Here is a 143072-nt window from a genome sequence, read left to right as displayed (position 1 = left end):
GTCAGCGGGCGCCGCGGCCGTTGGGGACTCCAGTTCCCAGCAGGCACCGCTCCTGCGGCCGACGCGCGGGGCGGTGCTGCCCGCTGGGATTCGTAGTACGGTCCGGGTAGGAGACGGGGAAAGCCAGCCTTGGCTCTTTTCACGCACGTTTCGGATACTGGGCCTGGATGGGATCACGCCAGCCCACTCAGGCCCGGCGTTCCTCAGGGGCGGGGGCGAGCGAAGTCGGGCTGGCTGCGGCGGGAGGAGACCCGGGCTACCGTGCACGTGTAGGGTGGTTAGTGCCGAGGAACCCGGAAGCCCTGCGCACCGCCCACCGCGGTGTTGACGGGTTAACGCTTCTCCCGGGTGGATGTCGGGGCGGGGTGTCTGAAGGGCGGGGCCGTCCCACCCGACTACTCTGAGAGCCGCTGGCGAGTAGATTCTCCCCTCCCCCACGAGCACCCACGCAGCGCGGGCCCCGCCCCCGGCCGCGACGCGTGCGCAGAATCCCTATCCCTCCGGTTCAACCCCACCCCCTACCCGCAGCAGCAGCCGCTGTCGCGGTCGCCACCTCTCCCTTCCTCTCCACTCGTTTTTCCTCCCGTTTTCTTTTCCCTCCTCCCTCTCACCCTCTTTTCTCCTCCTCCGGCGCTGACGCTTACGTAGGGTCCTAACGTCAGACGCGCTGGGGCGGGGCGAGTGCCGCGTGGGATATAAATAGAGGGTGCAGGAGGCGGTGCTTCCCCTTCTCCCCGGCGGTTAGTGCTGAGAGTGCGGAGTGTGTGCTCCGGGCTCGGAACACACATTTATTATTAAAAAAACCCAAAAAAAATCTAAAAAAATCTTTTAAAAAAACCAAAAAAAAATTTACAAAAAATCCGCGTCTCCCCCGCCGGAGACTTTTATTTTTTTCTTCCTTTTTATAAAATAACCCGGTGAAGCAGCCGAGACCGACCCGCCCGCGGCCCCGCAGCAGCTCCAAGGAGGAACCAAGAGACCGAGGCCTTCTCGCTGCCCGGACCGACACCGCCACCCTCGCTCCCCAGCCGCAGCCGGCAGCCAGTGGCCAGCGGCAGCGGATCGACCTCGTTCTGCGGCTGTTGAGTAGTTTTCGATTCCGGTTGATTTTTGTCCCTCTGCGCTTGCCCCCGCTCCCCTCCCCCCGGCTCCGGCCCCCGGCCCCAGCACTAGCTCTCATACGGAAAGGTCGCGGCCTGTGGCCAGCCGTGCCGAGATGAACCCCAGCGCCCCCAGCTACCCTATGGCCTCTCTCTACGTGGGGGACCTACACCCCGACGTGACCGAGGCGATGCTTTACGAGAAGTTCAGCCCGGCCGGGCCCATCCTCTCCATCCGGGTCTGCAGGGACATGATCACCCGCCGCTCCTTGGGCTACGCGTATGTGAACTTCCAGCAGCCGGCGGACGGTGAGAGTCGGGCCCGGCGGGCGGGCGGGTGGCCATGAGGCTCAGGCGGCGGCAGGCTGGCGGGCTAGGCCGACGGGCCCGGGCGGGGCGGGGGGGGGCGGCGGGAGGGCATGTCACACTTACCCCGCTCCCGAGGGCCGGCGGGGAGAGGCTCGGGCGCCCGGACCCCATTCCCCATAACCCGCGGGAACACGCGCAGCAGGCACCCGCACGCCACTTCCACGCCTGGCCACTTCCTTCTTTGCAACCATTTTCTCGGCCTCAGCGGCTTTCAAACTTTAGGGTGATGACGCGCTGGAAGGGTTGGTGAGGTTAGGTTCTTCCACGGCGCTTCCGCTAGTAGCCGCGGGATTCTGGGGTCGAGCGCCGAACCCCCTTTTACGGTAATAGGTAGAGGCGCTCCTACCACCTGGCTCTCTTGCCTGCCCCCCCGGCACCGGGAGGAAGTGCTGTCGGTCGGTGCTCGAAAAATACCACGTGTTGAACCCTGTAACCTCACAGGCCCGAGGCCTGTTTGTGCTCCTGGCCCAGTCTCCTGGGAAAGCCACAGGGCTTTAGAATAAAGTTAACATGGTGACGTAGTGGAGGTCGTAAGTTTTCTGATTCCATTCATAATAACTTGTCAGGGATTGATGGCTTTCTAAAAATGCAAATTACCAATGAGCAGTGCTTTTGGGGTTTTCCCCCAGTTCGAGCAAGGTTGGAGGAGGGCGTGCGGAGGGTGACCCCTTGAAGGCCATAATTTTCTCAGGCAATTTGGATCGTTTTAATTATTTTCTTAATCAGTGTAGTTTCATACTACTGGTAATTTGTTCAGTATTTATTTTTCCTTTTCCTAAATAGTTCCTATGACTTTGAGGCGTTTTACTTAAAAACATGGATGTAGAATGTTACCGTGAGCGCAGTGTGGACTGGATCATTATTATGTGGCATTGGAGTAGTTCAGGTTTCTTGATTTCTTTTTAAAAGTGGTCCAGAATATCCATAAAACGTGAGGAGTGATAGAGTAATTGAGTACTGAATAACAGATTTCGAATTAGGTACAGTCTTGTGGGGAAATATATTGCTAACCTTGTATTTTTAATTTTGAAGTTAAACTTTTCACAAAAACAAAATTTGGTAGATAAGATATGTGACTTGATGCTTGTTGCCAGGGTTTTTTCTTTATGTCTGGATCAATTGAATTGCAAGTTAGCTTCACTTGATTTTATAGCCCAGTTTTGCATTTCCTCCCAGGCTACTTAAATACACATCAAGTGTTATAAAATATATAAAGGATTTGTTTTTGTAGAAAAGGCTTTAAGGGTGGAATTAAAACCTTTATTTTATTAAATTCATTTAGTAGAACTTAGGTTACTTTAAAGATGAGCTTTTCACTGGGTAAAGTGAATATTCAGATTTTGGGTATGCAGGCTGTTGAGTGACAGCCAGATGTTGTAAAACTGCACTGCAGGTTTCGTGCCCTTTTTGCTCTGTAAGCAGTAGCTCCAAATGTCCCTCCATAGCAGTTTTTCCCAACTTTGGGCAAGATTGATCACTGAACAGGAGATGAAATCATTGTAGGAAACATAACTTTGGATCCGGTAATCACAATCTAAAGAGTTGATAGAAAAACCTTAACAAATCCTATAGACCAATCGGAAAATGGTAACTTTTGAAAAGTAGGTTTTATTTTTTTCTAAGCTTAACCATTTTAAATCCAAACAAACAACTTTTTAGATTCCTTGGGATTTGAAAGGTCGAATTTTGGCTTGCCATGGTTATAGTAGTCTGTACCAGTGGAGTAGTGCTATGACGGCTCAAAAGCAGACAGCATTTTTCCTTTTCCATCTATTTGGTTTCTATAGGTACAAATTACTGTCCTTCCAAATAGTTTTTTCAGTGGTTTTCTTTTTCTTTCTTACTGCTGCATGGATGGACCTGTAGAATAGCTTCTGAAAGTGACTAGTTTTCAATTTAACAGGAAGAGGTGACTCATTCAAAAGAGGCTCAAGCAAAGTCAGCTAAAAAACTCCAGAGCTGAATAGGTGTGGTCAATTGATAATGAGCTGACAGCAGATTGGCATTACCTTCTAGAAAATGAGGCTCTCATTTATAAAAAGAAGTGGCTAGAAAATTTGTCCTCCTAATAACTTTACAGTTAGTTACATTGGCATGAAATTTGTGAAACTTGGTGTAGATACTGTAGAACTTAAAATGAACTGTGTTTTTCTCTTCTTAAGGGACTGGTCTTTAATTAAGGATTTTTTTTTAATTTAGAGTCAACTTCTTTAATAAATGTTTCTTTAATGGTATAAGTGCACAAAATTCTTCATAGATCTTGAAATCACTGGGTCGATTTTGAAATTTTCTAGCAATATCCAGAAATAATTGGCTAATTTAATAGTTAAGTACAAAAGTGATCTAAGATAAAATTGCTTTATAGGTCAAGAAAGCATTAATAGTGAATTATGAATATCATAGACCTGGTAGTTCAGAAATTGTGGGTTAACAGGGCTAAGTATGCCCAACTTCATGTTAGTTTTTGAAGGCCTGATTCAAATCTGGATCTCAATAGATACAAACCTTTCCTGTTTTTGATTATATGGCAATAGGAAGTTGTGCCCATGAATCACTGAAATCCCCCCAAATAATTATTTTTTAAGAAAATTGACTAATTTTTGTGTAATACTGGCAGTGATAAACTGCCAGTGAAAAGGCCAGTTTTGGCAAGTAATAAGGAAGAAGTTAACATGCTTATAAATTCATAGACTACTCGTATTCTGTGGATACACCTCAATTGCCTAATGTCTTTTATATTGCTCATTAAGCAGATTTTATGTGAAGGGAATCATGCTTGACATCGACTAGGAACAAAAGGGTGCTTTTATAAACATAATGGAAATTAAATGAAGAAATTGTTTTAGAAATATATTATTAGTGATGTCATCCTTTCACCACTGGGAAATCTGAGCTTTTTGCTCTTCTCTTTATGTGTCACACCATTTAAATCTCAACTAGTGCGAGGTAAGGTCCGACTATCTTGAAATTAGAAGAAATAGACCGTGGGCTCAACCACTCCTCCCACACACAATAGTTTATAAAATTTGAAGTGGCCCATAAAAGTTTTGAAGTAATAAGTCACTATGAAAATTGTTCTTCCTGCAGCGGAGCGTGCTTTGGACACCATGAATTTTGATGTTATAAAGGGCAAGCCAGTTCGCATCATGTGGTCTCAGCGTGATCCATCACTTCGCAAAAGTGGAGTGGGCAACATATTCATTAAAAATTTGGACAAATCTATTGATAATAAAGCACTGTATGATACATTTTCTGCTTTTGGTAACATCCTTTCATGTAAGGTAAGCAAAAATGTGACAGGGAAACATTCACAGTGTTTTAGCAAACACTTGTAGGTTTATTCCTTAAAATGGCAACCATACTGTCTATTAATGAGTATCTTTTTATTTCCCAAATACCCAGGTGACTGACTAGTTACAGTTGACCCTTAACACGCATTTGAACTCTGTGGGTTAACTTAATGCAGATTTTTTTTCTGTGGTTGAGAAACTGGGTGCGGAAGGCTGACTATGCATTGTTCTATACCATTTTATATAGGGGACTTGAACACAGATTTTGGTATTCATGGGGGTCCTGGAACCAACCCCAACCCCCCCCCCCAAGGATACTGAGGGACAGCTTAAGTATTTGGGGAGTCAAAAGTTACACGTAAATTTTGAAATATGAATATGTGCTGGTATGTCAGCTCCCCTAAGCCACCCCTTGTCTTAATGAGCATTGGTTAGCAATTAATAGTAAGTAATGAAAAATTGGTACACATTTTTCCCTAGGTGGTTTGTGATGAAAATGGTTCCAAGGGTTATGGATTTGTACATTTTGAAACACAGGAAGCAGCTGAAAGAGCTATTGAAAAAATGAATGGGATGCTTCTAAATGATCGCAAAGTGTAAGTATAAATATTTAATCACACTTCAGATCTCTTTTTAATAGTTTATATCAACAAATTAATTTTATAAGTTAATGTGTTTGTGCTGTGCTCCTAAAGAGATAGTTAGGCCCTGGCTACCTGGGGTTGGGTCTAACTCCTTATGCCAAAAGGTTATGGATTCGGTTTCTGGTCAGGGTACGCACCAGAAGCAACAGATAGAGGTCATCCTTCCTCAGCGATGTTTCTCTTCCTATCTCTCACTCTTCCTCTTGCTCTAAATAAAGTCAATTAAGAAAGAAGAAAGGGAATATCCTCAGGCAAGGATTAAAAATAAAAATAAGAGATACAGTTAGAATGAAAATTAATAAACCACATCTTGGGGAGAGATTTTATAATTATCTTTTCTCTACATTCAATATAACGTACAAATAAAGTGAATTGATGAAATAATCAACATTCAGAGCAAAAACAAAAAAGAGGAAATGGGTGTACTGGGATATAAAGTTAGTTCAAAATAAGTGCATAGTTGAATGGGAATTCAGTCATAAACTTAATCATAGTTCCATAAGTAGCAATTAACTCATTTTATATTTGAGGAAACTGAGGCTAAACTAACTTGCCTATAATTAAAAGCTGGCATGATACAAACCCAGTTGGGCTAGGAAGCAAACCCAGGGGTTTAAGTTCTGAGCCCAGGGTGGCTCTTGACTTGGTTATACTGCTTCAATTATTGGTGGACTTTAAAGTTGTTTTTTTTCCCCCCCAACCTTTTGAAACTCCTTCATCCCCTTAAATAAAAGGCTGAATTAAACCAGAAGTCTTCATGATTAAACTTTTTGAAATAAACTTGTTCTTGAAAGTTGCAAACTTAAAATAATGACATTGATAAAACGTGTGTGAGACTATTTCTGTTACAGGTTGTAACAATACAGATTTTATGAGCCCAAACAAATGACGAATCAAATGTTTCACCCTCAGTGCCAGTGAGTCTGGCCAGTTTCAGCTGTGAGGTCATACTAAAATGATCTGAGTTCATGTTGCTGTATAATGGTGGTATACAAATTGGATTTGGTTGTAAGTCAACTGCGTCACTCTAAAGGCGTGGTTCTCTTAAACCAGTGCATCAAAGTGGCGTTGTCAGTCTGCATGGAGGAGTCATGCTGCACATGTTGGCTGTTTGCATTCCGTGTCAATTACACGTTGAAGGGAAGACTTCATAATGTATGAAGTGCCCAAGTCTAAGAAAATCAGCAACTCCTTAATATGGACGTTTACAAAGGCTCAGAGTACATCTTTTTTTTTTTCTTTTCTTTTTTTCTTTTCTTTTTTTAATTTTCTTTAGAGAGAGGGGAAGAGAGGGAGAGAAGCATCGATGTGCTAGAGATGCATCAGTCAGTTGCCTCTCTCTCTCATGGCCCCAACTGGGGACCTGACCCACAACACAGGTAGGTGCTGTGACTGGGAATCTAACCTGTGACCTTTCGGTTCACAGGCTGGCACTCAGTCCACTGAGCCACATCAGCCAGGGCTTAGAGTACATCTTTAAATGAAAAATCTTCACCACCATTAGCACAGGCAGATGAAAACATAGTTTGCTTGTGCGTTGGTCTAGATTAAATAGACTTATTGCTGAATATAAAATGATACTATTATTTTGGAAAACAGTTTGACTATAAATTTAAGATCATTTATACATTATTTGAACCACTGATTTCTGCAACTCTGTCTTAAGAACAAACAATTGTCTCATAGTTCTGGCATTACGAAGGTAGAAAGGTTAGTAAATAATGATGGCCACAATAGAATAATAGTATGCTCCCATTGAGAACATTTATAACATGGAGAAGAAGCACCACCATATGGGTAGGTAGAGGGTGATACAAGGAGATAAAACATAGGCATTTTCTTTAATGTTTTTAAACACAGGAAACAAAGACATTACATTAAAAACGAATCGTGATTTGAATGGGAATATAGTTTTTATACTTTTATGTATAAATATTCTTCAGTGACACGTGTACTAACTTTTATATTGGCACTTGGTAATTTTGCAAAGAAAATTATGCCAGGCTGTGTGTTAAGACTACAGAATTAAGTTAGATTTTTAAGTTAGGAGATTGCAAACAAAGTGCAAGAGCCACTTTGAAATAGCAGAGTGAAAGCTTTTATGTCTTTTCATTGGTGTCCCACTCATCTGTAGTAATAGGTGTGATCTCTTTAATGCTGGCTTAGCTGGACAGAAGAGAGAGAAGTGTGTATTAAGAAAAATGTTTCTTGTCCTGATTATGTTGTTCAGTGGTTATAGTGTTGTCTCCAAATGCCAAGGTTATGGGTTCAATTCCCAGTCAGGGCACACGAAAGAATCAACCAATGAATAATACATAAGTAAGTGGAACAACAAATCACTGTTTCTTTTTCTCTCCCTCAAAAATCAAATAAAGAAAAATATTCTTTTGTGATTGTAGTTATGAAGTTTTTTATATTTTATGTTTTCATTTCTTCACTTGAGGCAATACTTCCATTTTATAGTGTGCTCTTTATTACAGATTCTGAATTATCTGTGACATTTACAAATTCATCAGGCTTAACTAATCTGAACTTCATAAAATAGAACCTAATTTTATAGTCCTTACATATTTTATTAGATTTGTTGGACGATTTAAGTCTCGTAAAGAACGAGAAGCAGAACTTGGAGCTAGGGCAAAAGAGTTCACCAACGTTTACATCAAGAATTTTGGAGAGGACATGGATGATGAGCGCCTTAAGGATCTCTTTGGCAAGTTTGGTAATGTGTCTGAATTAAATTTTTACACTCAAAGTTCTGAGTAATTGCTCGGTATTAGTTTTGGATACTTATACTAAAACTAAATGAAATGAGACTTACGTGGTACTTAAAATATTTGCAGTTATGTGGAATAAACTACTGATAGTCTATTATAGTACAGAGTGATATATAACTAGAAATCTATGCCATTTAAAGATTAATAGCATTATATTAGCACAGTAAGGTGTGACTATAATTGGACCAGATTTAAAAGGCTTTGCTATCTTAAATTGTGGTGGACTTACTCACACACAAATCCCATCTCATCAGGGGTGTGCATGTGACACAGCCAGCTTAGGTTGGAGTGCAGTCTTTAATTATAGGACAGGAAAGCTAGTGGGCTTCAGGCTCCGGTCCATCTCATCAGTAGCATCATGTCTGAGCAATGTAAACTGACTTAAAGACAAGGCCCAGATTTTCCGAGGATATCTCCGTGGGGTGGTCTTCTGAATCCATGATATCTTAACGACTGTTCCCTTGTATTTCAAAATAACTTCATTAAACTTCAAATCAATGAAGTGTAACCCGCCTTCCAGGGGTGTCCAGCCTGCGGGCTTCATGTGGCCCAGGATGGCTATGAAAGCAGCACAACACAAAATCATTAATTTACTTAAAACTTTTTTTTTTGTTTGGTTTTGTTAATGTTTGTATATTTAGTGTGTGGCCTAAGACACATTAAACATTCCAGTGTAGCCCAGAGACACCAAAAGGTTGGATACCCCTGGAACTTACAGTGTACCAAATGATTTGCTTGCCCCATACCCTTTTTTTCCTTGTGTTAAACCTTGATGGCTTTTTAAAAAGCAGTTCAAATAATAAAGAATTAGGAGATCTAATTTATTGCCACGTTAACATGCCACATTGAACCACTCTATTCCTTTAAGCAGAAAAGTTACTTTGCACAAAGATGAATTGTGGAAAATGTGACATTATGTCTTGCATCTTATTCAGATTTTCTCTAGTGATTGGTTTTTGTATATTTCATCTGTCTTTTTAATTAGAAGCTATTCCAGGGTTGGGTTGGGTATTGTTAACTACTTATTATCCCAGATGAATAATGCTGTCAGTGGACCACCAATATGTAAGTTTATCAGTTATATTCTCTGTGGTTTTGCATAGCAGAGATAGGAATTACAGACTTAGGACTGAGGCACATCAAAAGTTACAACCTACCTGTGCCAGTATATCTTGTAAATTCTTTTATCATCAAATGTGATTTTGTTTTTTGTTTTGCCTTTTTGCCCCACCCACCTCAGTTAAGTCTCTTTTCACTTGAGGGGTGGCGAAGGCCTGTGAGTTCAGAAACATGCCACCTCCTCCAGGTGACTCTCTGTCTTCCCAAATGGCAGACCCTGCATTCCCTTTACCACCTGTTGAAATTGAGTACGCCAGGGCATGAGGAATTCTTACTTGTTAATTCTGACATCAAAAAAAACACACAAATTGTTGGGTAAAAAACACATCTGTTTTCTACTAATACTAAGAATAAAACTTCATTTTTTTACAGTTGTCAAAAACATACCTCCATAAATGGAAGTAGGAGTGTTTCAGGGAATGGAGTCTTTACTTAGTTTCTTAGTAGAAATAAAGGGTCTTTGAAGAGAGTATTTAGTGCCCTGGCAGGGCTTTGTTTTTGAGTGCTGAAATTGGAAATGTATAAACTAAATGTTGTGTGGCATATCTTTTAGTCATTAAAAAAACTTTTTTAGGGCCTGCCTTGAGTGTGAAAGTAATGACCGATGAAAATGGAAAATCCAAAGGTTTTGGATTTGTAAGCTTCGAAAGGCATGAAGATGCACAGAAAGTAAGACTTTAATATACTAATTAAAGGCACTGTGGGTTTTCTGTATTTTCTAGCAGAGGGGGAGTATCACACTTGTTTGTTCTTATGTTGAAGTTTGCATGCATACCAATGGCTATTTTACATGTTTATCTTCACATATATTGTGCATTTTGTATATTTTGAGGGTATAAATTAGGAACCTTTATATTTCCAAAATGTCAAGGTTTAGTCTTTGTGATGGTTCTTACCTTTAGCTTTCATAACCTGATATATTTTTTCATTGTTAAAGAAACGAACTTCCATATTTCAAGTTAGTAATTAAAATTTTTGTGGTTTCTGTAAGGCTGTGGATGAGATGAATGGAAAGGAGCTTAATGGAAAACAAATTTACGTTGGCCGAGCTCAGAAAAAAGTGGAACGGCAGACGGAACTTAAGCGCAAATTTGAACAGATGAAGCAAGATAGGATCACCAGATACCAGGTTCATTTTTAATTGAACAAGCAAAATAAGACAGGGATGAGGAAACCTATTTTATGTTCATTTCATTTACTGCCAGGTAACTGGGGGGTTGTAGGGGGAACGGAGAAGAACATGGGATACAACACTAGGAAGTGTGCTGAAGTACCTCCACGTTTTCCCATTTCGTACAGTGTTTTGTTGTGTTTTTAGGGTGTTAACCTTTATGTGAAAAATCTTGATGATGGCATTGATGACGAACGTCTCCGGAAAGAGTTTTCTCCATTTGGTACAATCACTAGTGCAAAGGTAAGCATGTGATGGCTTGTTTGTTTTAAGGCTCTGGAAAAGTCCATGGATATAGATACTTAAATTTCACATTAATGATAGTTTTTTCTTTGTAAACAAGTAGTCATATAGGGTTCCCCCCCCCCAAAAAAAACTTTTATTTTCTGGATATCAAATTTTTGCTTCATCACTTCAAAAACATTGAAATTCGGAGCGGGTATGTAGCCCCATGGTTTATTTTTGCAGATGGAGAATTCTGAGTTCTTGCCTGAGGAAGGCTGTTGTAGATGACTGTGACTAATTGATCCTTAGTGATAGGCACCGTTGTATACTCGTTTAAACCTGTATTTTTACTGTTTTATTTATTATAAACTGGCAGGCAGTTTATTAGTGAACTGTACTTGTTAATTCCTGGGTAATCTATATTCACTTACTCATTCTGGGGGGTCAAACTTCAAGCCCTGTAGCAGTAAAGAGGGGTCATTTTTCTTTTTACTTGAAATCAGAGTGAGAAATACAGCAGTAGGATTCTATTCTGATTTCTGGGATTTTGGTTGAAGAACCTTTTCCTTGGTGGTTTTTATGGTGTTCAAGGTCCAAGAATCCCTCTGTATGTAGTTTTGTGCGTGTGTATTTGGGTGAGGGGGAGGGGTGAAGGGGGTGGGAGAAGTGTCTGAAACTTTGGTTGTATTCTCTGAAGAGTTGTAGGAAAAATTAAAACTCAGTGCTCTGGAATGACCCGTGGCTCATCTTTCTCCTCAACTTCTCCTGGCAACCCCTTTGACCGAGGCAGCAAGTAATGTGTTTGCCTTGCATTTCAGCCTGTGCTTTTTTGTAAGGGCACCTGGAGAATAGAATTTATTCTTGAGTGTCTTTATCCTCATTATTGTTCCCTAAGAGTTGTTTAAACTGAATATTGTGCATCAGTTTATTTTGAATGTATGATGATGCATACATGTTTCACAAAGGAGAATCTTTATCAAACCCTTTTTTAAAAGTTCTTTGTGGATTATAATATAAAGGAGGTGAAAAATTTGGCAGGAATTTATTTTAGAGGAGGAGGTCATTATGTTGATGATTTAATAATGCTTGCTAAGAAAACACATTCATCAAGGCAGAAGGGAAAAGGGGGAAAGGGTGACCCCTGTGTTCCTCATTTTTGGTCTCCGAGAGGGAGTTCAGGTGGCATTAATTTTTCATGCTTGTCCAAACAGTTCATATGTGCTTTAGAAAACGGGACCGTGCCGTACGTATTCTGCAGTGATCTCGGCACACATGCCCATATTTCTCAAGTTCTAGGGTTGAAACTGCTGGTTCGTGTATAAACAGATTTCTACTAGTCTTAAGAAGTTTAGTAGAAAATGGTGGCCTGTTTCTTGTGTGTTCACTATTTTTGCCTTTCTTTGTACATTGTTATATTGCATTGGTCATCTTTTATTAAGTTAGGGACAGTTTTATGTTGGCCCTTTGTTTAGTGTTGCAAATATTTTCTTCCAGTCTTGGACTTAGGATCTTGTGTCACCTCAGAGTTTTCCTATATTTTTGCATTTTATGTTCAGATTGAGAATCTGTCTGGCGATTTCATTTTGTAATGTGATATGAATAAGAGATCTAACTTAATTCTTTCCAGTTATCCCAGTGTACCATGTACTAAATAGTTCAAAGTCCATCTTTTCCCCATTATTTTTAAAATGTTTACTTTAACTTTCTAAATTCCCATAGTTGCATGGGTATATTTCTGGACTCTTTAAAATTTAGATATAATTGAGCCCTGGCTGGTGTGGCTCAGTGGATTGAGTATCAGCCTGTGAACCAAGAGGTTAATGGTTTGATTCCCAGTCAGGGCACATGACTGGGTTGTGGGCCAGGTCCTCAGCTGGGGGTGTATGAGAGGCAACTGATCTGTGTATCTTTTGCACATAGACATTTCTCTCCCTCTCTTTCTCCCCCCCTTCCCTTTTCTCTAAAATAAATAAATAAAATCTTTTGTAAAAATTTAGGTGTAATTGACTTATAAATGTTAGTTTCGGGTTTACAACACAGCTGCTCAGTATTTGTGTATGTTGTGATGAAAAGACTTTTAAGATCTAGCAACCTTCAAATATACATTATTATTAACTATAGTTCCTGTGTTGTGTCTTTCCATGGTTCATTTTGTAGCTAGGAATTTGTACCTTTAATCCCCTTAACCAATTTTCCCACCCCACTGGCACCCACAATGTTTTCTGTATCCATGAACTTGGGATTGGGGGGGGGGTGTTTTTTTTCTTTTGTCTTTTTTCCCCCTCTCATGTAAGTGAGATTATTGGAGTCTGTTTTATTGCTGTATGAGTTTTATAAGATTCAGTTGCTTTCCCTCCCCTCACCCCCTCCTCTCTAAAGAGTAGTGAAGCATTTGTTAGCTTGAATTGCTAGAAGAGTCAGATTTTAATTGTGGATATTTCCAGTGGTGCTAAAGTTTAGTAGGCCTTGAAGGTATTAGATATTTAGACCTTATTGAAAATCTTAACTGAATATCTTAAGAAGTTGCTATATTGTGCCTCTATCCCTTTACTTCCTCCTTTGGCTAGGATGATGGGTGTGTGTGGCTTGCCATTAATGTAAGGAAAAATTGTGGGAAAATGGTAAAAGTATTAATAGGGTTAGTTATTTGAGTCAGTTGTTTGGTTATAATTGTAATACTCTCCATTTGTGCCTCTTTCTACTATTGCTTTAATCTTGTTTAATATTTTTTTCTTTTCAACAGGTTATGATGGAGGGTGGTCGCAGCAAAGGGTTTGGTTTTGTATGTTTCTCCTCCCCCGAAGAAGCCACTAAAGCAGTCACAGAAATGAATGGTAGAATCGTGGCTACCAAGCCATTGTATGTAGCTTTAGCTCAGCGCAAAGAAGAACGCCAGGCTCACCTCACTAACCAGTATATGCAGAGAATGGCGAGTGTGAGAGCTGTGCCGAACCCCGTGATCAACCCCTACCAGCCAGCACCTCCTTCAGGTTACTTCATGGCAGCTATCCCACAGGTAGAGTTTTGCATTTGCTCATGTTTTTTGCTTGTGCCAAAAATGATAATATATGTGAGTGATTGAAATTTCTAAAATTCTTAGAGAGTGAGAACCTGCCAAATGTTTTGAAAGCATATAGCTATTTGCATTATTTGCTTTTCTCGTTCACTGATGCAGTTTCTTGCTTCCTGCAGACTCAGAACCGTGCTGCATACTACCCTCCTAGCCAAATTGCTCAACTAAGACCAAGTCCTCGCTGGACTGCTCAGGGTGCCAGACCTCATCGTAAGCCTTTCATTTTTCTCTTAAGGGGATGGACTATTTAGAATAAAAATATACATGAGACCAATTAGCTGTTAACGTTCAATGGTATATTAACTTGTTTTTCTTAATTTATGGTTAGTATATATTTTGGGAATCTTAGCCTTAAAAAAAGATTTGAAAAACATTTCATCATTCCTGTTTTTATTGAGACAGTGATTTCTATGCTGGTCTGATTATTCTTCGTAAGTTTGAGAATGGATCTGACCTTTTTTAATTCTTTTTACATTATTTGTTTCTTGAGGGGGTTTTTTTGTGGGGAGTGGGGTTTTGTCTCATTTTTCCTTTTTGTTTTATTTTTGTTCAGATCCAGTTATTATTTCATGCTTGGTTAGGCAGTAGTTTTAAAAGATACTGTCCCACGTATGAGGATCAGGGTCCTGGCAGTTCCGGCCCGGCCTGCGTGGAACAGTGCTGTGTCGCAGGGGCACTTGGGATGAGGTTCATGTGTCGTGTTCAGTTGTTAATAAGTACTTGTGTGAATGAGTGTTTGTTTACTGCTGCTCTGATCTGGTAGTCTGGAGAAAGTGCAGGTGTGAGTGAGACTTAAGCTTTTTAAAATCATGTTTCTATTTAGTCACTTTTAGCCTTTTGTTCAAGCCTCAGCTCTAAAATAGTATGAACATTTCACTGAGTTTTGCCAAGTTAATGTGTGTCTGTATTTTTAAATGCAGCATTCCAAAATATGCCCGGTGCTATCCGCCCAGCCGCTCCTAGACCACCATTTAGTACTATGAGACCAACTTCTTCGCAGGTTCCACGAGTCATGTCCACGCAGCGTGTTGGTGAGTCTGAACCCTGCCTGTAAAAATGGATCTCCATTTTGAAGTTGCAGAGTACATGTACAAAAATATGTGGGTGTTTGTTTCTCTTTTGGTTTTCTAGCTAACACATCAACACAGACAATGGGTCCACGTCCTGCAGCCGCTGCTGCTGCAGCTACTCCTGCTGTCCGCACTGTTCCACAGTATAAATATGCTGCAGGAGTTCGCAATCCTCAACAACATCTTAATGCACAGCCACAAGTTACCATGCAGCAGGTATAGACTGACTGATTTCTTCTTAAACACGACAGAACCTTGGTTGCAATCAAAGGAATTGACATCCATAAGATAGAGGAGAGTTTAAGCTATCTAGAACATCTTATTAATTGTCCCATTAATTGATAGCATGTAAAAATGTGATAGCAGGTAACAACATCTCATCTGCCTTACACCATAGGAATTAAGCGAGCATTCAGCATTTCCTGTTCTGAATTTGCTTGTGTGGTTTGAGAGCTTTGCTTGGCACAGCTCTAGGGAAGAAAGAATAAAATCAAGTTTGTGAAATGTGGCTTACCCTTTTTTTGACCCCCTGGGACCAAAACTGTCATTGATCATAACAGAAAACTGGTTCCAAAGAGTACTCCAGGTGGTTTGTTTGTTTTTAAAGGGAATTTTCCTGTGTGGTTATTGAGTAAATAAGTATTAATAGCTTTCTTAGGCCGTATTTCTGATTCATTGAGCTTCTCTTTGTTTCGATTGTAGTCTTTATCACTTCACTGATTTTTCAGTGATGACTGTCATTTGTACTTGCCATTACTTCTTTCTCTACTGTAAACTTAAAAATTTTCCTATTTTATATCTAGCCTGCTGTTCATGTACAAGGTCAGGAGCCTTTGACTGCTTCCATGTTGGCATCTGCCCCTCCTCAAGAGCAAAAGCAAATGTTGGGTAGGTACCTTTGTCTCACTTTGTCAGTTTGAGACTAGAAAATAAAAAGATAGAAAGACCTCCTTTGCACCTAATAATGATGCTAGGGTGGCGAGATTGCTCTCTGGGTTGGCATGCGTGATGACGACGGCACAGGTTGTCTGCCTGACTAAAGCCCAGACAGCATTCGGACGTTATGTTGTTGACGGATAGGGTAATAGGGTATTGCACCCTACTTGCTATGCACTCCCACCCCATATTTGGAAGGAGTTTGAATAATTTAATATAAACTGATATTGCCAAGAATTAATTGTCTTGAGGTGGATCTTAGTCTGTTTTATTAACCGCTTTTCCATAAAAAATACATTGATATAATCGTTCATGGGTTAGCATATATTTGCTATATACAAAAGGTTCTTAAATCCCAGTTTTAACATGGTAGATGCCCTTCAGTTTTGTTTTTTTATTGATTGAAGTTTTTTAATGTTTTTGTCCTTAGGTGAACGGCTGTTTCCTCTCATTCAAGCCATGCACCCTAATCTTGCTGGTAAAATCACTGGCATGTTATTGGAGATTGATAATTCAGAACTGCTTCATATGCTCGAGTCCCCGGAGTCTCTCCGTTCTAAAGTAATATAAAGTTATCATTTATCTAATAGTTTCTTAACTCTGTATTTCAGGGCTTTTGAAGTGTTGTACACAGGGTGGGGCAAAAGTAGGTTTACAGTTGCGAGTACACGAAACAGTTTGTTCTTGTAGTATTATTTATTAATGTAGTATTTTTCAAATGAGCAGCTGTAAACCTACTTTTGCCCCACTCTATACAAGCCATGCACTGTTCTGAGAGTTTTAGAAGTATTAACTGGAATCTCTAACAATAACCGATTATTCCTGCTTTGTAAGTGGGGAAACAAGCATGGAGACGTTGAATCATTAGCCCAAGCTCACAAAGCTAGGAAGTGGCAGGACTTGGTTTCACATCCAGTTTAATTCTAGTATCCAGGCTCTCTTAACTGCTGCTGCTTTACTGGGAAAGAAGACAGTGGTATTTGCTAATATTTTTCGAAGTAGTATAAGAAGGTTCATAATTCTTAGAACGGTGGTGGAATGGAACCCAACAGATAGGGACACATACAGTTAGAATGGTTTTTGGGTTAAGAATTCTTTCCACTTTCACCTTTGATGGACAGTTGTGTGTAGTCAAGCTGAGATTCTTCTAGTTACTCCTTTTCAGAGCCACTTTTTTTTTTTTTTTAAGGTTGATGAAGCTGTAGCTGTACTACAAGCCCACCAAGCTAAGGAGGCTGCCCAGAAAGCAGTGAACAGTGCCACCGGTGTTCCAACTGTTTAAAGTGAGCTTGCCCTTGTGGTCATTGTTTTAAGTTTGTTTCCTTAATCTTTTTATAACAGTTTGCACATACTTTGAAACATAGCAAAAAATTATTTTACTATTCAAGTGTGTTGCTAATTTTTCAAGGAGAAGTAGAAATAGAAAATAATTAAATTTTACCTGTTACCCTGGTATTGACTTGAACTTTTAAAATTAAAGCATGACTAAACATTTTGTATAGGAAGTTTCACTAAATGGCCTCTAACAGGAGTTGGCCCTTTGTGTAGTTATTTATTCTCTGGGGGCTCTCCTAGCTTATACCTATTCTTGGGTGGCAGCAATGACAGTTGTTCTTGAACCTCTACTATTAGTGTCCTTCATGACTCCTAAAGAAACTGGGTAATGTAGCTGTATAACCAGGACCAGAGATTGGGAAAGCATTTCTGTCAAGAACCAGATAGGAAGTATTTTGAGCTCTGTATGCCTTGTTTTTGTTGGCAGAAACTCTCACTGTTACAGGGTGAAAACTGCCACAGGGAGTGTGTAAACAAGTGAGTGTAGTTCAGGTCTAGTAAAACGTCACAGAAATAGGCTGCAGGCTGAATTTGGTCCACTGCTTTAATTTGCTGCTTGACAAGTAGTATTGGTCGTCTTGTCTTATCTAACTTATTTTGTTGGCTTTGCTTTTATTGACATATATTTGACATATAACAAGCAGATTTAAGGTGTACCATGTTAATTTTGATACATTTCTATACTGTGATATGATTGCCGTGGTAGGTATTCTTAGCACCTCTATCACTTAGGTAATAGTTCTCTTTTTAGTGATTAGAATAATTAAGGTGGGTCTCATTGCAAGCTTGATGATTGTAATCTTTTTTCCCCCACATTTACAGATCGATCAGGGACCATGAAACTTGCGCTTCACCGAAGAAAAATATCTAAACATCGAAAAACTTAAATATTATGGAAAAAAACATTGCAAAATAGAAAATAAATAAAAAAAAAGGAAAGGAAACTTTGGACCTTATATACCGAGCAAATGCCAGGTCTAGCAAACATGCTAGTCCTAGATTACTGACTGATTTAAAAACAACAAAAAAAAACAAAAAAAAAATAGTAAAATATAAAAACAAATTAATGTTTTATAGAGCCTGGGAAAAGAATTTTCAACAAAGTACAAAAATTTAAAACATTCCTTTCTTTAATTTTGTAATTCTTTGTGGAATAGCTCGGAATGTCAATTCTGTTTTAAATAACAGAATTGATAACTGAGCAAGGAATCGTAATTTGGATTATAAAATTCTTGCTTTAATAAAAACTCCTTAAACAGTGCACAGTGATGTTATGCTATTTTATTTCTCTGGGCTTGTGTAAATAGTTGATAAGATGGGATTAGCATAAGAACCTCTTTTATGACAAAGGTATCAAGAGTGTCTTGGTTTTATGGAAAAGATGAGGCATTAGACAGTTCCTTTAAAGTGTTTTATGTATTTAGAGTTCCTTGTGATCCTAAAGAAGGTGTATCTATTTGTTAAATGATCTTAACATTTTTTTTGAGATGATGCCAGTTTATGACTATGTTACTGAAGTTTTAATAGGTTGGGAGATTGTTAATTTCAGCCCTTGTTTATATGGTAGAAGACAGCAACAGCAGTTACTCTGTACAGAAGAGGATGTCTTTGGTGTGATTTTTTTATATTGATTAAATGTCAAAAAGTTAGGATTCATATTAAGGGTTTTTTTTTTTATTACTCTCACCTGAGGACATTTTGTTGTCTCTTTTAGAGAGAGGAAGGGAGAAAAACATTGATTGGTTGCCTCTCATACACACCCTGCCCAACCGGCAATCACCCCTTCAACCTTTGGGTGCACTGGAGGGTGCTCCAGCCAGGCGAGCCACACCAGCCACAGAGATTTTAAGTCTTTTTTTTGAAAGGTCTTAAGACAGTTGATTCTTACAACTTCATCTCAGTATACCTTATCCAAGGTATTATACTTGTGAAAAATTTATTGAACGTGGGAAACAATCTGGGTTGCCTCTCATTTGCGCCCCAACTGGGGAACCAAACCTTCAACATAGGCATGTGCCCTGGCTGGGGATTGAACCTCTGACCTTTAGTTTACTGGATGACGCTCCAACCAAGTGAGCCACACCAGCCAGGGCTATCCCTAGTAATTTAAATGCACTTTTGAGAATGGTCTGAACACCACCAGCTCTGTTGCCTTTGGGAGCAAGTAAATCCAAATAAAAATTCCTGCCCTGGCTGGTGTGTGTCAATGGATTGAGCGCCGCCGGCTTGTGAACCAAAGGGTTGCTGGTTCCACTCCCAGTCAGGGCACATGCCTGGGTTGGGGGCTGGGTCCACGGTGGGGTGCGCATGCGAGGCAACCACACATTGATGTTTCCCCTCTGAAAATAAAATCCTTTGAAACAAAAAAACCATTCCTGTGACATTGTCAGACTGCATGATTAAGTCTTATAAGTTGTACCTGGAATGCTTTTCACTTTTGGCTTCCTGTTTTGGCACTCACCCCCACCCCCCATGGTTTAAACCCAAGAATCCGAGTGCCCCATAGGCATTCGAATGACTGTCTTATATTTCATCTAGTCATAGGCTTACCTTCTAAGCAGCTTGACAGTTCATTAAGATGAAAATAATTTCTGTCACCAGGAAAGTTTTTCCTCAATGCTTTAGGAAGGTAGAGAAGTATATGTCCTATTTTTCAAAATTTGAGTATAAAATGGTTCAAGCTTTGAGGTTTTAAGGGAGTAAACTTTAGTTTGAGCTACCTTAGAGGTGGTATCTATAAACATCCCACAGTTTAAAACTTTTAAGTCTAGAGTTGCAGGTGAGAGTATGTAGATAGCAGTTTTCTTTATATGATTGTGACAGGGAGAAAAATTGTCTCCATCTGTTCTACAGATACCTTTATTTTTTTAGATGAAGCAGACTTCTGACTATTGCAAGGAGCCAACAAAACCAAAGTTTGTGATCTGCTGACAGGTTTCACATTAGGAAAAAACACACTCCATCCTTGTTTGCTTCTGTATTTGTAAGCTCATCACAAACTTAAGGCTGCTTTTATTGGAAGTTTTGATGGGTGACGTTCTTCTGTTGGCACTAGATGTGTATCAGCTGACTGAAACTGCTTTTTTGGCCTAGAACTTTTTTCCTCCATTTCAACATTTATACTGAGATTTGCATGGTTAGTATCAGCTAAAGGAATGTATCTTATTCATGTATGCTATCTTTGATTACGTCAGTTATGCACTGCTTAACCACAGGGCTGCGTTCTGAGAGATACGTTGTCAGGCAGTTCCTTGTCTGAACATCATAGAGCACACCTAGGCAAACCTAATGGTACTCTTACAGGATTGGCAGCGTGGGGGTGGGGGGGCGTTGTTCACACCAGCCTCACAGATACTCGAGGAATGCCTTGTGCTATGCCAGGATGGCTGTTACGTCACTAGGCAGTAGGACATTCTCAGCTCCGTCATCTTACGGCACCACCATCATATAAGCAGTCTGTTATTGACTAAAATGTCATGCAGTACATGACTTTTCCCTGCCATCAATTCCAGTCCTGTGCACAGCTTAACAGTGGGGATATGTGATGGGGACACGCACTGAGAAATGCATCATTGAGCAGTTTGTCTGTGGGGACATCGTGTGCACTCACACAGACCTGGATGGGACGACCCTGTGCACGTGGGCTGGGCAGTGTGTCCCGTTGCGCCAGTGCCACAGCCTGCGCAGGATGTTTTGTACTGAATACTGTGTAGGCTGTTGTAATACAGTACTTGTGTATCTAAACGTGGGAAAAGTACAGTGAAAACCTGCGTGCCATCAGTGGAGTGGAACTTGCAGGACAAAGTCACTCCCACTGAGTCAGCGAGTCTCGGTGAGGGTTAGGATATTTACACCTAGGACGTTACTCGAGACTCAAACTGAACACTTCCTTAGGCTCCGCTAAATTTATGAAGTATATGTTCCTTCAGTAATGAATTTATTTTAGCTTACTGCAACCGTTTAACTTTGTCTTAATTTTTTTCACTTTTTGAATCTTGCAGTAACACTAAGCTTAAAACTAACATTTTATAGCTGTACAAAAATTTTATTTATATCCTTAATCTGTTTTTTCCCTATTTAATTAAAAAAAATTTTAACTTTGTCTAAAATTAGTCTAAGACACAAGCATACCATTAGTGCAGGCCTGTAAAGGATCATCAGTATCACTGCCTTCAACCTCCACACCCTGTCCCCCTGGGAGGTCTTCAGGGGCAATAACACAAACTGGAGGTGTCATCTATGATTATTGCCTTCTGGAAGACCTGAAGGACCTGCCTTAAGGTTATTCCTGAGGCTGTTACTCTTAAGAAATTGGCTTGTGTTTTGCTTGGTTTGTTTCTTTCTCTATTTTAAGTGTTCTTGTGAGCAGGTAATGCATCACAAACATTCCTCTCTATTAATGAAAACCTTTTAAGTGTTGGGATCCATGTTTTCAAGGGTTTTTTTTTTAAGGACCTTGTTGAGATCTGCAAAAGCTGCTAAGCTAACTCTTCACTCTGCATTTTCTTGGGGGCATTCTTGTTCTGCAGTTTCATTTCTCTTCAGCTATTTCTCTTCAGCTATGCGTTCCTGTTCCAGCCCCAACCACACATTAGTCTAGTACTCAGGAACCCCCTGAAGGAGCTCCTCAATGTCATCTTCATCCACACCCAGTTAAAGTGGTTGGCCATCTCAGCCACAGGCTTGATTTTTTGCAACCTCATCTTTGGCAAATCCTTTGAAGTCATAGACCAACTGTTTAGGTGTCCTCACTCCTTGGTGACATCACCCCAAGCCCAAACAAACTTCAGTGTGCCGTCAAAGATGTAATTTTCTCAGGACTGCATTCCATCAGTGTCTTCAGTTGCAGCAATAGTCTTGGCAAAGCTCATATAACACCTGATCCATTTTTTGGATCAAAGAGGTAGTGTTTGCAGAGAGAAATACCACATTGACAATGTGATGGCAATCACCAACAAAAGAAGGTCCAGGAACAAAATCTTGAAAGGTATGCTATTCTCCAAACAGCACTTTGTTTCACTGGCATAGCAATTCAGGAGGGCATCTTGGAAGAGGAGCTGGGTCATCCGTGACTTCTTACTGCTCCTGGAGGACACTGGCAGTGTGTGTTTATTGACACGTCTGAGGGCCTTGGGGTTCTCACTGTGCCTGATCACAAAGGGTTTCCATTGGTACCCTGCAACACTGTCCCAAGCAAGACTTCTGTCCTTAACAGCCTTGAAACAAAATGAAGAGTGACTAGGAAGGTGGAAAACCAGTGATGGTTATTACTGTCCTTGTGGATGAAAGTCCTTCCCAGCCGTCCATGTCCAGAATATGGAGTTTTCATTGATACTGAGTATTTCCTCAGACAAGTAATTTTCCTCTGAAGCTTATCTAGAGTTTCCAAAATTTTCCCTGCTGCCTTCATATCAGCACTGGCAGATTCACCACTCATTTTTACATTAATGAATAAGTTCTCAAATCGTTTAAATTACCTGGAGCTAGCAGTAAATTCAACATCATTGTTAGGTCTTGCTTCTTGCAACATTGCTAAAAGAAATTGGGGGGGAGGTCATGGTCATCATAATGCTGAGGGGGATCTTTTTCTGTGCCTCGTCTTCAGTCAGGTCACTAGAAGTTTCTCCATGTCTCAGATAGGTCCTTTACGAATTTTTTTAGTTTCACTGCCTTCAATGAAGCAAATCCTTGAAGTTTCCGTCACTTTGTTCTTGTTCTTGAAGATCAGACTTACGGGGGAACGGGACGTGCCTGACAGGTGATCAGTGACCGTCACTGATTTTCCACCTGCCTACTTCGTTATCACTGTGAATGTTGTTCCCAGGTCGTTTCACCGGACGTGGCCTCTTTCTGACAACACTAATAGTGAGTTTTGTACACTTCGGGGCCGTGATGAACAAACATGAGACTGAGTCATCCTGTGCATGAGTGAATCAAGAGACACAGTGAACAAGACGTATGAGGCTGCTGCTGACATAACAGCCTGCTGTTTTACAGGAAATTTTCCAAATAGACTATAGTGATACAGTATAGTGCGTACAGAAACCAGTGACAGTCACTGATTATCATGATCAAGTATTACGTACTGTGTAAATTGTACGTGCTGCACTTTCTGTGACTGGCAGCACAGGTTGGTTTCATCAGCACACCACAGACACAGGAGTGTATTCGGCTGTGATGTTACAATGTCTACGACATTACCAGGAATTTTTCTGCTTCATTATAATAATCTCATGGGACCACTGTTGTAGATGAAGTCTGTCATTGACCAAAGCGTGGCTATGCAGCACATGACAGTAGGGACTACAGGTGACATTTTATAGAGTGCTTTGAAAGACTTGTGTTTTAACATAAAAGCATGGTCTGAGATTATGCAGTTGCAGCGAGTAAATGACTCTGAAGAGGACCTGCAGACTCGTGTGTGAAGAGTGCATTGTCCCCATACATGAGTCCCCTCTTACCCACACGGGGCATATCATAATACCCCCAAGAGATTCCTGCAGCCATGGATAGCACAGAATTTTTGTATTTTCACTTTAAAAAAGCACTTTACAGTTTTCCTTCGGCATACCCAAATTGCAGCATCGCTACCCATGTGCTCGGGGCTGTTACTCAGTAAAATGAGGGTTCCTGAACACAAGCACTGCAACACGTGACGGTCAACCCGGCGACAGGAATGGCTGTGAATGGCGAGCGAGAAGGTGTAGAGCGTGAAGACGCTGGACAGAGGGATGAGTCATGTCCCGGGCAGCATGGCATGAGATCCATCGCACTCCTCAGAAGAGCGCATAATTTTAAAGTTACAAATGGATGCCCTGACCAGGTGGCTAAGTCGGTTGGAGCATTGTCCTGTATGCCAATAGGGTGCAGGTTTGTTTCCTGCTCAGCGCACATACCTGAGTTGCCGGATCAACCCCCGGTCCGATTGCATACGGGAAGCAACGAATCAATGTTTTCCACATGGGTGTTTGTCTTTCTCTCTCCTTTTCTCTCTAAAATCAGTAAACATACTCTCAGGTAAGGACTTAAAAAATAGTAAAAGTTATGAATTGTTTCTCTGGAATTTTCTATTTAAGCTGTATTTTCAGACTGGTTGACTGCAGGTAACTGAAACCATGGAAAGCAAAACTGCAGAGATAAGAGGGGACTACTAGAAGCCAGTTCTCGTGGACACAGTAAAATCAGAAGTGGGGGTCAAGCTGGAAGCAAAATGGGTGGAATCAGCCGATGCACTAGGGGATACTCACCGCTCCGCTAGGAACCCAGACCACCGTGCAGACATGCTGCAGTCTCCGGCAGGAACAGGTACGTCTTGGGGCAAGGCCAAAACTGCATTAGTGAATCTCTGTCTCCCCTAATCTAGACTTCATTCATATTCACTTTCTTCTGCAAACAAAGTTTGACAATTTAATTGGTTACATTTAAGGGTTCTTAGTTACCATTTTGATGCATCTCAAATCTTCTCAATCACCTAGTTTCAAATGCTACATGTATATACACATGGTAGAAGTAAAGGGTAACTGAATTTTGAATTTTAAGTATTGTCTTATTCAGCTTTTTACCTGTCCATCATAATCATGGCAATTTTTGAGGAGGCAGGGGGAGGGAGGAAAGATTGTCTTATCTACAAAGACAGAAAAATATGTAATTTACTGACTTTGTTACTAATAATATTCCCAGAAATTTTGAAGCATGGGATATTCATTAGCCTAACATTTTTTTTTCTGAAAAGACTTCACATTGAAGTAAAAAATATTTGCATTTTTAGAAAGATCCCATAAAATATATAACCTTTGATAAGGTGTGTATGATCAGGTGGATTTACGGTTGGTGGTGGGGTTTTATTTTTATTTATCAATACCCACCCCCAGACCTCCTAAAGTACTTCATCAGTCCCCAGATGTGTTTTTCCTTTTGATTGGGGTGACTACGGTTGACAAAATTATACGGGTTTCAGGTGCACAATTCCACAAACATCATCTGTACACTGTATTGTGTGTTAGTGAAGTCTCCTTCTGTTACCAGTGATCTGTCCTCCACCTTCCCCCATCTTCTCTCCTCCCGGCTCAGTTCCCAGGTGTTTAATATTTCCTAAACTGTTGAAATCAATCTAAGACATTTTGACCCTTTTCTAAAGTAACAACATAGAAAGTTACAATGTAAAATCAGTCAGATGCTAAACTGTATGCTAAACCTATCTTTTCTACTTTTAAACTTCATTGTGGAGTAGATCTAATTTTTAAATAGTCCCAGACGTCGGCAACTGTTATTTCCAAAGCCAGTTGTGATGCACAGGTAACTTGGTGGCATCTTAATTCTGGTCAACAATGACACTGCGAAACAAGCATGAGAGGAACGCAGACGGTGGTCACTGAAAGGGGACAGCAGCTGCGGGCACCTGCATACAGCTGCAGTTCTTAAGGCGAGGGCATGTGCTGTTTGAAAAATCATAGAATCTTTTTTAGCAATGAAGGAAATGCCTGCTTTTGAATCAATCATTGTAAATGCTAAAGGGGACCGCGTACTACATGTTTCCTCATCACTGAACTCTTTCTGTGCCTGATTGTGTTTGATTCTGATAACCGCCCTATGAGATTGGGTTAGTAATATTCCCCTTTTACAAGTAAGCAAACTGAAGCTTCGACAAGTGCAGTGACTTGCCCACAGTCACATAGTAAGTGGTGGTGAAGCTGGGATTTGAAGCCAGACTACAAGCTCTACAATGTACACTCCTAAGCTCTATTTAATAAACTCTGCCTATAGACTACACACACACACACACACACACACACACACACGTGAAGTTCCATAAAATCTCAGGTACATGGGCCACCTTCAACCTGGGGGGTGGGAGGCGGAACGACACAGGTGTATCGAAGTGCACAAATGTAAGCCAAAACATCAAAATGCCTTTCTGTTGCAACATTTTACGGCAGTCAAAAAACTAAGAGAAAGTCACTCTTTAGAAGAAAAAGGAGGTCTTTAACCAGTCTGAGCTTAAAATTCTAAATCAGAATATTTTCCTTCCTTCTAAGCATCCTGGACTGCCTGGGAATATCAAACATTTCCTTTAGCAATCCTGTGATCGTTTTTCTGAACTTTTTCACATTGCCATTCTAAGTTCTCCTGGGATTGTAAATGGACTTAACCAAAACCTTCTAGTTATCAAAGAGTTTTTAATAAAACCTATGGAATTAACCTGCTGACTTTGTGTTGCGCTTGTGTCAGTTAGAAAGGTGTCAGCATTTTCTCAGCAGTTACTAACCAACATGTCGGATAAGATGCCAATTGCTGTGGCTAGAAAAACACATGTCCAACAAAGGGGGTGTGTTTTATTAAATAACACTGCACGTAAGTGGCAAACCCAATCTAAAATTCCAGTCTGTCGGACTCCGTGTGCCATTAACTTTTACTTTGCTTCAGCTTAGCTTTTATTGCTCTCACTGATCCTTCATACTGAAAAAATTCAACAGATAGTAATTCTTCGTATTTTCTTTACCAATTTTATTGCCGATAATAACTTGTAAAAGGCAGCTTTTTATTTTTCATTTAAACTTAGTTTTCATCTGGTCTCGTTTAGAGCTGACCACACAGACGCCCAATGGATGGCAGCCCTAAGGCGTTCCTCTTCTCTCCCCCCTCATACCCTCTAACTAGACATCCATAGCCAAACAAATGCACCTCGGCACCTGACGCCAGGGAGCACGCCAGTCCACCGGTGCACCCGAAAATAAGCAAACAGGTCCTCAGTAAGGAGGGTGGATCCCCAAAACTTGCTGAACCTGTCCCACACTCACTGAGCTGGGGGAACGAGGAGCCTGGCCAGATACACACCTGGGCAGGTACTCACGAGCCAGAGAAGATTTATGGAAGTGTGGCTTGCCTGAGGAATGATCTCAGCAAGCCATCAGGGTGGGGCAGAAACAAGTGAGGAGGCAGAGGAAAACAAAAGAACTCCCCAGGGTGCCCCCTCTCCCCAGGGTGACACTGCATGGGGCTGGGCTTATGGCCCTGGCAGTGGTGACCTCCAGGGCAGAGGAGGTGGGAAGCAGTGACCTCTCCTACGAAGGAAGTGAGAAGCCAAAGGGCTAAGTGAATGCCTGGCTACCGCCATCGCGTGGATTTCACGACAAACTGTCTTTCTAGCAGCACCCAAATTTCCCAGGAGGCACCTCTGTTCCTGGGAGGAGGAAGGAGAAACACAAGGAAGCAGGAAAGAACATCGAAGGGCATTCACTGAATGCATTTACCTGTGTCTGCTTAGGACCTCAGCAATTCTACTGCTGGGCGTATACCCGAAGGAAATGAAAACAGGGTATCGAAACGATGTATGTACTCCGTGCTAATAGCCAGGAAACAGAGAAAACCTAAGTGCCCACCAACAGATGAATGAATAAAGAAAATATGGTTATGTACCACAGTGGAATATTACTTAGCCATGAGAAAGAAGGACATCCTGCCTTTTGAGGCAACGTGGATGGACCTTGAGGATGTGGTGCTAAGTGACGTGAGTCAGAGACAAACACTGTGTGACATCACTGTGTGTGTAAACTACAAAAGCCACACTTGTGGGGTTCTGGCTTAAGATGATAAATAGGAAGATCCTGAATCAACTCTTCCCATGGACACAGCTAGTTTACATATAGAAAAATTGCCCCTGCAGGGAAAAACCACCCAAAACTAGCTGAGCAACTCCTACATGTTGAGCAAATGGTGTGTATGTGTGTGTTGGGGAGGAACCACATCAAAGCAAGTAGAAGAGGAACTCCCCATCCCTGGTGCAGAGACCCCGAATCTGGAGGAAACTCAGCATTCAGAGCTCTCCCTAAAGGGTAAAATGTTTAAACGTCACCTTGGGCATCTTAACTCTCAAAACCTGACAGATGAGCCCCCAAACATCTCGCTTTGAAAGCCAGTGTGGCCTGCACCCATGATAACCATGAGGACATAGGGAACTGGGAAGTGACTCATACAGGAGTCGTGTGCTTGGACTCACACAATGCAGGGACTAGCAAAGAGGCAGGTGATTGAAGGCCACCCAGACTTCCAGTGAAAAAGGCTTATTTGCTTATCTTAAGGCATTAGCCCATGGGGCAGGCATCTGATTAATGGACCTTCAAGGGGCCTGCTAGGGTACTTCCCAGGGATGGAGGCTGGTGGCCGCCACCCTGGCACTATCCCTCTGCCTCAGTCCAGCTTGCCAGTATCTCTGAAAAAGGAGCTTGTACCCCCCTCTAATACTTTAATTTTTGTGGCTGACACCAGAGGATATCTCTGGATTGCTTCACTTTGGTGGCAAGTGAGGCTTCTGCTCACAGCTCCCACAGGACTTAACCAGTGGAGAAAGTGTTCTTAACTGGCTGCCATCCCCAGGGCACAGCAAGAGGCAAGACTGAGGCATCCAGCCTAGCCCTGAAAGAGGCCTATTAGCTTATCTTCACAGCTGCAGCCCGAGGGGCAGGCTCCTAATTAAACAGGTGTAAGCGTCCACTGTAATCCTTTCCCAAGACCCCAAAGGAAGGCGCTCTCTCTGCACTCTCCCCCTGGCTGTGTTCTAGAGTACCAGTATCTCCCAGATACTGCATCTGTGCCTGGTGCCCTGGTTTTTATGGCTGCCACCCAGGGAACATGACTTGATCACCTAGCTCTGGTGGCCAGTGAGGCTTGTGTTCCTGGTCCTGTGGGACTGGAACAAATAGACAGTTCTTACCCGCTACCACCCTCAGGGCACTGTGCAAACAGCAGAATGAAACACACCACACACTTTCTGTGAAAAAGGTCTATTTGCTTATTCTGGAGCTGTGCCCTGTGGGGCCGGCTTCTGGCTTGGCCCACGGCTAGGAGCCTACGAGGTGCTCTGCAGGGATAGCAGCCAGTGATGCTGATCTTTCCACTTTCCCTCTGCCTTGCTCCGAGTTGCCGGTATCTCCCAGAGAGGAGCTTGTACACTGGTCTGACATCTCTGTTTTTGTGACTCGTGGCCAGGGAACACCTTTAGATCACCTGACTCTGGTGGCCAGTGGGACGTATACTTGCAGTCCCACAGAAATGTATATATTTGCACACTTTAAAACCTGTCTGAGAGTCTGGCTTCCAATCAGCCTGCATCCAGCTGTGGGCAGGGATCCTCCCCTTCGGACCACTAGCAGGTCTTGGCACACCTTCAGCTATAGGGAGCCACTAAAAGTAAATAGGCTGCTCGGACAATCACGGAGATTGAATGGACAATCAAGAGCTACAGCAGGGTTGAGCAATAAGCTTCATCTACACAAAGCCACTCTTTCACGACAGGAAGAGGTAGCTTTTTATCTAATACATAGACAAACACAGAGATCAAAGAAAATGAAGAAACAAAAAATATGTTCCAAAAGAAAGAACAAGATAAAACCTGAGAAAAAGTCCTTAATGAAATGAGAGTGATTTACTTAATAAAGAGTTCAAAATAATGGTCACAAAGATGCTCACTGAATTCAGAAGAAGAATGCATAAACACACTGAGAATATCAACAGAGAGATATAAAATATTTAAAAAGTGCCAGATAGAAGCCACAGGGCTGAAGAACGTAGTAACGAAACTGGAAAACACACGAGGGGTTCAAGAAGAGACTGGACGAGCCCTGGCTGGTGTAGCTTAGTGGATTGGGCTCGGGCTGCGAACCAAAGTGTCGCAGGTTCGATTCCCAGTCAGGGTACATACCTGGGTTGCAGGCCATGACCCCCAGCAACCACACATTGATGTTTCTCTCTCTCTCTATTTCCCTCCCTTCCCTCTCTAAAAATAAATAAGTAAAAAAACAAAAAACAAAAAACCCCAGCCCTGGCTGGCGTAGCTCAGTGGATTGAGCATGGGCTGCGAACCAAAGCATCACAGGTTCAATTCCCAGCCAGGGTACATGCCTGGGTTGCAGGCCCTGGCCCTCAGCAACCGCACATTGATATTTCTCTCTCTCTCTCTCTTTCTCCCTCCCTTCCCTCTCTAAAAATAAATAAATAAATCTTTAAAAAAACCAACAATGACACTTATTTAAAAAAAAAAAAAGAAGAGACTGGACGAAGCAGAAAGAAGGATCAGTGAACTCAAAGACAAGGCAGTGGAACTTCCACCATCAAAGATGGGGAAAAAAGAATTCAGAAAGTTACGATAGCTTAAGGGACTTAGGGGATTGTTATCCCCTAATAAACATTCAAATAAACATTCACACTGTAGGGGTATCAGAAGAAGAAAAAGAGAAAGGGGCAGAAAACTTATTCAGAGAAATAAAGGCTGAAAACTTCCCATGGCCAGGGAAGGAAACAGACGACTATATCCAGCAAGCCTACAGAGTTACAAAAGGTTGAACACCAAAGCACATTATAATTAAAGTGTCAAAATTAAAGACAAGGAGAGAATCTTAAAATCAGCAGGAGAAAAAACAACTGCTTACATACACGAGATCAGCAGATTTTTCGGCAGGAAGAATGGCATAATACGTACATTCAAGTGCTGGAAACAGAAACCCTGCCAACTGAGGACACTCTGCCTGGCAAAGCTGTTACTCAGAACTGAAGGAAAGCGTTCTCCAGAAAAGCGAAAACGAAAGGAGTCCTTCCTTGCCAGACAAGCCTTATAAGAAATATTAGAGGAACTTCTTTAAGATAAAATGAAAGGGCACCAATTAGTACAGGAAAGTATACAAAAGTATAAATCTCACCAGTGGTGGTATATATGTAGTAAAATTCAGAATAACCTAATGTCAAGGTGGGAGTTTCATCACTTACGAAGCTGCCTCGAAGGTTGAGAGCTCTCCTTTCACTGGAAGGATCTCTGTATGTTCCCGGTGTTACACTATTTTGACAGGATCTTTCTTAGATATGATTTGATTATGCCTAAGAATTAAAATTTTAAGAAAATTCTTTATTTTAGTGAGAAAGGAAGGGTTGGAGTGACGGAGGCCAACATTGACATGAGAGAGAAACACTGAGAGGCCTCGTGCGCACCCCGGCCGGGGACTGAACCCACAGCCCAGGCGTGTGCCCTGACCAGGAGTAGAACTGGCGACCTTTCACTTTGTGGGACAATGCCCAACCAACTGAGCCACACTGGTCAGGGCTATCTGTGGTTCTTAATATCCTTTATAACTGAGGTTTTCAAGTAGATGCATTTGGGCACATTGTCTTTTTCATCAAATTTCTTGAACATGATCCAAGGTGAAGGGGGCAACAATAGGGAAGGGCCCAAAATAGGGGGGGGGGATTGAATTAGCAAGGGTCCAGCAGGCCCACTTACAGAAGGAAGGCCAGCACGGCAGTCAGAGCCGCTGTCGTTCTTCTCAAATAGCTTTTAGAAGCCTAGATTTGGGTGTCGGTGTCCTCCTATTCATGAAGAGGGTTACTGCACCTAAGCTCTCTCAGTGAAAAATGTTAGGGGATATACCCAGGAACTACTGAGTCAGAGCTTGCATTTTTGACAAAATCCCCAGGTGATTCATATGTACATTGAAGCTTGAGACGCATTCCCACCTCAAGTAAATGGCTTTAGTGTCTAAGCCAGCTGCCGGAGCGCCAGCCATTACAGCTGCATCTCAGGCATTAGGAAGGAGGAAGGAGACCACGGGACTCGCCTCCCTGTTGAGTCAGCTTCCTCTAATCCCAGAAGACTCTAGTGACAATTCTGCAAAATCTCATTGCTTAGAACTTAGTCACCTGCCTGAATACAAGGGAGGCAGGGAAACCTAGTCTTTCGGTTGGGCCCATTCGCAGCTGGAATAAAATTTGCATTCTATTTCTAAGAACAAAAGGGTATGGTGGATGTTGGGTAGCTCACACGAGACTCTGCTCCTCTGGGTTTACTTGGTAATCCCCGTGTCCTCTCCACATGCTGGAAAGTTGCTGGCAACGGCTGCCCATCACCCACATGCGGACAGCAGGGAGGTCACCAGGGTCAACCCAGAATTGAAGCACAAAGGTCAAATCTGCCTTTTCTGCAGATTCTGTTACCATCATGCCCAGCCACCCTGCCTCCTGCCTGGCCCCAGACTGGAGCTAGGGCCGGAATTCAAGGAGCGACAAGGTTGAATAAAAGCATGGAAGGCGCAGTTCAGAACAATAGCTCAGCTGGCAGACTCCAGACGCAGACTTCCCAGGTTTCCAGCCCAGCACCATCACTTACTGGCTTTGGACTTTCAGTTACTTGGGGCCACTTTAACTAACTTGCAGTTACGTTAGCCCACTGATGAAAGGCCTCACGAGGCCTCCAGGTCTTCATGTTAGAGTGGAGATGAGTACAGGGCCACCTCACAGGTTGTTGTGAAGATGGCGTGGAAATAACACCCGAAAAGCTCATCCAGAGAGGGTAAACATGTGTGCTTTGTACTGAGCAGGAGTACCACAAGCAAAGACACGACCGACCTCCCCGGAGGTGGCTGTCAACCTGGACCGTGGACTTGGGCCCAGAGACCTGTTTCACAAGAAGGACGGAAACTACCAACTGCGACGCATCATTGAGGGACTCCATACTTTCAGCCCGGTATTCCCGCCAGTTTGGGGGAGACGGCTGCGAGCTCTGCTTACTGCTGAACAAACACCCGCTTGACCAGTACCCGGGATTTGTCTGTTTGTTGTTTTGTGGCGCGGTATCTTTTCTTTCCTCCAGTTTGGTTTTCCTGCTTGACTACTTGAACTACTTCCAATAAATTTTTAAAAACAATACTTAAGAAAAGAAAAACAAGCCAGGAAAACCCACGTGCCAGACCCCGAGTTTGGCTCCGCACATGTCCCTCACCCCGACAAGGTCCGCGGCCACCGCTGTCCCTTCACAGGGACTTCGCAAACCCTGGCAAGTCCACTGTCACTGGATACACAAAAAGCCACACTATCATTTTCTTAGACAAACATCCTGGGCAATCTGGCTTCTTTTACTGTGTCATTAATACAACCAGTTTTGCTGAGTACCTTAGGGGACCTTGAAAGACCAGTTCTTGTTGTTTTAACCTCCTCACTGGCCTATCATTTGCTTTATAATTCCAACATATTTGCTAATGGCTTCCAGGTATCACTGAAAGAAACAACTAAGATATAGAAAGGGCTTTTTTTTTTTTTTCCTTAGGATCCATGTCTCCCGGACAGGATGGGAAAGATGTAAAGAACGCCCAGGAGCATGTGAGCCAGTGCGTCCTTGCGCATGTTTATGCGAAGCTAGGACTAAATGTTCCCGTGCGGTCACACTCCTTTAGCTTCTTCTGCCACTTCCCAGTTTGGCTGAAACTGTTGGAACTAATCCTTCTGCCCTTTAAACTTCTGATTTAAGCTAAAGTGACACCCTGGTTGGCTATTTCAGGGACCAGGGAAGTGAGTGAGAAGAGTAACGGCGCCCCCTACAGGTCTGTGCCTATACAGTGACCTTGACAATCTGCGGGGCCTCCCGAGCAGCAGGACCGTGTCCTCTGGTATCTGGCCTCGTGGGATCTGCAAAGTAGTGATTAATGACCAATGGTTTCCAGTATATTCACGAAACTGTGCAATCATCTCGCAATCAATTCAGCACGTTTCCCATCAGCCCCAAAAGAAAGCCCGTGCCCATTAGTGCCTGTCTCTAATCCCTTCCTCACCCCAGCCTTAGGCAACCACTAACCTACTTTCTGTCTCTATGGATTTACCTATTCTGGACATTTTATATAAACGGAATCATATAGTCTGTGGTCTTCTGGGATTGAATTATTTTACGTAGTATGGTGTTTTCAGAGTTCGTCTAAATTGTATGTATCAATCTTCTATTCCTTTTCTAGCCAAATAATACTCCATTGTATGGATAACACCACATTTCAGTTATCGATTCATCACCCGATGGCTGTTTGGGTTGTTTTCGGGGTTAGGCGATTATGAATCTGCTGCTATGAACATTCCTGTGCAAATGTTTGTGTGGACAAGACCTGTATGTAAAGCATTCCCTTAGGTCGGAGGTTCTCAAACAGGGATAATTTTGTCCCCTAGGGGAAATTTGGCAACGTAGGAAAACAATGTTGCTTGTCACACCTGCAAAAACCGTGCTGCTAGAATCGAGTAAACAGAGGCCAAGATGCTGCTAAACACCCTGAGATGCACAGGGCAGCCCACAACAGAAAAAATACCCCTGCAGAAACATCAGCAGTGCCCGGGGTTCAAACCCCCCACCCCCGAGGCGACTCAGGTACCCAGTGGGGAGGTTTGGGAAGCTCCAAGGATCCTCATTCTCCCTTCTTGCAAGTGAACCTCAGCTGGACAATTTCCAACTTGTAAAACCAAGACTTTTTTCCACAAACCCCACAAAGAAAGAGGACCCACATTCCTTCAGAAAGGTCTGAGATTTATTATTTACTCCAGGGGTTCTTCACTTGGGATCCGGGTCTCCGGGGAATTTCAGAGCTGCCTGAAACTCCCTCTAAAAGTGCACGTGCAGGCTGTATTTTCGAGGGAGAGGATCTCGGTTCTAAGGGGGCCCATGAGCCAGAGCCTTCATGTCCCCTTAGCTAATTTTTTCCCATTCACTTCTCTGTGGCACTCTTCCTAGGCAGCAAACTCTGTTGTCTAATGTCAGCTAATTAAGAATTAGAGACAAAGGGAGCCCCTTGCAGGCAGAGTGGAAGCAGAGTCGCTTGTCCAGGGTCACTGTGTCAGCAGGTGGCAGAGGCACACCCAGGCCTCCCCTCCGCACCTCGCGGGGAAGGAGGCCTTGAGGACACATTCCAGCCAAGCGGTCACGAGCTCGGGCCTGGGAACTGGGCTGGGAACCAGGTGGCCTGGCCTGGAAGTCCTGCTCTGCCAACTTCTGGTTGTAGAATCTCAGGGAAGACACTCAACCTTTTTGTGCTTTAACTTCCTGCCCTGAAAAATGGGGGCAGCAGCAGCAACCAACTCACACAGTGCAAACCGAGTGGGTAGGAAGCTTAGAATGACGCATAGCGAGTGGTAGGCACTTCGTGTTTGTCATTTACATAGTACGGCTCTCTGTATTTTTTATCAGAGGAATAATCAATGTTAAAAATGTAAGATAATCGGCACCGAAACCATTAAAAATGTAATATAATCTCCCTTTGACATGTCCATGTGAGTTTTGCTGCTGCTTGTGAAGACACTTTTTGTGCCTAGAATTTTTTTTAAAACTCAGTGTAATATTTGGTATATAACCTGTCGGATGGTGGTCAGTGCCAGGGAAAAACGCAGCAGCTCGAAGGGTGGGAGGAGGGCACTGAGGGTTTGCATAGAATGGCCCAGGAAGACACGTCTGAGAGGCTGACATTCTAGCAGGAGAAAGCAAGGGGTGGGCCCTGTGACCATCCGGAAAAAGGGCACTTCCGGCAGGAGGAACAGCAAGTACTGAGGCCTGGGAAGGGGGAGGTACGTGGCTCAGCCACAAATCCAGACTGAGCAAGGGGAGGAGCAGTAAGGTAGGAGTCAGAATAGGAGGGGCAGTGGGTGGGCTCAGGACCTGAGCCAGAAAGAAGCTGCCAGAAGGTTGGAACAGAAGTGATAGGGCCTGGCTCATAGGAGAGGGTGGGGTAGAAGCAAGGGGACCGGTTTGGAGGCTATTTTTTAAATCCAGGGAGGAGATAATGGTGGTTAAACCAGACTGGAGGTAGGAGAAGGCAGGAGGGGATAGGAATCTGTGTGTATCTTAAAGGGAGAGCCATCAGCTTTGCCCGTGAGGAGAAACAGGATGTGAAAGAGATGAAGCAAAGCCATCTCTAAAGTAAACGCCAGCCCCTTCTCCAGCCTAGTTCAAGTCCCATAAATGTCTTCAGCTGTGTTTGCACATTTTATGTATTTAATTTCAAGCATCTCAAATGCTAGACTAATAAGCATAACCTTCCCGAATACTTAGGCAACTATAGAAAATCTAATAAATTAAATGAGTAATGACAGTGATTTGCCAGTTATCTTCAACATTATAGTATTGTTAATAAATTGAGATAAAGTCTATCATAGTTTTCAATGTAAAGATCTAGAGTCCACCATTGATTGCTCAACTACACATTTTACATTGGAATCGCGGGCTCACGAGTCGGAAAGTTGGATGCCTTACATGCCAGGCCCTCTGACACATAACAACCATTGCAGGTACCAACGGGTAAGTATGACGCAGGTCATTTCTAAATCTAACAGAAAAATATTCATACAATGCATTTAACCGTATCACCTATACAGTTAAGTCTAAGACTGTCCAGAGGTACTGTCACACACCAGTAAGGAGAAAGGGGGCACTGCAGGTGAACTGAGGCCACATTCTCACTAATGGGGCTGGGACTGCTGATCAATCAGGTGGAGTTGTCCAGGACCCCAGTTCTGAAGATGCAGAGATCCAGGGAGAGGTTTGTGTGTGTTTCCCTTTTTAAATGATAAGCAGGAGCAAGCTGAGCCCCCGAGGAAGGAAGGCTGAGGTGGGGTGGAGTCTAATAAACCACATCCCCTCGAGTCAGATTACTCATTGCCTAATTTTCTGAAATTCCCTTCTACTTTATCCCCAGGTTTGAGGAGACAATATTTTATAGCCTCCACACTGCTTGCTTCCTGCTTGGTCAGGTTGGACTGTGGGTGTGGTTCTCGAACTTGGCTGCACAGTGGAATCCACTGTGGAGCTTCACCAGGACCAAGGCTGGCAGCAGCCCGATTGTATTGGTCTGGGTGAGGCCCCGGGCTGTTACTGTAGCTGCAGTGGTCAGGTCATCCAAGGAGGTGACATTTATGCAGAGACCCCAAGGTACAGAGAGATGGATCTATCAAATATCTGGGGGAGGAGAGATCAGCAAAAAACAAGGTTCTGAAGCAGAGGGCTGCTTGGCCCAGGAAAAAAAGGGCTGGACAGCACAAAGTGGAGGGGCGGGGTGGCGGGGGGGCAGCAGCCCATCGTGCTGCCCAGCACGTCTGTGTGCGGCCCGTGATCTCCCACCAGACTATGAGGCTCCAGTCTTTGTATTAGTAGGTACATTCCATATACCTAGTCATTCCATGTCAGCTCACGGAATATGCTCAGAAGTATTTATTAAATGAAGGAAAAGCCAACTATGTATAGCTCCTCCATCAGCAAATTAGAATATCAGTATGCTAGGCTTAATTTTCCACTCTCTAGGTCCCTATAAAACCCAGCGGGGAGCTGTGACATTTATGGAGCTCCCCAAAGACTTTGTTTTATAAACACGTAGTCTGCAGCCCATGAGAAGGGAGGGCCACCAATTGATAAGAACAGTGCAAGTCTTTTTCTCGGTTCTTACCGGTGAGTGGATACAATTCCCTAGAGTGCCATTACTATGTACAACTGCTTACACACAGTCAAGGGTTACCAAAATTGGTGCTTTGCGAGAGTTTCCTGGGGACTGATTTAACATTCCGCACAGGAGCCAGGCCTGCAGGCCCAGCGGAGAGTGCCGCTGTCTCCCGCCGTGCGCACGCACAGCAGAGTCGGAATTCCTGCCAATTTTAGGTGGAAGCTTTGCTATTATTGCGCCATTGCTGTCGTGTAGAGTGACTCGTGGCTTTCCTCTGCAGTTTGTCCTGCACTTTAATGATAGCTTTCTGGTTCTTTTTCATCCGCAACAGTCTGGTTTGTCGTGGGTTTGTTCTGTACGCTCTGCAGGCTGCGTGAGGGAATGCTTCACAAATCTTTTTTCCATTGCTTAGGTTTGCAGTTGGTGTGTGTTGGTTTTTGTGGGTAACGGTCACATTAGCCTGCTAAGCTTCTCTTCTGTAGTTAGAGCACCCCACGTTTACTTTGGGACCCCCGCCCCATCTCCACGGGCCCTAGTGGAGCTGTGTAACTTGGAGTCTTGCCTCCCCTGCCTCCCTCCTTTATTTCCCTTGATGAGCCCTTCTCTCCCCTGCCATGGTGAGCCCTGGGTTCAGGGACTGGTCCGCACCCCTTCTCCACCCCCAGGGCCCTCACTGTGAGTTGGCAAATCAATGCTCTTTAAGAGGGAGCAGACTGCTCTCTTCCTCGATGACAGTGGTCCTGAAAACTAACGCTTCCATTTATAAACCATTATTTTGCCATTATCCCTTTAATACACCAGAAGGGAATTCAGAGATAATGCATATGTCATGAAGAAATAGGCTCTCTGAACTCTAACACAGCATAGCTTATAAAAATAACAAAAATATGTTTATAACAAATTAACAATGCGTCGGTAGGTGAGTGCCCAGGTACGCCTACACGTGAAGACGTGGGGAGATGATGGGAAGCTGGCTCCAGACGTGAAGAATCGCTGTGAGCATGCCCGTGATGGGCGGAGCTGTGCGCAGGTGAGCCGCAAGGAGTCTCCAACACCGTTAGTGACATCACCATTGGTGATGTGGCATCTGAAACAGTGGCATGGTGAACCGCCCTTGCTGAAGTCCGAAGCAAAGGAAAGAATGATTTTCCCTTACTTTGCACATGATCGTATCCGTGAACAACTCAGCGTGTAGTAAAACTGAGCAGCGAATCTAGGGGCCTAGCGAGGTGCCCTCTGGGGACAAAGGCAGTGGATGACACCTTTGCACTCTCCCCCTGCCTTCTCTGGGTTTCCAGTACTCCCAGAAGGGAGCTTGTACACTTGCCTGGCCTCCCATTTTTGTGTCTGCTGCCCAGAGGACACCTCTAGTTGAGCTACTCCAGCAGCCAGTGGGGCTAATGCCGGTGTGTCCCACAGGCCTGGAGCAGACAGAGAAAGAGCTCTTCACCAGCGACCAGCCCGGCCAGAGCAGCAGCGAGGCAATGCACCGAGGAGCCCAGCTGCTCTGTGGAAGAGGCCTGTTAACTTGTCTTCATGGCTGCAAGCCCATGGGAAGGCTAAGGAAACACACATCTGAGACCATCTGTGATCTTCTCCAGAGACCTCAGATAGTGGGCGCAGTCTTTGTGTTTTCCCTCTGCCGTGCTCTCTGGTGTCGTGTCAGAGGCTCTGCTGTCCCCACGGTTCTCACCGGCAGAGGCTGGGGCCAGGCATTCCAGCCACAAGCCAAGGCTGTCCCTGTGTATCTCAAGTTCTTCAGGAACCCGCGTCTTTAAGTTTTGCCTTTTGTTTATACCTCCCGTGGGTTTCTCCACTTGTCTCTAAAGAATTCTAAGCTGACACCTAATTCCTACAAGTAGTCTATGTTCTCTCCTCACATCAGATCGGGTCACCAGGAAGCCACACAGCACTGCGAGGGTGAGGGGTGGGTCAGCCCCTGCAGAGCCACCTGCAGGGGCTGTGGGTGGGGGTGGGGAGGTAATGTGTGTTGCACTTGGTTTAATCAGAGGCCACACGAGAGAGGAGATGAAGACACCAATGTATTCAGCACAGCATCTGGACCTACATCTGGGCTCAGTAAATGTTTCCCTTCCCTCTTTGCCACTTTGCTCTCATGGAGCTCTTCACCACTTCTCCCACACAACAGGCAGCACGTCCTGGCCCTAGGATTTTAATCAGAAACGCTGGCAAAGTGTCAGCTGATAGAGGAGGATCTTAGAGGTTATCTAGCACATCCATCCAGCCTCCTCTTGAATTTTATCTTTAATTTGTAAATATTAATATTTTATCAAGGTTTTAGTGGCATATAATTAGTTAAAGAGTCAACTAATTAACTCTACAAGGATCATGAAGACAAAGGACTGCCTCCCAAGAGGCGGTGAGAGGTGGTCTGGCTGGCCACCTCCACCCCACCACATCCTTGCCTGTGAGGCCACCCTTTACTCTTTTGGGATCAGGCACTCTCTCCTGGCCTCTCACTGTGGAAAAGGAGGATGTGCCCCTTGATTTTGCAGGCTGGGAAGCTAACGTGGGTCAAACTCAGTGACTTTTCCAAGGCCCCACTGAGGCCAAAACATCTGAAGATGAAGCCAGAGACCTTGCAATTTCTAAAACACCTTAGCATTTTTTTTCACACTAAACACACGTTTGGGAGTCAGTGCTCAGGCAGCGGGACAGCTTTGGAGGCAAAAGCTCAGCATTTAAATCCTGGCTGTGATTTTTTGGCTCTGTCACCTTGAGCACATCTTTTTTTGTGTGCCCGTTTCTTCACCTCTGAAATGGGCACACTGATTCCTGTAAGGTGGGATGACATGGTCAAGGGCTGTACAAAGATGACAGTGATTGCGAGTCCCAGCCGTAAAAGCCTGGGCGCAGTGGCTGACCTCTCAGGGCCTCATTTTCCTCATTAGCGCAACGGGTCTCCCTGCCCCTGCCTTGCCTCCTACTCTCTGCTCCAGTTCAATGGCCTTATTTCTGTTTTCCAAGAGAACTTGAGGCTTTCTCGTAGTTGCCGTCTACCTGCCTTAAATACTCCTCTCTCTAACCCTCAACACAGGCCCTGGGTCTGGCTAAGCCCTACTCACCCCTCAGGTCTCAGTTAAATGTCCCTGGTCCAGATATGCCTTCCCTGTGCCCCCAACTCAGGGCAGCTCCCCTGACCTGCACCCCAAACCCGGCACATGCTCTGTGCTCTGTGCCCTATGCTTTTCCTCCACAGAACGGTTCACACTTGGAGTCTATTCCAGTTGCGTTCTTTCCTCCTGAAAGTCTGCCTTCCCCATGAGACCGCACGAGCACAGGAACACCTGGCACGTCCACCGCAGTCCCCACAGCCCAGGCACAGGGCTGGAAACGTGGGGGATATCCCCTAACCACTCTCTCGCCTCTTGGCTGGATACCAGTCCACCTTGCTTGGCAAGCTCACTGCTGGACCCAGCAGCTCACCTGTGTTCTTACAACTCCCTGACTAGAGATGCAGAAAAGCTGGTTGTCCTCAAGTTCATGTTGACTTACTAACATCAAGGTCTGATAGCTGAATGGTAAGACAGGCTCAGCAGGTGGGACGAACCCAGGCATGTTATTATTTACAGTGCGTGCTGGCATGGCTAGTAATGCCCCTTGGCCCCTGCCGCGGACCTGCGGCTCTCGTTTCTGTTAAGGAAACAAAGTTTTTATACGAATCCTTCTACACCAGGATTTCAAGTGGCAGGGAGAGCCCTGCTCTGCCGCAGAGCTGTGGGGCATGGCTGTCATTCACACAGTATCCTCATAACTGAGAAAGAAGAAGAGGAGTCAAAAAGAATCAAAATCGAACAAAATAACTTTTCTGAAAAGGCATTCCTCAAAAGCCCTCCTCACTCAGAAAAGGAGCGGTTGAGTCATGTCCAGTTGTGTAGTTGAGAAAAGATCTATTTTCTCTTTTAAAACTCTCAAATACAAAGATACTACTCAGTGACAATCGTATGTCCCTGATTTACATGAATTTAGTTTCAATTGTTGAAGCAGAAATTTCTGATGTTGAACAAATGCATACCTAGAAATGTTCTCTATTCTGTGAATAGCTGAAGTGGATGTTATAAGGGGACTTAACATGTCCCCTTGGGGTAGGACATGGGGTAGGATAGTTTAGATGACAAACGGTGGCAGTTGGTAAGAGCCTGGACACTGCAGACCCATGGCACAACTGCCACATGCCCAGGCTCTCCCACGACAGGCATCGCTAAGGGACCACAGCAGTTTAGCAGGACAGTGGAGAATGTCGGCTCTAAAACCATACGGTCCGGGTTTGAGTCCCGGCTCTGCCACTTAGCAGCTTCATGGCCCTGGGCAGTTTACTGAACCACACGTGCTGCAGTTAGCTCATCGATGACGGGGCAGAGGAGCACCTACCTCATGCCATAACATTGCGAGCGACTAAGATTTTGTATATAAAAAGCACTTGGAAGTGTGTTTGGCCTAAGTAAGGACTTAAGAAATAATAAGCTCTTGCCCTGGCTGATGTGGCTCAGTGGATTCGGCACCAGCCTGCAAACCAGTGGGTCGCTGGTTCAATTCCCAGTCAGGGCACATGCCTGGGTAGTGGGCCAGGTTCCTGGTTGGGGGCATGTGAGAGGCAATCAGTCGACATATCTCTCACACATCAAAGTTTCTCTCCCTCTCTTTCTCCCTCCCTTCCCATCTCTCTGGAAATGAATGAATAACATCTTAAAAAAAAAAAGAAATAATAAGCTCTCAAGCCAAAAACTAGACACCACCCACGTGCCCATCAATAAGAGGATTGGTAAATTGTGATATATACATACAATGGATACTACTCAGTAATGAAAAGGAAAAAGACTATTAACATACCCAACAACCTGGATGAATCTCAAAATAAAGTTGCTGAGTGAACAAACGCTGGACCAAAAAAGTATATTTAGTGCATGATTCCATTAACATGGAAGTCTTGAAAGTGCAACCTGGTCCATAGTGACAGAAGGCACGTCGGTAGCTGCCTGTGAGGGGGAGGCAGGGAGAGACAGGAGGGGAGGGGCCACCCAGGGGTGTGAGGACACCTTTGCAGGCTTTGGGTATGCTCACTATCCCGACTGTGCTGATGGTTTCACGAGGATGCATGTATGTCAAACTTTATGCACACTTTAAACATGGGTGAACGTTGTATGTATGTCAATGACATCTCAATTAAACTGCCTAAGAGAAAAAGACATATCAACCATTACTATGACCCCATTCTTGTTAGCACTACTGAATTAGAGTCAACACTCAGTTCCAGTTGTATGTGGTTTTTCCCTGGTTAGGATGAATCTTCTGATTCTCTCCCACTTACGAGAACTTAAGGTTCTATAACTGACTAGTCCTCTGACCTTGGACAAGTCTCTGAAACTCTCTGAGCCTCCATGTTTTTCATCAGTAATAGGGACATTGTAATAGCTACCTGCCTTTCTGACTGTTGTGAAGACTGAAGGTGAGAGTGTTCACCCGAGTGCTTCACACACTGAGGGTATGGGGCGAGCGTAAGGGGGTGGCACGCGGTGTATGAGTCCAAACACTCAATGTGTTTTCCAGCAGAACTTGCTGCTAAGTGCCTCTTAAGGCAGCCCCTCTACAAAATTATTCAGATTCATGATTTGTGGGGGGAAATACCCTTGTTAGCCCATTTTTCTGGTTAACCATCCAGGTCTGTGGAAAGAAGGGATTGAGGGACTCAGGCCAGGCCACTTGGAGAGGCCAGGCCCCTTGGAGAGGCCAGCCAGGGCTAGCTCGGGGCGCTTGTATATGGGAACTTTCCAGGCAGCAAGTCCGCTACCTACGGAACCTTCTTCCTTCCGCCCAGAGACCCCTGCCCTTCAGAGAGTCAAAGCCTAATGCTGTGTGGCTAGCTAGGTCCAGCTTGGGTAAAAATGATTTTGGGTAAAAATGATTCAGTATCATTCTTGAGAGCCTGCAAGGGTGGTTGCAGGAAGACAACATAAAAGACCTCCTTTGGCGGAGGTTGGAGGGAGTTTGTAAACACAGAGTGAAAAGGACTAGAAAGATACAAACGATAATTGTACCAAATGTGAGCCAGGAGGTACAAACCAAATCACTATCCACCCTTGTTTTTAGACCTGGAGTTGGGGGAGCTTTTCACTTTCTTCCCTTGGCTTATCTGTATTCTCTAAACTTTCTACAATGAGTGGCTATTATTTTTGCAATAAGAAAACAAAAACAATACAACAATGAAAAATCAAAACCGAAGTATTTCTGGTTTGGAATTGCTACCATTGTTCAAAAAAGCAGGAAACATTCTCATTACCTCTGACCAATAAAGATAATCATCAGCTGCAAACAAAGAGAAAAATAAAATGCCTCCAGCCTATGTACGATCTCCCAGCCCAGATGTCTGTCTCTGAGAGCTGTGTCACTGGGTGGCCTCAGGAAGGTCCTGCTGTGCCCCATGACACACGGGGGAAAGGAAAGTGATGCCCCCCAAGCCTCTTTATGTCCTTTATCACTAGACCTTGCTCTGTAATCCATGCATGAATATAAACTGTTAAATTGGCATGGTTTCTGCCTGCCCCGCTCAGCTTGAAACCAATTGTGCTGTACCCTGACACCCCCTACCTGTCAGCCAATGGGTCCAGAGCAGCTGCACCAGGAGTGACTAAACAGCTGTCACTGGTTCATGGCTCTCTCTGCTCCACTGACAGACCTGGATCCACTGCAAAGGACCTCTTAGAAGTGTGTGACCCCCAGAAGCTTCTCCTGTGGGTGGGCTCACACAGAGTCCGCTCTGGCCGTGCCCCACTGTGCGGTCTCGTGCCTTCTGTAGTGTCCACAGCAGAACCCAAACGGTCAAATTTCATATCCTGGCAGTGAAATTCACTGCCTGTGTAACCTTGGGTGAGATGCTGAACTTCTCCGTATCTCAGTTTCCTTATTGGTAAAATGGGCAGAGTGCTATCTGTTTCATAGGGTTGTTGGGAGGACTGAGTGAATTAATATCGCACATGCTCTGAACGGTGCCCGGCACAGAGTCAGCACTCCCTGCCTGTTATCTGTTGTTTTTATTACTGGCCAATGCCTCCGCTCCACTTTTGAGCAGCCACTTGTTGTCTGCCCATAGGTTCCTAGCAGCACGTGAGAGAAATCTTCATTCTAAATATGGATGAAAAAGACTGAATAAAATCCCGGGCGATGTTTCACAGACTTTAGTTTATCCCAGAAAGCTGCTTGGGTGAAGTTCTTAATGTCCAAGACTAGACCTCATCTCTCAGAGAGCCGGCTGGAGTCGGATCGCAGCCCTCAGGCTCTCAGGAGCTGTGAGTGGCTCTCACCCCCCAGTAGCTTTCAAACCGGGGAGTTTTAAAGCAAGATGCCCAGGCTATCCCCCAAACCAATTAGATCAGGATCCCTCAGGTGGGACCCAGGCATGTGTTCCTTTTGAAGCTCCCAGGTGAGTCCAGGGTGCAGCCCAGGCTGAGAAGCACTGCTTGCACCTAAACCAAATGTCACAACTGTAACAGATCACAGGGGGCAGCCAATATGTGGTCCTGTGTAAGGACGAAAGCAAATGTTAATAAGCTGGTAACATTGGGGACAAACACGACTCAGGAAGGGGGGCCTTAAGATGTCAAAGCTCCATGGTAACCTTTCATTTTTCGGAAAGACGCTTGGTTTGGGGGATCCCCGCATAGTACTGCTTGTGTTTTTGTAATTTCCAGTTCCTTCCTGCTTGAAAAAATCCTGTCCCACCCTCAATGAGAACTCCACGGGGACTCCAATACAGAGACGGACAAAGGCCTGTCAGAGCTTCAGACCTGTGGCCCGGCCCGGAGTCACGGAGTCACTCAGTGTCTCACTGAGGAGACTGAGCAGCCCCACCTCCAGCACGCTTGGACGGCAGGTGGGAGGTGTGCTGTGGAGCACAGCGCAGGAGGCTACCGAGAGTCTCTGAAGAGGAGGGGCACCCTCTGAAGAGGCCATTAGGGAGGAATGGAGGTGTGTGTATCCTTTGGAAAGGCCATTAACCCCACTGTTCTTCTGTTTCTTCAAATGTGCTTAACCTTTAGGGTCACTGTGAAGATTAAATGCGTTAGTGTAGTGCTTTAAAGCAGAGAGTGCTTGGCACGGAGAAAACCCTTACAGAGTGAGCGGTGCTTAGTGTTATTATCATCAGTATAATTGTTAAGCAGGTTTTTGGTCTATTGATACATATATATATATATATATATATATATATTAAGATTTTATTCATTTATTTTTTAGAGAGGGAAGGGAGGGAGAAAGAGAGAGAGAGAGAGAAACATCAATGTGCAGTTGCTGGGGGCCATGGCCTGCAACCCAGGCATGTGCCCTGAAGGGAATTGACCTGCGACACTTTGGTTCGCAGCCCGGGCTCAATCCACTGAGCTACACCAGCCAGGGCTGAAACAAATATATTTTTTTAAAGGAAAAATATTTAGTAGTTAAAAAATAGTAGAGCAGGGTCACAAATACAGCTGACTCTTGAACTGCAAGTGTGGGGCTAAGGGTGCCAACGTGCCCCACCTCACAGTCAAAAATCCGGACATAATTTAAGTCAGCCCTGTGAGTGCTGGGTTCCCAACCTCACATCCAAAATACAGTTGACCCTTGAACAAAGGTCTGATAAGGATGCTCTGCTTTGCTGCCCCGAAGACTCAGATCCCAGAGCCGACCTGATTAGCCTCTGCTCCATGGGGCACTCGGGTGCTCCAGGCCTTGGTACAGAGTGGCCCTCCTGGTCAGGGACGGCCCACGGGCAGGGGAAACCCTCAGGCCCATCGTCCCTAAATGGAAAATCCCTTGGAAATGAATATAGCTATTAACACAATTTCATATAGGAAAAGAGGTCAGTGTAAGAATCCACTAACTTGCACAAGGCTCCTTGATGAGATGCCCCTGAGCTGGGATACAAATTCCCGTTGCCATTTTCTTAGTCACTACGTTATACCACCTCCTTAACTCAAGGCTGTGAGTCTCAGTCTGTTTTCTGTAAGACCAGAACTGTCCATGGTTCCCTGCTCAGTTACGGGGGAGATTCCATGGCATAATGTGCACCACAGCCTGGCACACAGGGAGCCTGCGGGAAAGAATGGGTGTTCAGCAAGCGCTGGTTCTTCTACCCCACTCTCAGAGTCCCATTTCGGGCAGTCAGCTCGCACCCAGCGATGACTTGCATTTTAAAGGACTTTCAGTGATTCGATTAGATCCACTCTCTGGTCCTGTTTTGTTGCTGTTGGAGTTGCTCTTCCCCCAACCCCCACCCAAAAACATGCTCATTGATTTTAGAGAGAGGGGAAAGGAGGGAGAGAAATATCGATGTGAAAGAAACATCAATCGGTTGCCTCTTGCAAGAGATGCACCCAGACCAGGGCGGAACCCACAACCTAGGCATGTGCCCTGACTGGGAATCAAACTTGTGACCTTTTGGTTTATGGGACACCCCTTCAACCAACTGAGCCACATGGGCCAGGGCTGGATGTTGCTCTTAATGGTGGCCTGGAAGGGTCCTCGGAGGATGAAAGGACGGGAGGAAGCAGGGAGACAGCCCAGCGCCTGCCTTGTGACGGACACACCTGGTGACCGCTGTTTCCCCGCCTCCCCTCTGCCCCAGTGGCCGTGGCAAGGTGGGGGCGATTCTGTCCTGATTTAACTAAAATAAGAGACTTAGGAAGATTACCTTCCACAGCAACCAAAAATGAGAGACTGTTGAAAGAACTTGGGATGCTTAGCCCAGAGAACAAAGGGTTCATGCGAACCCAGCTAACTGGGTGCTGGCACCTATTTCAAATCAAGGGGTCTCGGGGATCAAGAGAGACCCAAGCCACTTCCATTGAATGAGGTTTCTGGTGTATGAATGAAAATAAAAGTGTTTTTTATAAGGAAAAATATTTACTATTTAAAAAATACTGCCCTGGCTGGTGTGACTCAGTAGATTGAGTGGCTAACCTGGGAATCAAAAGGTTGCCGGTTCGATTCCTGGTCAGGGCGCACGCCTAGTTGCCAGTCAGGTCCCCACTTGGGAGTGTGTAAGAGGCAACTGATTGATGTGTCTCTCGCACACTGTCTGTCCCCCTCTCCTTCTCTCTTCTTTCCCCTCTCTCTAAAAATAAATACATAAATCTGTAAAGAAATACTAGAGCAGGGTTACAAATACAGTTGACTCTTGAACAGCAAGCGTGGGGTTTGGGGTGCCAACTCACCCCACCTCACAACTGAAAATCCAGGTATAATGTAAGTCAGCGCTCTGAGTACTGGGGTTCCCAACCTCACATCCAAAGCACAGCTGACCCTTGAACAAGGAGGGTTTGAATTGCATTGGTCCACTTCTATGAGGATTTTAAAAGTCCTTAAGTATTGCATTTAACAAATGTTAACACAGAATACTATGGTAATCACAGAATACTTACTAGATATGTGTATTTTTTAAACAAAATCTTAATTCATATTGCACTGCAGGCAGTGTTGGCAGGTAACAGAAGACAAACTTTTTTCAACCCCCTCAAGGTACTTAAAGACCAAGTCAACACTTGTCGTTTGAGGGTGGGTCTCAATGTGAGCGCTGTCTCCGTCTCTGACAGTAGATCCACCCAAGGGAGAGGGGACATTCTACAAGCCCCAGAGGGCAGAGCCGGGCCCTGGCACGCACCCTTGGAGAAGGCCGCTTTCTCCTCCGCTGTGCACCTCAGACCGCTTCACTCCTGCAAAGAGTCCGACTCTGAGATTTTGGGGCAGAATGGAAAGTAGTAAATTATTACTCTTTTAGCATATATTTAGGGTATCTATGCAGCTGGAGTAATGATTTTTAACTCGTGTGGGTTCAAGGAGCCCTCTGAAAATCTGATAAAAAAAAACCCTGGGCCTTCTTTCCAGAAGAATTCTATCTCCCTCCCCACTTGCCCACGCACAGTGCCCCCCCGCCCCCCCCCCACGCCCTCGGAGTCGCCAGACTCCAGGGGTGAAGCCCCCTGGCGGGAGGAACTCTTCGGCACTCCCTGCCTGGCACGTGGGAGCCCTGCCCCAGTGCAGGCTGCCTGCGAGGTGAGGCAGTGAGGGGTACGGTGCTCAGCTCCTGGCCACAGATAAAGCTCCACCCTCCGCTGGTCCAGGGACCCCAGCGGCCCGGCTCGGGGCGGGGCGGGGGCGTGGACCCGGGGGAGGCACAGCCCAGCCCCGGGCCCCACCTGCGGCCGTCGGGGGCGAGGGGGAAGAGGGAGCAGGGCCCCGCCCGTTACGGCGTGGCCAACCCGGGGCGTCCACCGCTCCAGGGCTCAGAGTTAGGACGCGGCACGCCGCAGGTCGTGCTCCTGGGCCACAACCCCAACTGGAGTTGCGCGGACGCGCGGACCGCGCCTCCGCCGCCGCCACGCGAGCCATGAAAACGCACTTCTGTATCCCGGTGTCCCAGCAGCGGCCAGACGCGCTGGGGGGCCGCTACACGGTGCGCCAGGGCCGGGGCATCCACCGGGCAGGGAGGAGGCGGCACCACGGCGGGGCCTCACCTGCTCGCTGGGCTAATCCGAGACCGGACCTCTTTGTGTTTGCAGCTCTACTCCGTGTACCTGGACGGTTTCCTCTTCTGCAAGGTGCGCTACAGCCAGCTGCACCGCTGGAACGAACAGGTGAGCGGGTCCGCGGCGGGTACCATCTCGTTCACCTGACGCACGTGAGGAAAACTGCATGCAGTGGGCTCTGGGCTCGTGGCTCTGGCAAAATCCGGGGCCCTTTAAGGGCTTTAAGAGCTGGTGCCTACCAGCTCTTCGAGAGGCGTCGTGGTGAGGATCGGCTGTGAATTATTTGGCACACAACTCGGTGAATACACGTTGCCGCTCCCAATCGTCTGCAGCTCGGAGACCAGGGCGCAAGTGATGCAGCTAGGGACCAGGGCGCAGGTGATGCTTCCAAACCTTTTCCAGCCCAATGACCGACCCCTTTCAGTTTCACGGCCAGCTTTTCCCCAGGACGACGTCCCCAGTCACAACGAGCAAACCAAGTCTAGACCAAGGCGTAGCCAGGAATCGCGTACATGGGCACTTAATACTCTTCCTCCCAGTTACCCCTTCCTCTTACGTTTACCCCGCTCTAAAAAGGTGTGTCTGTATTTTTGTTTTCAAACGACTGAGTTCATAGGCTTTAAGTAGTGGCGGGCTTGGGTACCCTGGAGACAGATGACTATAGCAAGACAGGATGGCGTTTCCCACTACAGTTTCTCACCCTGAGGTCTTGATGGCATTTTCTCTGGGACCCAGACTGAATTATTAGCCTGTTTTAACGTGTTTTGTCCTAATAAGGAAATGTTGAAAGTCTTCAAAATAGGTTAGAGGAGTGAAGTTGAGAAATAAACTTCACCAGGTCCTCAACCCCACCCCATGCACAGTTTTTTTTTCTTTTTGTTTATTTATTTTTTTAGATTTTATATTCTGATTATAAAGAGGAAAGACAAGGAAAGAAAAAAAGAGAGACTCTTGCCCAAGCAACAGCTATCACCATTTTGGGCGGGAGTCCTTTCAGACACTCTAGGTCTCCAGTGAGTAGATCCATGCGTTTCCCCAAACCGTCTTCTTTCGGTGGACAGCTCAGTTCTGTTTTTCTGTGGGAAACCTCACGGCAGCCAGTCTTCTTGCTCATACATCGTATGTGTTAGGGAAGCCCACTTTCAAGGTATGATTAAGTATCTTTGAAATCAACAAAAACCAGTCATAACCTCCATTTGTGGGGTCATCTTCGGGTTGTTAGCAGCCTGCCGGGTGGGCTGAGTGGGGCCTCAGCAATGATTGTCGGGTCACTGGGTGAGGAAGGGTGAGGCTCAGACTTGGGAAAGGCGGGAAGCTACTTGTGACCAACACTTGTTTGGAGGGCTGGGAAGACTGCAGACGGAGATCTCGAAGGAAAAGAAAGGATAGGTAGGCGTTTTAAGTGTTTGAAGGAGGAGGTTGAGGTATCATCTCCTGCCCTCCCCTTGTCTGTCTTCCTGCAAGTGAGGTGGGACTGGGGAGAAAGCCCTTACAAGGTGGGTGGTAAGTAGGAGACAGTGGGGAGAACAGGGAGATTGTCGAATTGGGTGACCACTCCCTGGCTCACCTCTTTTCTGACCTTCAGTTTTCTCATTAGAAATAATAAGTAGCCCTGGCTGGTTACTTACTGTTGGCCGTGTTGATTGGAGTGTCATCCCGTTCACCAAATGTTGTGGGTTCAATTCCCAGTCAGAACACATGCCTAGGTTGTGGGTTCGATCCCTGGTCGGGGTGCATATGGAAGGCAACCAATCAATTGCTCTTTCTCTCTCACTCCCAATACCCACCCCCCACTTTTCTAAAATCAGTAAACATATCCTTGGATGAGGATTTTTAAAAGAAAGAATGAAAGAAAGAATGAAAGAATAAGCAAATAGGTGGTTATGGGTGTCAGTGTCACTGGGTACTTGTGAAGTTCAGGGACCGGTATCTCGTACAGCCTGGCACGCAGTACATTCTAGGTAAACATGTACAAACTCAGGGTTGAAGAATTCCTGGTCCTCCTTAACCGTAGGCTCAGGAAAGTGCTTGTTTTCAGAAACACTCAGACTGATCAGATCCTAGCAGGTCCAGAAGTGGAGACATAAAGTGAGCTAACTTGTGTTCTTGGTCTTTTGTTTTGCAAGCCATGAACAAGAAGCCATTTGTAATTCGCTGCAGTGGAGTCTCAAACGTTGAGCCCCACGCCCCAGTGCCCTCTGTGGGGCTGGCATAGGCTTTTAATGAATACTTCATGACTGTCCCCGATTTCTGAAAGTCCTCAAGTGGAGATTATTCAATTTCAAACTACCTCACACATTGCCCTAGTGTTTCCTCTTTCTGTAGGAACAACTCCATTTTAAATAAATTATTTAGATCTTAGGTGGCCATTGGTATTTATTATTAAGTTATAACAATAACAATTAGGCAGTACTCTGTGCTAAGTTTGGTGCCAAGAACATGTACTAGAGTGTTTAATTTTTACAGCAGTCCCATGAGCTGGGATTATAGTTAGTCCCATTTACCAGATGAGAAAACTGAGGCACAACTTGCCCCAAGTCATACTGCTGGTAAGTGTTGGAAGCAGGATTTGGTTTCCAGAAACTGCTCAGACCCATTCCATTTTGTGTTTTTTTCCACCAAAGTTGACAAAATAAATTGTATCAATAAACCAATTGAGTCAAATCCTCGAGCTCTAAACTACAGTGCTTTTCTTTATTTTGGAATAACTTAATGACATCCCCCAATTTGGAATGTTTAGTGTGATGAATCTTGGTAAATGTGTACAATTACCACCACCGTAATCAGGCCAGAGAACAGTTCCTATATTCTAAAAGTTCTTTTGTCTCCTTCGCCCTTGACCCCCTCCTTCCACCGCTGGCCCCAGGCAACCGACATCTGCTTTCTGTCATTAGAGTTCCAGGCTCAGGATTTCATTCCAGCTTATTACTACAGTTTCAAAGATAGTCTGAGGACAGTGGGCAGATTTAGCAAATGAAAATACAGGATCCCCAGTGAATTTCAGATAAACAGCATATACCTTTTTAGTACAAGTGTGTCCCGAGCAATATCTGGGACATCATTGGACATCCGGCATTTTGTCTGGCAACCGTAACTCTCAGACCAAAAGTTTGGGCGACCTCTTCTAATCTAGATTTTATTCTTCCTATTCCACAGAAGACATGAACCAGCTCAGAATTTGTTTTTTTTCCCCCCAAAGATTTTATTTATTTATTTTTAGAGAGAGGGGAAGGGAGGGAGAAGAGAGGGAGAGAAACATCAATGTGTGGTTGCCTCTCACACGCCCCCACTGGGGACCTGGCCCGCAGCCCAGGCATGTGCCCTGACTGGGAATCTAGCCGGCGACCCTTTGGTTCACAGTCTGCACTCAATCCACTGAGCCACACCAGCTAGGACCGGCTCAGAATTCTTAATCTGATTTAATACAAGGCACTATAAAGAGGGAAACAATATAAAGGTCCCATTCGTGTTTGTGTGTGTGTGTGTGTATTTGGTGAGTGTAAGTATATTTCTAGTTGGTTTCCTGGGAAGTTCGGCATGTCTGTAGAATAGAAACTTTATCTTACAGAATTAGCTGACTTATTCCTGTACTTAAGAAATGCTTACTGACTTCCTGTTAGATGCCATGCACTGCGTTGAATTAAGTGAAGACTCTGACTTGAGCAGAGGAGATTTTTGACTGTAAGAACTGGGTTTCTATTTTGCAAGCTGGATAACTCTGAGATGAGGATAAGTACCTGGCTCAGGCAAGGTGGCCCCTGCGCCTCCTCAGCCAAGCTATGCGGAGGCTAATGCCATAGGATCGAAACTGAGGAGAGATGGTTGTGTTTCCGACAGGTCAGCTGTGACCTGAGCCCTTCTAAGACACCGCAGCCCTGTCCCCAAGTGAGGCTCCCTCAAGGTCTGGTAGTTTGCCCCTCTGCTGAGGAATGCTGCCTGTCTCGCTGCCCGGTGAACTGCCTGACCTGACCTCTTCATCTGTGTCTGCAGATGATTAAAGCCAGTGTGACGTATGGCCCCGCCCTTGCCTGCAGCACCCCCTGCAAATGAGATCAGTGAAGGAACTGGCTCCCTTTGGCCAAGTGTGAGGCTGTCTGCATAAGTGCTGCTGAACTCTATGGAAGGATGCTTGCCTCTGCAAACATTCTGGCATCAGACATGGTCATGGGGACAAGCTATGGATGCTGGCAAAGAATCCTGCTGTGGGAGAGGGGGGCTGTGAGACCTCATGCACTGGTTCACTCTTCCTCCCTGCCTGGTGCTGACCCAGCCTGGCTCCTTCCCCTCTTTTACCCAATCTCCCCTCTTCCCCATTCAAACCCTCTATTCACACCAGGCTGGCCCACTTGTTGTCTCTGCCTGGCTCACTTCCCCCTCCTGAGAAGACCCGTGCTTCTGGCCCACTGGTCAGGGACCAGCCCTTTCTCAAGGCCCACCTCAGGCCTCACCTCCTCTGGGAAGTCCCCCTTGATGGCATGATATGCCTTCCTCCGATTTCTGTGCCACTTCATGTTTAATCCTTATCATGTTCCTCTTCTCTTTTTTAATCCTCACCAGAGGACTTGCTTATTGATTTTAGAGAAAAGAAGAAGGGAGAGGGAAAGAGAGAGGGAGGGAAACATCAATGTGAGAGAGAAACTTCGATTGGTTGCCTCTCGTCCACACCCCAATCAGGGACCAAACTCGCAACCTAGTCATGTGCCCTGACTGGGAGTTGAACCCCAAGCTTTTCAGTTTAGTGGACAATGCTCCAAATGACTGAGTCTCAGCTGCCAGGGCTTGTGTTCCCCTTTTTGTGAGTGTATTTTGTCTTCCCTGATTATTTAGTTGCAAACCCCAAATATTTAAATAAAGCAACAGATGAAGGCTGCTGGCATGCACACCCAGCCCAGAATCCTACTGCAGTAGTTACTTGATAGAGATTTGGTGTGGGAGAAGGAAAAGGAGGGGGCAGAGAGCGAAAAAGCAGTGAAAAGACAGTGTTCAGGTTCTGCCTCTCGCTAGCTCGCAGGGCCTTGGTTTGAGTCACTTCATCTCCCTGCGTTTCAGGTTACTCCTCTTGTCAAGTAGTCTCGTCAGGGTGGAAGAATGTTGTCAGGTGCCCTGTCACGGTGGAAGAATGGCAGTGTTGGTGGTGACCATGACCATCTACCTCACAGGCAGTTCTGAAGAATAAATGAGATGATGCACAAGCTTTAGGCTGGTGTTCTTTGGTATCAGATGCCCCAGCCCAGGCTGCTTTTGGAGCTTTGGCTCTTTAGCCTAAGAATCTGGAATTTTGATTACAAGGGGCCTTGGAAAAGTGGGACGAATGAGTTGACATTAGAAACAGGGACTGTAGAAAGGCCACTGTTTGTGTCTGTCATTTCACTTGTCCCAGGTCACCACTCTGGGATGGATTTGTGGGCTGTGAGTGCACAGCGTGAGGAAGAAGGTGACATTCCACAACCGGACAGTTAAGTCTTCTTTCTGTTAGAAGGTGGATCTGCACATTGGAGAAAGTGGTGCAGGAGATTGTGCTGGGATTAAAATATGTATTTTTATTATATATATGTATATATATATAGAGAGAGAGAGAGTGAGAAAAACATTGTCTTGTTTATGTACATTGTCTGAACATTGTCTTAAACAAAAAGGACCAAACTCACAAAAACACTTCATGATAAAAGAACAGAAGAAATATGTTTTCCCTTTGATCTCTTGAAACAATATTTTGAAAGTGTGGACTAAGCTATAATACCAGATAATTCTCAGTGTGTTACTGGCTTTCACACCTGAACTATGTGCTGTCTGAGACCGATAGAAAAGGCTGTATTTTGATGCACTTGAAGGACTTGTGGAGGGGATGAGTGACTTTTGGCGGACTTACCTGCAGCTCATCATATATTTATCTTCCCCCTTCCAGCAGCATTAGAAAGGGAGGGGAAAGGTTCTTTGAACAGTCAGCTCAGGCTGTAAAACCTGCTGGGAGAGTTTTGGCTCTGTCAGGTATTGGCACCTGGATTCTTGTTGACTTTCTCTCCAGATCTTGGCCTTAGGGTAGAGGCTTCTGCAAGATGCTTTCCTGCAGATGCTCAACCCGGCGGCCCTGCTGCCTCAACGCTGCTGTGATTTCAACCAATTTGGGAGCAGCTGTGACATTTATGAACACATGCCAAGGAAGACAATTGCCTTTTAAAGATCGCTTAATCAGTTAATCAAAAAATAATTGCATGCAAAGAAGACAAGATTCTGCTTCTATTTAAAGGAATTAGCAGAGATGGGGCTGCATAAATCCCAGGATGTATAAATCCCAGGGCGCTGGAGCTGCCCGCTGGGCACAGGTGCCTTTGGACGATCTCTGGTGTGGTGGGAAGATTTTCTTGAATTTAAAAGAAGCAGAATTGTTGCTATATTTTATACTACTAGATCTAGAAGAATGTTTGCAAACTTAAACGGCTACAGGAGTCAGGCAGGTGATTGAAGTGAGAGCATGGCTCAGGCAAGAGGCGGTGGGGAGGGGTGGGGACTGCTTAGGTCTCTAAGGGGGGTGGTTACCTGAGACAGTGAGAACCCAGTGACTCCAGACCTTTGGGTTTTTCAAGAGAAGCCAGAATTCAGTTTTTAAAAAACAGACTTTAATTTTGTAGACCAGCTTTAGATTTACAGAAAAATTGCAAAGAGAGCACAGAGTTCCTATGTACCCTGCACCCAGTTTTCCCTGCTGTACTCCACTGGTAAGGTGCGCTTGCTCCAGTTGGTGCACCAGTGTCGGTACAACATCATTGACTCCAGTCCACAATTTATTCCGACGTCGGTGTTTATGTAACATCCTGCCTCTGTTCCCAGATCCCACCCAGGGCACCACGTTACATTTAGTTGTGACGTCTCCTTGGGCTCCTCTTTAACTGTGGCAGTTTCTCAGACTTTCATTGTTTGTAATGACTTTGACTGTTTCGAGGAGTGTTGGTTCGGCGTTTTGTGGAAGGTCCCTCTATTGGAATCTGATGTTTCATGTGACTACAAGGGGTAGGGTGGCCCCAGAGGTCAAGTGCCATTCTAATCACATCATATCAAGAGTACCTACCTACTCTCCACATGACTTATCACTGTTGATGTTGACTTTGATCGCCTGGCTGTGGTAGTCATCATCAGGTTTTGCCACTGCGAAGTTAGTCTTTCATCTCTCTTTCCACAGGGTATTCTTTGGAAGGCACTGCGTGTAGCCCACGCTTAAGGAGTTGGGAGTTATGCTCAGGCTCCTTGTGAATGCGTGTCCCTATGAATTATTTGGGTTCTTCTGCACAGGAGATTTGTCTGTTCTCTCCTATATTTTTATTTATTCAATATTTATTTGCATTCATATGGGCTCCTGGACGTCTACTTTATACTTTGGGTTATACTTCAATATGACTTTATTTTGCTGCTCAAATTGTCCCAGCTTTGGCCTGTGGGAACTCTTTCACTTTGCTCCTGTGTCTCTTTGATATACCCCTATTGTTGATTTTTTTTAGTATTTTCTTATTTTCTGGTGCTGCAAGATGCTTCAGATTCATCTTTCACATTTCCTACCTCAGCCATTTCCCCACGGAGCCCCGGTAGCTTATACTGGAGAACAAACAGGATTAGAAGCCGAGATGTGGGTGCTGGGTGCGTCCTTGCCGTGGCAGTGTTGCCGTTGCCAGGCCCTCTCAGCTGACAAAGTAAGGCCCGTATGTGTGCAGAGCATATCTATAGATAGTTTAATATTTAACTGTCTGGGTCTCTGTTAAACTACACATGAGTCCATACCAACATCTCCAACTATAGTCCATTAGCACATGGGTCACCGGTGCCTCCTCACCTCACTTTTCTGAAAGCTCCCATCCAACTGGAGAAACCTGGTTCCCACCACCTGCCGTCTTTTTGTTGAATTGTTCGATTCTGCCCACACACAGAGCAGGGTTAGAACTGTCAACCTGTGCGCCCATGGGAGACGACGTTGTCTACGGCAGCACGGTGCCTCTGGGCAGTTTCTTTGGCCTCAGCTTGCGCAGACTCCACTCACTCCCGAAGCAGCTGAGGTCGGCTCCTTTCCCCCTTCACTGCTACGTTCCATACATTTGTGATGCAGTTAAATTCTTCTGTCACATCCACATTCCATCCTGGGGTTTTCCCCACCTCCTAACTATTTTCCAGATATTTTTGCACATTAAGTCATGCTGTGAAGTGTAATAAGTTTGACAAATGTGTAATATGATGAATGTACACACAATGACAGTATCATACGAAATAGTTTCACTGCCCTGAACACTCCCACGTGCTTCGCCCACTCAACACCCTCCTACCCCAAGCTCCTGGTTACCATGATTTTCTTTTTCACTATCGCTGTAAGTTTGTTTTTTTTTTTAAATGTCATATATTTGAAATGAAACAGATTACAGCTGTTCCAGATTGTTTTCACTTATCAATCTTCTTTTAAGTTTTCACCATGTCTTTTCAATGCTTGGTAGCTCATTTCCTTTTATTGCTGGATGATACTCCATCGTCTAGATACACCGCAGTTTGTTTATCCATTCACATATTGCAGGACAACTTGATTGCTTCGTATTTTGGGTAGATATGAATAAAGGAGCTATAAACACTCACATGCATGCTTTGTGGACATAGTTTTCAAATCTGTTGGCTATATACACAGGACTGTGATTACTAGATATTGCATAGTAAACATTAGCTTGTAAGAAATTGCCAGACTGTTCCGAAGTGGCCGTACCATTCTGTATTTCCTGCAGGACACGAGTGATAAGCATTTTGAACCACAGAGTTAATATTGGAATCAAATTCAAATTCTCTAAAAATCAAGCAAACCAAAATCTAGCAGCCCAAATAAAACATGTCAGAAAGTGGAAAACTTTGTAGCTTTTAGACCCACACTGTCCGACAGAATTTTCTGTGCCGATGGAAATGCTCTACATCGGCTTCGTCCAATTCAGTAAGAACTTGCCACATTTCAGGTAGTTACTGAGAATTTGAAATGTGGCTAGTGTGACTGATAAACTGAATTTTAAGTTTTATTTCATTTTAATTTAAGTTTAAATTTAAGTAGCCATAGGTGGCTAATGGACATCATGTTAGATAGCACAGTTCTAGGTCATTTTAAGGATTTTTTGCTTTCACTCGAGTGCGGTGGGGGACCAGGAAGGGTGTTGAGCAGGGCAGGGCAGAGCAGTGATCTGACTGACACTGTGGAATACCAGCTTAGGTTCTGCAGTGGGAACAGACTGAGGGAGTTAATGGTGTAAACAGAGACCTCTTGGAAGGCTACAGTAATCTGAAAAAAGATGACGGGGCATGGACCAGGGCAACAGCAGTGGGGCAGGGAAAAGTGGTCAGATTCTCCACGCATTTATGAAGGTAAGGCCTATGCGAGGTAAATATTGGCCAAATACACCCTGCATTTGTAACAAAAGCCATGGAATTAAAACCCTTACCTGGTTGCAGTCTCATTTCTCTTAGATCTGCTTTCATGTCTTTAAGCCATTGACTGTGGTAATAGTAGGAGTTGCAGCCCTCTGCTTTGGAGGGAACTTGATCAAACCTGACTGGGTCTCGGACTGGTTTCCTCTCTCCTGCTTTAAAGGGAGCGACGCCATGCCTTATCTGCAAACTGCCACTCTAAGTGTAGGGCTGGAATGAAGGCACATGCCCTTTTGGTTATTTAAAGATTATTTTTAATGCATCCTCCATGTAGCTTGCATACATATAATTGCCATTGTCTTCAGTCACATGTGGGTGGGTGGGAGGGAGGGGCCTGACTAGATTTCTAGTGAGATCATATGTCAGCCTTCTAGGAATCTATAAACCAGCACTTTCCGATGGAAATATAATGTGAGCCACATAGGGAATTTAAAGTTTTATGGTAGCCTGCTTAAAAACCATAGAAAGAAACAGGTGGAATTAATTTTAATAACGTATTATATTTAATCCAGTATATTCAAAATATTATCATTTCAACATGTAATCTATAAAAATTATTAGAGTGACATTTTACTCTTTTTTAACTTTTTAAATCCTCACCTGAGGATCTATTTACTGATTTTAGAGAGAGGGAGAAACATCAGTGTGAGAGAAACATTGATTGGTTGCCTCCCGTACTGGGGATCAAACCTGCAACCTAGGTGTGGGCCCTGACTGGGGATCCAACCTGCAACACTTGGTGTTTGGAATGACGCTCCAACCAACTGAGCTACCTCCCTGGGACTTACATTCCCCTTTCTGAGAGACTAAGCCTTTGCAATGTGCATTGCGTTTTTACACTCGCAGCACATCTCAACGTGGACTAGCCACATCTGCAGTGCTTGTTCACCACAGGTGACTAGTGGCTGCCGACTCCCATATTAGCACCACTGTAAACATTTGCTGTTATGTTTGCTGTTATTTGATGGAGGTGGAGGTAGGGGTGGGGTGGGGAATTAAATTCCTAACCACTGTCATTAATATCACGGATACCATTGGGGTATGAATTAAAGACATATTGTATGATGTGAGTGGTAGGCAGTTTTGTAAAAACAAATGAAAAATTAAAATGCACCCCAAATCTACCAAACTCATCCTGGAGTTGTCATTCTGTGATGTGTGTGATGGTGTCTCTGGAAACCTGTACTGTGATAAATTCCTCCATAAGCCAGTCAAAGTATCCCTCTTTCTTCCCTTTGGCCACTGGGAAGGGTTAATTTTAAATAAAGCGCCGGAGTGAGACGTGCCCTAAGAGGAGTCTTGGGTGCCTCACCAACCTTGAATTGGAGGTTCTTTGCCTTCAGTGTATGTTTTCTGGATCTTTCAGCTGAGACGGGTCTTTGGAAATGGCTTGCCTCCCTTTCCACCAAAGTTCTATCTCGCGATGACCCCGTCTATGGCCAATGAGAGAAGGGACCAGTTGGAGCAGTATTTGCAAAATGGTAGGTATTTTTTGAAACAAATTTATTGCGATGTAGGTTGCAGACCATAAAATCCATTTACCTAAAGTGTACAATTCAGTGATTATTAGTGTATTTGCAGGATTGCACAAGCGGCACCGTGATCTAACTTGAGAGCATTTTCATCACTCTGAAAAGAAACCTCACACCTATCCCAAGTCACCCCCTAGTTCTCTCTGCTACCAGCCCCCCTCGCCCACGCCATTAGTTTCTGTCTTTACAGCTCTTCTTGTTCTGGACGTTTCAGATAAATGGAAGCGTGTAATGTGTGGCCTTTCTATTTGGTTTTTAAAATACTTTTCTCTAGTTCACTTTATTGTAAGAATAAGGAATATAATACATATAACATACAAAACTCATGCTAATTGACTGTCTTATCAGTAAGGCTTCCGGTCAACAGGAGGTGATTAGTAGTTAAGTTTGGGGGGAGTCAGAAGTCATACAGTGGTATTCGACAGCATGGGGGTCAGCATGCCTAACCCCCGCATTGTTCGAGGGTCAACCTGATACAATGAAAGGTACATTCCCTTCCACCCTGGACCCCCAGGCTTCTGGAAGTGCACACTCTTGCAGGCAGGTGGCTTGGGAGTCCCTCCGAAACCGTCTGTGCATCTACTGGTGTACATGCCTGATTATCCAACACTAACTGGAACTTACTCTGCATATTTTTCTGTGTCTGATCTTTAAAAACTTTTTATCCTGAAACACTCTCTGACTTAAAAAAAGTTGCAAAAAATTAATGCAAAATTCTGTATACTCTTCACCCAGACTTCCCAAATATTAACATTTTACATTTGCTTTATCATTCTCTCACTCTCCCGCATGTGTGTGTACATATTCATATATATTACATGTGATTTTGTGAGATACATTGTTTCACACACAAGGCCCTTCACCCTTAAATACTTCTGTGCATATTTCCTAAGATCAAGGCTATTCCTTTCTATAACCACAGTATAGTTATCAAAATTAGGCAATTCATAGTGATACAATAAAGTTACCTAGAGACCTTATTCCAACTTCACCAACTATCCCACTGGTGTCCTTCAGAGCAAAAGAAAAAAAAGATTTTTCTTCTTTATGCTGTTTTTTCTCTTAAAATATATATCTTATAGATCATCCTAGGTCAGCAATTACCAATTTACTTTGTCACTTCTCATAGCTGCACATTTTTCTTAAGCACAGTAAATGAAAATTCCAGAAGTCATCTCTTTCCCACTCGCCTTTTATAGTGGAGAGTACACCTCTTTCAGCCCTTTTCAATAAACTCTTTTAAGCTCATAATGTAATACTTTTTGAATTTTCATTCTCTCTTGGTTTCTTTTCTCCCATCTTAGAGAAATGCTCCTTTAAACACTGGCCTTTTCCCAAGTGATCACAGTGCCTGAGGGGGCAGCTTCCCAGGCCAGGCCTTTATCCATATCGTCAGCATGAGTTGTGCATCCTCTGTGGCCAGCGACTCGGGCGTGCATGGATAAAGCGAGGCCTGGGGTTGGTATGATGGGTCAACGTCATCATCAAGGCTGCCCGGAGGAAGCGAGCTTTGCAGCGTTTCATGTGTTTGAGAGGTCACCCGCTCTACTGCTTTCGAGGGGGCAGCCGGGCTTGGGGGCCCCCTGGAGGTCAGAGTGGTGTAACCGGAAGTCAACCCAGCTCCATGCTAACCTGGCCTGCTCTCCATGTTTTCCAGTTACCATGGACCCGAACGTGTTGAGAAGCAACGTCTTCACTGACTTTTTAAAACTGGTACAGCTGGTAAGCTTGCTCTTCTTTACTAAGGTCATTATTTCACAGCAGCATAGGTCTCTTCGTTAACCACACGCGTGTTTCCAGCATCAGCCCAGCAGAGCCTGGACTCAGGTAAAACACACTCATTTGGAGCCCATGGGAGGGTGGGTCCTATTTCATTCTTTCGGAGGTTTAGATTCTGGATGGAAAATTAAGTGTGTCACTTAATGGCACACTTAATGAGCTAAAGCTCATTTTAATAAAGCGGGTAACTTTTTTTTTTTTTTTGTCTAAGCATCGTACACTTCGAAACTGACCGTGGAAAAGAGAACCTTTTATCACTAAGGGCCCTGCAGCAAAGCAGGGATGCAGTTTCTGCAGAGGATAGTTCCACTCGTGCCGTGGGGAAGCCAGCAGGGTAGCACCGATGGTCATGGCCCCTTTACCTGTAGATTCTCTGCTCCCTGCTGTACAGAGCAGGGCAAAAGTAGGTTTACAGTTGTTCGCGTGGAAAGTAATACAATAATTAATAAATAATAATACAAGAGTATTCACAGCTGTAAACCTACTTTTGCCAACCCTGTACTGTAAGTGGGTCACAGAGAAAATCCAATGGGAGCAGATGGAAACACAGCATCTCGCTCCCATTTGCCGGTCTGAACCACTTCCAGCGTGTCCGCTGGAGGCTGGAACTTTGCCAAGACCCTTGTTTAGCGCACCACTCGTTCTAGTTGTAAATATGCGCACATTTTCATGCCTGAAGGTATGTATGTGGCTGAATGGAAGAACTTCGAAAGGCCTCGTTGTACAATAATATGATATTATTCAATATGATATTATTATTAGGGAATCCAGGTTCCCTAGGTTGGGGAAAAATAATAACTTGATAAGATTTGTAAGAAGTGGAAGCAAATTTCGTTTATTTAGTCCTTCAACTGTGTTGCTAAACACACTGGTCCGCTCAACCTGAGAAGTGACCCTAGAGGCTTCTCTGGTGTAGCCATTTGTATTTTCCCCTATACCATATTTGATGGTTTACAAAACACACACACACACACACACACACACACACACACACACACTTTCCTTTTGTTTGGAAAGTCTGTCCTGATGGCAGCAACACTCAACCAGCACACAAGGGTCTACGATAGTAGTGACACCAGAGGCCTCAGAGGCACTGCGGCTTACAGCTGAGTGGGTGTTCCTCACGTTTCTGTACGCACACCAGCATTCCTGTGTGTGCGCCTCCTTTCTGCTTTACACATAGGCACATACTCCTTCCTGCTGTCTGAGTCTTGTGTTTTAAAGCTCACACTTGTGAATCATTGCATGTCAGTACAGAGGGGTGATTGGCCTGGGTTCTCTCCCCTCTTTGTGTGCACGTTGTGGCTTTGCTTTTGTGCTTTTTAAAAACCACTCATGGGCGCCAATGACTTGGAGCTTTGTTTTGAGTGTCTTTTTTGCTAATAATTTAGTTTTCTTGGTATTTTACCTTTATATCTTTATGCAAAAGCCTTATGCTCCAACTGTGTTTGGTCATGTCTCTTCTTGCCTCTTCTGATAAGATTTTCATGATGGTTTTATTTTTCCCCTTTCATTTCTCAGTTCTCCCAAGGATGACCCACAACTGGTGCGATTCTAAATGCCTAGGAGAGAGTGGGCTCACTGCATCCAGTGGATATCAGGGCATTAGGGGTTAATCCTGTCACAGAGCCCCGGGCGAGAAAGTCTGTGACCTGAGTCACGAGGCAGCTCTGTGAACTGACGGGACCCCATTTGTGAGGTGCTAGAAAGAGCACGCCTCCAGATGCAGCACCCACTGTGAGGCCCGCCTGGGCGGGCACTGGCCATGCCTCCTCCTGAGGTCCTTCTCTTTATGGAAACTGAGCACCAACACGTTTCAGCTTCAAACTTTCCTAAACTCTGATGGCCTCCCAGTGTTTCTGTTGTGCCCTTGACATTTTAGAGCATTCTGTCCAAGAACCTCTCAGGTCCTGGGACCTGCGCGCACCCCTAGCCTACACGCATGCCCTCACGGGCGCAGGGGCACAGCAGAGCTGTGCTGAGTGGGTGGTGTGTGTCCTCGGCCGGGTGCCCGTATGCAGGTACCAGCTTGCTTCCACATACGGGCTTCAGAGCTTGCACACTTCTGATTTTTGTTGTAGCAGAATCATAAATTAAAGCATTTTATGGGCTTTTAGGGATGCTTGGAAGTATTAAACATGAGAGTTAAAAATCTGAAACCAGCAAGGGTCACATAGATGATTTTTTTTCTAAAGTGTTGTTTATTTGGTAATCATTCAAGCTACGTGTCATTCCATTGCCTTGGACCCTCTCCACACCCCTCCCAATCCCCACCCTGTCTCCCCAAACTCCACCCCCCAACCTCTACCCTGGTCTCTCATGTGCTTCTGGGTACTGTAGACCTTCAGGGCCCGGGGAGAGGACACTGCTGACTGTCACCCACAGAAGGTACCCCACTGAGGTCTCTGTGGGGCTCATCGTGCTTTTCCTTTGCTCACAGGACGCGTTCAGCATCCCTACCAAGAAAGCCTCTCTGGACATATTTCTGCCCGATGGAAGGAGCGTTCGCGTTGAAATCCTGACGTCAGACACCGCTGAAAGAGTCCTAGAGGTAAACGTCACCTAAACTCCAGCCCCAGAACTGAATGCAGGAAGCAGTGTTTGAAGGCAGGGACTAGGGCACAGTTGCCTTCTGGAAGCTTCCTGCCAACCACGTCCTTCTGGATGACTTATTGCAGAGATGCTGGGGTTTTCTGGTAGACTGGCTGAGTCTCACCTACAGCCAGTCCCCAACGACTTTTTTTTAAAGATTTTATTTATTTATTTTTTTAGAGAGGGAAGGGGAGGGAGATAGATAGATAGAGAGAGAGAGAGAGAGAGAGAGAAACATCAATGTGCGGTTGCTGGGGCTTGTGGCCTGCAACCCAGGCATGTACCCTGGCTGGGAATCGAACCTGCGACACTTTGGTTCGCAGCCCACGCTCAATCCACTAAGCTACGCCAGCCAGGGCTCCCAACAACTTTTTAAAATTGTTTTTGGATTAATCGTTTAGAGAGAGAGAGGAAGGGACAGAGAGACACAGAGAGAGATTTGTTGTTCTACTTATTTCTGCATGTATTGGTTGATTCTTGCATGTGCCCTGGCCAGGGATTGAACCTGCAACCTTGATATATTTGGACAATGTTCTAATCAGCTGAGCTACCTGGCCAGGGCTCACAAGGCCTCTTTGTTTTTACTTTCCCTGTGGGCATCAACTTTCTGGAGATCTCTTAGGACCTTTCTAAAGCTACCTTCAGTTCCCCCCAACTCATCCAGGGATGTGCTCTGGAAATAAGCCAAGTGCTCTGTTATGGGGCTACGGGGTGCCCCATGGTTGGGAGCAGGAAGGAGGCTGGTGCCCAGATGAGCCCGAAACAGGCTGCACCCAGGTGGGCTGGCGACAGGTTCTGGGAGAGAGTGATGCGGCTTCCTCAAAGGCTCAAAGAGTTGTCCCTCCTCCCTCACAGGGCCAGCCCTGAAACCAACACCCCGGCAGGTCCAATTCTGTGGCAGACCTGAGTTTTAGCTGGTTCCCTGAGGACTCTGAGAGCGAAACCCAGAGACGTGCCCCTCCCTCAGACGTGGCCGTGGCCAGCCCTGCCCCTGGGCCTGTCCTGCCTCTGAGCTGTGGAGGGGACACCCTCTTCTCACATCCACACGCTGTTCCCAGGCCCCTTTCCTTCGGAGGGTTTCAGTTCTAATCCTCCAGAGAAACACACAGGAGAACAAAAAGTTATAAACAGGAGGAAGTGGGAAAGTTTCTAGGACCTTGCCAAAGACAGATCGTTCTTGTGCTGGGGTCATGGCGTCTGCCGCCTTCTGAGACTGAAACGAGCAGAAGTGCTCCCCGTGGGGCTCCCAGCTCTCCTCAGGTCAGGTGGCCTTTACCTGAGGCCGTGTGTGCATTGGAGGGTTCTTTGCATGGCGACTCTCTCTGGCCTGGAGATTTCAGCCCACGCGGATCCTTCTGGCCTCGGGAGAGCCGGCTGTGTTCCCAGATGGGAAACACCCTTCCCCTAGATGCAGGCTCTGCCTGAGCGTGACCATTCTGTACGTTTCTTCCTGCTGAAGTCATCGAGCACTCCCCACCCCAACCTCTTCATGGCCCCTGCACCGTGGCTCTGTGGCCCTGGCGCCTGGCGTCAGCAGCTACCTAGCTGCTGAGTGCATCCATTGAGAAGTTTTCCCAGACGCCTCCGCCTTCACCCCTGGCTCCTCCTGCCACGGCACCCCACATCTCTCCCCTAGTCACCCCTGTTCTCTTGTCTTCTCCTCTCAACCTCCATGCCCCTAGTTCGAGCCCTCATCATTTGTAGCCAGATTTCTACAGCAGCCCGGGAAATAGTCTTCCTGCTTCCAGTCTTGCTAATCTTCTGCACAGACTTCCAGAATGATCTTTCTAAAAAGGATCAAAGGCCTATATGCTTAATGCTTGAGGGGATTTATACCAACTCCCTGCCCCTCCAGGCCCACCCCCACCAACCACACACAGTTCCTTCAGTTGCCCTCCTGGGACCCACAGAATGGGCGACGGACACATAGATGAAGGAGAAGGACGGTGGCGGGGTAGGGACCATAAACTAGATGCCTCTGGGGCCAGGCGGGTAGCTCAGGTGCTGCGGGCAGATGTGAGATGATTCAAGAACGGTCGGCCCGTGGAGCCCTGGAGCACCTGCCCTGCCCGGCGACATCATCGTGGACGCGTTGGTGCACCCTGGGCTCGCTGGCCCAGGCGCACCTGCTGCTGGCTGCTGGTGGCAGGTTCGGGTCTCCTGTGTGCTCAGGTTAGGACAAGTCCTGGATTCAAATGACAGTGCTGTCACATCATAGCTGTGTGAGTTTGGGTAAGTTACTTAATGTTTCAAGACAATGTCTGAGTAAGTATAGAAACAGCTCATGTTCCATCAATAGCGGTGGTTCTGGGTATTTATTATCATTGGAATTATCACTGTTAGAGGTAGTGCTGAGTAAGCACTGCGTTGGGCAGTGAGGGTAGGGCCCCACCGTGCCATCTGTTTTTGCCCAGTCCCCCTGTGACTAAGAACATAAGTTTAATTAGACACATTTGTGATCTCAGAAAGATGCACTTCCTCTCTTCCAATCACATTGGCCTGTAGAGACTCACCCATGACTCTGACGTCATTAGCATCAGGTAGGTTTGACTGGAGGTTCTGCCCTTAAAGCCATGGCGTTTCCACAACAGGTACAGTGAGCCCTTGGCCGGCAGATGTGTGTATTCTCTTCCAGGGGCTGGAAGTTCTCTCATCCGCACGACAATGTAATTCAGACTTTGTAGTTAAAAATCCCAGTCAGCGTCTCCTCATGCGTACTTGCTGCCACTCTCTCTCCGCTGTTCCCGACCCCCGCACCCCCCATCATGCTGGGCTCTTCAAGGACCTGCAATAAGCTAAAAAATATTTGTTGTTGTTGTTTATGCATTTGTGCTAATGCCATTTTATTGCTGTTTGTGTTGTGGAGCATCGTTAACATTTGCTGGGATGGAAATTATTATTGTCTCAGTTTGTAGATGCTTACTCCTCTCAAAAGAAGCTGCTCGTATTTATGTCGTCATAAATGATAAGAGCTACTCCATTCTTCTTTCTCATGCCTCTGCTTTCGCCTGTAAGCTTGCTGTTTCCGCCGACGGAGTCAGAGAAGAGAAATCTGATTTGAGTGGCCATGGGCCACGTTTACTCTAGGACAAGACGTAACCTGTTACCTACCAGCGCACACTCATGCCCCACTCCGACCCCCACAGTGGGGCCCTGAGTTCGTTCTTGTTTGCAATGTGGGGAGGGGAATGAGGGAGAAAGGAGAATGGGGATAAGTGTTGGGGGAGAGTTGTGAAAAGTCTCCAGGCTCTTCACTTACAAGGCTACACTGGGAGCACCCACTCATGCCATCTGCCTCATAAGACTGTATGTATGAGGTACTGTATTTTGCTGTGTATAATGCACACTTTTTTGACTAAATTTTTGAGGGAAAAATAAAGACACGCATTATACATGGGTAGTACTAGTTCCTTATCTATATAAATGTTTTTTAATTCTTTTATTTATGCTTATGCATTAACAGTATAACTCTAGAAAGCAATAATGATATCCATGTGCAAAATAATATCCTGGAATACGATAATTGGTTTTGTTTGTAAATATAAATAAAGAAATAATTGCACAGCAATTATTTGCACTGCATGCACGGCAAAATGCAGTGATTTTCAGATCTCTGACAAGGAGAGTCTGTCTCCCTGGTGTTTGTATAACTTCCACCACGAGAACTTGGAGCTGTGGTTCAAGTGTTGGCTCACCCACGGTGCTGTAAGGGTACATCCTTGCGTGTTAGAGACGATCTAGAGAATTCAGGTGGGGCATGCAAAGAAGTCACTCAGGAGCCCAGGTTTAAAGGGGCAGAGGTGGGGGTGGGTGAGTGGTGAGGGAAGGAGTCTGGGGTGGCACGGAAGTTCCTGCTACAGGAACATTTGAGGCTATACCCTTGTGACCTATCAGTAACCCACCCATTAGTGTTGAAATGAAAGCCCTTTGATGTGAAGGTCAAAAAAGAATATGAAAGGAGGGCAGTCCGTGCCTGGGATCTGAGGATTTCACTGGGCCAGCGCCATGTAAATGAGGCTTGGACATCACAGGCGACATCAGAGAGAAGCAGACCTCCGGTGTCAAAGGCTCGTAGCTCGTAGACTTTTATAGAACATCCAAGCAGGGGGGAATATCCCTTTTCCCAGTATCTGGTAACTCCGCCCACTGGAAGGTAAATATCGGACAGACATTCGTGCAGAGTGGGTGCTGCCCTCCAGCGGACCACGAAGTTCAAACGACCTCTGAGATGGGACAACCAGCCTCAGCTGAGGCCCATTAATGTCGTTGTGATGGGATAGATTTTTTTCTGTCACTCTATTTCTTACTAATTTTGAAATGTTGTAAAACAAGTATGTACCATTTTAGATTCTGAAAACATTTCCTTCAATATCTGCTAGCTCATTAAAGCACTTTTTATTGTGTTTACAGGCAGCCGCAGATTCGGAACCTCTCAGTACCCGTGGCGGGCACTTCCAACCCCACCCCCTTTTCTTGTCGTTGGTTCAAGGTGGTGTCGCACAAAATTGGACTGTGTCCGGAGCTCTTGGGCTACTTTGGCCTCTTTCTCATTCGGTTTCGCAAGGAGGGCAAGCTCTCTGGTAAGAAGGACAACAGGAATGCCATGTGGGCAGGGGCTCCACTGGGGAGCCGCCCACCCCCAGGGGAAGTCCCCAGTGTATGGTCCCTACTGCTGTCCCTCACTCCTAGATGGAAAGTTCAGGGGCAGGAGGTCCCATCTGTGGGCAGGGAGAGTTGGGGACGAGTAGCTCCAGGGAAGGGGCATGGACAGGAGTGAGAAGTCGGGTCTTTCCAGGACCTGCACTCCTCCTGTGCCCCCACTGGTCCCAATCCTGATGTCCGTCCTCCCTGCACCAGTGCACCTGGCTGCTGACCCGCAGCCACACCATAACCCCCTGTGAACGGAGTGGCAGACCCCAGGCATCAGGGCATCCCATCACACCGTCCTTTCCCTTGTTAGGGAGTACTGGCTGTGAAGTTCAGGTGATATAAATAACTTCCCAGATTCTTCAAGAAGATATATGAGCCCTGGCTGGGTGGCTAAATTGGTTGGAGTGTGGTTCCATACACCAAAAGGTTGTGGGTTCGATTCCGAGTGAGGGCACATACCTAGGTTGCCCGTCCAGTACTTGGTCGGGGCACATATGGGAGGCAACTAATTGATGTTTCTCTCACATCGATGTTTCTCCCTTCCTCTCCTTCTTTCCCTTCCTTTTTCTCTAAAGTCAATAAATAGATCCTCGGGTAAGGATTTAAAAAAAAGATACATGATAGTAAAAGATGACAGTCCAATTCACATAGCTTTTGCTTTTCTCTACAGAACATTTCCAGATAGTGCAAGTTTTTTAGTTGTGATACGCGATCAGTGATCTCAGCGTAGTTCACGTGTGTCCTCACGAAGCCGTGGGGAGGTGGGTTTAGCTGGAAGGTGAGGGGTTGGTGTGTGGGCGTGGCCGCTAGGATCTGGGCTGTGCCAGCTGAGGCACGGGGCCTCTCCGGCCCTCGGTTTCTTCATCCATAGCTTAGTGTAAAACGCTACTCACTCGAGGTGCTGGTATTTTATGAAGATAAGATGTTATTTACTTTTTGAATAAACTTCAGAAAGCTAAAAATTACATAGACATGCAAGAGAATATTATTATCATATTTTATGCTTTCCAAGAGTAATGCTTTCTGTCCTCACTTTAAAGCCACTGGATGTAGGCTCTCTGTGCTGTTGCAACCAGTGAGACTCCCTTTCCCCTTTCTCTAGTCATGAAAAAACTAGCGGACTTCGAACTCCCTTACGTGAGTCTTCTGAGTTCTGAGGCGGAAGACTGCAAGGTCGGACTCAGGAAGTGGTGAGTAAGCGCTGGGACAGCGGGCCTGTGAGGCCGAATGACCATCGCTGATCAGGACCTGTCCTTTTCACCGGGTCGCCCTTAGCCCAACAGCTAGCGAGCGACCAGGGAGGAGTTTAGGGAGTGCAAAGAGGAAAGCAGTGAAGAAGGCAGAGAGGGCGATGATGACACTGTTTGTCCTAAAGGGTAGGAGGTCAAGGGTGACTTCCACTGGTCTCAGGTAAATACTCTGAGATCTTAGCATGAGGAAGGAGGCCATGAAGGTAAGACTTGAAAAACAAGGGCTCTTGGGGCTGGGGTTGAAACAGGTAATGGTGAGGCACTGCAGGCTGTGGGCTTGCCTGGGAATGGATTACTGACTATACTAATTGAAGGAATTTGTTGATTACGAGCAGTTCTGATTCATCTGTTGAACTGTGTTGAACTGTTCCCTGGAGACAAAGGGAGGGCTCAGCCAACTTGAAGTGCATTTGAACTCTAAGTAGTTGGCTTACATTCCAAAAGCATTTCAAAAATAAATGCATGTATAGCAGGACCTGCCCTATTCCTACACTGATGGGGAACCTTGCAGAAAACACCACCATTTCCCCCAGAAGCCGAGGGCCCTCTGGAGAGCAAGCACACAGAAGAGAACTAGGAGCAGGACGCTCCCCTGACCCCCCCACCCACACACACATAACCTATAACCTGTGGTTCCGTGCTGATTGCCGTGGCTGTGTGTTGGGTTGCGTCTTTGGTTCACTCTCTCCCAGTGTAGTTATTCTGTAATCTGAGCACAGCAGATTAAAAGGAAGGCTTTTTGAAATCTAGGAATAGTAGTTATCTTGACCTCGTGATGCCCCGCGAGAGGCTCTGGTCTGCGGTTTTGATTTTGGAAGGATGTTCCCAGCAAGGCTAGAAGTTCATTTACTGTTATTCAGAAATATTCCGAGAAACGGTCAAAATCCATGGTATGGAACCCTGAGAAAAGGAAAAGGAAAAACCCTTAGCAGTTCCATCTAAGGGTTTCCAGAGTAGCTGTGCTTATGGAAGCCGCTCAGTCCAGCGAGTGACTGAGCATGGTTAGTTGTTCCTGGGACCAGAGTCTGTGAATCTTAGTCCCAGCTCTCTCGGGATTTAGCTGAACAACCTCAGCCCAGTTACTCACTCCCTCTAAGACTCTGTTTCTCTATTTGTAAAATGGGAGTCGTAACAGAGTCATGAGCCTCATAGGGTTATTGTGAGGTTTAAACAAAGTGATCCCATACGCTCAGAAAATGTTGGTCTTGTTCGTCCTTGTTACTGTGAGGACGGTAATGAGGAGCATGCCAACGGCAGAAACCGCTGGGGCCGAGACTTGCTGCTCAGGAGCTCTCTGGAGAGCGTGAGGTCAGAGGGGAGATGAAGACTCTGCTCCTCACCTTGAAGCTTGAATGGGAAACTGGGCTTTCCCGGTGTCTATGTCTTCATTAACTAGGTGAATTCTAGATTGTAAGTGCAAGAGAAAATGTCCACCTGCATGGGAGGGTAAATGGTAATGGAAAGAAATAATTTTAAAAATGTCTACTTACAAGCCAGCATCTCAGATGCAGGCAGATGGCCTTTGATCCCGGGAACTGGAGAAAGGAGCCTCACGTCTGTTGTTGGAGGTGAGGGTCAGGTCACCGGAAAGGGGGAGCCTGGCGCAGGGTCCTGCAGGTGCCTGGCCGCTTCCCAGGGCGAAGTGTTACAGGATGGGGGCAGGGGCTGTGGGATTCCCAGCAGGTGCAGCCTCACCCTGCTGGGAATGGGTTAAACCATTGGAAAAAAAATTGTAGCAGTTAATTCTACCTCCATACCTAGAAGAAATTCAGAGAGGCAGAAAGTAGAAGGTTACCAGGGGCTAAGAGAGGAGAGGAGTTATTGTTTAACAGGTACAGAACATTTACTAGGGAAAATGAACATCTTAGGGATCTTCCTCTGCCCATGAATTCCCTGGCGCATCTCTCCAGTGGTGATACGGTTCCTTCCAGACCAGAGGGTGCCCTCCCTGGCCTCTCAGAGCCCCAGTCTGGGGGGTGTCTGACTCTCTGACTAACAGTTGGTGTCCTCTGCCACACAGGGGCCCCGGGATGCATGAGTGAAATAGTAAACAGAATATGAGTAGGACCGCTTCTCCCCACACCCCAGAAGGAAGGTGATCTTCAACGAACATTTTCATCCTCTTCCTAGTCTAAGCCAACCCCTCCATCTGTCTGTTCACCCTACACACCCGAGTGCAGTGGTTCTGCTTACCTCTGCCTTCAGACTGGTTACAGAGCATCCGTGGCACCCCCTTTCCTGCCCTTTCTGTCCGTTCTCAGCTGGGCTTCTCCAGTTCATCCTGGTGGTTCTGGGGCCATTAGACACACGCAGAACCCTGCTCTTTGCAAGTCACCTTGCCGAGGCCCCTGACTAGGACCCTGCCCTGGGGCCCAGGGTTCTTCTGATCAGCCTGATCAGAGCAGTGGTCAGGCTAAACTCAGGGGCTGAGAAAGCACAGAGGGTGGGGTCCTGACACAGCCTTGGAGAGCAGGCACCAGAGGAGGGGACATGAGGATCTCCTTGCCAGGAGAAGCAGTTAGTTCGGGACAGATGTTGGTGAGGTGAGTGGTCTTCCAGGATTGGGGAGAGGGGAGAAAACATGGCTGGAAGGCAGAATGTTGGGGAGGGGAGTGGGGTAAAAGAGGGGACTGGACATGGAAGGGGCCTGGACATGAGCAGGGTGCATGATTTCACTGCTGGGACTATGGGAGCATGAAAGGCTGCTCAGGAGAGACCACTCATGTCAGAATGTGGAGTGTGAGATGGAGGGGACCCGACTGAGGCAGGAAGCCCCGTGAGCAGGTTGCCAGAGCAGTGCAGGCAAGAGAAGAGGCTGGCCTGGGGGCGGGGAGGCGATATGGGTGTGGGTACGGGCACGTGAGAGCACGTGCCAGGCATTGCGGGTGGGGAAGCTCACGCAGGACTCGGTGTCTCCCAGTGAACGGGGCTGCGTGTGAACAGGGCTGCGGACCATTCCCCTGAAGCTTTCTCTTTTTGCATCTTTGCTGCCCATGCCCACCAGGCAAGAGCTTACAGTATCAAAAAATTAGGGAGAAGAGGTGAGGGACAGATTGAAGGCTAGGCAGGGAGAGGGGCAGGGCTTTGCCAGAAAGGGGGCCTTGGTTCAAGGCATAGGGAGCCAGCAGGTCAGAGAGCACGGTGGGTGCGTGCTCCCAGGGGTGCCCGTGAAACGTGTCATGGGAACTGACTTAACACTCCTGACTCATGCAGGTACATGGACCCAGCCCTCGACTCCATGCTGATGGACTGCAGAGCTGCTGTGAACCTGATCTACATGCAGGTGAGGGCAACCCAGAACCTCTGGAGCACCACATACAGGGTCCAGCAGAAGGAAGGCCTGCAGGAGTGTGGTTGAGAGGGCAATAATAGGGGTGCGATGATTTATAGTTTTAATTCGAACATTTCACCTAAAATGTCATATGGTGTGCTTGAGTATGATTTTGTTATGTTGGAGAATTACTTGCTTACAATTTTGTAATAAAAAAGGGGCATTCTTTCTGTAGGACCCCGTATTATAGGCCATTTGGGTTTAAAGCATTAGGAAAAAAAATTGTAGTAGTGAATTCTACCTCCATCCCTAGAATAGGCAATTTTGGAGAGACAGAAAGTAGAGCAGAGGTTGTTGCAGGGGCCAGGGGAGGGGAGGTGTTAGTGGTTAATGGGTACAGAACCTTTGCCAGGGATGAAGAAAAAGTTGTCAGTACAGAGAGTGGTGATGGTGACAGCACTGTGAATGTTTTAGTGCCACCAGAGTGCACACTCACAAATCGTTAAAGTGAAAAGTGTTGTGTGTATTTTACTACTGTAGAAAAAACAACTGAAAAAGAGGAATCCACCTCTGTTTGGACAATCGCTGTCTGAATTTGACACCGAGACACCCTCATCTAGACTGATTTACATGAGCCTAGAAAGGCGATCCCCAATAATTCAGTCACGCAGGGGCCCTAAATCTCCCTTTAGCATTAGCTCCCTTCTCCCTGAGCCGGCAGGGGGCGTTGCTGCCCCAGCGCCAGCTCCCTGGGCACGTGGCCTGGGAAGCTGCCTGGGGCCATGTGCTGAGAAGGGCCTAGTGCTTGTTTAATGCTTTGCTGTCACATCTTGAAATTCTTAATTTTTGAACAAGGGACCTCGCATTTTCATTTTGCACTAGGCCCTGCAAATCATGAAGTTGGTCCTGCCTATCCCTACTGCTCAGCCGCCAGAAAAGTAAATTTGGAGCTTGACCTCTTTTGCTTTCCTGGGCTCGCGCACGTGTGGTGAAGGCTCTGCCAAGCAGCGGGATGGTCCGCAGGTGCTGCCTGTGTCCTACACATCCGGGTCCCAGCTCAGTTCTCCCTCCTGCCTCACCAGCTCCCCCTAGTGTTCGCTTCACCAAGTCAGCATCATTGCCCGCCTGACCCTTTCCAAGGCTGTTCTTGACAATGCTGGGAGGGAGGTGTGGAAGCTTCATTTAAGGAGTTCCGTGGGAATATCCCACCATCTGCTCTCAAACAGCAGGCAGAGTGGCCGGTCAGATTCTTGCCCTGTTCACACCCTCCAGGTCCTTCCATTTCACTCATACCGAATCCCACATCCTGCCATACTTCGTTATTTTCTTCTTAGCATTTCCACCATGGTGCGCGCACGTATATGTATACGCTTATATATGTATTTTCAAATATTTGTTTACTGCCTCTCTTCCTACTAGAATGATTTCTCTGTGAAATGAGGCATTTGTTGGGTCACTGCTGTGTCCCCAGACTGTAACTGTTCCTGGCACAAAGTTGGCATTAATCCCTGTGGTGGGCCTGACCTTATGCTAATCGTTGTAAATGCTGTGTTTCCTGTAAGCTGCAGAATAAGTCTGCAAGGCAGTTGGTACCCTCCACATTTGTAAGAAGAGACATAAAGTTTGCTGACAAAAGATTGAACAGGCTTGGGTGTAGAAGATGTAGAAAGGGGATTTAACAATGCTTACCGCAAGTGGCTCTTATGTTGTGTGATTCTAAGCTGCTAAACTTTGTGGCTTTTCATAAACTGAAATGAAAGAAAGGAGAAATACAGGATCAGTCATTACTTTTATCGAGTGTTTCAAAGGGATAAGGGAACACTGATAGAGTGTACTGTAGTACTTTGGGTACAGAAAAGAAAGAAAAGGGTTGGCTTTTGATGTTTCGGCTTATTGAAGAACATAGAAGGGGAAAAGAGCCTCAGCACGTACTTCAAGGTGACTTTCGTTTTTTATTTTTGTTGGAAGCAATTATATTGCTTTAATTGCATTAGTTTAAGCAATGCTTTATTTTGGGAGTGTTTTGTTATGTAGCAATAGCTAACTGATACAAAGTTGTTATATTATTTTTCTCCTTAGTTGACTTATGTGTATTGCTGATATGTTACATGTCACTTAAATTGACTTCAAAAAGTTTACGCTGTGATTCTGCACAGAATGAGAGTTATCATTTACACTGAAAGGCAAAGACAGAATGGCAGGGCTTCCTTCGATATTAGAGCAAATGTTCATCTTTGAAGAAATGACTGCAGTTCCATATTCTCTTGGAAAGCAACAACCAGGTGCTTCTTGTGCCCAGAGAGGGGAAACTGCTCTGTTTTAAACTAAGAGATATGCAAATGGACTGCCCAGCACAGGCTGAGTGGTGCAGCTGAGGGCAGGAGAAGTCACTAACTGCCTTGGAATAAAGGGAAGCAGTTACCAGCCAGAAAAGGCTGGCAGACAGGTTCTGGACCGTACAGTGCCTGTTGCTAGGCACTGTGCCATCATTTAATCAACAGTGTTCTCTTAGCGTCACAGAAAATCTTGGTATCTGAGAATCAGTGTAACAAAACAAAACATCATTTATGTTTACATCTCCCCCCTGGACCACAAGCCTGTGCAGGTACTTGGCTGTTTGGGCTCAGGGCCGAGGGCATGGGTCCATGGCTGAGCAGGCACAGCAGGCTCCAGTGGCCAGAATGTCGGAGGAGGAGTTACAGCCTCGATACCCATCCTTCCTCAGGGGACTTTTTAAGAGGCTAAGATCCAATCCCTCCTACAAAGCTCTTCTAAATTTTAAGGAGGCAAAGCAAAATATCAATAAATGTTTAATGTTCACTGTTATATTTTTATGGCTAGACTGTGGTTTGGAGTTCAGTTCATATTATATTTTGATGCACGTATAATCACGTTCAGTGCACTTATACCCATGTTATATAAGTTGGCACATAATTTACCAGTTTAAATGTTTCTGGAGGCTCATCACCATTTCATTCTTGCTGTTGTAATACATTAGTACTTGCATCTGGTTTACTTGCTATTCCATCCTTGGTTGAGAATGCATCATCTAAATCTAATATGGTTCATGTCTTTGTGGCGCGGTTTGCAGGGATTCACTGTGGTGAGAGGTGGGCACTGCCAGCATTGTAGTCTGATTTCTGTCTGTCCTCATTAAGAGTAGCAAACCAGGGAGCAGTAGGTGGCATTTCTACTGCTTATAGCTGGAGAAAAAGATGGCTTTGTGGAAAACACAGTGAACTGCAGTTTCAGAAATGCATTCTGTCACTTGCTCTGCCACAGGCTTTCTCTCTGTGTGACCTTGGACCAGACACTCTGTCTTTCTGGAGCTGAAACTGCAATGTCCCCCCGTTAGGCGATGAGGTTGAATTAATAGCCTTTTAGTTGCCCCCCAGGTTTAATAGATTGTTATTTAAACTTTAGCTCTTTTCCTGGCAAAGTCTTCAAAAAGTTGGAGTTGATGTCATACTAACCTGGGCCATTGCCATCGTCATCATCATTATCCCCGACTCTAAGTGGAGGTGCTGAGAAATCGACAGGGGCCCAGGTCAGCGGGAGGGAGGGGCCCACAATCACAGCCTCCCTTGGGAAGCCCTCCCTGGCTCCTCCCAGAAGAGAATGCCTCCCTCCTCTCTGCTCCCATGGTCTGTGTTCAAACCCTCTGTTACAGCACTTCTCCCCTAGAGTTATAAATACTGGTTCACATAGGTGTGTCCCTAACTAGCTCTGAATGGCCAAAGGCAGAGGCTGTGTCCTGGGTGCCTAGGATATGTAAATGGGTGAGGAGCAATCGTTAATGTGCTGGCCTGTATGATAACTCTGTGGAAATTAGTAAAAGGTGCTGCTTCCTCCAGGCAGGGCCTGTGGCTTGGTGAGGCCTCCCGATTCCGCCACGGCCCGTGTCCCGGCCCAGGGCTCAGGCTGCTCGCACCTCCTGGGCCTTGCTCTGCTGCACATTCACCAGCTGGAGCCAAGCCGCCGACACCTTGTCTCAAAAGGCACATGTGCTCCACACCTCACTACCGCACCCTCTGCAGAGGGCACTAGAGCACGTGTGACTGAAGCTCATGAGAACCAGGACATGTCCTCTCACATGGTTTGAAAAATTAGGTTCTGCCTGAGTCTCCATCTGTGAGCCACGTAACGGAGTCGAGGCGTTTGTCTAAGCTGACTCTCTCCTCGTCAGGAGTGAGGCTCTGTGTATGAGGTGTTTGAGTGATGACTCGTGACCTCACACTCAGAGGCAAACACTGACAATGGTAGTGAAACAAAAATTTATGTCACTGCTTCTGTAGGACATTTAAACCTCTGTCCCAAGTCCCCTGAAGATGAATGATGTGTCCTCGGTTTGTGCTTAGCGTCACAGTTGCTATTTCTCTTGACTCAGCCAGGCTTCCTCTTTGCCATCGTTGCCCTGTGTGGACAGGGCTCCAACAGCAAGTAGAATGTGGGAAAGAAGGTGTTTAGTTCCTCACACCCATGCTGACTCCATGCTGATACAGCATCGAGGCTCAGTGTTGGGAGCAGCTGGCAACAAGGAGAAAGTCTCGGGGTGGGCAGCTGCCTGTGTGGGCAGAATTCAGTGGCTTGGGCCCGGGTCGGAGGGCCGCGGGAAACCTCGTGGTTTTCCTGAGCTCCAGTCACACACTCTAAAGCCCCCTGCAGAGGGTGCAGCGGTGGGACTCGGAGCACAGGTCCCTCCCTCCTTGAACAGAGCGTGGCTGCTCAGCTCTAGAGGGTTAGCACGTGGTGTAGTGGTCAGATCTGGGGTTAATCCACCTCTGGCCACATATTTGCTGGATCATCTTGAAAGTCATAACCTCACTACACCTCAATTTACCCATCGATAAAATGGGAGTAATTTTCCTACCTCAACAGAATAGTTTGGAAAAAGTAATTGAGAAGATCTTTCTAAAACAATGTCTCAACAAATATTATTTTTCTTCTCTCTAAACTCATCTCCTTTTCTTCCAACCTAAACAGCAATGTCACAACTTTAGTCAGCTTTTCATTCTCCTCTTAGAGATAAGGCTCCCTGCCAGTATCGTGGAGGGACACAACAGGTGGACTTGTGTTCAGACGACGGTGTAAGTAAGCACCCAATAACTGGCAAAGAATTATTGCGTGTTTGCTGTATATAAGACATTGGACACGTTACACTGAGGAGAAGGACCAGGGTCTTCCCTTGAGGGGTTAACCGCCCAGCCAAGGACCAACGGAAGACTCTTTAACATGCAATACAGCAGGATAGGCTAACTGTATCGATTTAAATCCCATCAGTTCTATGTGAAAATTCCTGTTTCCCCAAACCCTTGTCAGCCCTGAATGTTACATATTTTTTAGTCTTTGCCAAGTTGAGAGGGAAGAAATTCTTTGATTACTAGTGAGATTAAATATATATTTGTCATTGGAATTTCTTTTGTCCTATGCTGATACATACCTGCCCACTTTCCAATGTTTACATTGTTACTATTGCTTTATAGAAATAGTGTGAACTCTTTGCCTCATATGATGTACTTATTTTTCCCTGGTTTGCCGTTGACTTGTTGGTTTTGTTCTTGGTGGTTTTTATACATAGAAGTTTTATATTTTCATGTATTATATATTCCTTTATTATGATATTTTGTCTTTGTCTCTCAAAAAATTATTCCCTACTTCAAGATCAGATACAAATATTCGCCTTTATTTTCTTCTGGTTCTTTTATGGTTTTTACACTTAGATCTTTAGTGTCTCTGGGTTTTTCTGATTGGGCGGTGTGGGGGAAGAGCTACTTTATTTCTGTTTTCTCTTCCAAGCTCTGTCTGTCTTCCCTAAACCACTGAACAACCTCATTCTACACTCGCTGATTTAAAAAGCGACTCTTACAAAGGGTTGGGTTCTTATAGATGTCTGCTTGGGTCCGTTTTTCATACTTGAGTATGGTTGTGTCAGATTAACTCATTTCTGCTAAGTTTGCTAATTTTACAACTTATGTTGTTTCAAGGCAATACAGGACATTCAAAGAGAGTGGGCCAAGCCCACGCAGGCACAGAGGCAGGAATTAGAGGCTCTCCAGAGAGAAGACAGCCAAGCAAAGGTGGGTCAAAGACTGTGCCAGAAGAATTCCCCCAGAAGGGAGTGAAAGAAACATGTCAGAATTGGGCTGTTTCTATAATTTATACACCCACCAGGCACTGAAAATGGGCCTTTTAAAAAATGAGAATACTTTTCATTGATTTTTCTGATTATAACATTGATAAAGGCTTTTTGTTTAAAGATTCTAAAAAAAAATGCAGACAATGCATTGTGAGTCCTTTATCAAGTTAATTAGTATAGACCCTCAACATTTTTAATGGCCACAGAGTATTCCATTGAATGGTTATCATTTAGCAAACCAATTTCCCGTTGTTGAAAGTCGGGTTGTTTCCAGACTCTGCTGCTATAAATCACTTTGGCAGCAAGCGTCGTGAGGCCCAGGACCCTGTCTGATTCATGCCTGCCTTGTGCATGGTTCCTGGGTGAGGGTCCCTGGGCACTGCAGCCGTATTTTCTGTCTTTGAGCTCATGTTCTGTTATCCTTCAGGATATATTTCTAAACGTCCATTTTTAGAGCCTCCATAAAGATGGTACCAGCTCACACAACCCTGTCCCCACTCGGTATATATGGGTCTGACAGACAAGACGTATTTTAACTGAAGAAGTGGCCTCTGCTTCATTGTGTTGTCTTCTTAAATCTTTATGCTTTGCCATTGTTCATGACTAAAGCATTGATTCTGAACAAAACACAAACAAAGTTTAGAGGACTCATTTATGCTTAGGTTGATGTAGAAACTAATTCTCCAGATGGTCGTTTGAGAGTGTTTTTGACGAGCTGGAAAGAAACAAAGGAAAAGGGAGAAGCATACATGGTGCGAAAGGGAGTCCTTGCTTTAAGGAATGACCGGAAAGAACCAGGCTGTCACTGGGGGTGGGGGCGGGGGTTGGGGGGAAGGAATGTCCTTCTGATGTGACCCTGTGTTAAAGCAAGAAGTCCCAACTGGGCTCACATGTCTCACAAACCCTCCATCAGGGCCATGGCGGAAGCTGGAGGAACGAGGCGGCCTCACTGAGCTGATACCAGCTTATTTAAATATGATCGTTAATGATCACTTTGTGGAAGGAACGGAAGTCCTCAGCAGACTTCCAGGACAGGAGGCCAAGACCACGGTGGTGGACTGTTAACTGTCCTCTGTTCTTAAGTCATGTCAGAAGTGGTGGGGGCAGCAGAATGAAACCCAAAACATCACATAAGTACGCCCTTGGTACTTGGGGGCTCTCTGGAAATTCTACTTAAAAAGCAGACTCACTTTCGCTCTCATTTCATGGCTATTGCCAAAATCTCTTTCTGTGACCATTCATATCACCATTACGGAAAGCAGCCTGTACAAATGAACCACTTTCCTCCTGCACAGACCTCAGTTTAGTTTTGTAAAAAACGGCATTTTAAATATACAGTGTTTACTTATATTGCCTGTATAACTTCCTGCAATAGAATCATATCTTAATTGATTCCCTCTTTTCTTCTTCATTCGTGCACTGAATATTTTTATTCCCGCTCTGTCCTGAGCACGGTGACTGGAGCAGGGACACAGTGGTGAACGGACGAGGCAGGAGCAGTGCCTGCCCTGGGGACAGACCGCGAACTTCCCCAGGCCTTACTGTCAGGGAGCAGGAGGGCACTGCCTTCCCTCGCATCATCCAGAAGAAAAAGGTGCTCCCACCACCTCTCAGCTCCCCGTGTTCTTGGAAAAGGGCAGCAGCCTCTCATGTGAGGTTTTCATCTGTTTCAAGTGGTCTTTTGCTTCCTCCCACGTCCCCACACCTCCCTCTGGAGCAGTTCCTGGAGCTGGCCCGGGAGGTGCGGCACTACGGGTGCATGCAGCTGGACCCCTGTGTCTGCGACTACCCAGAGCCGGGCTGTGCAGCCGTCATTTCCATCGGCAACCACCAGATCAGCTGCCGCATCACCCTGCCCGATGCCCAGACCCGGGACATCACCTTCCAGATGAGCAGAGTGAGGTGCTGGCAGGTCACTTTCCTCGTGAGTATCTCGGTGCTGCCTCCCCCATGATTGAAACTTCCATTCATGATTCAAAGTCCTGTTGTTTTTGGATGACGGAGTTCACTCGGGGACAGGTCTGCCTTTTGAGTCAGCACCTCGAGTGAACACGCATCTAAACCACAGTAAGCACCACCCAGCGGCAAAACCTACTTATTGTCTGGTGCAAGCTCCCCACCCACAGCAGCAGAGATGCCATCTTCCCACCTTCCAATAACAGGCTTCTCCGCAGCTTGAAGGGTGGCTGCAGTAATAACAGCATGTGCAAATAACAGCTATCATACACAGAGCTCTTCGTATGTACTTAGAACTGACAGGATCTCCCCCCGTGGAAACTGGATGCTGAGCAGTAAGCTATACTTACGGATCCCTTGGCATCACACCTACATTGCTGCCTCCTGCCTTCTCTTGGGGGCTCATTGCTGAGCCCCCAAGAGAAGCCCTTACGGTCAGATTTGTTGAGTGCCTGCTTTGCACCAGGTGCTCTGCGGGGCATTGCCACATCTATTATTTAATTCTTACAATAACTCAGTGAATTATTATCCCCTTAAAGGTGGAATTATCCCCTTTACACAGGAAACGGAGGTTACCTAGTAGAGGACACATTCTAGTAGAGCAACTGTGACACCCAGCTGTTAAGTGCATGGAATCCAAGGGCATTTCCGATCCGGGCAGTCTTCGACCTCTCGCTCGCCCTCCTCCTCTGCTTTTGTGGGCCGCTTCTCCCTTCCATCACTTCGAAACTGCTGGTGTTTCCTGGGGTTCTATTTCTAGCATCTTTCCCCTGCGCGTTCTCGGAAACCGATCACCCAGGTCCCTCTCAGAAGGACCAGTGTTTCCTTCTGCCTTCCGGACATCTCCACCGGGCATCTCATGACCGCGCCATACCCAACCTTGCCTTCCCTCTCCTGCCCACCCTAGGGTTCTCCCTCCCGTGGTCCCTGTCTTGGTAAGTGGGACTTCCACTCCCACCCCCTAATTGCCCAGCCGGTAATGTTGGAATTATCTCTGACTTCTCTCTCTTATCTTCTGTGTCTAATTGCTGGCGGAGGTCTATCCATTTTACGCCCTTGCTATCCATCAGAAGGTGTCCTTTCTGTCCACCCTCACAGTTTGGTCTCAACATCTCCTGCCTAGATGGACCTAGCAGCCTCCCGAACCCTCCTCCCTGCCCCACTCTCTCCCCCTTGGGGTCAGAGGAAATAATGTCATAGGACTCCAGTCCTTTTAAACTTACAGGAACTTGTTTTCTGGCCCCAAATTTGGTCTACTGTGGAACATGTTTCCTGTGCACCTGAAAAGAGTGTTTATTCTGCCTCTGGAGGGTGGAGCCATCTGTGAATGTCGGTCATGTCCCATGGCTGATAGTGTTGAATCTCCTGTAACGTTATACATGTCCTGTCTACTTCTGTCAGTTATCGAGAGCAGTGTTGAGGTCTCCAAATACAATTGTGGATTTGTCTGTTCCTTTTGAGTTTTATCCGTTTCTTCCTGCCTTGTTTTATGAATCCAGTTTTCTCAGCAGTGGTTTTTGTGAGCTATATCTTTATTAAAAATGTGTTTATGGTTACTTAAGAGTTTTTAATATACATCTTTATCTTATTACAGTCTACTTTCAATACACCACTTCACAGGAGGTGTCAAAACACTTTCTGTCATTTGTGGTATCTGTTGCCATACTCTGTTTCTACATGTAAGCTCATGCTACTGTATAATTATTTTTTATTTAAATACTTGTAGTTAAACGTTTAAAAAAGATTTTATTTATTTTTAGAAAGAGGGTAAGGGAGAAAGAAAGAGAGGGAAAGAAGTATCAATGTGTGGTTGCCTCTCATGTGGCCCCCACTGTGAACCTGGCTTGCATCCTAGGCCTGTACCGTGACTGGGAATCAAACTGGCAACCCTTTGGTTCACAGCCCATGCTTAATCCACTGAGCTACGCCAGCCAGGGCTTATAGTTAAACTTTTAACTTTGATATAGGTTCATGTGCATTTGTAAAAAATGGTGCAGAGATCCTGTGTACTCTCTAACTACTCTTCTCAATTATTTTATCTTGCAAAACTATACGATGTATGATATCACCATCCAGGACATGGGTGTTGATTCATTTCCATCACAGGATCCCTGCTTTCTCCCATTTCCACTCCTCCTTAACTCCTTGCAACCACTCATCTGTTTGCCATTTCCATGGTGTCATTTCAAGAATATTATATAAAACGTTTGGAGGTGATGGGTGTATTTATCACCTTGGTTGTGGGGAAGGTTTCACGGATGTTTGCATGTGTGAAAATTCATCAAATTGTATGCATTAATTCTGTGCAGTTTTTGTATATTATATGTCAGTTAGACTGTTTTTAAAAAAGAAATGCATATAAAATGAGGTTACATATTGGTCAGTTGATGAAAATGTGATCAGGGGCTCAGAGGAACTGAACCCTGCATTTCTCCTTGGGCTGTGATTCAGTATTTGGTGACTCAGTGTTTATGGTGACTTTTATAGAACCTGACTGCTGTCAATAAGAAGATTCACTCTTCTTAGCGGGTAAATATATATATATATATATATATATATATATATATATATATATATATATTTATACTTATAGTATACTTATAAGTATACTATAAGTGTATATATTTATATATATATACTTACCCCCTAAGTGTGTGTGTGTGTGTGTGTGTGTGTGTGTGTGTGTACACATAAGCTAAGAATTGATTATCTTCTTCATAAAAAGAATGTTTCCTGGCCAGGCAGCTCAGTTGGTTAGTCGTGTCTCAATAAATCACAGTTGCAGGTTTGACCCCCACTCAGGACACATACAGGAAGCAACCAGTGACTGCATGAATAAGTGGAAAAACAAATCAGTGTTTCCCTCTTTCTCCTCCTCTCTCCATCTGCTCTCTCTTTAAAGTCAATAAATTTAAAAAAATTTAAGAAAAGAATGTTGCATGAATGGAATACTGTAATATGTAGTGTTTTGGGATTGACTTTTTTTTTTAAATTCAGCATAATTCTTTGGAACTTCATCCAGGTTGTCATGTGTATATCAGTGGGTTGTTTCTTTTTATTGTTGAGTAGTGTTCCATGGTATGAAATGGCTGCCATTTGTTTAGCCATTTGCCCGATGAAAGGTATTGTTTGTTTTCAGTTTTTAGTCATTCTGAGCAGAGCTCCTATAAATATCCACGTGCAGGCTTTTGTCTGAGCACCGGGCTTCACCTCTCCAGGATAAATGCCCAGGAGTGCAATCGCTGGGTCACATGGGAGTCGAATGTTTAGTTTTTTTAAGAAAGTACCAAGTTGTTTTCCAGAGTGGCGGTCCCAGCTTATATCCCCACCAGCGATGCGCAAGTGATGCAGTTTTCCTGCATCCTCATCAACGTCTGGCATGGTCGCCGTTTTTTATTTTAGTCATTCTGATGAGTGTGTGATGGTTTTCCAATGTGGCTTTAATTTGCCTTTCCCTCGAGGCTAATGATGTTGAACATCTATTCAGGTGGTTATCTGCCAGCTGCGTATCATCTTTTCTTATCTTTTGCCCATTTTCTAGTTGGGTTGTTTGTTTACTGTTGAGTTTTGAGAACACTTAATACATTCTAGATACTAGTCCTTTGTCGGATGTGTGGTTTACAAATACTTTCTAGTTTTTTCTGCCCTCTTAACAGGTCTTTGTGGAGCAAAAGCTTTTAATTTTTATGAAGTATAATTCATCAGTTATTCCTTTTATAGATTGTGTTTTTTGATGTCAAGTCTAAGAACTCTTTGCCAAACTCTAGACCCTGAAGTTTTTTTCCCCCCTAGGGTTTGTTCCTCAAGGTTTTGTAGTTACGGGGTGTTCATCTGAGCCTGTGATCCGCTCTGAGCTGATTTCTGTACAGGGCGTGAAACTTAGAACAGGGTTGCTTGTGGAAGTCCAGTTGCTGCAGGACCATTCGTTGAGAAGGCTTTCTTTCCTCACTGGAATTGCCTTTGTACCTGTACCAAGAACAGTTGGGCACGTGTGTGTGGGTCTATTTCTGGCCTATTCTGTTCCATTGATCTATGTCTCCATTTCTCCACCAGCACCACACAGTGACTCTCTTCCTTTGTGATAGTTTTGTCAAGATGCGATTCACATACCATACAGTTCATCCATATAAAGTGTACATTTTAATGGTGTTTCTTACATTCACAGAGTTGTGCAACCATCACCACAATCAATTTCAGAACATTTTTATCACCTCAGAAAGAATCCTCACACTTTTTGCCTCCTTCCTCCCTATCCCCCCATTCCTACCAGCCCTAAGAGATCAGTAATTTACTTTTCGTTTCTAGATTCACCTCTTCTGAACACTTCATGTTAATGGAGTCGTATGTGGTCTTTTGTGACTGGCTCCTCCCACTTACTCTTTCCAAGGTTCATCCTTGTCGCGGTGCATATCAGTACTTTACTCCTTTTTGTGGTCCAATAGTACTTCACTGTGCAAATATAACACACTTGGTTTATCCAGTCATCCACTGATGGGCATTCGGGTTGTTTCTACCTTTCGGTGGCTATGAATCAGTGCCGTGTGCACGCGTGTACAAGTCTCGTGTGGACATATGTTTTCACCTCCCTTGGACTTAAACCTAGGAGCGGAGTTGCTGGTAACTCTGCCCTGCTGGTAACTCTGCCCTGCTGGTAACTCTATGGTTGGGTTTTGAGGAAATCTCAGGCTGTTACCCAGAGCGTCTGCTCCATCTTACATTGCCAGCATGAGGGTTTGACTTCTCCACATCCTTGACAGTACTTATTATTTTATTTTTTTTTAAAATATTTTATTTATTTATTTTTTAGAGAGGGAAGGGAGGGGGGAGAGAGAGAGAGAGAGAGAGAGAGAGAGAGAGAGAAACATCAATGTGCGGTTGCTGGGGGTTATGGCCTGCAACCTAGGAATGTACCCTGGCTGGGAATCGAACTTGGGACACTTTGGTCCCCAGCCCGCGCTCAATCCACTGAGCTACGCCAGCCAGGGCTTGACAGTACTTATTATTATCTGATTTTAAAATTATGGCCACCCTAGTGGATGCCAAGTGGTATCTCATTGTGGTTTTGGTTCAGTCCTCATTCTCCCTGTGCTTCTCTGTCAGTAGTTTCTCTCACTCTGGTTTTAAGATTATTGATCTTTTGTTTTGTAGTGCCTAACATGCTGTTTTCCCCATGCAATGTATTTCTATTTCTTTTATTGTATTTTTAACCACTGGAAATTCCACTTGGGTCATTTTTATAACTCCATTGTTCTTCTGATTGTGATATGTTTTTCTCTAAGTTCTTGAGTGTGTGGAGTATATTTGAAGTATCTGTTTTAGTGCTGTTGTCTACTAATTCCATCATGTCTGTCATTCCTGAGTGTTTTCCTACTGATTAATTAGTGTCCTGTTTGCACAGCATACTTTGCATACCAGGCAATTTTTTATGGTGTGGCAAACATTCTGAATTTTGCATTGTTGAATGCTAGATTTTATTGTATTCCTTTAAAGAGTATTAGACATCCTGGCATGCAAGGAAGTTTCTTGGGTTTGGATGTATTTATTTATTTACTTGTTGGCTTGCTTTTAAGCTTTCTGAAGGTAGGTCAAGAGCAGTCTTGAGGGCTTATTTAGTCCTTTACTCGTTAGCTCTCTCCCAACGCTTTGTTTATTATGGTCTCTCTACTCCGGTTGATGGAGACTCGAACCATTTCCAGCCCAGTCTGTGAGTTCCTGGAATTGTTCGGCCTGCTGCTTTGCAGCGGCTCTTCCCCCAGCCTCACATGCACGGGTCGTTGTTAGAAAGGAGGTCTCTGGAGTTCTTTCTCTGTCTACAGCCCTTGCCTTTGGTCTTCTGTCCCACAGATTCTAACCTTGACATCTTCAAATGTTTAGCTTTTTCTCCTCCAGCCGGCATGACCCCTGGGCCGGGTTCCCCCTCCTTGTGCTGCATCCTGCAAACTCCTCCAGGCAGCAAGCTGGGGAACTGTAGGGCTCACCCCACTTGTTTTTTTCTCCCTGAGTTAACAGTTCTGTATTATTTGTTGTTCAGTGCCCGAAAACAGCTGTTTTCCAGTTCAGTTTTTACATCGACGCTATCAGACCAATATTTCCAAAATATAAATCAAATTGAATTGTTATATAGTTTTTAAATATTTTAATAAGTGCCTACTGCTCTCAAGATAAAGTCCAGACTCCTAACTTAGCTTATAAGACCTGTAACAGTTAGGGGTCTTCGGTGGCAAGGAATAGAAACCAACACTGTGGCTCCAGTGAAAAGGGATGAATGGGAGGAAGACGGGGTAAGCCACTGATTTAAAGGAAAGGTTGGAGCAGAGTCTGAGGAAAGCCAGGAGCCAGAGGAGCTCCAGGTTCCTAGGAATCCTTTGTCAGGACCTCCTCCTTGGGTCTCTCTGCTGTGGGATCAAATGAGGGCACAGAGGTATTTGTTCAGTGGGTCTGAGTTTGGGTCACGGGACACCCTTCAGGAAGCAGCTTTCCCGACAGTCCCACCTAATACCCATAGTGGATGCGAGATGGTTTTCCCCAGGCATATGAGACTACGTGGCTAGGAGACAGAGGAGAGATGTTATACAGCAAGAACCACAGGTGCTTTCTACCAAGCTTTCAAAATCTGGCCCTCGCTTGCCTCTCTAAGCCTCTTCTCGCCTTACCCCCCATGTGCCTGGCAGCCTGTGCCACTTAAATTTCTTTTTTTTTTTTTAAGATTTTATTTATTTTTAGAGAGAGGGAAAGTGAAGGAGAAAGAAAGGAAGAGAAATATCAATGTGTGTTTGTCACTCGCTCATCCCCCACTGGGGACCTGGCCTGCAACCCAGGCATGTGCCCTGACTGGGAATCGAACTGGCGACCCCTTGGTTTGCAGGCAGGTGTTCAATCCACTGAGCTACACTAGTCAGGGCCACTTAAATTTCTATTGAATACTAAATAATATCTTTTCCTCTGTAGGGGACTCTGCTGGATATGGATGGGCCCCAGCGAACTCTGAGCCAGGACCTGGAGCTCAGGTTTCAGTACAGCGAGGGTGGTCGCTGGCAGTGGTTTGTCGTTTACACCCAACAGGTGAGTCCTCAGGGAAGAGCATGAGAACCTGCGCTGATGTCCTCTTGCTTGCTGGGGTGGACACAGCACGCAACCTGAACTCTTTCTAGTTACTAGAGTGTGCTATGCACCCTCTCTTGGGGCTGTGATACTCTTTTTTTGTTTTGTATTGTTTTCCTAGTCACCACAGCCTTCATATCAATTAGAAATGAATTTAGTCACCAAATAACAGAAGACTCCACTGACACTGGCTTAAACCAGGGGTCAGGAAGCTTTTTCCTCAAAGGGCCAGATGGTAACTGGTAACTATTCTAGGTTTTGTGGCCCATGTGGTCTCTGTTGGAACTACTCCATAATATGAAACATTCTTAGGAAGATGATAGGATGTTCATTGAGGCAAGATTTGCAGGCCTTGGAGACACAAAGAGAGATTTTGGTAGTGAAACCACCCCCCCTCCCCTAGAATGCTAAGTGCAATAGTTAAATTTTATTATGGTCTTTTAATCTAGTCTGTAGCAAAGGAGTTTAAATCACTATACAGAGGTATCATAAACACTCTTTTAAAGGATTCCTAGTAAGGTCTTATTTCCTTTGGAGTGTGGGTTTATTGAGACTACTTTCGGAAAAAGCCAAAATGTGGCTTGTGTGCCTCGCAAATACATACAAATGAGGGCTTGGGCCCGGATCTTTCCTAGGCCCTGTAAACAAAAGCTCAGACCCTTTATACTTAATAAACCTTTCCTCGTTTATAGCAGAGTCCTAACCTCCTTATCTTTGTGCATTGTATAGTAATATGAAATCAGTCCAAGCCTCATGGGACATCATTAAACAGCCTTCCTAGTGGCATCCGCTCAAGGGGTGTTTTTGAACTATCTCCCAGCCTGGTTTTGTGTAGGCTGCATTTCTGCCCAGACACACAGGGTTAGTCCCTACCCAAACCAGGAGCTCTTCTCCTCATCAGCAGCAGTGCCTTTCTCCCCTCTTCCTACGGTTCTCTCCCCTTAACATTCAATGAGTCCCTGCCATGGGCTACAGTCCTGCAAGACTCTGGGCCGTTCCCTTAGGGAGCCCTCTCTCCCGCTAATTGTTTCTATGCACTGTCCTCCAAGAGTTATCCACATGGGCTACTCCCCCAACCTGAGATTTCTTTCTCTTTTCTCCTCTCCGTCACCACTGTCCGCTCCCCCTCCAGCCCCCACAGCCCCCATAAAGGGACCATTCTTGAGCATGCACTTAGACTAAGTTCCTGTAACCTCAGACTTTGACGTCGGTTATCTCAGGCGCTGGTGGGGCCGAAGGAGCGAGTGAGCGGGAACAGAGCAGGACAAGAGAGGAAAAGGGTTAGTGGTAACGGAGCGACTGGGAAAATCACAGGGAACCTTACACTTGGCAAATAGGTGTGCAGGTCCTGGAACAAGGGAGCCCCAAGTTTCGTGTTGCACGATGTGAGGCGTGTGTCTCGGACTAACCACCGTGAACCAACAGTAAAGCCACAGGTGTTACTGGGGACAGCTGTCAGTTTTGAAAGTGAGTGATTGAAGATACCAGAAAAATGAAACAGTGAAGAAAAACAACGATTTTTTTTTCAGTTTCAGTAAAAGCCATAAAAAGTTGTAAATGCCATATTCTTTTACATGGGTTGCTATTTATGCGCAGGTCTCTTAGTTATTATTCATGCAGGTAATTATAAGATTGACCAATATCAGCTCGTGTGATTACAATAATAAGCAATTTTTATTATTCGTTCCTTGTGAAATATGAGATGCTTACAAAGTGATAGAAAAAAATGAGATCCTGGCCATTTTCACCTGTCTTTTAAAAATTTACTGTAAATATATCCACATAATTGAGAAAAAATTTTCATTACTTGTTAATTACATCTTATGCAAATTTATGGAAGTTTAAAAAAAATCTAAATTCATACTCTTGGAGGGCAGAGCTCAAAATCTGCCTAGTGGTGTGAGGAGGGAAGGAAGAGAAAAAAGATCTCTTTCGCTGAGAGACTTCTTTATTTCTGTTTTTCTTAGGCTTTTTTGCTGAGCAGCTGCTTGAAAAAAATGGTCTCAGAAAAGATGGCAAAGCTAGCTGCAGAGAATCCAGAAATGGTGAGTGCTCTTACCTGTGTCCAGTTTTCACTTCCGTTCCCACCGTCAGCACACACTGCACGGCCCTCATCAGCTCCCTGGACCCGGAGAGAGGAATCCAGCACGGGGCTTCTCTGCCCTCTGGGGGCTCTGTCTTTAGAATTCGCGCTGTTTTCCCGACGAGAATCATCGTTGGATTGCTGAGAATTCTCCAACCTCTACACTGTATCCTTGTCTTTCTGCCTTCCCCCAAAGGGAAGAATCTGGATTTACCATGAAAGCTACATTATAAAGTCAGGCTCTTGAAAGGCCTTTAACAGCAGCAACGATCTTAGACCAGTTCTACAGTTCTGTCTCTAGAAAGAACCACCGGCCTCACGATGTGCCAAAGTAAACTGTCTTTAGCAGTCAGGAGAGACCATCAGGTAAAATAAGCTCTCAAACTGGTAATTTTTTCCTCAGTATAAAACTAAACTTTGTTTTTCTAGTCGACATCCCGCTAATAAAAGGCCTAATAACTCACTGAAAAGGTTGGTGGCAGGCTGTAAAAAGAGTTACTGAGATAGAGTTATTTTTCCACTTGCTTTGTTACCACCACGATATAAGGGTGCCCCCTAATAGCACAATATAGTTTAATTTTTTTATGATTACAAATACTAATGCCTGGTTGACATTTACAAACATAATTCTTTTCCAGAATATTACCATTATCTTTAAAAGTACAACAGACAATATATGGAAATGTTCTCTAAGGTTTTCATTTAAATTTAGTCCTTTCTATGAGGATGGATGACATCTTCGTTTAGCATTGCTCTCTCTTGACTTTGCAGCTTTTTTTCTAAGAAAATAGTTTCATTTTATCCTTATTTCTCTTCCAGAACTGAAAATATATTTTGTCCAGGTAAAATAAAAATGCACTGCCTCTTGGTGTTGAAATAATTCAAAATGTGCTCCAGTAGCAAATCACAGCAATAAAAGAATCAAGGACGCTGTTTTAAAAAGAGTAATAAAATCTAACCTCTTAGGCAGGATGGACCCCCTTAGGCTCCAATTATCATGGATGTAAAAAGAAGAAGAAGAAAGAGAAAAGTAATTAGCTGAAGTAGTCCCACTTAAAAGGGAGAAGTGCCCTCCAATGTGGTTGAATAAAATGTAAGCTACCTGATGCAAGGAAATACTTGCACAATGAATAGCTAAAGAGTTTGCTCAATAATGGGAGAGAGTATCACTCAAGGTTTTCAAGAAAAGCAACCACAGGAACTACATTCCGTAGAGCTGCACAGAAACCGAAACCTATAGTTTATCCTTAGGGCTGATCACAAAATCAGTATCAGTCAGTATTTATTTTTCTGTATCCAAACACTCAACAAGTTTTATTTCCACAAAACATTTTTTTATCAAAATCAGTATTAGTCAGTATTTTTCTGTATCCAAATACTCAACAAGTTTTATTTGCACAAAATATTTTTTTATTTCTTATTTTTCTTATCGAAAAGACAAGTTAAGAGCCTTCCTCTTGAATATTGGGTTTTCAAGAGGATGTTGTAGGGATGGTCCCCATTTCAATGTGGAATTTCATCTGCAAACCCCTGGGGAGACTGGGACCCTGGCAGAGAAAAAACAGATCAGCTCTTTGAACTTCAGCTGATTCTGGGCCTCCCTTCAAAGTACAGTTGATGAGAACAGTTCATTTCGTGTAGCTTAATGGAGCCATGTAAGTGTACGGCTGTGGCATTTGCTCCCACATAAAGTTTGAACTGATGCGTGTCACATATAAAAGGCTGGTATAGTCTAGGATTCAGAGATTTTTCTTTTGCAAGGTAGAATAGATTCTAAGATTTTGATAATCATGAAGAACCTGGGAAGGAAGGGAGAAATTGAGGAAACTGTAACCAAATGAGCCCCATAAATAAAGCAGATTGTCCCTAAAAGCAGATTAAACAGCACTGTTTTATCCGAGTAAGAAGGAAGGAGTAAAAGAAGAAATTGAGTGCCAACTTAAAGTTAATTGGCTCAGTTAGCTTTAGGCAATGCTTTCAAAGGTAGATTTGAAACGTTTATGATGAGATCATTAAAATGTGAAGTTAAACGCACTCAACAACAATGTAAACAGTTAGTAATAAAAAAGTCGTGTTAACTTCTCCAAGCAATATTAACTGCAAACCGGAAGGAATGAAAAAAATGCTTCTACACTAATGCCTAAGTAAGGTTTGTTAATATTTGTTACCTTTAGCTAGAACAGAATTATAAGGATTATTTTATTTTCAAATAAAGTATATTAGGAGTTGATTTGGCTACATATTACAAAAAAAAGTGCCATCGGCAAAAGAAAAGTTTGTTTCTCTCATTGGAAAGCAGCCGAGGGGCTGGCAGTCTCGGGTTGACACGGCGCCTCTCAGCCGTCACTGGAGACCTTTCTGCTGCTGGCTGTCTGCAGTGGCTTTCGCCTCGTGCTCAAGCTCCCATCACTGCACCCTCATTCTGGGCGACGAGCCTGAGGAAAGTATGAAGAGGGGCCCATCTTTTTTCTCTGCGACATTGTCTGAGAAGTCCCACACAGAATTTCTGCTTACAGCTCGTTCTCGAAGGGTGGGTCACACCACAGGCCCACGCCTTGCTGCGAGGGAGCTGGTTAAGCTAGCCTTTCTGCAGGGTATGTTGTTGTCTCTGCAAATGAATTCATGTGTTACACTGTCAACAAAAGGTCCCTGCCATCCATCTAACACCAACAGGAGTTCCCAGTCTGGGGTGCAGAAAGAGGAGGAGAAACTTTATTCAGATGAACAGTCTGCAAACTAAGGAAATGCAGCCACCGAAACAAAGGGGAGAACGAGATGGCCTTCTGCTTCCTGCGGGCCTCCTCCTCTTTACCCGCGTCCCAAACTGCCGTCGCCACGTGCATTGTTTTTCTCTCCATTTCTCATTCATTCTGGGGAAGCTCAGACCACGTGAAAGGCCACAGTGGGTCCCCGTTTTGTGATGAGGAGGGGGCGCACCGAGGGCAGTGCTATCCGATTCCCAGCAGTTGTCAGCCTTTGGATAGCTCATCCAGTTCAGAAAATAGAAGTACGGACATGTTCCAGCCGTCCCGAGAACGGCCTGGCCTGAGCGTAGCAGGAGGCAGGGTGTTAGAAAGCCTGGGGAATGAAGGTGCCGGGGCGAGTGGTGAGATTATTAACAGAAACTTCTCTGTTGATGAAGGAGAAAGTGCAGGCATACTGTGTTATGAAAAAGAATTAGTTTACCCCCCCCCAACTTCATTCCTTCTAGTACATAAAATAGTTAAAGCCTTATTGAAATAAGTTAAGGAAACAGATTATATCAGGAATCACTTACCATTTGTAGTGGGTTCTATTTTATTTTGATATAGGGGGAGGAGAATGAGACTAGGAGAGAGAAAATTTCTGTTTTTTCTCAACTCTATATTTCATTTCACAAGACCTCTTACAAACTATAATGTAATATTGTGCAATAATAATAATAGTAAAACACATAAAACATCAGAGCATTTATTTCTCATTGCCAAAACTTAATAACTGATTTTTTAAATTGCTAAGATTAGTCTCAAATATATGAACTTTTTGATTAAGAATAGTAACCTAAAAAGTCCTATGCACACTTCAAAACAACATATTTTATAACAAAAGTAAGTTAACCATAGTTACTCTTTTGCCGTGTCATGTCATTTATCCCACTTATTTGGAAACGTCCTGCCCTAGAGTCTCATGAATAATAAGCAATACCCGACACCTTAACTAATTTGCCACTCATTCTGTCATTTATGAATGCCTGCATTTGCCATGCAATGGCTAGAAACGGAGGATCCAGCATCAAGGAGCTTATTGGTTGGAGGAGAAAGGCAATCAGTTAAGCAACGTTTACAGTTACAGAATGATAAGTGGAGACATGCACATAATTATTTAATAGTAGTTCTCTTCTTTTCCCCCAAGTCTGAGAACTCTTTCCCCCAAACACTGCCTAGGTCAAGTTTACTGGCTCTGCCAGACCCTGTCTTTGCCACTCCAGGTTCATTCTCCACTCTTGTCCACCCTCTCTGTGCCCTGGAGACTGACCTGTGTGTTCTGTGATCTTGCCCTCTGACCTCCGACCTTGGGCCATGCTCACCAAAGGGGAAACCCAGTGAAAGTATGGGAGAAAAAGCGAGATTGGGGTATTTATTTCTCCCACTCTGCCCCTGCTGAGTCTCTGCTGTTGGCACAGCCTGTATCAAGGGCTCCACTCCTGTGGGCAGCCTCTCCTTCCTGCGGCTGCAGCTGCTCCCCTTCCAGTACCAGCTGCTCCCCTTCCCCTTCAGGCCCAGAGGGGGAAGAATCACCCTCCCTCGCCCCCCCGCAATGAGTACACACCCTAGTCCTTGGGGGCTCCAGCCTCCCTTCATTGATTCACTTTAATCCTGCCCACACCTCCATTAAATTGTTCCTTTTAATTAAAACTCTCTTCCATCACCCCAAGAGGGCGCCATCTATTTTCTGCTGGGACTCTGACTGTTAAGTTTACCTTATGTACTCAAGGTAGACGCAAATGTCTTGCACTGCAGTTTGATTCTTCCCTGGATTAATGGTGTCTTGATTATTCAAAGCCCCATTTGGCTTTGATTCAGCATATGGATTGGATTCCGTGGATTATTTCGGATTTAGAAGTTCATTTTATTTTGTGTTGAAGCCCTTTTAGAATGTGTTAAATCACACTATCCGTAGGCAACCATCAAGATTAAACATGAAGCTTCACTTAACTTTTGGCAACTCAATTACTATACCATTTAGACACTTGCAAATGAAGGAGGAATATGCAGATGACAAGCAGGTAGGCCTGCTGACTGGCCGCCTTTGGGGCCACTAAGAGGATTATTGGGGAAGGCGTGTGCGCTGGTTAAATAGGTTATTTTTGTGCTTCCTTCTCCGGGCTGTGCTGACTGACATTTCACTAATCTCTTTAGCAGATTGAAGTTCCGGAACCAGGCAAAAGTAAGAAGTACAACATTCAACAAAGCCAGGTCTGTGAATAAAATTATGTAATTGATACATTATAATTTTGATAAATCTTCCCTCTTTCACCCTTTAAGGAACCAGAGTCATTCTACTTTTAATAATAAGCCAGAATTTTCCTTTTAAGAAGCTCTCCCATGTAGGTTAGGCCAATCAGAGGGCATAGGAGAAGTATGGTATTTTTTTTTTGTTTGTTTTGTTTTGTTTTGTTTTGTTTTGTTTTGTAGCAGCCAGTATGGCTAGGAGAAATGCCTCTCTGAGTTTTTACATAAAAAATGTTTAAGAATACAAAATTCTTTAATGATTACCTTCTACACCCTGAGCATGTTTTGGAAAATACTTTCTAGTTTGTATATTTTAGTTTTGTGGACTTTCCACAGTGTACTCTGCATAAAACAGCGTTTAAGTTTATAAAACACTTTTCTGAGCATGTAGGTCCGCTGTGCAGATAACTGTAGCAGTAGAAATCATGAGAGAAAGCATCAGTAGTCTCTCGTCATTTCCAGTCACCACTGAGCGCTTTCTGTGGGCGAATGCATGCCTCCTCACCACCGCCCTGTAAATCTGTTGAGGAAACTGGGCACAGAGAGGTGCAGTGACTTGCCCCAGGTTGCAGGGTAGTCAGTGGTGGAGGGAGGCAGGCGATCTGACTCTAGAGCTGTGCCCTGAACTCCCTTGGCTAGCTCTTCCTTCCCAGGTTCAAATCCTAGAGAAGGTGAATGAAATCCAGCTGGCCTCTTAGCTTTTGAATGGAATTTATTGTTGGTCCAACTCCTGTCATTGGATCTGCTGTGTATATAAAAATACTTAGTATTTAGGGATAGTATTTATAAATATATAAGTATATAGGATCTTTTCTTGAGTGAATAACCTCAGGGAAAAAATTAAAACAGGCTAAATGCAAAGCTTTCTCTCTCTTATAATACCATCTCTGGATGCATAGATCAGAGACACGAGATGAGAACTCCACCACTTAACTGGCTATGTGTCTTCAGGCAAAAAAAAAAATGAAGTGTGTATATGGGCTCCTGAGGTACTTACTATAGTGCAGACTCCTGGGCCTCACCCCAACAGAACGATGCAGTAGGTCTGGTGTCGGGACCCTCAGTCAGAGTGTATAACAAACTGCTCAGTGGGAAACACTGTACCAAGCTTTAATTTCTTTTTTTTTATTAGAAATTTATTTTTTAGTACACATATAATTTTTTTAAAGATTTTATTTATTTATTTTTAGAGAGGGAAAGGAGGGAGAGGGGGAGAGAGAGAGAGAGAGAGAGAGGGAGAGAGAGAGAGAGAGAGAGACATCAGTGTGTGGTTGCTGGGGGTTCTGGCCTGCAACCCAGGAATGTACCCTGGCTGGGAATCGAACCTGGGACACTTTGGTTCCCAGTCCGCGCTCAATCCACTGAGCTATGCCAGCCAGGGCTTAATTTCTTTAAGTATAAAATGTACAGGGTAGCCCTGGCTGGTGTGGCCCAGCGGACTGAGTGCTGGCCTGTGAACCAAAGAGCTGCTGGTTCAATTCCCAGTTAGGGCACATGCCTGGGTTTCAGGCCAGGTCCCCAGTAGGGGGTGCACCAGAGGCAACCACGCCTTGATGTTTCTTTCCTTCTCTTTCTCTCTCCCTTTCTCTCTGTCTAAAAATCAATAAATAAAAAAGTATAAAAAATGTACAGGGTAATTACTCCATCATTTAAATGCACCCATGTCAGCAGCATAGTAATTATGTAGAGCTGTAATTCTCAACCTTGGCTGCACGTTGGAATCACCTGGGGGTATCCAAAAACTAATGATGGCTGGTGGGGGGCCTGGCAGCAGAATTTTTAAAAGCTCCCTGGTGGTTAATGTACAGGCAGGATTGTGACCATTGCTGTAGAACAGTGGTTCTCAAAGTGTGGTCCCCGGACCCGCAGCGTCAGCATCCCTTGGGAATGTACTGGAAATTAAAATTCTTAGGCCCTAGACCTGCTAGATCAGAAACTCCGGGCCCGGGGACCAGCCATCTGTGTCCAGCAAACCCTTCCCTTCAGTCCGAGGCACGTTCAGACGTGTGGCGAGCCTCTGTCCTAGCACGGCAGGCAGCAGAACACGCAGCACAGCTGCTGTCGACGTGCCGCTGATTCGGTTTTCCTCTCGGAGGAGCAGCCGGGCCAAGCAGGCAGCCGTCCGTCCTTCCTGCCAGGGCAGGGCCCGCATGTCGGACGGGGGCTGGTGTCCCACCATATTGCATCCCAACTTCTTTTAGCAAATATTTCTCTTTTTTCCCTTCGTTTTTAGTATTTATTTATAATTTTTAAAAATCAGAGTGCAGTTGACATACAGTAGTATATTAGTTTCAGGCCTACAACATACTGATTAGACATTTCTATACCTTACTGCAAATCTTTCTATAGAGTTTATTCTCTGCTGGACACTGTCACAATTACTTTCCATGTGTGATCCATTTAGTCCTGGTTACCACCCAGGTATCATTGTTATCCTTGGTTTATAGCTGAGGGAGCCGAAAACACACAGAAAGTTCTCACAGCTAGTGAGTGGTGGAGCGGGTGTCCAAACCCAGGTAGTCTGAGTTTGTTGTCTAACAAATAAAGTTTGTTCCTTAAACTGCTCTGTCATGGTGTCTCTCCATCAAGACAGACCCCTCACAGAAAAACAGAATTTTAGCTGACCTGCCCATTGAGGTGCCCCACATGTATTTCTCTAGAGCCAAAGCATATTACCCATAACCCTTTGAGATTTCATAAATACTAAACATATTGAAGGCTGATTTCTCACTCATTGAAGGTTTGTAGCAACCAGAAGCTCTTAAAATGTTTGAAAATAAATAAGATACTTTAAAATGTTCATATTTGTGTGGAATGTGCACTAAAGATTTGGGGTAAAGTTAAAAGCTGAAAGTCTCATGGCTCTAAGGCAGGGGAAAGATAAGAGGCAGATTCTAGTGTTTCCTAGAGACTTGCCAACGCCCAGAGGTGGTCTGGAAAGGGCTACCTTGGCAGGCCAGCAGGGGGCACTCTCGGCCGTAAATGTAACTAAGGATAAAAACTAATAATCATTGCTTAAACAAATGTTACTTTACGTTACCTTTTAAATATTAAAATCCTTGAAATTATTATTGTTACTATTGATATGGAAATTATGCCTTCCCATATATACTTCTAACCTCTCTGTTTACTTCACAACAGAAAAACTATTCTAGTTTTCTGCCAAGAATGAACAAGATTAAGACAGCTGAAGTTGACTGTGTCTGGGGGACCACAAAGGAAGAAGGCCTTTGAAGAGAGAACCCCACTTTTTACAATGTCCTCTAAGGTTGTCCGAAAGTGCTTCACGGTTAAAAGTGAGCCTCCTACCATCAGTGAAAGAAATCGGACCCCTTCCTATTGTGGTGACATTAAGATGAACCCTATTCAACAGAACTTCAGAACTTTGTTAAACTCAAGATGAAAAAGAAACACGAGCCAAAGTTACACAGGTGGTTTTTGCCTCGGTGATGACCAGGGGCAAATCCAAATGGATTAGCATGAAGCCGGTCTCCAACCCCGCCCCTCCACCCGCGGATGTTGACCTGGCCCTGGGCAGTCTTTGTTCATCGGCCGAGGAGCACGTGGCTCTAAGACAGGGAGCCACAGAAAACAAAATCTGTTTTTCTCCGATGTGTCCACAGCACCAGGGCAAGGAGGGGATGGAATACCGATTTGTTCCCTTATGTAATTCGGAGCCTCCAGTACAGATGTGCTCCAAGTAATAGGCTTCCCCGCTCTCCGTGTCTCCACTCCTGTAGTTGTGTTCCATCCTTGGAATACTACGTTCAGTTCAGTAGTCATTTTGCTATTATGAATATTTTTATTTTGGGAATCAGTGGATATCAATATCAGCTACCTTATAAGTCTCTTAGATTTAAAAATATGCATACTTTTTCACTAGATTTTTTCTTATCCTGTTTCAGTTTATCATAATAATATAGTTATATATAGAGTTAAGACTGCTATAAGAGAAGACAGAAGAATCTATATAATATAACTAGATGAAGTATAATATTGTGATGTTCTTTCCTAACTCAGTTGTATAACTCATCATGTCATAAATATGAAATATATCCCAGTGACTATAGAATTTACTAATGGAAATTCTGTGAATAATATTTTTGAAGCATAAAATCTATTAAAGTCCTATAGTACTTATAAACAATGCCTCTAGTCATAATTTCTAGTACCACAAAGTTTGAAAAGTAAAAACATAAAGTAACATTTATATTTATATTTTAGGCTATAGAAATGTTGGCAGAAAGAATCATGAACACCCTATATCATTTGTAGTAAGTGTATTAATGGACTAGGATGCATTTTTAGATGCAAATGGAAGTTTATCTACTATTGGGCCAATTGAAGACTAGTCGAGGCCTGTTTCTTTTCAATGGCAAACACCTACTCTGTCTAAGGGACTATTGTAGACACTAGAAATTTGTTTTGGGGGTGAGAAGATATATATATTAGGTCGAACTATATGCATGTGGTGTTACGTAGGTCGTTGGTTGAACTTGATACATGGGAGTGAGTAATTGCGGACAGCAGGTGGGAGGCATCCATTGTGCAGTGCGGGCCTGTGTGTGAAAGGAAGTTGTGTGGGAGATGCGGTCAGGAAGGTCCAAGGAGAACGGGGACTTGGAAGAAAGAGTACAACCAAGTGGAGGCAGAACTGGGGGCACCCACAGGAAAGGCAAAGAGAGGCCCCAATGGGAGAAGGAGTACGGTGCTTGGGAAATGATTGGTGAGCCTGCTCCACGCTAGTTAGTAGTTCGGAGAGAATGCTAAGAGGATGAGGGATCGGTGTGCACGCACGAAGTCAGCATCCCTATAGCACGAAGTCAAGCAGTTCATCCATATTTGAGGATGGTAAGAACAGCAGCATTGTATTTGTTAATTTTATTTAAGACACTGAGATTATCATCAATATATCTGAGGATATGAGAAGAAAATCCAAGTATTGAAGTGCATTCACAGTGTATTCCATGAAGAAAAAAGGAACTGGAGTAGTGCGAAACGAAATTCAAAACTTACTTTGTACAAACACACATTCCTCAGCAGATCCGTGAGAGAAGAGGGGGCTCTTAGCCCCTTTGGGGATTGCTGGGCCTGTGCCTTTATCCAGAAGGAGTTTAGGGGTTTGAATCACTTCTGGATCAAAACATACCACTATTGGGCATAAAGTCTGAACTCCAACTGCCAAAGCGGCCTTGCCCACTGCAAACCCTGGGAGAAGACCCCTATCACTCCTGCCAGAGGATGACCTCTTCAGGCGGTGTTGCTGGGGCGTGACCTTCCCGACAGCACAGCCACCCGGCACTGGAGACATCAGCCAGCACACGACGTTTATAAAGGTAGGCAACTCTTGAAATCCTTCAGGCAACCGCTGAGTAGGTATGGTGTGGGGTAGTCTAGAGATTCACGCCCCATGTACCTGTGAATGGCCCCCAGCCAGCCAGCTTTTCTCCTGACACAGTCACATTCACCAGCATCCCTTCTCTCACCTCTTCCAGACGTGCACCTTTGTTTCTGTAGCTGTTCATGCTCCTAAAAAACTGGCACGAGCTCTCTGCCTACAGACAAACACACTCATATTTGAAAATTTCACACAAACTGTAATAAGAATAGAGGGCAGGGCTGATTAAATTGTGGTTGGGTCCAAGGTTCTGAGCCTCTTTGGGTCCTAGGGAGGGAAAGCACATGCAGGCTTCGTCTGAAGATCTGACATGATCTGCAAACCAGGCCTTGGTCCGGGGCAGTACGTGCTAGGATTACAGCTCGCACACATCCCCACACGGACAAGTGGGAAGCAGATTTTATGTTATGTATCTACATTAGAAATCACTATGATTTCACCCTCAAAGAGAAGTTGAAAAGAGCTAAGTGACCTTAATTTGCAGAAAACCAAATAGGTTCCAAGCCTCAGGGAGAAAATTGTGGCCGAAGTGATCTTAAAATGCAAAACAAAAGAAAACTCAGCAAGGGAGATCATTCCACTTTTCCGATGCTTCCTGGTCATCCCTCCTCCTGCAGTGTGGCCAGTGGTCCAGTGGGCTGCTGGGGGCTCAGGAAGGTGGGGGATGGAATGGAAAACACTTCTGTCCTTTATTATACTGGTCTTGATCCTGTCATCAGTGGTCCCCCCAAAATGTCAAGAAGTTAGGTGTATTGTGCTCATCACCCCAAAATAAGATGTGCTCAATTAACAAAAAGTATAGCTAACCAATAACTTCTTATAAAATGGCTTTTAATCCTTGTACTTGTGCTTTCCCCCCCACTTTATTGAGGTGTCATTGTATTTGGCATATAAGTTGCTTTATACTAGCTGTTTGTTGTATTCTTCAGGAGTAAGTCATTTGTATAATAATTTTCCAGACAAGAATTGGAGCTTCAGAAAAAGTACGTGGTGAACTTGGGTCTTCGTTCTAGTCCTAGCACATGTTTTTTTCTTAGAGCAAAGCCTTTAGCTAATAAGCACATGGGCTTTGCTTGTGGAATATCTGGGAAGAGGCCAGACATTCTGTTGATTTAAAGGCACTGACCTTAAGGCTTTCGTGCTGTTCCAAATGTGGTTTCTCTCCCGGAAATGTGGGGACACAGAGTTGGCTGCACTTCCTGATAGCTTTTCTGTTTGTCCACATCAGCACATATCCGATGGGTTCGGTGGTGCAGCAGTTGTCAGGGGTGATGATGCTCAGAGCAGCAAGCTGAAAACGGCATGTGTGAGTTGGCTTTGCTGTGCACATGTGTGCTCTGATTCTCACCGGAAACTGGTCCCAGCAGAATTTCTGGGGAGCTCCAGTCCTTTGTAATAGGGTGTAGCGTGTGGAGAAAGAGGTGATGTGAACCTACTGTTTTAGGGTCCCAATCCAGGAAAGTTTAGAAACTGATTTTCAGCAGGACAAAAAATGATGAATAAAACAAGTGAACTGGAGGTTACTAAATGTACATATTGCAAAAGGCAACCACTTGGAGGTAAGTTCTAATTACAACTCAACTACAGAGTTGGTTCCCAGATTTTGTGTTACAATAGCTTGGGGAACACCAGGCTTTCCAGAGGCGTTAAGTCAACAAGTCCACCTGCCTATCCACAGAGGGAAAGTGTGTCCATGACCCCAGCACCTGTGTAACAGCAGGTTAAGGAAGAAAATAGGAGGATTGTGTATCATACTTTTTCTTCATGTGTTGACTGAACATATATCAGAGTGATTCTTACAAGTAGCTGGATTTATATCAATTATGTATACGTATACATATGTCTGTATAACAATACTTATATGAGGTCTGTCTGGGAAAGTTCCAGCCATTGTTAATGTAACGAGAATGGTTTATGCAACACTGATGTAACCTGGCAGCCTGGACTGGAAGATGTATAAGTGAACAATGACTTCACTGTACTAGTCAGTGGGGGCAGCTGTTGAGTGAGCATGTGTACTGTGTGGCTGTCACATTCAAAATGACCGAGGCAGTAAAACAATTAATTTTTTATTATCAAATCTTGTGTTAAGCTTGAACATTTCTCTGCGGAAACTATTGGGATGATTCAGAAGGCCACATCTATGGGCAGCTGGTGATTGGCAGCTTCGTTATGACAACACACTTGCTCGTGCACCACATGTCATGCAGTTTTTTTGTGAAACATCAAATCTCCCAGGTGACTCAGCTCTCCTGCAGCCCAGGTTTGGTGCCCTGCAACTTCTTGCTTTTCCCAAAACTAAAATCACCTTTGAAAGGGAAGAGATTTCAGACTATTGATGAGATTCAGGAAAATATGATGAGGCAGCTGATGGCAAATGGGAGAACTACGTGAGGTCCCAAGGTGCCTACTTTGAAGGAGACTGAGGTGTCATTGTCCTATGTCCAATGTTTCTTGTAACTTCTTCAATAAATGTCTCTGATTTTTACATTACATGGCTGGATCCCCTCTGGACAGCCCTTGTATGTATTGTGTTGTTCATCTTTTGTGATGCACTGTGGGTTGTTTACCCCTTTTTCTTACCTCATCTGCTGTTTTTCTTTTGTCAAAATTAAAACTGCTGACATGTAGTCTGGGATCACAGTGAAGACAGGCTGAGACCTCAGAAAGTGAATTAACTGTAGAAAAATCCTCAAGTCTTACAGCCCTATTGCAAGCTCCCTTAAACGGGACTTGAAAATAAATCCTGTTGGGTTCTTTAGTTGTATCTAGAATTCCCTGAGAAGCTTTGAAACATGGACCCTGGGCTGTAGGGTGCTTTCAAACCATTTTGGCTTGGTCTTGACTAGGGTCTGGGTGTTGGTGTTTTTAAGGTCCTGCAGTGACTGCAGTGACTGCAATGTGCTGCCAGGGTTGAGAACTACTAACCACCTACTATGTGCCATTCACTATGGTAAGTACTAAGGGTTTAATGTTAGGGCTGCAGCTCAGCTGCCCTGACCCTCCGACGTCACTGTGCCCAGGGCACACGTACTGTCTCTGCTGTCTAGAGCACTTCCCTTGTTCGTTGCCTAATTAACTCCTCATCCCTGGTGTCTCAGATGTCTCCCTTATTCAAAGACATTGCTGGCCTTTTAAATTAGGTGCTATGTTTTGGGACATTGTTTGCCTTCACAGCATCTTTCCTCTTTACCTTTGTGACACTTGTCCCCATTTTAGTCACAGGTATTCCTTCCCACCGGAACTCTCACAATCAGAACTCAGGACCAAATAGATTTTGGCAATGAGGAAGAAGAGGCAGATTTACCTGAAGGGAATGAAGTTTAAGCTTCAGGGAACTTCTAGTGGGCTGAAGAATACTTCCTCAAAGATGTCCATGTCCTGACCCCTGGAACCAGTGACTATCTTACCTTGCACAGTAAAAAGGACTTTATAGATGTGATTAAGTTAAAGGCCTTGAGATGGAGAGAATATTCTGGTTTATTCAGGTGTGATCCATGTGATCCAAGGGTCCTAAGAGAAGATGCAAGGACAGAAGTTGAGGTCAGAGAGAACAAAAGAAGCCACATTGCTGGTTTTGAAGACAGAGGAAGAGGCCATGAGCCAAGGAGTGCAGGCAGCCACTGGAAGCTGGAGAAGGCAAGGAAATGGATTCTCCCCTAGAGTCGTCAGAAGGAATGCAACACTGCCAATACTTTGATTTTATCCCAGTGAAATTGATCTTGGACATCTGACCTCCTGAACTGTAAGAGAAGTAATTAGTATTGTTTTAAGTCTTTATTTAAGCTGGTGGTAATTTGTTATGGCAAAATTAAGGAACTAAGATAACCTCCCCTTGTATAGGCCCCTTCCAAGAGTCTGGAAGGGACTCCAGAAGTTTGTTCACATGGTCCAATGTTTCTCTAAACCTTGTGAAATTAAAATATTTTCACTACAATTGATTAAGGCTGCTGTCTCTGCACTCAGACTCCCCAAGACTTTCTCCTCCTTTGGGTGAGTAGCATGGAGTGGTGAGAGACATTTTTGGACTCTGGCTAAGCATAAACAAGATTGGGGATACTTTGGTTTGCATTTAGTGGGATAAGTTTCTGTGGTTCATGGTCACTTCCATACAGTGCTAAGTTGTTGTTGGAGTGTGGAAGTGACTTCCACGAACACTCCTTATGCCCATTGTGCCACGTCCCCAGGTGTGGTCACATGAAGGAGTCACAGAATATGTGTAGCATGCAATTCATCCCCTTAATCTCATCAGGGAAAAAGCTGTCTGCATAGTCCCTACATTTTTCTGATCAAACAAAAGCAGTAACTCATGAAGAAGGAGAGGAGAGATACATTTATATAGAAGTAATGCATAGGCTCTCAGATTGTTTGATAAACCAGTTAGTGAAGAAGAATGTGAATTGTTTGAACACTTTGGGAAAAGGTTGAATTGTTAGCTGATTTGACATAATTTATGGGCATCAGTGAAAAATATTAACACACAACCACAAGGAGGACATCCATGATAAATCAGTTAGTTAATAAATGTCATCAATTTGAAGAGTATTTAATATTCATGATTAGTAACACTGCACAAGAACATGTGAAATGCCCTGAAATCTTATAGTTCTTTTATGAAAGAAATTTGAGAGTGGTTTTCTCAAATTCTACAATAATCCTAAAGGGTTACATGACAGTTCCAAGAACAACCCGTCAGACTGAGTGAGAAAGAGCCCTTGAATGGTGGGCATGAGACATCCTCAGGGTGGTTGGTTGAGCAAGTGTGCCCAAATTCAGAGAAGGGACGATCACTGTGCAGGGGAAGTCTTCTTGGTGGTAGGACCGGAGCTGGTAAACTAAGAAAAAAGGTATTTTCAGTAAGTGAACTTCCCACCACCCCTCCATGCAATTTTTAGTTTTGGCTGTACACACGTATGTTGCATTTGGGCTGGGAATCCTAAAAAGTGAGATGTAAATAATCAAACCGTTTTCATTAAAAATAAAGACTCAGGGTTATATGTTAGACTAAGAGTACTCTAGTTGCTACTACTAACACATTTCTTTGAATTACAGAGACGACTTAGCTAGCAGCCAGCAAGTATTAATTGAGGCCTATCGTTATTCATAAAATAGTCCTTGCCTTTGAACCTTCGTTTAGCTGAGGGGTTGGATGTATATTTAGAAAAGGACGTGAAACTTGCAAAATGCTCTCAGACTCAGATGGGAGAAAACACTTTTAGGTCGCCTTCCCCTTTTCCCATGCCACAGTTTTGGTACTTTGTCTAATTCCAAGAAAGCTGACTTAGGTTCAGGTTTGACTGAGAGCCTCCTGAGCCGCGGTGCGGGCTGCCCGCCTCCAGGGGGCGCGCCGGCCGCCGCAGCGTGAGGCCGCTCTGGCTCAGGTGGTGGCTCCGCTCGTCTCTGTGACCGCTTCTCACCTGGGCCTGCCGCCGCCTTCGCCGCTGGGAGGGTGCAGGAGCTGTCACCTCTGCTCCGCCGAGTCGAAGGTACCTGGGAGGGGGCCTGTGGACCTCTCCAAGACGGGAGCCACTGATACTTCCGCCGCTGGCCCTGAATCCCCGGAGGGACGCTGCCTGGGGCCTGGCCGAGGGGCCCGAGCGGCGACAGAGCCGGACAGGTCCCCGCGGGCCCGGGGGTCTGTGCTGCTCGTGAGCGCCGGGAAAGGCCTGCGGGGCGGTGGTTGGGGAGTTGCATTTGCGAGTGAAGGCAGTGGGTGTCCGTGGGAGGGTGCCAGCCGGGATTTGCCGGCCGCGGCGGGCCTACGGCGGGGAGCGCTCGCGGGGACCCGGGAGGTCCCAGGTCCGAAGTCCGAGCCGAAGCCGCAGCTGGCCACTGGTCATTAGGCCTGGGCGACACGTGTGCTTTTGCCGCATTAGCACAGATTACAGTACGTGGTCGATTATAAGGAGTCCGCAGTCTAGGCGTAAACAGAAGCCGTTGAAATGTCCAGAATGGCATCTGGCCCCGGCGAGCCCGTGTTCGAAAACAACACTTGCCCCTTAATTAGCATGCTGTGCTGAGAAGCAGGTTGTTTACTCGCTAGATTTTCCAACACAGTGCTCTGCCTCGAGAGAAAGATAACATTTATTCTGCAAAACGGTCCACAATGTTCAAAATATGAACATACTGAGATAAAAAATATATACCGCTGAATAGTAACACTTCTCATTCCTTAAAAAAATAATGGTGGTACCAAGGAGCTCCTAGCTTGAAGAGGTAGGTGTAGGAGTTACAGTAATAGCTATCCTCAAATGCTTGCTCTACGTCAGACATCGTGCTGAGTGCTTTAAAATACCTAGTGACTTTAAACCTTGGAGCAATCTTATGAAGTAACATTTCCATCTTACAGATAGGGAAACTGAGGCACAGAGTCTAATTTGTTCAAGGTTAGACAGCTAGCAAAAGCTGAGCTGGGGTTTGAGCCTCTTCCCCCTTACTCCAGTGTCCTCTGCTTAAGATTTCGTTGCTGTTGTTTTCATATGCACACTGACTGGGGATTTAACCCGAGACTTGGGTTTGTGCCCTGACCAGGAATCCAGCCCCTAACCCTTTGGTCTAGGGGACAATGCTCCAACCCGCTGAGCCACCTTGTAGGCCTGTTGCTGTTGTTTTTATTAACTTGATCTGTAGCTTGAACTGATTTCCCTGTATTACTGCCTGGGTGTCCTGAGGATGTGGCAGCTGGCTTTCTTCAGTGTGAACCGTCTATGAGAGAGCAAAGAGGAGGCTTGACTGTTTTTTATTGCCCGATCTTGGAAGCCACTTCAACCGTATTCTATTTGATAGAAGTGAATTAGTGAATCCATTCAAGGGGAGGAGATTTAAACTTCACCTCCTCAAGGGAGGTGTATCAAAGAATGTGTGGGCATATTTTTCAACTGCCACAATGTACTTATGTAAGTGATATGATTAAATACACAAAATGCAAAAGAATGCAAATGCAAAAATGCAAATACACCATAGGTGTATGACTACAATTAGAGTTCAATAAGGTTGCTGATGTGAGTCAACACACATGCATTAATTTCATTCCTAGTATTAGTAATAACTGAGTTAAAACTGTAACAAAAGAGACTCCAATCATAGCAGAAATAAAAGCAGAAATTTATTTAAAAAGTTATAAAATATGTACAAGACCTTCATGGAAAAAATTATACAAATTTATTAAAAGATAGCAAAGAATACTCAGATATACAATGTTCAAGGATGGGATAACTCAGTGTAGTAAACAAAAATTTCAGTAAGATTTCTGTGATGTATGACAAAGGAATCCTAACACTCAGATGGAATAGAAAATGACAACCAATTGTTACATTGATTCTGAAGAACGAGATTGGGAGCCTTGCCATACATGGTATCAAGTACTGTTGTGAAGCCAGCGTAATTAAGGCAGTGTGGTATTGGCACATGCATATCCCACAGATTACCAGAACAGAATAGAAAGCCAGAAACAGACACACAAAAATAGATAATTGATATCTGTTAGAGCCCTGTTGTCTGGTACAGTGGCTACAACCACATACAACTTTACATTTTAAATGTAATGTACCTAGCATTAATAACCGCACTGTTGGTTCTCAACATTGTGGTGTTCTAGTCTTTGATGCTATTTTAAAGTATTTTTTGTGATATATCTTTGTGGAATTTTTGGCTACTTAAAAAAAATCTTAAGTATTTATGTCTTGGGACATAGCAAGGGAACTATATGTTCTATTACAACTTTCCAAGTCAATGAATGGTGCATCTGTTTTGAAAAAGTATTCTGTATTTCCATGACTTCAAAAGAAGGAAGAAAAGTGTCAAAGCAAATTTTATATTATAAAAATTATTCTAACTAGTTTGGAGACTTTCCAAATAAGCAAAATAAGAAATGAACAGTGCTGAAATTGATTCAGGTATCCTCGATGAAATTAAGAGATTAAGAAATGGGAAATGTTTTCTTTGACACAAGCTAGCTCAATAAGGTTTCAGTTTCTGCAAAAATAAAGAAATAATTAAAAGGATAGAGATCTCAAAGAAGAGACGAAGTGATTTGAAGATGGAGTTGGCAACTACATTACCATTATGTTGCCTCTAGTTAATATAGAGAGATTATTTAGCCTCTGGAAAAATTTGCCAAAAACATGCTAACAACTCATTTACAATGTTCTCTGGAAAAAAATCAAATTTATTTTTAATTTTTTGTGATTATTTCAATTTTCTTTATTTTTATATAATATTTATTTTTCTACTAATTTATATTAGAATGACAGTGTATACTTAACACATTTTTATAAGTTTATATTTTTATTGATGCTCTGAAATATTACTAATTTTAAATTAGAGATGCATTGTACATTTCACTTTACTTGTTAAAACATGAATTTTGAATTTGAAAAAAAACCAGTGTTAACACTAATATTTCTGTATTATATGACATAACTGTTGAAATGCTCATTCTATCATTTTGCTTTAATATTGTATTTCTGTCAAGTGTATGTGCCTGCTGTGGAAGGAGTTAATGAATGTTGGTTTATTGTTTCTAAATAATTTCTACTTCTCAGACCTTAAAAGACACTCTAGAAGTAGACATATATATGGTCATGATTTCTCTTTAAGTGTGGTATCAGTTTTATTGGTGTCCCATTTTAGGCCATATATTTTTGTCTAGTTATAGTCTTTGGCCAACAGCAATGAGTGTCTTCATGACTACTGTTACTTTTTAGGCATTAAGACCAATTTCCAGGCTCCATTGGAAGAGTTCCTTGAATGCATACTTTACATTTGGACCATGCATTCATTTAACTAAAAAGTAAAAAGTATAGATTGAGCACTTAGTATGCAATAGATGCTACTAGACACGGTGGGTTTTGTTGAACAAGACAAACAAGATCCTCTCCTCAGAGAGCAACATTCAAACAGGGGGGTATACAGTAAACAAGAAAATTCTAGATGGGGTAAGTAAACAGGACGACGTGAGAAGTAACTTGTGGGGATACATACATTTGAGCTGAGACCTGAGTGCTGGGAATGAGCCGGTTGAGTCAAGATCTAGCCAGGAAATACATTGCAGGGGAAGGAAGAGTAAGCGTGATGACCCTGAGGCAGGGCAGAGCTAAAGGGAACTTGAAGGAGGCGTGTGGGGCTAGAGTATAGAGAACAGGAAGCACAGATGGTTAAAGATGGGATTGCATAGGCAGGAGCAACGTCATTTGGGTTTTATAGACTATGGCAAGGATTTTGAATGTTATTTTTACATGCATTGGGTTGCCATTTACTTATTTAAGTCAAGGGAATGAAATGTGATTTATGTTTTTGAATGATTTTTTTTTCTGTGTGGAGAAATTAATTGTACAGGGGTAAAAGTGGAATGGAAAATGGTTAGGAGTTTATTATAGTAGGCTCAGGAAGGAGTCATCCTCGGACCTTTGGAGCTACTAAAAATGTTTCTTAGCTTGAACTTGATGTTCCACAAGCACGGAATGGAGGTAACTGGTGAGAATGAGACTGAGAGACCAATTAGAAAGACAGTGGAAAAGTTCATGTATGTGGTTGTGTGTCAGAGCCAGAATTAAGAGTAGAGGCAGTGAGAGTACAAAGCAAACAGAATTTGGGAGACTGCGAAGAGTGAAGAGTTAACAGAACTTTGTGTCTGATTTGGAATCAGGAGAGAAAAAGGCATCGAGGATGATGACTAGAAGCCTGGGCTGCTAGAGACCTATTAGTACCGTTGTCAGAGACTTGGAGCACTGTCTTTGTTGTGGTGAGTGTGTGGGGCATTGGGCTTTAGATGTGATGTCAAGGTGAAGGCAAGACACACAGATGGGACTGCTTATAGAACTGCCCTGTGTACTCATGTGCTAACGTATATAGTACTGAAATATATAGTAATATTACATAGTATTACTATATATTACTACCTCTTGGGAGTTCCCTGCTTGCTTGCCTTGCCCTTGCGGAGCCCCAAACTCTTAAGAGTTCCTCTCATGATTGCCCCTGACCCCCTGAGGGCTGAAGTCATTTTACTGATGTTCAGTGATGTACCCTTATCATCGATGTGGAAATCCTTTACCCTTAATTCAGGCTGAACTTTTTTAAGAGATATTTTTACTCAGAAACTAAGCAAAAAAAAAAATCTAGCATATTATATTTGTTTATTGCATTATCATTTTCAAAGTTCTTCTGTATAAAAACACTTTGAAGTAGATAGGGCTGATATTATTATCCCGGTTTTTCAAATGAGGAGACTGAGACACCTAGAGGATGCCTTCTCGAGATTGTACCCTAAAAAGTGGCGGAGTCAGGAGCTGAGATACAAATCTTTGGTATTAAGTCCTCAAAGACTAGTTCCTGGTAAACTCACAGAGCACAGATCTCTTGGTTCAAGTCTTTAAGTCTGCCTTCACTATGTATAGCTTATGCTCATCCATCTGGTTGTCTTTCCTAGCTGCAACCTTAACTAGATTGGGGGGAGAGTGGTGTCTTTGGGTTGGCAGAAACCTGACACTGAGATTTGATCTAATTCTCATTTCCTTCTAGAAGTTTTTATTCTTTCCTCCAAACCTTAGTCCCCTCAGGCCTTCCTCTCTGATGGTGTATACTTACGCTCATTGTCCTAGCTTTTATGTGTCCTGGTCCTCTGGGTTGGGAAGGCGTCTTCTTCCTTGATGGATGTGGAACGGGGAGTGATCTGCCTTAAGAGCATTGGAAGGAACCAGAAGGCTGGCTGGAGAAAGTTAGGGAAAGTTGTGCGGACAGGTTTCTTTCTGCTTGCTGTAGCCAAAAGGGGGCTCAAGGAGAGGTCATGAGATGGAAATAGCAGACATTTCACAAGGTGTGAGGGCATGGAACAGGTGGAGGATCCGAGGTGGCTGTCAGCACGGGGAGTTGTGGGTTAAGACTGGGTGGCGGAGACACGCCCCAGAGGACAAAATCCAAGTGAGGGGACTGGAGGCGAGTGGAAGTACAGGTATTTGACAGGGAGAAGTTTGAGGAACTCTTGGGTTAATCTTTCTTTAAGTGATAAGTTACATACATGAAACCATCCAATAGTATGTAATAAAGAGCTATAATTTGGGCCAGAGAAGACTGGAAGGAAGTGGTATGAAAAAGCAGTGTGTTTGGTAAAAGTATTTTAGATGTATTTGCATTAGTATCACTGAGGATGATGTGTTAAAATATCATTGGTCAATTTTAATTTGCTTTTGTCTCTGTTCCTATACTTTTTCTGCTGTTTATAAGATGCTAAACATTTCATAATCCTAGATCATTTTCCCAAATCCAAAGCTTGTGAATTTCGATAGTGTAATTTGTTTCATATATCCAAATATAAGAAATTTATTCTCCTATCTATTGTTTGAAGACAGTGAAGTCATTATCTTTTGGTAGCATTTTATTTTATTTTATTTTACTTATCGATTTGAGAGAGAGAGAGAGGAAGGAGGAGAGAGAGAGAACAGAACACCAATTTGTGGTTCCACTTACTCATGCATTCATCGGCTGCTTCTTGTACTCGTATGTGCCCTGACTGGAGATCAAACCCGCAACCTTGGCATAGTGGGACCTTGGCAGAGTGGGACGATTCTCCAACCAACTGAGCTAACAGGCCAGGGCTTGATAGCACTTTAAAGAGAAGCTTTTCTATCATAATTATTTTTGCCTGAGTATGGTTTTCTTGAGTACAAGAACAAAAGTTCAGAGTCACAATTATTCAAACTTAAAAAAAATCCCCATTCTTTCTAACAGTTTTATAATACATCATACCCCTATTGACAGGTCATCTAGAAAAAAAAATGTTTTAGATTTAGACATTTACCATATTATTCCAAATTTCCTTGGTGTTTGTCATAGAACAAATGACAAAATACAGGCAGGCACCGCATAGCAACATTTTGATCAATGACAGACCTCATGTATGACGGTGGTTACATAACATTATGGTCGCCCTGAAAAATCCCTCGGTTGCCTAGTGCCGCCATAGCCGGCTGTCACAGCATCAGAGTGCAGTGCATTGTCAGTGTGTTTGCGGTGATGCAGGCGTAATCCTGCCGCACTGCCAGTCACACCGAAGTGCAGCACATGCAGTTACATGCAGTACATAATAGTTGATAATGAAGGACTGTTACTCGTTTATGTATTTACTATACTTTTTATTGTTATTTTACAGTATTACTATACCTATAAAAGTTTGCTATAAAACAGTTACGCTGGCAGTGGCCTCATACATCTGGTGTTTATCATGTCTCTTGATTTCATTTTCTCTCGTTTTTTATTTAATCTCATGTTGTATGTGCCATACCGGCTTGTAACCTAGGAACAATCGACTGTACCATACAACCTGGGTGTGTAATGGGCTGTACCACCTAGGTTTGTGTAAGTGTGCTCTGGGATATTTGCACAATGATGCATTGATGCAATGGTGCCTAATGATGCGTTTCTCAGAACACAGCCCCATCGTAAGTGGCACATGGCTGCATTAAATAGTTTTGAGAGATTGAAAAATAAGGAGCAGAAAGAAAACGAGGTTTGCATTTGCTAAAATTAGCAAGCAATTTTGACTATGTTAAGAGAAACCCAAAACCTTGAGAAGCTGTTTCCTGGAAAACAGCAAATCTGGGAGAGCTATGTGGCTGTTAAAACTTGAGATCCTTAGTCACTAACCACTCTTTTCTGTGTTGGTCACAGTGACCTGGTAGGTCAGTAAAAATAGTTTCATTAGGAATTTGCCAGCCCTTATTCCCATGCCTAGAAGATCTGCTCAAACTCTTGAGTACCTGATGTGAACCAAGCCAGGTTGCAGATCTGCCATGTTCATAGGAGAGGCTGTGTGGGTGCCGGTCTCGGTCAGAAGGAGGGTTCTTGTAATTCATGGCCCCTCCCATCAGAGTTATTGTCCTTAAGAAGCCACCAGGATTGCTGACTCAGCTCTGCTCTAGAATATCGGCATTCCCCACTTCTTGCCCCACATGTCAGGCTCCTGAGTGGCAGCATGAGGAAAGCTCCAGCCCAGAAATACAACTTCTGCCTGAAATCTTCTAGTTATTTTTATCCTCTTAAGCTGGGCTGTAAAACCTAGGGGGAAAAAATCCTCACGTGTCTTTCTTGAATCTAGAGCCATTTCTAAGCATGTAACTAACGCCTATTTTGTTATTCCTGGGCGTCAGAGATGCCTCCCCAATAGGTTACCCCAGTCTAAAGGAGCGAGAGCGGGAAAAGACCGCAGGCCCTCTTTAAAGCCCCAGACACTCCTCAGCTCTCTTAGACTCTTTACTCGCTTCCTACCAGGGGTCTCATCCTTAATTCTTATTTTCAGTGGGGAGAAAGAGGAAATTTCTAACGCCCCATGTAGTGGTTCTTTTGTGACTGGATGTAAATGTGCTATTTTAAAAGGCTGTATGTGCTGACACCCAATCTAACACATAGTTTAGGGTGTGGAAAGTGACAAATTATAATAGAACTATGAACAATAAACTGTTACATTGGTGCTGTAACTTATTTTTCTACCATGAATCATGAATATGGCTACAACCTTGCAGGTGAGGAGTAGTGTGTATAGTAACATATAAGTTACAGCCTCTCCAAGGCTCAGTATCCTTATCCATAAAGTAAGGAGACCGGGTGAGGCAATCCAAGATGACCATTCCAGCTCCTGAGTTTCACAGAAACATCTTAAGTTTCTCCGAAGCACAATCTTGTGCCTTCAAACTACTTCAGGTGAAGTCTGGTTTAAATTTTGTGGACTATTTACAAAATAGGAATAATTTACAAAAGTTGTAGTTTCTATATTTTTAAGAAACACTGAATAAATGAATACACAAGAAGGCCATTCTTGTAGCACTTTAATTCTGTGTAAATGAAATCTGCTAAGGAGGGTTCAATAAGGTTAGATTTTGGAATAGGCCTAGAATCATATTCATGCTACTTAATTGCTTGGAGAACATTTTTTAAAGGAAGGTTGAACTTCATCCTAACTCTGACTTTTCACAGAATCAGAATGAGTGGGAATTATCATAAGTAACTGAATTTAAAGAGAGACTTTGGTGGCGCTCTTGCTTTATACCTACCTGTACTGGATGCTCAAGGTGCACTTGAAGCCCAGGTAGGCCACAAGGTGGCACTATTGGGCCATATAAAGTGCTGCTGTAGCTAGAAAATTTTTTAAAAAATCGAATAACTTTTTACAGGAGTACTATATGTGCATGGAAAACTTTAGCTTGACCTTTCAGTGCTTATTTAATGTCTTTATTATAGAATTACAAGTTCCAGTGGGAAGAAGTCCCCTGCTCAGAATTTTAAACATGGTAAAATTATACAGTAAAGATTGTGGAAAATACCAAAAGGTATTAGAGTTACATAAAATATCCAAGATTACCAACATTCCCTTTGTGAACAGTTAATTTTGACTTATTTTAAGCTAATATCTTTATAAAACTTGGATTGTAACTAAATTTTAATAACGCAAACAAATAATAAACTAATATAACTATTATAAGAGAAATACATATCGGAAATCCTTTTTTGGTGTTTTTGATTTCCTGATGGAGACAGAAAAAAAACTTTTTTAAATTGTTGTTCAAGTACAGTTTTCTGCCTTTTACTTCCATCCCAGCCCATCCCCCAGCCCTCCCCACCTCCCTCCTGTTTCCACCCCCGCCTCTTATTTTTGTCCATGTGTCCTTTATATTTGTTCCTGCAAACCCTTCCCCTTTTCCTGTGAAATTCCCTCTCCTCTCCCCTCTGGTCACTGTCAGCCTGTTCTCTATTTCAGTGTCTTTGGTTATATTTTGCTTGTTTGTTTGTTTTGTTGATTAAGTTCCTGTTAAAGGTGAGATCATATGGTATTTGTCTTTCACTGCCTGGCTTGTTTTGCTTAGTATAATGCTTTCTAGTTCCATCCATGCTGTTGCAAAGGGTAGGAGCTCCTTCTTACTTTCTGCTGCATAGAATTACATTGTGTAAATGCACCATAATTTTTTGATCTATTCGTTTACTGATGGGCACCTAGGTTGCTTCTAGCACTTGGCTATTGTAAATTGTGCTGCTATGAACATTGGGGTACATAGGTTCTTTTGGATTGGTGTTTCAGGGTTCTTAGGATATAATCCTAGCAGTGGAATTGCTGAGTCAAAAGGCAGATCCATTTTTAGTTTTCGGAGGAAGTTCCATACAGTTTTCCACAGTGGTTGTACCAGTCTGTAGTCCCACCAGCAGTGCACTAGGGTCCCCTTTTCTTGGAGACAGACAATTTTAGGCAGGTGTTTCCTCACTAGTCCAATGACTAAGACGTACTTGAGAATAATGAGTCCGGGAGTTTAGTCACTTCCTATAACATAGAAAACCTTTCCAAATATTTTATTGTTGTTTTCTCACACTTTAAAAAACTGTGTGTGAGATGACCACAAAAAGCTAATTCAAAATATATGAGCTGAACTGATGTTTCCCGTAGAGTAACAAGCACTCCCAGGGATTTATGGTTTTTCCATGGTTTAAAAAGAAGTTTATTTTTTAAGATTTTTTATTTATTTTATTTTTAGAGAGGGAAGGGAGGGAGATAGACAGAGAGAGAGAAACATCAATGAGAGAGAAAGAGAGAGAGAGAGAAACATCAATGTGAGGTTGCTGGGGGTCATGGCCTGCAACCCAGGCATGTACCCTGACTGGGAATCGAACCTGCAACACTTTGGTTTGCAGCCCGCACTCAGTCCACTGAGCTACGCCGGCCAGGGCAAGAAGTTTATTTTTAATAAAATGATTGTAAGGAGTTAATTCAGAGTAGTATATACTAGAACTAATGTTTCCCTTTCTGCAGTCTTTGATGGGAAGATTTGGTAAACTGATTTATTATATTAAGAAAAATCATATAAAAACAAACTTAGTGACTTTATTTTTTTCACACATAAAGTGAGGATAATGATAGTACTTACCATACAGAGTTTTTATGAGGATTAAACCAGTGATTACAGGAAAAACATTTAAAATAGTGCCGGGAGCATAATAACTTAATTGATGTTAAATATTATGTATTCAGATGTTGCTAAGCAGTTGTTTGCACAGTAATAACAAATATACAAACAAGTCCTTTTTCTCTTTTCATGAAATTTTGATTCCTAAGAACCCCTACTAAGTAATACATGACTAACATACTTTTAATTATCACATAAACTTAAACATAATGAGTTGGCCTCCCTTAAAGGAGCATTCCGTAATTCACACGTTTCACGTTAACCTCACCTTTTCCACACTAATAAAGCTGGCGTTGAAGAAATCCCAAAGTTAAGAATTTTAGACCCAGTCAAAATAGACTAAACTGTTGGACATTAAGACAAACTGTGAGTTCTCCACAAATTTAGAAATAAGGTAAAAATGTATCTGCCAATGCTGGATCCAGATCTATCTAAAAATTACTCTCATTGAACATCTGGTCATTATTTTTGAGCCTTGGAAGTAAAATTCAGAAGGTTCTACCTATCAACTTCCTTCTTCAAATGTTCTTCATGGTACTGGAGTGTACTGAAAGGATACTCTTCCCAATTCCTTTTAAAATTTTTTAGTACCGTGCTTTCAGAAAGAGGCCTGCCTTTTTCCTACATTCAGAATTCAAGTAATATTCACATATTTTGTCTTTATTTTGGGTAGGCAACTCCAAGGTTAAAAATTGGAATCCTAGCCAAATGATCTATGAGAATTTATTTCCCAGGGCCTCCTAAGACGACCTCCTAGGAAGTAGATGAAGACCCTACATCCAGCTTAGTGTAAGATGAACTGTAGTTTAGGATGAACTGTAAACCACTGTAATCTTGGAAGTGTCGTAGTGAGCAAAGCAAGCATTGCAGTAAGATTGCCGTCACAGTGAGAGGGTTTGCCCAGGAAGAAGTGAGGCTGGTTCCACGGCCCTACATTGCAGTCAGGCCGTCTGTGTCACATCTTCTAAAGGCATTGTCTGAGAACCTATGATGACACTCAAATTTTGACCAAAAATATTATTTAAAAATTTGCTTAGACTATATTTTGATTGTCTTAAAATGTCAATGAATTCAAAACTCTGTAATAGAAAAAATATAGGGTAAATTTTGTTTTAATGCTCTAAGGAACTTAATAAGAAAGTTGTGGTGTACATACTGACAATAGAATACAACCATTACAAATTGTAATAGAAGACGGTAACATGGAAGGATGTTCACAATATAGTAAGTGGAACAGGTTAACATTAATATGCATCATATGAGTTAAATATACATATTCATACAGAGAAGAAATGCTAGAGACTATAGCACCAAAATATTAATAGCAGTCATTTCAAATAGTCATTTCTAGTTGCTAAGATTATAGGTAACTTTAATTTTTGTCTCTGTTCATATTTATTTTCTTAAATTTACAATGAACTGTAGAACTAGCCATGAGAAAAGATGTTACTTTAAAATCCTGCTACAGTGAACTTAATCGAGTGTACATTCAGCAAAGAATTACTGGATTTTCCTACGTCTGGCTTTTCACAAACGCTGCCCTGGCACCGTGTCCTTGCACAGGGCAGACACATAGGTCAGACCCCTTCTTGCCCTCTGGAGACATGGTTGGGCAGGGAGTTCTGCAGACAGTTTTGAACAAGCAGAAAAGCTTTGTATGAGCCATTTTCTCCTGAATTATCTTGCTGACTGTATAGAGGCCCATGGCGTATAGGAAATAGAGACTAAATTCGAAGGGCACTCCGCCACTGAACGCCGTGGCCTGAGACTCAGGAACTTCTCTGAGCCTTGGAAATGAAGACCCTCTTTTAGAGAAACATACCACTGAAGATAAGCAGACTGAAGAAATACATTATTACTGTTTGGGGAAGAATTTAAATGGTTCAGATTCTTATTTGTTCAGAGCTAGATTTCTTACAAATGGGGGCTTTTTCCTTGCCTGATATCTGTGGATCTGCACAGTGCCTGGGTTTTGAGAACCGTAATTTTAAAGTGCTCGCAGTTAGGATTTAATGACTTCATTGGAAGTTCTTATTTCATGGTTCTTTGAAGGTATTTTATATATTAAAATAAATGTACCCTTTTAAAGGGATACAAATTGACCAAGTGAGGTATAGAGAATCCTGACTTGGAGGTTTCACATACTGTATACCATTCTCAGGTCGGTACTTTGTTTTGTCGTTAGAAAATATAGGAGACAGATGTGATAATGTCACACTTCAGGTATGCCGTGTGCTCCTTGCATTTTGCTGACGTGTCTGGTGTTCTGATCTCTGATTAAAGTTGCTATGTAGGCATAGTGTAGTCCGTCCATTTGTCCCAGGAATGTGCTTTTCCCAGTGACTTTTCAAAATGAAAAGTGAATCGATACATTATATCCAGTTGGTGATACTGGGTGTAGAAGACCAGTTGAAAGTTATAATACACATATGATGAAATAGGACATGTTTTTTCCATTAGTTCTTAACCATCAAGAATACTAAAAGTTAAGCAGATTGACATAAGAGAAAAATATAAAAGAAAAAGAATATTAACAAGAACTTTTCATCAAGTCAGTGACTCACAAGCTTACACCAAAATCTCCGTATTTTGTTATTTGGATTGAGACATTTCAGCGTTGGACTATTTAGTGTTAGGATCTCTTGTAACTGAGTTTTGGGTGACTGCCCCGGCTGTCCTCATGAAGCTTCTCAGGCAGTGCCACCAAGTGCGAGTGCAGGGCCAGGGGTTTAGACACGGGCCGCACCAGCCTTCTGAGGCCTGCCCACTGAAGCCCCGCCTTTCACAGTCCCAGGGGGTCGGCCTTTGGAACAGTCAGCAGGCACTGTCCCTTAGGAACCAGGCCCTAACAAACAAGCCACAAGCCAAGGGCTTTCTGGGGCTTGCTGATTCCTACTCTCCACTGTTGCTGGCCGTTTTCCCTCTGCCAGCAACCAGTTCTCCTCTTCTTTCCTGGAGGTCGTTTCTCCCCACTAGAGGTCACTCACTGTCAGGAGCTGCTGAGTTACCAGCAGATCAGTGCTCCCTGCCAGCTGTCTTCAGTACAGCAGAGGACTGACTGGTCCCTAGAGTGGCATCCGGTCTTGGGAGGGCAGTGATTGTTATTTTGGGGTGCTTAAGTCATACAGTAAGTAGCTGACGTGGGTTTCAGATTCAGGCTCTCCAGCTCCAGATACGTTCTGGATGGAGGAGCCACTCTTTTTACAGCCTCGGGCCGTAGAACAAACCGCCTCTGGAGCGTGCTGTGCACCCCTGGAAGGAGCCGTCTCAGGAGAGTCAGACCGGACCACGTCTCTCTCCCTCCTGCTCTCCCCACCGCTGAAAGCAGCCGTCAGTCTGCGTGGCTTTCGCATCACTCACCGGGGAACAGACCCCCCTCTGTGAATCTTGAAAGATACGAGTTCCCTGTCCACACTCACACGTTAGTGCGTCTAACTCTCCTTGTGGAGTGGTTTTTACTACTCCCCCGCCTTCAGCGAATGCCAGGGCATCTACCTGAGCCCTTGTACGTGCTTGGGCCTACGAGCTTTTCCATAGCCTCTCACTCTCCTGGTTCCTCCAGGCATGCAGACAAATGACTCCAAAGAAGATCTTACATTTTTCCCTTTTTTTGTATGGGGAGGGTGGGCACCTTCCAACTCAACAGTATCTTTGTCAAAATCTTTAGGCCACCATACAACACAGCAGTTGCTCGTGGGTGGTTGTCCCAGAGAAACGAAGACTTACGTTCACATAAAAATATGTACCTGAATGTTTAGAAGCTTTGTCATAGTAATGGAAACTGGAGACAGCCAGACGTCCTTCAGTAGGCGAACAGTTCAGCGAACTGTGGTACCTCTTTATCACGGAATACTACTTAGCAATGAAAAAGAAACAGACTATTGATATAAACAGCCTGGATCAATCTCAAGAGAATTATATTGAGTGAAAAAATAAAAAGCAATCCCCAAAAGTTCCATGCTGTGTGGTTCCGTTTGTGTGTTAGAAATGACAGTGTTCCAGCAATGGAAGACAGAGCCGTGGTTTCCGGGGTGAAGAGGAGGGGAGGGAGGGAAGTGGGCGCGGCTGTAAACGGGCAATGTGAGAGGTCTCATGGTCATAGAAATGCTCCGTATCTTGACTGTATTAATGTCAGCATCTGGGTTGTGGTCTTGTACCATGGTTTTGCAAGATGTTACCATCAGGGAAACGAGGTAAAAGGTACACAGGACTTCTGTTGTTACAACTGCATGTGAATCTCTGATTGTCTCAAAAAGCTTGATTTAAAAAATCTGTAGTCCTCTTGATCTCTTAGACAACAGTTACTTTGTGTCCTGATTTTTATTCACTTCCATAACTTCTTAAGGAAGCTATGAACAGATTTCTAGTGATCCAGATCTAATCTGGGTCTTAGACATTGTCTTGGCAAGTTTCTTGGAATCAGATTGAATGCATTTGTATAATATTGTTTGAAATCACATAAATCTGTAATTTGATCAAGTTTATTTTCTTACGGGGCCCAGTCATATCAAAATGTTATGGCAGAAGTAATGTCTTTCTGTGGACTTAGGGGAAATTAAAATTACTTGGGGGGTGATGTAGCTATGTGAGCAAGCAAAGCTTGTCCCTTTCGTAATGTGAACTCTGCTGTCTTCAGAGTAACCCCCTCCACTATTTTAACATTGACAATGAAAGCCAGAGTGTATGTTAGAGAGAGGCTTTAGTCACGGAGACCCAGCTCCAGGACTCGGGACAAGAAAGGAAAACACTAAGCTTTAGGTGAATCAGAATACTTGTTTAAAGAAATTGATTAAGTGGCTCTGTGATACGAAGTTTGGCTAAGCTGGTGTTATAGAATTGCAGAAAACGAGTAGAGTTGAGCAGGGTGGGTGTTTGGTATATTATCAGTCATCAAGTCACTGGTTGACACACTTGTGGGAATGGTCCTCGCATGTAGCTTGTCAGTCCTGGCCTTCACTTCCGACTCGGCACTGAGAGCCCTTGTGAAACAACCTGACTTACGTTGTAAGTGGAGCTTTGTAAAGTACCATTAATTATTTCTCTGGATAAGCTTATTTAAAGTGATTTGATAACAGTGAATGTGAATGGCCAGTGAAAGGTTAACCTGAATTTCAGCCAGAGCTGTCAATTTGGGATTTAGACTTTACAAGGGGGGACCCCCAAAACCCCCAGAATTATTTTCTGGAGGGTGGGCCCCTTGTACTACAAGCTCCCCGCACTAGGTGAGTGTTCTAGGAACCCATCTGTATCAGTGTACCACCTGGCATTGTTGTGAGAGGGTGCATTCAGCTTCAGTTAATTTTTTTTTGAAGACTCAAGGCGTTTGCCCGTTTCGTGGTGGGTGATTTATGAGCACACCTGCCCACCCCACGCTGAGGGTTCAGCAGTTTTTGACCCAAACCAGCATGACCCTTTTGCCCCACCCTCCCTATTCACTGGATCTTACCCAAGCGACTTTTTTGTTTGTTTGTTTCCCCAATGAAAAAAGTCCTCAAAGGGAAACATTTTGCCCATCTAGAAGAGGTGAAACAAAATATGGCAGAAGCACTAGAAGGCATCCAAATGGAAGAGTTCAGAAACTGTTTTGAGCAGTGGGAAAAACGTCTCGACAGGTATATTGCATCAAATGGAGAGTCCTGTGAAGGTGACTCAACTTTAAACTTGTGAGAATAAACACACTTTTTTAAATTAAAAAATCCTTTCTTTTGGGTCCCCCCTCATATAACCCCACCACTTAGCATGGTACTAGCACATTGTAGACACGCAGTACATGTTTGTTTAACAAATTAATACTGATTCTCTATGGGCCATACTGCCGGTCCCTGACCCCTCTGACACGACCCCTGAAGAGAACAGCGCAGTGGGACAGATGGGGCTCTGGAAACCTCTCAGCGTCGGAGGGGACACCTGACTGGGTTCCAGCCGAAGCGTGAAGGGGGGCAGCCCCGCCGTCCGGGAGGAGGGGGGCAGCCGCGTGGAACAGGTTGCAGACAGGTACGAGCCAGCCTTCCTTTCATGCTGAGAAGGAAAGAGGGGACAACCTGAGGGGGAGGACCAGCCCCCACTCACGAGAAAAACGTGCGTTCTGAATCCCAGGGGCTTAGAATGAGCTTTCAGAGCTCAGTTTTGTCTCTGCTGATGAACTGCCCTTTGATTCTTTTTCTCTTTCTGACCATTCCTTCTTGTTTGTGGGCAACAGAGCTACTCTTTAAGCCCTTTTTTCTTCCTTTTCCCTCTTCTTACCTGTCAGTCACTGGCCTCACAAACTGAGATCTTTCCGGAGATGCCTGCAGGCCCCGCTGTTTTGCCTGCGTTTCCCGGAACAGCGAGTCCTTTTTCACACCACACCTTCATTGTAACCGAATTTTCTATTTACTCCAGATCCTTGCCGTTACGTGTCTGGATATCCTGTTGAACCCTTTTAAGAATTCAGAGAAACTGCCAGGTGACCACCGAGAAAAGATCTAATCTTAAGGCTTACGTGAGTATTTTCTGCTGTGACCTTGCTTTAAGACAGATTCAGTTCTGTGATCGAAATGAAAAGTGTTATCGAGCTTATTAAATTTGGGAGTAAGGTTAGCAGTTTCTCAAGAGCACAAAGAAACTCACAAAGTACAGTGCACTTCTTCTTTCTTAAAAAATAGACCAAAAAAGGGCTTTTTTTTTCTCCCCGTGAGCCAACATTCAAAAGAATCCCAGTCTGCAAACCACAAGAATTCTTACTGTGTTTTAACCAAAAATACCAAGTAAATTGTTTCTCAGAATCTATTCATACACAATTTAACCAAAACACATTACTTCTTGAAAAGCACATATGTTGTATTTTATTTTTAAAAAGTTTGTGATAGCTTTGTCTTTTTTAATGATCCAATCCGATGAGTGCTGTAGGAGAAAACAGGGAGAGTGCCCTCAAAGGAAAAAGCTTGACAATTGTATTGAGTCATTTCTTCTCACTGGGTTAATTTCTTTATAAAGTATTGTATAGTGTTATAATCTGAAGTGTATTTTACCTTGACCTCTGTAATTAATCATAGGCAGATTTTCCCTTGTTTGGACTTACCCTTAACAGCTCCTTCTCACTCTTTATATGCAACAGGTCATTAATTTGCACTGATTTTACCTTCCATGTCCCTGAGCAGTGTGCCCCGTCTCTCTGCCACTGTCTGAGGTCAGGCTCTCCGCATTTCTTGCCTGGGTTTCCACAGTGACATACTGATTGATTGCTCTGTCTCAGATCTTGACCCCCTCCAACCTCGCATCTTCATGTTGCCAACAAAGCAGCCTTTCTCAAAGAATAATATGATGAGACCGTGGCATTTTCTTGGCTTACCCCCCTCCAGTGACTCATAACTAGAATTCAGGTACAGTAAGGCGTAGCATGGAGTTGTTAGGAGGGTTAAAGGAAACTCAGTTAAGAAGCCCTGGTGCCATGCCTGGCTCAGCACAGGCCTTCGGTGCCTGTTACTGTTCCCCTTTGCCCCCGGAGCCCCGGGCTGCAGCGGAGCTCTAGTATAAGGGCGCCCAGGACTGGAGGGACCACGGCTCTGCTGGGAAACCAGGCTAAGAGGAGGAGGGGCCCAGAGTCTCATCGAACTCCACAGCCTTGCTTTCCTCACACCCTGAGGTCAGGCACAGGAGGAGCTTGGTCTTGCATAGAGTCCCAGAAAGGAAGATTTAGGCTGATAGATTACAAGCCACGCTTATCTCTGGCTAACCTTCAAGTAACCTTAGAGTGGGAGTCATCGCCATAATAAACACATCAGTCTCTGCCTTTGTGTTTTCTTGTTTTGGTTTATTTTCTCTTCAGTTTCTTAGTAAAGATTTGTCATGATTATTTTTTTACACGAACCAAGAGAGGTGGGGGAAGAGAGAGACAGAGAGAGAGGGGGGAAGACAAAGACAGTGAGAGAGGGGGGAAGACAGAGAGACAGTGAGAGAGGCACACAGAAAAAGATGCTCAGAGAGAGAGAGAGAGAGAGAGAGAGGGCGACACACAGAGAGACCACTGGGGCAGGGAGGTGTCGATGAGGGAGATGTGGACACTCTGACTGGTGAGGCTGCGTTACTCAGGTGGATGAAATATTGGCGTGGACACAGTTGGGGTTGCTGCCTCTGCCCCGCCTCTCCACTCCCAGACAGACCTGGTTTTCCTCATCTCTCCATCTTCAGACAGTGGGAGTTTGGTAAAGTCAGATATTTAGGTAACCGTAGAACAGAGCAGAAGAAGATCAGTATTGTAAAAAAGATGGGCAATCTGAATTGATTTTGTGATATTTGTAATTTTTAAATTAAGTTCGTTGCTTTCCTTAGCTTTTTATGTTAAAATTAGAAATTTGTGCTATAAACACAGCATTTAGTGGGGCTTTGTTGAGTGTTGTTTTGCTGTATTTGATGCTAATTTAGTTAACTTTTGAGCAGATAGCTCTATTTTCCACATGGAACATACCAAATGCGGTAAGAAGCAAATATATGAAGGAGATATATTACTTGGTTTAAACAAGAGTGTCAGCAGTAGCGTCTGCGCATGTGCGTGGGTAGTTCTTTGAAGTCTAAGGATCATGTATTTATGTTTCCTGACAATGCACTAAACTTCAGTCTAAGCAGTTACAGCTTGCTTAACTCTAAAAATGTCTCAGTATTTTTATATGATGAAAAGCAAAATAAAGCTTTATAGTAATTTAATTGCAATTTTGACCCAGAAGATATGAAGGAACTAAGACGTTATAGTGGCAAATAAAATGTAATTGATAACGTGGTGGTTGTTTCTGTTTGGTGAGGTGCTTTATCAGAGGCCAAGGGCCAGGAAGGATAGCAAAAGGTGCTTTTCTAAATGACTTTATTGTCTTGATTTAGTCTGCCTTCGCCAAACCTCATTCTCCTCATGTTTCATTGCAGGCATCTACCACACCAGAACCATGTCCTACGTTTTTGTAAATGATTCTTCCCAGACCAATGTGCCCTTGCTACAAGCCTGTATTGACGGAGACTTTAACTATTCCAAGAGGCTTTTGGAAAGTGGCTTTGACCCAAACATTCGCGACAGCAGGGGCCGAACGGGCCTTCACCTTGCAGCGGCCCGCGGGAACGTGGACATCTGCCAGCTGCTGCATAAGTTCGGTGCTGACCTTCTGGCCACAGACTACCAAGGGAACACAGCCCTTCATCTCTGCGGTCATGTGGATACTATTCAATTCCTAGTTTCCAATGGACTCAAAATTGATATTTGGTGAGTTCTCTGTGGTTTTTGAAGTCTAGTCATTTCTTCCCATTAGTCTCTCAACCAGTGGGCTAATCTTGGAGTCTATTGATTTTGTTTCCTCGTTGATCAATTGTAGCCACGCGGTTAGCAAGGCATTAAGAACAGTGGGATCTTGTAGGGGGAGCAAGGGAACCAGGGGCTGACTTCTAGATTCATGCTAAAGCAGTGCCAGCTCTCCTATGAAGACAGTAAAGGAGAATTAGAATTTGTTGAACATCTATTATGGGTTGGGCACTGTGTTTACTTATGTTAGCTCATTCAATCCTCAGAATAAATAGTTCTTGCAGTAGCTGTTATCTTCATTCTACAGATGAAATAGTTGAGACAAGAAGGGTTAAATGACTTAACAAAGGTCACGTAGCCAAAATTTGAACCTTGTTCCTCCAGATCCCCAAGCTTCCTTGCCTTCTGTCATACGATATTCCATGCTAGCTTCATATTCTCTGTGGGGCTCGGAATCCTTTCTGCACTGAACAATTTCAAGAAGTAGCTCTCTTTGTTTATTTTAGAGGTGCTTTTTCTCTTGAGTGGGAAGGATGTCAGGCCACTGTTAAAGCTGAGCTTGACCTTTAAACTGCAGTTACATGTTGTCCGAATTTATTGGTCCTGTACTGTCCCTGACTCTGAATAAGACGGCAAATGCTCCTGTCCCCATCAGGACAGCACGCGGTGGGGACTGACTGCAGGGCTCGATGTCCGCTGGGCTCGATGTCCGCTGGGCTCTGTCCCATTGTTAGTGTCAGGTAGCTAGGCGAGTCGCAGTAGCTCATCTGGTTGCATTTGAGATTTTAAAAAAATTCTTAGACTTTTAAAAAATATATAAATATTCTTTCCATAAAATGTAAATGACAAAAATGAATCTAGAATTAGACTTTCCAATTAATTTCTGGAAAGATGACCTCTTTTTCTTTTATTTATTCTAATTTATGCACTCTTTTGCCTATATATTCCTTTTCCTTTTTCCCTAGAAGGAAAAACATAGGTTAATTCAAAATTCAGGTTTCAGCTTGACTATTGGCTCTGCTCTGGATTTTAATTTTAACTTAATTGGGCTTATACCTTCTTCACTGTCTTATACCTTCTTCACTGTATTACAATGATGTAATACAATTACTGTAATGACCTCTTTATTTTGATAACCTTTTTAAAGCAATCATCAAGGTGCTACACCCTTAGTTCTGGCAAAGCGCAGAGGCGTGAATAAAGATGTCATCCGATTGCTGGAATCTTTGGAAGAACAGGAAGTAAAAGGATTTAACAGAGGAACCCACTCAAAACTGGAGACCATGCAGACAGCTGAGAGTGAAAGGTACTTAAGATACAATTTTTTAATGGGCAAGTCACTTTAAGTCCCTGGATCTTTTATAACAACTTTGTGAGCTTTATATTTATTTGCTTTCAAGTACAAAGCTTTGATACTTTCTTTGAACTTCACGTAGGTCCCTATGGCTCCAGATTACAATTGAGAAGCTATTAACAGGAAGTACTACGTGCCCGCATGCACAGAATGCTCTGTGCAGGGAAACTCGCTGCTTCGGCAGTGCAAGGGAGGAGAGGTGGTTAAGAGCTGATTATGGGGGAAGGAGACAGGAGTCTGAGGATTTTAGCACAGGTCACAAAAAGAATGGGATTTCAAGAAGGGAGAGATAACTAATGCTGAGAGTTCAGACAGTATTAGAAAAGACCAAAAAGGTAGTTTTGAGGGTAGGGAAGCGGACTGCTGAGGAAAAGTAAAACCAGAGGAGAGAAAGTAAGACAAGATTTAACACATACTCAGTTCAATGATGTGAAAGTGAAAGTGACTTTTTAAAAAGATTTTATTTATTTATTTATTTTAGAGAGGGAAGGGAGGGAGGTAGAGAGAGAGAGAGAGAGAGAGAGAGAGAGAGAAAGAGAGAAACATCAATGTGCGGTTGCTGGGGGTCACAGCCTGCAACCCAGGCATGTACCCTGACTGGGAATCGAACCTGCGACACTTTGGTTCACAGCCCACGCTCAATCCACTGAGCTACGCCAGCCAGGGGAAAGTGACTTTTACATGAGTTGGAACGAAATAAAATTTGGGCTCCTGTAACTAAGTGAGGCTAAGAGTCTGATTGAGTGAGTCATAAATCTCCCATCATTTCTCATCTAAAAGCAGTTCAGAACATCGTTCAGAGAGCTCTGAAAAGGTGACAAACCATTTTTACTCCTGGCCTCTGGCTCAACAGATACAGTCAGCAGGCCAGACTTTGTTGTGCTAGCATGGAGTTTCGTGGCTGCCACGGAGTTTCAGCCGTCCGAAGTACACCGGGTAGGGGCCATCAGCTTCTTACAGTCTCACCCCACAGTTTCCAGTGGAATATGTTTCAAGGTCCTCATCAGCTGTTGACCCAGTAGCTGATTGATCAAATTCGGATTTAGCATCCTGTAGACCACCTGTACCATCAGGGTCATTGCTGCTTTGAATTCTAAATGAAACCCTCTCTATTTTTCATCGTTCACACTTCAGTTCCTTTGTGCCCATGATTGCTTTCCTTCCTCTTCATGCACTGCCTGGGGTGTTCCTTGGGGACCATTAATTCCACTCTCGAGCTTAGGAGTGTTTTGTTCAGATACTTTCAAATATTTATTACTGTCCAAAGATATGAAAGAGTTTTACATCTAGAACAGTGCCTGCTTCCCCTGAGTTATCACTGAAAGCTTAGAAGTAGATCAAATAAGCAGAAGGTCAAAGATGCATTTGCAAGCCTGTTTCTCTCGCCTGTGTACTTTGGGTCACATCACTGTGCACCTTCACATCACTGAATTGAGTATGTGTTAAATCTTGTCTTACTTTCTCTCCAGTTTTACTGTCCGAATGCCATAAGCAATTTAATAACATTGTTATCTGTTATTTGTCACAGGTTATGTTCTTCCAAAAGAACTTGAAATTCATTTTCATCTTTCTAAACAATAGTAGTAAATTACTCATTATTTTTTTTTACCATGAGAAATATCCAAGAATGTGCTTTCGTTTATTAGTTATTTTTGAGACATTGCTTGGTATATTTTTTTAGGTTCATATATTTTTTAAACGTATGTTTTATTGATTATGCTATTACAGTTGTTCCAATTTTTCCCCTTTGCCCCCCCCCCGCCCCAGCCGGTACCCCTCACTCCCTCAGGCAATCCCCCCATCATTGTTCATGTCTGTGGGTCATGTGTATAAGTTCTTTGGCTACTCCATTTCCTACACTGAACTTTACATCCCCATGGCTATTTTGTAACTACCTATTTGTACTTCTTAATCCCCTCACCTCTTCACCCATTCCTCCAAACCTACCTCCCATCTGGCAACCATCTAAATGCTCTCCATTTCCATGATTCTGTCTCTGTTTTTCTTATTTACTTTTTAGATTCAATTGTTCATAGATTCGTATTTTTTGACATTTTATTGTTCATAGTTTTGATCGTCATCTTTTTCTTTAAAAAGTCCCTTTAACATTTCCTATATTAATGGTTTGGTGATGATGAACTCCTTCAGTTTTTGTCTTGTCTGGAAGCTTTTTATCTGCCCCTCAATTCTAAATGATAGCTTTGGTGGGTAGAGCAATCTTGGCTGTAGTTCCCTGCTTTTCATGACTTGGAATATTTCTTGCCAATCCCTTCTACCCTGCAAAGTTTCTTTTGAGAAATCAGCTGACGTCTTATGGGAACTCCCCTCTAGGTAACTAACTGCTTTTCTCTTTGTTTTTAAGATTCTCTCTTTGTAGTTAAGCTTTGACATTTTAATTATGATGTGTCTTAGAGTGGGCCTCCTTGCATCTATCTTGTTTGGGACTCTGTGCTTCCTGGACTTGTACATCTGTTACTTTCACCAAGTTATGGAAGTTTTCTTTCCTTATTTTTTCAAATAGATTTTCAATTTCTTACATTCTCTACTGCCAGCTCCCCTATGATGTGAATGTTGGAATGCTTGAAGTTGTCCCAGAGGCTGCTTCCACTATCCTTGTTTTTTTTGGATTCTTTTTTCTTCTTGCTATACTGATTGGTTGTTTTTTGCTTCCTTATGTTCCAAATCATTGATTTGATTCTCAGTGTCATCCACTTTACTGTTGATTCCCTGTAGATTGCTCTTTATTTTAATTAGTGTATCCTTTGTTTCTGACTGGATCTTTTTTATACTGTTGAGGTCCTCAACTAAGTTTCTTGAGCATCCTTATAACCAGTGTTTTGAACCATGTATCTGATATATTGCTTATCTCCATTTTGTTTAGCTTCTTTTCTGGAATTTTTGACCTGTTCTTTCATTTGGACCATGTTTCTTTGTCTCATTTTGGCAGTTTCCCTGTGTTTGTATGTGTTAGGTAGAGCTACTCTATCTCCCAGGCTTGATAGAATGGCTTAATGTAGTAGGTGTACTGCAGGGTCCAGGGCACAGCCTTCCTTATTACCCAAGCTGGGTACTCAAGGTGTGCCCACTGTGTGGGCCGTGTACACCCTCCTCTCATAATTGAGCCTTGATTGTTGTTGTCATGTCCAAGGTAGCCCCCACCCCTGTTCTGTCTGGGGTCACATGTCATTATCTACAAAGTGATCTGCAGATGGCTGCTGTTTGTGCTGGGCTTGGAGGTGCCCAGGAGAGGACAAGCTGTGAATCAAGGCCAGCTGCTGCTAGTGTTGGGCCTGGGGCCACTTAGCTAGAGGTATGGGGCTTGCTGAAGCCAGATACCACTTGTTTGAGAGAATTTAGGAAAATCTGAAGCATGAGCCAAGACAAGCCATTTATATGGAAAATCACTGGAAACAGCTTTGGTGAGCCTGAAACTTGGGTGGGGCAGGGCCTCAGGAACTCAGCAGGTGGGGCAGTGTGAGCCAGGTTGATAGAATCTCAGATATTGTTCCTGCCTACTGGCTCTGTGACTCTGGCGGGGGAGGGCTCAGTAAAAGAAAAATGGCCTTGTCTAGTATTTATGTCTGGGAGAAAGTTGCCCTTCCAGGTCTTGCCCTCATGTCAGACAATTCAGTTCCTCCCTGTTTGTTTCTGATGCCTTTCAATCTGCTGCCCTGGTACTGAAGCTCAGGGGGAGAGAGTCCTGATATATCTGTGTGTGAGCCCTTTAAGAGGACTGCCTGGGATTCCAGTAGCTTCTGTCTTCCAGTCTCAATCCCCACTGTTTTTTACAGCCAGAATTTATGGGGTCTTAACCTCCTTGCACTGGAAATCTGGGCTGGGGGCCTGAGATATCCCTCCCATTTTTACGTACCACAAGTGGGTGTGGGACCAGCCCACTCCACGTCCCCGCCCCTCCCACCAGTCTCAGCGTGGTTTCTTCTTAATTCTGTAGTTGTAGGACTTCCATTCAGTTCAGTTTCTGACGGTTCTGAATATTGGTTGTTCTGTAGTTTAGTTGCATTTTTCATGGGGTTGTTGCATAATTCTTTAAAGGGTCTATATACATCAAATTAGTGAAAAATACTTTCCCAATCTCCCATAATCCTAAATTTAATTTAGTTCCTGTGTAATTTGTAGGTACAAGGTAACTAAGATAGTGTAGATGACAAACGTGCAAAAAAACCCACACATGCACGCTCACACTGTCATGCTGTTGGAACCGGGTGCTCTGTGGGCAGCAGCAAACACTTCACTGAGTAGAGTCACTGTAGAAAAGTCTGAAATGCAGAGTGTCGTGAGCTCCTGGAGAGCTCAAGTGCATTCTCATTTTACATGTAATGTCTGTGAGGATGAAAGCATGTCAGCTTGGGTATAATCAAATTTTATGTCAGAGTGAACTTGGACCTTCTTTATTTATGGTTTTATGTGTTTAAACCTTCCCAATGTTCTGGTCTTAGTTTTGAACGTGCTTCAGTTTCCTAAATTTTTCTATAGTTGTAGATTCTCACTGAAAATGTCTTCTTGTGTTCAGAAAATAAATATCTTTTAATATGAAAAGAAAACTTTGTGAAGCAAACGGGCCCATTTGGAAGTCAGCTTTTCACAATAAGTGAAGACCTCTAATATTAGCAAAGGCTGACTAGTAAAGGACCATTGGTTAACAGGGTCAAGAAGTAAACTAAAGCTGTAGGTCTTAGAAAACTGCTGACTTTACATTGTGAACCAGACTCTAAGACATTGTTTTATGCTGTTTGTTTTGTTCTGCAGCCAGACAGGTGTAAGAATTTGAAGAGAAAGTGTTTAGGGAAGGGTAGACGGACTTTTTCCAAGCGATAGGTGGTTGACACATGCGATTATGGTCACGGTGGCTTTAATCTAAATGATAGCCTGCCACTGGGCCTGGTGGTGTGACACTCTCGTGGGTGTTGATCCCTTTGAGCTTTGAATTCATCGCCGTGCAGGCCTTCCGGTACTGAATCAGATACACTGTTTTCTGCTGATAGCAGTCAGAGTTCTCCCGGACAGAGTTCTGAAAACCAGAATCAGTGGTTTTATGGTGTTTGTGTTAGCTTATTTCACTGAGGCTCAGCCTTTATGCAGAAGAGAAATAAACTTATTCTGTATTATTGTACAAGATAGAACTAAAGCCACTGGGAAGAAACTATTAAAAAGAATTTCTAATGAGTAGACTTGTTCAAATGGAGGAGTTAGACTGAGGAGTTAGCCTCCATTATTAAAGAATTACAGTTAAAAGAAGGAACTCTTTCACTGATCATATTACTAAACTAAAAAATAACCCCCTTTTAACTTTAAGATTCACATACTGTATTAAATGATTTTTCAGATTTGCCCCTCTTATTTTTTTAACAAGAATTCTCAAATTATGAGTCTTTTTGTTTTGAATTCTTCTAAGTTTAAAATAACCAAATGTGTTTTGGTTTAGTATCTGATGGAAACAACTCATTTGACTAACTTCAAGATTCCTGCTTGGGACTTTTTTTATTAGAAAAGCACTTTTATCTTTGACTCTTCCAGATACAAAACCAAGAAGCATAATTATTATGGTTTAGCAATTACAGTTGGAGGCAGATTGTCCAGGTACACAAATCAGAACAGTGTGTGAGGGTGTATATGCATACGTATGTCAGTTCTCTTCTTGTGAGGATTGTGTTGTAAAGTTGCTCTTTTCTAAATACAGCTCCTGTTGTTTTATGTTTTTAAAATTGGTGAAGTATGTTGTTTCATGCCCACTTACTTTCTCTTTGCTTTTTTCACAGCGCCATGGAAAGCCATTCTCTCCTCAACCCCAACCTGCAGCAAGGCGAAGGGGTCCTGTCCAGCTTCCGAACCACGTGGCAGGAGTTTGTAGAGGACCTGGGCTTCTGGAGGGTTTTGCTCTTGATCTTCGTCATTGCTCTGCTGTCTCTCGGCATTGCCTACTATGTGAGTGGGGTGCTGCCTTTCGTGGAAAACCAGCCTGAACTGGTGCATTAAAGGAGCTCATAGAAGAGGAGGCACATGCCTGTTCTGGCTTCCAGTGTTTCTCAGTTTCTCAAGCTTGTTTTCGTGCAAGGCAGTGAGGGCTGTACATGTTTTTCTTTTTGCAGTTTTATATAGTGTAATCCTTTTAGAATGACGTGTTCATCTGAACTAACTACTTAGCGTAGTCAAGTATATCGCATCCCAAAGCTACCTCTAACTCCACGTGACTTCTTAGCAACACATAGCCTTGTTTGATAAAAACATGGAAGTGACTAAAGAAAGGAAGATAAAGGAAACCCTTACTATAGAAACCTTACCCTCATACAGGACCAGCTAAAGTGAAGTGTTCAAAAAGAAATTTTAGGTTTTCTTTTATGATTGGTTTTGATTGGTGATTTTGTTTTGTTCTTGTTTATTTTTGCAAGAGCCTTTTTTTATTTACAGTCTCTGAGAATAGACAAGAGAATGAAACATTCAGTTTAAAACTTGAAGTGCTTTTTTCAAATCCTGCATAGTAAATCAGTATTGTTGGAATCTCTTTGGTTTATTTTAACGCTTTCAAATCTAGTCACAAACCAAGTAGAACTTTTGAAAGTGAGCTATATTTTATTCAAAAATGATAGGTTTGATCTTATATTTATTTGTTTTAGAGTAATTTTTTGTAAACTGCTTTACTTATTAATATCTATAAGAAATGAAGAGTTCATTTTGTTCACTTTTCAATTTCCCTTAGTGTTTTTTTCAAGGATGGTCTGTTCATTAAATATATAGTCAGAAAGCTTTTTCTATTCACTAGTTGGCAGGAGAAATAATTCTGCTATGTAACTGTCACTGTAGTTTTATAATGCTGTTATCATGGTGAAAGGTTCACTTTTACACCCTTGCCGTGTTGTCACAATTGTGTCATAGTTCATGGTTATTTCTCTGACGTGCAACCCTGTCAGAGTCCCTGTAGGATCATCACTGTTTCACCCATGTCAGTTATTGTCTGGTAGCAAGACGGACGGAGTATTTCTGAGTTAATAGTGCTGAACACAATTGTGCTGGGTGTCATAAGTGCTTTATGAATGGTTATGTTATTTAAATTGAAATCTGGCCACCAAACTGTATTGCAGCATTCAGCAATATGTTTGAAGGCCTCTTTTGCTGATGATTCTGTTATGTATAAATCATCTTCTTAGGTTATTGAAAAGGAGTATTAAGACTTGATAATTATTCATTGGAAATAGTCAGAAAACTAATGAAAGAATAGTAATATCTTTTAGAACAAAGACATCTAAGCTACTGCTTATCGAATTGTTGCTAGAATTAGAACTTACAGTTTAGAATAGAATTGGTATTTCTGTGATTCTTTTTGCTTCTTGTAATTCTCTCTTTTGCATTTTTACATCTAGGACTGAGGTGGCTTTACCCTCTCTTAAACAGCTGTTTTAAATTCCTGATTTACCTTGCTGCTTCGATATCAGCTCACAGAGTCTTGCTTTTAGGTTAGACATAAAATAAATCTTACTTGCTGTAAATATAGAAAAAACAGTGGATTTTAGAATGGAGAACACTACAATACTAGAAATCAAAGTATATTCAGAATGGAAGCTGTGGAATTAGCTTTACATTTGGTTGTAAATCTAAACAGATAAGTAAAATTGATTAAACATATGTACATATTTTGCATTTTTTAAGATGTTTCCTTTTAGGTTCTCACTTCTTTGTATCTGTTCTTTGTGTTCAGAATTCAGAAACAGTACCAATAAATGTATTTATAATCTCTTAATCACAATCCATTTTCTTAGTATATTATTGTTTTTCTTTCAATTTAAGGTTTTTTTTTAAAAAAAACTGGTTGCAGTTGGCTGTGTAAAAAAACTAAGAGTTTTTTTTTCAAATCTGGTTTAATAGGTGTATCAAGTTTATATGTCTTCCTTATAATTGCTCTGAAACTAATTTGGGTGAATTGTTTAGAGATTTGAAAGTGAAAATAACTACAGTGATTAACCACCTCTCAATTACACAAGTCATTTGGCCTGCCACATTTCATTCATCCTGGTGCACCCTCCCCGCCACCGCACCTCCCCTTTTTATGAGATGAGGGAGGCGACACAGGGAGGGGGGTAAGTGCTTGTCCAGGGCCAGACAGCTGGGACACAGTGGAACAGGTCTTCCAGACTGAGGCTCTCCCCCCAGCTGTAAGTTAGCTCTCTCTTATCCCCTCACTGCCTGTCATGAATCTGGCAGTGGAACCATCTAGAACCTCTCCTGCTGCCATCTCAGCAGCATGTTACTAACATGTCCCCTCCTGTTCCTAAATACTTATCTTTTCCTCTTTCCATAATATGCCATTTCCCCACATCCTTCCGGTATTATTAGCCTTTAAAATTCGAGCTCAGACCCCTGGCATGATAAGAAAAGCCTCCATGTTAACCATAGCCAGCTGCCCCCTCCTGCACCCTTACCCTTACCTCGTGGTTTACCGTGCTCAGCACGCGTTGTATTTTTCACTTGTCTCTTTGATTGTAAGTCCGTGAGGGCAGGAACTTAGCCCAGTTTTACTACCCTGTCTGTCCACAGTGCTGCCCGTAGAGCTCTCTGTGCACAAGTACTAACAGCATTACTTTGTTACCCGTAGCTCCATTTTTTGTCTTCAGATGAAATAGCTTTTACCTTCCACGTGTTTCCTTCAACGTGCTGCATGTGTGAACTGTGCTCGTCATTCTTCCACCACCTGTCTGCCACCTGATGGAAGAACCATGCAGGCTTGTGCCGTGTGGTTCCTTTCCTTGATGGCCTGAGGCTTCAGACCAGCACGCTGCTTGTTTTACCACTTGGCGCGCAAGCCCAGGGGCAGTCGTCAGCTGCTGCTGCTGCTTTAGCCAGGCCTCAGCCTTTGACTTGTGAAGTTACGTGTGTGTCAAAGGGCTTTGAGCTGCAAGAAACCCAAATCCAAATTCAAAGCAACTTAAGTCATAGGAAGTTTATTGATTTACCTAACTGGAAGCCCAGAGGTAAACCCCCAAGATGACATAAGGCAAATTTAGCTGAGCTCCTCTGTGCTTTTGGCCCTGCCCTCCTGTTTGCTGGCTTCCTCCTTCAGCTAGTGTTGAATGAGTGCAGCATTCTCAGGCCTCACTTCCATCTCTAACTATGGGAGGAGGAGAAAGAGGCTGTCTTCCATGTTCTTCTCTCCTGGGAAACTTTCCTTCGAAGCCTCCAGCAAACTTCTTTTATCTTTCCTTGGCTGACATTACATCACATTTCCTATTCTCAACCCAGCCAATGGCACATGCTGGTTGATTAGACCCGGACTGACCAACCAGTCATCGTCAGGGCTGCAGCTGACAGGTGTAATCTGATTGGCTTGGCCCCAGGGTTTCAGCCACGATCAGAGGCACCGCTGATGGTCAGTGGGCAGGAGCCACAGGTGATTTATGCTCCACAGTGTGTGGGACAGGTGAGCACAACAAAGAATTGTTCTACACTCTGCAGACTTCTCGAATGCTCTGCTAAACGTTCACATGGGGTAAAGAAAAAACTTTTAGTTATTGAAGCCTAAAATCCAATTTCATTTTATATTTTAAAACAAACAGTTGTCATATAGACTGAATTTTCCAACAATACAATCCTGAGATCATTGAGGGAAGATTCCACTTTGTTTTGTTCAAAACTTGACTAGAAATTGTACTTGTTTCAAAACATCTTAATAACAGCATGCTACGGATGATAGCTGAGTGTGACTGATAGTAAAACAGTGTCACTCTGTGGATAGGTACCGATGACACAGCTGAGTGTGACCAGTAGCACAGACAACATCCCTCCATGGGTAGGTACCGAAGACTTCATTGTTTCCTCTCGTGCGGCTGGCTAAGCATTAACAGATTATAACACGCACTTTCTTATCAACTATTTTCCCTTTATTTTGCCTTTCTATTATGTGATTTATATGGAATTATTTTATTGATTTCAGCAATTGTTACTCACTTTTGTCTGGGCCTCATATATTCAGTCATCCTGGGGTAACTTTTCCGAATAGGTTATCTTGGAGGGTATACCAGGACGTAGAACTTCTCAGAGTGACCTGGGGGAGAGAAGAGGCCAGCGTCTGGTTGAACCACTCTTTAAAACTGTTCAGGCTGAAACAATTGCAGCTGTGTTAGGTGAAGTAGAACTTTGGGATCAAGTTCATTCCTTTGTGCTTGGAAGTAGATTCAAAAGAATTTTCCAGGGACCTTGGCCCTCCCATGGACACGCCATTGGCATCCCTCAGAACAGGTGAGATTGGCATCCTGTTCAGTCACTCGTGCTTGGACTTCGCACGTCACAAATGGGCAGCTCTGCAGCCCAGGGCACGTGGGTGTGCCCTCTCCTAGCAACAGAGGCTTGACCGCACTCCAGTTATTCCAGGAATACAACCTGGAGGTCCTTGTCTGATACTCACCAAAAGCTCAGCTGATAACAATACTTAGAGAGTATTACTTGGAAAAAGTTTTAGAGCAGCACCATCCAATCTAGCTTTCTACAATGATGGAAAATTTCTGCATCTGGGCTGCCCAGTGTGGCAGCCACTTGTCACTTGTAGCTATTTAAAGTGATCAAGTTAGAAATTCAATTCATTAGCACAGTTATCTGAGCCTAAAACCTAACTCCAATTTACATTCTAAAACAAAACCAGCCACATTTCTAGTGTTCAGTAGCTGCAAGAAGCTATTGTTTGGGACAGCACAGGTATGTGACATTCACTTCCACAGGAAGCTCTTTTGGACAGCAGTGTTCGAAAGTCTACCTTGGGCTCTGGTCTCTATTACCGTCGGGTCAGTAGAGAGCTACATAATGAACTGTATTATAGCAATGCCCACCCCAATGCTTTTACTGATCTCTTTTATTGATAAAGTGGCAACACTGCACAGTGCTTATTACCTCACTTAATCTTTGCAAATTGCTACTGTTATCCACACCTCACAGGGAAACTGAGGCACCCAAGGTGGCTGGAATAACATGCCCAGGGTCACATAGCTAGTCAATGGCAGAGCTGGGATTTGAACTCAGGCAGTATGGAATGAAGTCTCTTCCTCTACCCATCATGCTATATGATACATCTGCTTGGCTGTGACGCGGTCGTCTTGAAGTGAGGACCAGCACTGTGTGCCCAACCACTGCGCCTGTTTTGAGGAAAGTTACTGGGCCTGCTGTTGGCATAGTTATTCTTGATGAAGAGTCCCCGAGGAGGAACTTGAAGCTCCTTACAACCACACACAACTACATTTCTGCTGAACTTTACTTTCATCTTCTGTCTCTATGAATTATGTAACTGATCGAGTAGGATTTCTTTCACGTTGGATGCTGAAAAGCCTAATGCCAAATCTGAGTTTTACCAGAAGCAACTGCAAGACAGGTCATTGTGGTGATTTATTAGAACCCCACTCCTGGTTTGTTTTATATCCTCATCTTTAGTTTTATTTTCTTATTCTAAATGTTCACTTTTATTTATGCTATACGGTGTTCCTTATGCTCCCTTCAATTATTTTTGCATTGTGGTGGGGGGTGGATCTTGGGATAGTTATTAGCATGGGTTGCTAGGACGGCCACAAAGATACCTACCCAGTTCTGGACGCTAACAGCAGAACATGCATTTGACCTTCTGCAGTTGGAAACAATAGCTCGCTGCCTCCTGTTCAAATGCAGTTACGGTTTCTGGCATACCTGCGATTGTCAGTTTACCTTATTTATGTCTCTGTTTGTTCCCAATAGGATTCCATTCAGCTGAATAAGCAGGTACTCTTCTAAACTCAGGAAATCAAATGTCGTAGGTTTTTCTAGCATTCTCATGAATCATCTGAGTGAAGCCTGATAAATGAACATTAACGAGTTATTACAATAACAGAATTAGAGAGACAGAGGGACATTAGAAGTCACCCAGGGAGGGGGAAAAGGCAGTCTCACAAGTCAGGAAGGGGCAGAACGGCTGTGTGAACCCTGACGTGGTCTACTGCTCTCACCTCTGCTGCGCTGCCTGTCACTCACAGTCTCCCCCCGCCCACCCATCGGCTATTCTAAATGCTCTTTTCAGATACACGTAGCTTGTGTTAGATACATAAACACAAACTTTCTCACCATTGTGTTCTGTGTTAACCAAAACGCTGCCTGCTCACTTAGCTGACACTGTCATAAACTGCAGATGTTATTTTTCTACGGCCCGATCTCCATTTGTTTATGAACAGGAGGATCACTACAAACCTGTCATCTTCCCTCAATACACATTGTGAGTGAGAGATCTTTTCAATTCTCAGAAACAATTTGCATCAAATGCACATTCCCTATAAAGCATCCTGCATCACCAGGACGCTGTCAGGAAGCCCAGCAGAAGGTTCCCCAGTCTCCATAGCAGGAATGGTGTTACATTTTCACTGGTCCGTCACACTGCTTTTTCCTATTAGGACAGCTATTTCTTCAATCCCATTGTCTGCTGCATACTTTCCATTTAAGTTAGGAGATTAATGGTTATAGGACCCTTTGTAAACCTAAGCCCTGGGGTTAAGAAATGCCCTGCTGGACAGTGTTTAACAAGGCCATTCACTGCCTGGGCCTCCAGTGTCAGGGATGGATGGTGGTATTAACTGAGCTCTTCGATATGTTTCCTGTGTGTCTTCACGTTTTTGGAAGCATTTCTAAAAAGGAAGTGAGAAATGTGTAAAGAAGAGCAGCCCACACCCAGAGTAAACCTGTCATCGTATCTGCTTAGGAATCACTCATTTAAGAGCATTTAATAAATTCTTCTCCCCCTTTTTTTCCCCTGAAGTTTTATTTTATTATTTTTTGTGTGCAAATTAAGGATCATTTTAATAATTAAATCTGACCTAGGATAATTCCAACTAGAAATATGCAGTAGGAAATCTCAGATTTTAAAAAATGGATACATTTTTTTTATTTGCTGGAATCATTACAAATATGTGTGTGCCCATATTATTTTATGAATAAATATATTTCAGCAAATTTAAATTGTTTTATCTTTTTTACATTTATGGGCTTTTAAAACTGTATCTCCTTTGGAGAGCGATGGTAGCTGTACAGAATGCTTGTGTGTTTTTGTATGTGCCCATAAACCAAATTCCCCTTGGAGGTTCAGGAATAGTCACTAACCTAATTCTCTTGAATCTTCTTGCTATAAATTGCAAGTACTTAGAAGTGTGGCATTGCAGAGTTAGTTATTTCTTCCTATAATTGGGCTATGAGAAGGTTACTCTGTCACAATAAAAATTAATATTCCCTTTCTTTGGGGATTAATATCTAAATTTGAAGACTCTGGGTCAGAGTTGGCTGGACTGTTTCACTGAAATTTCAGCCCCTAAGAAACAAAAATAGGTTTTGAAATAGTTTCTAGGTCACTGGCACAGAAAGCTGGCAAAAAGCTATAACTGACTTTGGATAGTCCTAGTTAGTAAACTCCATCAGCACAGGCTGTTCTTTTGGACTGTGACTCAAGTTTAGGAGAAAATAATACACCAAATTTACTGTGTAGTTTTAGGTTTGGGTGACTGTCCCTTATTTTAGTAGACTCCGTGACTGGGGAGAGGGAAGATATATTTAATCAGATATAAGTTCTATATCACTTCATTGAGCTGTCCACATTTATTTGTTATTTTTGTTTAAATTCCATTTCTTTTAGGTCAGACAGTGTAGGCTGTGGTTACACTGAAAAACACGTAGACTTGGAGTTAATGGATTCATGCTCTACTTAATATAGGCTGATCTTGGTAAAATAATTTAAGTTTTCTGAACATCTGTCTTTATCTATAAAACAGAAGTAATACCCACCTCACAGAGTTATAAGGAATAAAAGTAAATTGTCTGAGAGCTGTGTGTGTATGTGTGCCCGGCCCTACAAGGGCTGATACTGTTGTTACCCCAATAATGAAAACAAGGCTCAAACAGTGAAACCCCTTTCCTGCATTCGTGGGGGGGCGGGGTAGCCCAGAGCAGAGTCTGTCTGGTTTTGGGGATTCTGGGGGTAGCCATGAGAGCACAGAGCTTCCCCCACTGAGTCACCGCATCCGAAAGTGCTGGCACTGTAAAGGGACTCGGTATAAATACTTCCTCTTCTTTCTTCATTGATAGAGGGGAGATAAATGCTCAGTTTCATAACTGTTGACCTCTCTCAGGTTTACACTGAGAAGGGAAGTGTCCCGTTGTTTAGCCAACTGTGAAGTTTTAAACCGCCGAAGGCGCATACCCTATGAGACTGAAGAGGATTTCCAGATCCCATGAGAAAAGGTCCAGGTATTGGACCCCTCAGGTTCACGGTCTGTTGGATGAGAACAGGAACACTAACGAGAGGCCCAAATGGCATAATGTATGTAAAACGCCCGATGCAGGGCCCGGTGACTCTCAGTTACTAGCATCATGGTTCGATTTTCCCCTTTAGGCCAACCACTCTCTCGAACTGGGACCGCCCCCCAAAGGCAGGACAGCTCGGCTCTCCTGCACTGATAAGGGCGCTGGCTCCGGGCACCGGCCACCGGCCGACTGGGCTCCCGGATGACGGGAGGGCTTCCGTTCTGCTTTGAGCTTTCATTAGATAACACCTTAATCGTTAGCCTACGAGGAGTTGACCACAGTCCCTGCCAATCTGCCAGAACCCGCCCCGCGGGAGACGGAGAGCAAGAGGAGCTACGGACACGCCCCGGGGACGCTCCCTGGCGCGTTGGGAGCAGGCGAGAGCGCGGGCGGGGGGGAGCTGGCCGCCCCGCCCCCCGGATCTTCTCTCGCGTGGTTCCACTGCACCTCTGCCGGGTGACGGATCGGAGGTTGTGTTTGTTTGTTTGTTTGTTTGTTTGTTTGTTTGTTTGTTTGTTTGACACTTCCTCACCTTAACCAAGGAGGAATCGGAGGCTTGGAAGCCCCGTGCCTGACAGAAGCGGAATCGGGGCCATCTACCTGCCAGGTCAGCGCTCTCTGCACCTGGCCGCCTTCTGTCACCTGAGCAACCGAGGCCAAAGGAGGAGGGACACGGACACCGGGTCCCCGACAGGCGGGGCTGTCCCGGGCAGGATTCATGTCAAAAAGCGGCGTCCCCGAAGCTACGCCAGCTGCGGAGGAAGCCCCGGACGACTCTGCCAGGCACCCCCGGGCCAGCCCCGCCCCCGCGGGCCGCCCGCACGGTGCCCCGCCCCCGCCCGGGCGGCCGACCTCGGCCCGGCGAACCCATCCACGTGCTCCCGAACAAAAGGCCACGCAGGTGTCTGAAATGACAACTCCCTGGCGGGTGATGTCATGCTGTTTTGTTTGTCTCTATGGACTGCGGGGATCCAATTTCAGCTGTGAAGAAAACGGTCTGGGGAAAAAAGTTACTTCATTTGGAAAATTCCGAGAAGCCGTAAATACCGTTCGCAGCTGATGAAAGCACATTCTCAGGCAGACAATGGCTTTGGGCTGGAGGGAGAAGCGCCCTCGAGAGCGGAGCCCGGCCGACCCCGCCCCGCCCCGCCCTCCGTCCCAGCCACCGTCTCCTCCCGGCGGACTTGGGTGCGGCC

The 143072-nt window shown here is 44.1% G+C and overlaps 3 protein-coding genes across 10 annotated transcripts; all 3 read left to right on the top strand.

Moving 5' to 3' along the window:
- Nucleotides 1–715: 715 nt before the first annotated feature.
- On the top strand, nucleotides 716–18367 carry PABPC1 (poly(A) binding protein cytoplasmic 1). Its single transcript, XM_045861079.1, has 15 exons — nucleotides 716–1409; nucleotides 4557–4750; nucleotides 5240–5355; nucleotides 7983–8122; nucleotides 9871–9965; nucleotides 10288–10425; nucleotides 10615–10710; nucleotides 13436–13708; nucleotides 13885–13975; nucleotides 14686–14796; nucleotides 14897–15051; nucleotides 15639–15723; nucleotides 16202–16332; nucleotides 16961–17054; nucleotides 17929–18367. The coding sequence occupies exons 1-14, from the start codon at nucleotides 1217–1219 to the stop codon at nucleotides 17051–17053; spliced, it is 1911 nt and encodes a 636-aa protein (XP_045717035.1). The 5' UTR covers nucleotides 716–1216; the 3' UTR covers nucleotide 17054; nucleotides 17929–18367.
- A 30176-nt stretch (nucleotides 18368–48543) lies between these two features.
- Nucleotides 48544–99728, top strand: SNX31 (sorting nexin 31). Of its 4 annotated transcripts, none has more exons than XM_045861266.1 (14): nucleotides 48544–48768; nucleotides 48875–48949; nucleotides 59643–59757; nucleotides 61466–61530; nucleotides 64028–64138; nucleotides 68669–68759; nucleotides 69932–70019; nucleotides 73293–73362; nucleotides 79335–79427; nucleotides 81207–81410; nucleotides 88391–88504; nucleotides 90511–90588; nucleotides 95528–95581; nucleotides 98759–99728. In XM_045861266.1, exons 1-14 carry the CDS (start codon nucleotides 48703–48705, stop codon nucleotides 98849–98851), a joined length of 1317 nt encoding a protein of 438 aa, XP_045717222.1. In that variant the 5' UTR covers nucleotides 48544–48702; the 3' UTR covers nucleotides 98852–99728. The 4 variants fall into 4 exon arrangements, with proteins under 4 accessions (XP_045717222.1, XP_045717221.1, XP_045717223.1 ...); XM_045861265.1 differs by having other exon boundaries at nucleotides 95525–95581; XM_045861267.1 differs by lacking the exon at nucleotides 79335–79427 and having other exon boundaries at nucleotides 95525–95581.
- A 6634-nt stretch (nucleotides 99729–106362) lies between these two features.
- ANKRD46 (ankyrin repeat domain 46) lies at nucleotides 106363–135335 on the top strand. 5 transcript variants are annotated; one of them, XM_045861474.1, is made up of 6 exons: nucleotides 106405–106501; nucleotides 110662–110757; nucleotides 123338–123437; nucleotides 125852–126182; nucleotides 127366–127524; nucleotides 133350–135335. In XM_045861474.1, the coding sequence occupies exons 4-6, from the start codon at nucleotides 125872–125874 to the stop codon at nucleotides 133564–133566; spliced, it is 687 nt and encodes a 228-aa protein (XP_045717430.1). In that variant the 5' UTR covers nucleotides 106405–106501; nucleotides 110662–110757; nucleotides 123338–123437; nucleotides 125852–125871; the 3' UTR covers nucleotides 133567–135335. The 5 variants fall into 5 exon arrangements, with proteins under 5 accessions (XP_045717429.1, XP_045717430.1, XP_045717432.1 ...); XM_045861473.1 differs by lacking the exon at nucleotides 110662–110757 and having other exon boundaries at nucleotides 106363–106501; XM_045861476.1 differs by lacking the exons at nucleotides 106405–106501; nucleotides 110662–110757 and adding an exon at nucleotides 106530–106663.
- The last annotated feature ends 7737 nt before the right edge of the window (nucleotides 135336–143072 follow it).

This window comes from Phyllostomus hastatus, unplaced genomic scaffold, assembly GCF_019186645.2.
Source record: "Phyllostomus hastatus isolate PE091 unplaced genomic scaffold, TTU_PhHast_1.1 phas_scaffold_21, whole genome shotgun sequence".
Classification (NCBI taxonomy): Eukaryota; Metazoa; Chordata; class Mammalia; order Chiroptera; family Phyllostomidae; genus Phyllostomus; species Phyllostomus hastatus.
Note: the sequence above shows the minus strand (reverse complement) of the source record. Positions and strands in the feature narration are given on the sequence as shown.

What these genes read in the sequence shown, in the direction of transcription:
- PABPC1 (XM_045861079.1), top strand. Translation starts at nt 1,217, where the DNA reads ATGAACCCCAGCGCCCCCAGCTACCCTATGGCCTCTCTCTACGTGGGG. An exon ending in CTTCTAAATGATCGCAAAGT is followed by an intron (nt 5,356 to 7,982) that starts GTAAGTATAAAT and finishes ATATTTTATTAG; the next exon opens with ATTTGTTGGACGATTTAAGT. An exon ending in CGGAGTCTCTCCGTTCTAAA is followed by an intron (nt 16,333 to 16,960) that starts GTAATATAAAGT and finishes TTTTTTTTTAAG; the next exon opens with GTTGATGAAGCTGTAGCTGT.
- ANKRD46 (XM_045861473.1), top strand. Translation starts at nt 125,872, where the DNA reads ATGTCCTACGTTTTTGTAAATGATTCTTCCCAGACCAATGTGCCCTTG. An exon ending in GGACTCAAAATTGATATTTG is followed by an intron (nt 126,183 to 127,365) that starts GTGAGTTCTCTG and finishes ACCTTTTTAAAG; the next exon opens with CAATCATCAAGGTGCTACAC. An exon ending in CAGACAGCTGAGAGTGAAAG is followed by an intron (nt 127,525 to 133,349) that starts GTACTTAAGATA and finishes CTTTTTTCACAG; the next exon opens with CGCCATGGAAAGCCATTCTC.
- SNX31 (XM_045861265.1), top strand. Translation starts at nt 48,703, where the DNA reads ATGAAAACGCACTTCTGTATCCCGGTGTCCCAGCAGCGGCCAGACGCG. An exon ending in TTTTAAAACTGGTACAGCTG is followed by an intron (nt 61,531 to 64,027) that starts GTAAGCTTGCTC and finishes CTTTGCTCACAG; the next exon opens with GACGCGTTCAGCATCCCTAC. An exon ending in TGAACCTGATCTACATGCAG is followed by an intron (nt 73,363 to 79,334) that starts GTGAGGGCAACC and finishes TGTTGTTTCAAG; the next exon opens with GCAATACAGGACATTCAAAG.